The following is a 140,332-nucleotide window of genomic DNA, read 5'->3' on the forward strand; positions in this document are numbered from 1 at the left end:
ATGTTAGTGACTAGTTATGTTAGAATAAACGTCGTAGCTTATGCCAGATGCTCTCTGCAATCGAGTAAAGCTACAATATGAGGAAATACATGATTTAATAAAGGCATAATATTTGCTACAGTGAGATAGTGCAGGTGTCCCTATTATTGTGTCCGATGTCCATGCCTCAGCGAGTGTGATGACACCCAGCTGTCACATGTCCGGTGAAAATAATCATGTAGGTGCCTTGCCGTGGAGCCGTCCATCTCCATACATTAATCACCCCCAATAGAAAGTCCTGACACAGCAACTACAGCGGAGCCACTGCCCTGCCTAACAAAGCATAGAGCAAGGACACGCGGCACCAACGGTGCACAGGTGTGTGCGTGCCTATGTGTGTCTACGTGTGAGGTGTGCCGCAGAGCAAGAAAAAGACTGAATTGCAAAATCAAAAGAAAACATGCGACATGCTTTCCCTCTCTGTCCCAACACGTCCTTTTGCGGGTTTTTTTTGAGGGGAGGTGTCTTGGTTTTATTGTTATTACCACGGCAACACCATTAGAGAGCTCCATGTTCTTCTCCACTGGAGCAATAAATGAAGAGGGCCTAACTCCCTCTCGTCCTCCTTTCTCATACCTTATTCACGTTCCCACTCGGTTCTTTGCATTTCTACTGTCCATTTTCATTCATATTGGTGCACGTTGCTATGCAGATTTTACCTGGAACAAACTCGGAGTCACACACACATACACACACAAAGGATGTAAAGTGCAGTGGTACTTGTAAAGGACAGGTGTTGCCGTCACGACGTGTTAATTTTCAAACAGTCTTATTATAAACGCACTCTTAAAACTTCAGACGACAACATGCATGCAAAGCGATATTTTCTTCTTATTCACAGTAGATTAAAACAATGTCAAACATTTAAAAATGAGGTCATTAACTCTTCACTTTAACCTAGGAGACGATTGCAGGTCAAATATGTTATTTTGATCGGCTATAATAAATAAATAATTGTTTTCTTAGATAGTTTTTCATTGTTTTTATGATTTAAAATAGACAGAAAAATGTTTGGATGAGTAATTTTGTCCAAACTTATCATCAATTATTTAACTATACTCATATTGTGCAATATGTATTTTTAATGACTTCAAAAATAAATTTCATTTACTGAATGTAATTAGGCCTTTTTTTAATTTCAAAGTGGTGATTATAATTTTGTTTTTTAAAAGTGAATTTTGTCTATTTTGGAAAGTTGGTGGGTTTAAATGTTCCAGTTGAAAAAAATTCTGATCAGTGTTACTGCAGTACTTTCTCTTGACAGACTTCACAATACTATTCCACTTAGCAAACTCTATTGACGGACTTAACGACCTTGAACGGTGGCCCGTGACAAAGTGATGAAAGGCAGATGACGGGAGGGAAAATAAAAGATGTGAAAATGTGATAATGGCGAGTCCAAAACGAGTTTTTTAAAAGTCCCTGCAGTAAAAGTAACACTTGAACGGCTGCTGGGGAAGAATATTTTACAAGTGCCTTATGACAACACATGAGCCTCCCAGACACAATCCAAATAGCAGAATGTTGAGTGTAACCAGTGCCTACCTGCTCCTATAAAAGACTTCGACAACCCGCAAACGTTTGACTCGCACATTGAGCGGACAGACACACACACATACAACAGAGAGTGGACATGACAAGGTCAAAGGAAACAAAAACGTTCGGATGATTTAATTCGCATATAGAATATCTGCATTTGCAAGACCTTTGCCTTGTTAGCCCGTTACTGACTAACTGAATATCTCCAACTGTTTATTTTGGCTTCTCCGTTGGGATTGTTGCTTCCCACCAGATATCTCTGGACATGGATTCCGTTGGGAACAACAGTGTGGGTCATATATCTCATATTATTTGTTTCATAAACGGCAGCTGAATAACCAATTGCAAAGAGTAATTGTTTCCTTAAACACGGCTTTATGACCTCCGCTAAATGCAAGCGAGAGGTATTCTTTTTATTAGCCTCGGCGGAGGTCTATTGGTGTAGTTAATTCATGTGTTTGCATGTAAAAGTGTGCAAAATGTGTGATTACAAAAATAATGATAATAATAATCATTTAATTTCTGGTAATATATATATATATCACACACTTTGGATATTTTTAATTAATTATTTTTTATTAATATTACTATTTTTTTGCATAGTAAAGAATAATTGCCTATGAGTTTTGTAATTTTTTTCTTTACATTTGTTGCTGCACCGTTTTGTGTTCAGATATTAGTTATTTAAATTGTCGTACAAGGAAATGAAAAACTAAAATAATAAAAATTAACATTAACAAATAATTAAATTAAATTAAAAACAACTTTCTCTTTTTCATATTTAGTTTGACAGTAAACTTTGAGTGTGAGTGGCAATAAACAGCTTAAAGCATTGCTCGCTATGTGCCAAACTGTTCCTTGTTGTCTAGTGAATTGAGTTCGCTGCAACAATCTTGAGTTTTTTCTTGCAAGTCAAAGCAAAACAATCATCAAGGTACCATACATAAACAAATTCTCAGCATCCATCTACCCATCCAATTTATGTCCTGAAAACACCCTGCGTCATCATTAGTGACCCCATTTCTCCCAAACCTTGATGCCGCACGTTCTTTTAATCCTTCCAATCTAACCTCTACATCAGTCTACTTGCTCATCTTTCTCTTTCCTCTCATCCTCTTCCTCCACCTCTTCCCCCTCTCGTTCGCCACTCAGGCTCCTGCGTCTCCCTCACTGCCCCCGGAGAGAGAGATGCTAAAATTAAGTGGTGCCACTTCTCAATGACACTTTAATGATAGCACCGCCGCTGCTGCACACACACACACACACCAGAGAGATGTACAGTATATGAGCATCTGCTAAAGATAGGCCCCTCAGACACAAACACACAATGTGAGCCCACACACACACACACACACACACACTCGCACGTCCAAACGAGTGAGCTTTCCTTTGTCTGGCCCGCCACAGGGAACGTGGGGGACGGGTGGAGTCTAATTAAGAGCGTCTGCGGGGAGACGCTTGGGTATGCATTCATGGGTATGTAAGTGTGTGTGTGTGTGTGTGTGTGTGTGTGTGTGTGTGTGTGTGTGTGTGTGTGTGTGTGTGTGTGTGTGTGTGTGTGTGTGTGTGTGTGTGTGTGTGCGTGCGTGCGTGTGTGTCATTCCAGCTTGGCATCATCATCACATGCCTGGAACTGCCTTCATGGCTTGTGTGTGGACAACAGAGGTGCTGACAGGACTGCTTGGCACAGAGGTGCTCAAGAAGAATTTTTTAGGGGTGTGGGGGCAGTCATCCTTACATACTGTTTGGATCAAATTTGACCCCTTTTGACATATAATGACTTTCTATCATCACCCAAAATGCAAAAAAATTAACATATGTGGTGCTCCTATATGGCAGACACGCACCTGTTGGTGTTTAACCTGTAACATATGTGCGTGCATGGAAGATGAACAGAATGGAACTTTGGAAAATCATTTACTTTTTATGTTCTTGTTTTTATTTATTTTTACTGTACATTTGTTTTCCTGTTTTTGTGTGTGTGTGTGTGTGTACATGAATGAGTGTGTGTCAGGGTTATCGTAAGGTCAGGGATGAAGCTCCAGGGAAGAGTGCCAAGTGCCATTGTAACAAACACACACACACACACACACACACACACACAAGAGAGAGAGTCTGGCTGGAGCAGCCAGAACATCAGCAGTGCAATACACCCGTCGTTTTGGAGGAAGATCACAACATCAAGAGATAAAAAATCTAAAACCTTCTCAGTTCCTCTGTAAGTCTAAAACCCTCTCATTTTTCCCCAGAGCAGAATAGTGGCTAATATTTTCTCTCCTGTATACAGGTGTCAAGCCTTGCTGCATCCCGGTGTTCATTTTGTGCCCCCACACACCACCAGAGGAAACAAACATCAGCTGCCAGCGTCCACAATGAATACAGACAACACGTATGCTGCCTGCCACATGCAGCCAGGTGTGTGTGCATGTGTGTGCGCTTGCTCCGCACGAGTGTGTGACCTCGGGATGAGCGCTCTATTCTGAGCGCTGCTTTCCGCTGAATTGAGTTCTGTTACAGCTTGCGTCGTCTGGTCGGGTCTAGTGCAAGCGCATGTGTGTCAACCAAGGTTGAAGCGCATCAATATCTCAAATGGGACTTCACTTTCCTCTGAGTACACAGAGGAATTAAATTACAAATAGCGGCCTCTGCTTTATTCCTTTTTTTTTTAATTATTACAAAATTAACCGAAAAAAACTACGTTTTATAGATTATTTAATTTCAACAGAATATCCACCGGAAGATAAGCGCACAATGCAAATGCATAGGTACGCACAGGCATATATTTTTTATCCTCAGTGAAAAACGACTAATATATTAGTGCAACTTTTACAATTAAATGACCTCTCCCTTAATAAAGAAGCATTTTCTGCCATTGAGTAAACAGGCCGGCATTTGAGGAAATATTTTATTCATGAAAAGATGCACACACACTTGTACTCCTAAGCATCTTGGAAATAATTTAGCAACAAATGTATGAAAGTTTACAAATTAATGTGCAGAAACATAAAATGTGTCTTGGTGCTGTAATGGATGAGCTCAAGCATGCAAATTGAAACACTCAAGGTTATGTGACGATCAGACTCTTATTTATGTCGATGTAGGTATCGATTTCTGCTTTTAGAAGTCCATGATGTCATCTAATGTGGTTAATTATTTTTTGGCCTTAAATTTTGGGGGGGACGTTTGTTGCAAAAAGTTTTTTTTTTAAAGTACTTCGTAAGTCACCAGCCTTCAACATTTTCATCATGCTGCTTCAAATGAGACGTCAACATGAAGAACACACACACACACAAACACACACAATGAGCGCTTTGCCATATCATCAGCTCGACATGCAATTGTTTTGATTTGTCGTCACAGGGAGGCTTGTAAAGTGAATCTAATCGCATTTCCATGTCCCGTCATATTCTCATCAAAGAAGCTGCTCGGACTGCGCTTTTCATTGTCACACACTTCACTCTGCATGTGTGTGTGAGTGTGTGTTAACAAGCACATGTCCATAAAAGCGTTGTCAAGTAGCGCACCGCCGTGGAACAACACGTTTCACGCTGTTCGGCCTGTAATGAATTTACTGATGAATGAAAGCGGAGGGGAAACGTTGATACTTAGTCACTCTTTGCTCTGTTGTGGACTTTTTGCTTCCGTTCTGTCTCTCTGTGTTGTCTTTTCTCAGACGTTCTCTCTTCCAGCTGCCTCAGTGGAAGTCAAAGCTCTTGAAGGGTAGGTCAGTGTCATGCGCGTACGCTGGCGCGCGTTCACAAGCTTCCACATGTATGGAGGAGGCAGCGCACTGTGGGAAAAGGCTGTAGTTCATGTTGCATGGGCCTGACGTTAGCAGAAGTGGAGTCGGGTTGCTTTGACGTTTCAATTCTCATGCGTCTCGTTCTCCGTCACAACGGTAAAGTCAATTTTGTAGTTTACATAACGACTTTGGGATTGTTTGCCAGTCAATCGTATTACTTTTTTTTAATCTGACCCTCAAAACTTTTTGGAAATTAAAGCAACAGTCACACGTAATATGTTTCACTAAACAAAAAGTGTTTTCCTCCAAGTATTTTGAAGTTGAGTTTTGAGGAAAGTAACAAAAGTGTGTTTAGGATGTCAACGTGTGCTCTACTTTCTGAGCGCAGGATGGAGGGAGATGAAGTGTAACAAGAAGCGTAATTAGGCCATGATTTGAACTCTCTTAGTTCCTCCCTGAGAGAGAGCACCGGGTCCTGCCAACTTTTATAAATCGAGCCAGTCTATATATATGTACCTGTGTGAAAGTGTACTTATATGTGTCTGTGTGCTTGTGTAGGAGGAAGAAGTGAGGCAACTTGAACAAAGTGTACCGTTAAATAGAGCTCCAGGAGGGCGGCTTGGATGCATCACTGATTTCAAATGATGCAAGACTTGAGACCAAAGATCAAACTGATGCATGCTTTTGTTTTATCTTAAAATTGATGTGTCAAAAAAGTCACTTTAACTTTTTTTCTGTTTTGCCCAAGGTCTCATTGGGACACACGTGCGGCCATCGGTATTTTACAGCTTTGCAGTTTTGGTAAGCAAATCATTCCATTGCCTGTGGCTCATGTTCGTTCTCTACTAAATGAAACTGTGCTTTTTTTTTTCATACAATATCTTACAAAACCTTCGAGTATGTTACATCATCTTTGTCATTGTAAATCTCTTGCTTGTGAAATTACTGGTTTGGTGTCATGCGGTGTAACATTAAGTTTGTGTCATCGAGGGCTTGAGGCTTTCAACCAAGTGCAATTTTTATTTCTTGCCTGAGTTAGTATGGAGATAAAACTGGCAGCACTCAATATATTACTTTTCTTTTTTTTTGTCTTCAGCTCTTTGATAGCCTATTTAGGGACCACTAATCAATTGATTTTTTTTGTATCCTCCCCTGTGCATGTACACACACACACACACACACACATATACACACATACACTCACACACAAATACACTCATCCATTAATGAATGGATGTCTAATTAAGACTCCAAAAGTGAGGGAGTCACTTCTTTTATTTTATTGCTAGCACCTACCATCATTTCTTGCTGCTATTTTGCATTTTAATGATCATTAATAAACTTTTATTGTTTTGTTAATTATAATACCAGCCTCCCCCATAATAGGGAAACAGAAATTTTCTGCTGCATGAAGGCAATAGACAGTGGGAAAGGAGTGCCATGGGAAGGAAATGGAGTGGATCCTCTCAGGTTGAACTCATTTTTTCCTGTAATATAAATATTACTGTACATAAATAATTAAAAACCAAATGGTAAAACCTCAGCAAACAACTTTAGGGGGTTCCATTGCATATATTCATTCACACTAATGTTTAACAAAGTCTATCCAACATTGTGGGTGTGTGTCCGTGCCTATTTTAATGATGGTGTGCACACTGGGCCACAAAGGTGCTAGGCCAGGGACGTGCATGATAGATCGTGGAGGCCAGTTGATAGCGCCATTACTCACTCACTCTCAGGCACGCACACATTGGTGCAGTTCACACCTGCCTGACACCTGTTCCCAGCGGGGGTCTGCGGTCTGCCCCTGAGACCAGCCCCAAAATTAGTCCCCATGCATGCCTGCAAATATTTTTTAAGTTTGCAAAAAAACATCTTTTCAACTGGAAGGCCAATCCTGTTTCTTGGTCTGTCCAGTGGTCCACCTACCATCCATCTAATTGACACTACAGCCTATATATAAAAAGTCTACACACCCCTGTTCAAATGCTTTGTAATTATATAGTTTGTGCTTCCACCCTGCCCATTTGTTAACTCTGTTTGTATAGTTTGAAGTTAACTTGTAAACTTGACTTTTAGTCATCCCACTCTATTAAACTAAAAAAAAAAGCAATATCATCAAGAAATGAAACTGTGTATTGTGGATCAATAACTTGGAGGGTGAAAAATGAGAGGTCAAGGTGATGAGAAATGAGTCCAAAGAATATTTACTGGAGACTACAACCAAGAGTCAGGCCTACATGTACAGAACATGTCCACGTGTACAGAAAGTAGCCAGACAGAAGGACAGCCAGCTTATGTTAAATGTAGGAACTGGCGAGCACGGGGAGGAGCACCTGGGGACACACAGCAGCCATATGTTGAAGCTTTGTCTCGTCCTACAAAACTCAGCCTGCCCTTCATGTGATTTGTCAAAGGGCCGTGCGCGGTGACAGGTGCGCGCTTGCAGCGGGGCCCGAGACGCGCCGGGGTCGAAACATGGAGGAGTGTGTGTTGTTTAGGAAGAAAAAGAAACACAGAAGGGAGCTTTCCAAGCAAGGTGCCTCTGGGCTTTTTTTTTTTCCTCTGGTCCCGTTCTCCTCTCTTGTCCCACCTCCCTGGTTCCGCTGCACCCTTCTACCCCCACTTCCACTCGTACCCCTCTAACTGTGTCCTCCTGTGCAGGGGGCTGGGGCGCTGAACAGATTATGGCATAATTAAGGTGCTAAAGCAGCACATTATCCACCTGGTGGCTTAACCGGGGTGGCTAGCACTGTGGCTAGGCTAATCAGTGTGTGCGTGTGCGTGTGTGTGTGTGTGTGTGTGTTGTGCGTGTGTGTGTATGCGTGTGTGTGTGTGTAATTGCACTCATTTGCATGTGTGTGTGTCTGCAGTGGGCATGGAGGCCCATCTCACCTGATTAAGGCCTCTTAGAGGGATGTGTTAAAAGCATTAGGTGAGGACAGGAATGTAATTCGTCATGTTTAAAGGCTGGAAATTGAATCAGGGATTAAGAGGCAGCCAAATGAGCATACACACACATATTCACACACTGTATGGAAGTCATAGCACCCTCCTTAGTTTCCCCGCGTCCTGTCTTCATCTCTTTCAGCTTTGTTTGTCCATCCGTGCAGCTGAGAGACAACACAGCGCCCTCTATTTCTCTTACGCCCTCTCACCACTGTCCTCTAAGTGCCTGAATTGAAAATAATTGTGCAGACAATGCAATCAAAAGAGGAAGCGGGATAGTATACTGGGAAGAGACGCCGATATTATTAGGTTGGGGAGACTACTAAGTGTATAGTGAAATACCTCAGAGAGTCATTTTACACCTTCAGACTTTATTAAAGCTAATGGGTTTATATAGACCTCCCTAAGGCTGGTCTATTCATTACTTGTAACCATTAGGAAGTATTGCACACTCACACACACGCACACAACAAAGTCAGGGTGGCCGGCGGCGAGACAGGATGAGATCATGAGAGTGCGTCTTAAAAACACTTTAAAGTTAAATGGTACTAGATGAGGTTAAATAAGTGTGCTGAAAATGAATTGAAACAAGATCACATTCAAGGACTTACAGATGTGTGAAAAATGGCTAAGAATACTAATAAAATTTATTTCTTTGTAGTTTTCTAAGAATAATTTTCCATTTCTAGACTTTTTTAATTGCCTGTTATTATTATGATTAGTAGTGACATTCATGGTGCGATTAGTAAGAGTACAATTACTCTAGTTAAATATTTTCAAATGGTTTTAACATAATGGTTCCCCCCGAAAAAGATTTTTGTGCACAAGAAAACAATCAAACATTTCAAACGCCCAAGAAAAAAGCTCATTTTTATTTTATACATTATCAGGGGCACAGGGCATATATTCGAACATGACAGACTCAATAGAACTGTAACAGTGAAATGCTCAGAATATGTATTTTTCTTGCTGTATCGTGTTCTTGAGCAAAGCAATGCACTCCCAGCATGGTGCCCGTTTTCTAATTGAAGCTCTTACGCAGTGATCGCCATGAAGGTTCAAATGCAAATCGATGTGGGAAGTGTGCACCAGCTCTGTGTCTCCTACGGGTACATTAAAATATGATTTTGTTTTTGTGGAAAGCAAGCTACTCTTTCTCAGTCACAATTTACACATGATTAAAAATAAACACCTTAGGTCCTTGCTCTTAATAAAACAGCACCAAGACAAAAAGCATGTTAAAGTTGAAAAAAAATTAAATTCAGAGAGGCTGAGTCATTGTCAAGGGCATTTTTTTTTTAAATACAGTCGGCCTATATGAAGGGCAAGACATGTCCTCATGTTCATGCATGTATTAAATTAAAAGTGCACTGCTAACAAGTCAGCATATGCTCCTGAAATATTTCATCTGGCAAACTGAAATATTATCATATATTATCACTTGGATTTTCTTTTTAACCAAATGTGAAGAATAAAATGGTTTCGGAACCATGTTTGATTACATCAAAACATTTAATTATGTGATTTGGTTAGACTGTGTTCTATTACAATTTAAAATAAAGACAGACACAAGAGCTATATTTACTTAAAACAACTTAAACATTAACAATGTTTTTTTCAACAGAGATATTTAGTTCTCTTTCTTACTTTGTCTATATTTAATACCTGTGTTTTCTATACTTAGATTTAAACACTTTACCTTCTGTAGGTTGAATCACTGTGCATATTATTTGGTCTCCTTGTTTAATGTTTTATTTTTAGACTGGAGTCACAGTAAAAGGCACACAAAATAATTCAATATGAATACTACCAATGTAAGTTAATTAATTGCAGGAGGTACCAAAATGTTTAATTTATAAATGCTGAATCATGAACAAAAAACTTCTTGCGTAACCTCAGTAAATATCTTCATTGCCATGTGTGGCTTGATGAGACAAAAACAAATCCATAAATAATAATTATGTAATACCTTCGTAATTATCATGTAATTATATGTAAAAATGCCACGCAGCTGCTTCATGTTACCAGGCTCATTACTCACGTGACCTTGACTAGGTTTGATCGTCACACGCAGTTCAATGAGACTAATACGCCACCTGTCCCGTATTTATCTGTTATTACAGCTTTTTATAGTCCTGCATCTTTTTATTTTTTAAATGCTGCCTCATTAGTGCATGGTTACAGCAAAAAGCACATTCCACATCTTCACAAAATCCAATGTGTTCAATTTGCTTGCACATGCATGAAGCCAAATTAAGTTTAAATGTCAGCTTCAAGCGGAGCAAATAAGTGATTTTTTTTTTTTTTTTTGGTCATCATGTCAACAATGAGCCACTGTGCTTTCTTCACTTGATGTGTGGCAGTTGCGGTGGTGCTGCTGGATGACTTGTCTGCCATGAGCTCAAAGACAAAGAAAGGACGTCATTAGATGGCTGTGGAGCATCAGGTACTCTCCCATCTTTCTGCCTCTGTTTTTCCGTTTCTCACATACACAGTGATTTCATGTGCGCTGTGGCTCCATGTTTGGTGTGATGTGCTGGTAGAGAGCGTCATCTACAGGTCATCATCTGCTTTGCAGGTCTTAAAAAATAAGCCTCAGAAACCAACACAAAACCCTTTTTGAACTATTAAGTGGCCTGTGGTTTTTGAGTAATAGATGAATGACAATTAAAAGAAAAATATCTAATGTGACTGACGATTACCAACCTCAGAGTAGTGTTTTTCAATCTTTATTGAGACTTAAATTAGACTTTTGAACCATTGCTAGTGGAGGTGATGGCTAAAATGTGCGTGTTCAAGTTGAAGTTACTCGAAGCTTGACTGAGAGCACTTTAGTTTTGTGAACACTTGCTTTTAGAATTTGTTTGCTTTGGAAAAGTGATGAATGACTGTGCCCCATTCCATTCTTCATTTCATGTGCGCAAAAGTCAAAGTCATAATCTGTTTAAAAATATTTTTACGTCCTATTTGGCAGATCACACAAAAGTAGTTTTTGTTTTGAACCTTTTAGTTTCAAGACAGGAGAATATAGAATGTTTTAAAACTGAATGTTGAGGTAGAATTTTTGATGTTTCTATATGAGGACTTGGAAGTGTGGCCTGCCGGTGGGTCTATAGGCACACACACATGCACGCATACACGCACATACACACACGAGTGTGTCACTTCCCTCACCTCCCGGCTCGCTGCCCCTGGAACAATTTCAATTTTAATAGCTTTTACTAGTATGTAACTGAAGCACAGGAGACACAAAAGGGAAGGACACACACACACACATATACACATTAAAGGGGAGAAGTGTAGACCCCTTGTTGAAAATAGAGCCATCAAAAAAAGAAGGCCGACCCACAGAGACAGACAGATAGAAGGACAGACAGATCCCAGGAGCTTCTTGTAATTATCCCCGTGGACAAGTTGCCTCTGGCAGGGCTCAGCCACGTACCCCCAACACACCCACTCTCGCCGCCCTCTTTCTATTCCTCTTCCCTTCTCGCCGCTAACCCCGCAGTTTGCTAATTTCATCCCGGGGATTAGCCCCTGCTTGCTTGTCTGTCTTGTAATATTTCTTGGGGGGGTGAAATATGGCCTTCTTCTACTTATAGTAGGACTTAGTGAGCTCGTGACCAACCATCCTCCCTCCCTCCCTCCCTCCCTCCCTCCCTCCCCAAACGGAGGGTTAAACAAGGAGACGAGGAGAGAGGAAGTGAAAGTGAATCTTGTACCTGCAGGGCAACACAATCTGTTTTCTTTATGCATAGAAGGGAAGCAGAGATGGAGGGAGAGAGGAAGGTAGGGGAGTCATATATCCCGTGCTAGTCTTTTGTTTAACTCTCTTTCATACCCCGAAGACCGATTTACCTTTTTTGTATTTCACATTTGAAAACAGTTTGAAGTTCTTTCATAACATCTGTGACATGCCTAACTGGCTGCTCACGATGCCGCTAATATGCCACTAAGCAAAGTGTTACTACTCCAAAGTGTCCACACGAGTGGCCCGCGAATGTCAGTGTATGTTGCAGGATGAGCGCGCCCATGCACAAAATGACCCGCAGCCCGGTGTCTGTCTCACTGTTTCCCCTCCATCACTCCAGCCTCTCATTAGAGCCGCACAAGCCCGGCCTGTCACGTAATTAAAGGCAAAGTTATAAATGACCAGCAGGCCAAAAGCCATATTTCACAGGTGGACGCATATTTATTTATAATTTTTCACCTTTTAAATGTGTTTTTTATGCAAATGAGCACCAGGACACTTTTCAATTAACTTTGGGGGGCAGTTCCTCTATACGTGCCACAGAGGCTTGTTATTAAAAATAGAATATTTTTGTTATCCTCCATAAATTATTCCCATGTGTCACATAAATTGTTTGGGGTAATGTATGTTGCTGTGTTCAAGGCTCTATTTCTCCTCACTTAACTACTTGGCGATTGCTTTTTTGTAACTAATGCACCGCTGTTTTCATTCTCTGTTGGCTAAATACTGCACACATTAAATGCAGCCAGATAGTCAGATATGTTTCTTATATGGAGACAGACTGAAAGTGTCCCCCTCATTTTCTCCTTAATTGTCCCACAGGGAAAAAGCAAGAATAAAAAGGCATTCAGTTTCCCTATTTATAAAAATGGTGCACCACGTGAGAAATAAATGTAGTGATGGGAAATGAAGCTTCAAATTTACTTCATAAACCAGTTGTGGTATTTTTCCACTCCTCTAGAGGGCACTCTGTTCAACATTGGGCTAAAAGTATACTGACATGCCATTTCCTAAATTCTTTTATTCAAACCAGCAGTGTCATCCGGAGGAAACGAAAAATACAACTAGTTCATGAAGCACATTTGAAGCTTCATTTTCCTATCACCAAAAATGTTACGTTGAATGTGTATCAGCCTACTACTACATTACGTCATGGTGGTGTAGAGCAGGGGTGTCAAACTCTAGCCAAATATGGGCCATAGTGTAATTATATTTGGCCCACCAAAAAAAATCTTCATCAACGTTATGTGCCCGACATAAATAAGCATTCAAATAGCATTTTGCAGCTTGTAAACAGAGATTATGATCAGATAGGTTACATACAGTAATGCTACAACTGTCTCACTGCACTGTATAACAGTAGCCAGAAAACAACTGTTAACCAGAAAGAGAAACAGCACCATCTGGTGGGGAAATGCATAATTGGACCCATGTTCCATCACAAGCACGAATGTAGCATTGGTTCAAATGTGCATACGTGCGTGCGTCCGTGCGTGCTTGTGTGTGCGCATGCAGCTGTGCCCTCTCCCTGGTGCGTAAAAAACATCCATTAATTGAATTCCCTCTAATTTTCCCCCGTCAGCTTCGCCTCGCAAAGCGAAACGCCCGCCTGCCACGCGTGCCACGCCACACTTCAGGTGTGCTGGATAATGGAGGATGACATTTGTGTCCCATCATGCCTCGGGGGCAACATGTGATACATGGCTTCCTTCTATGAAGGTTAAAATCGGCTCACCTGCCTTTGGCGTTTCATTACCCACTTGTTAAATACTCTTTTGGTAATAAAATGATTAAAGGTTTTATTGCTTCACTCAAATGAGGCCTTTTTTCAAATGGGAGTGATGACTTTGGATATGCATTTACTGTATGTCAGTGGCTGTTGTGTGTGTATGTCTGAGAGTGTGTGTGGACAAGTGCAAGTCCAGTGTGTAAAATAATGATCGTGACAGACTTGACAATAAAGCTACCATTACTTTGAACCAAACGGCCTGTGCCGTCATTATGTCTAAAGCAGTAATACCTTTCCTCTCGCGTTCAAATTGACACATTTTACCTTTGTGGCATCATCTATGTCCTCAAGCAAAGTGTAGTATTTCTACTCTAATGAATGGGCCTGACTATTTTTTACATCCCGAGTTAAGCACTGTGGCTATATCAACGGGACATAAAATATTATATTCGAGCCATTAAGCGGAACTACAAGCCTCGCCTTGGCCAATATGGCTCCTCTGCGACTTAGCAAATCGTCATACCTGGTATCGTTTTGTCTGTGAAAACAGCTGTAAAGGGCTTTGAATAAATGTTCTCCCTAACCCAATAAACCACTTTCACACAGTTTGAGTCAGGACAGCAAAATGGCTCATGGCAAGTGAACATCTGTCTTTATTTCATCCATTCATTACAACGCAGGTTTGTGGTTAAATTGAAAAAAATAGTGGTGATGGTCTGAAAATATGATTATGATTTTCCTGTTCTGTTCCAGGTTGTCAGTCAAATTCTGATTTCTTTATGCTGCAAAAAAAAGTGAGTTTTCTCTTCATGCAACTTCATTTTATGCATCAGTGAAATTGCTTTAAAACTTTGTAATTGCCTGTAGGATCCACGAGATGGCAGGAAAGCACTACTTTTGTCAGAATGAAATTCCTAAACTCACTACATATTTTAGTTCCTTGCGACCAAATCACTGCTTTTTTACTAAATAAAACTGCATTTCTAAAAATTTTAACAAATAAAAGGGAAAGCCATTACTATAGCATCGAAACAAATAGATTGTGAGTTGTAATTTTTTAATATCCTCAGAGCCATTGTTTATTAAATGAGTGGGTCAGTCTCCCTCCGGCCAGAGGAGTTCAGTCCATATGATATATGATGGCAGTCCACTCGTCTCTGCTCCACTGGACCCTGTCCAACACCTGTTCTCCCATCAGGGGATGCTGTGTTGCCGTGGCAAGGCTACGCCACCGCACAGATTGGGACTGCCCAGTTGGGGCTGCGGAGAGGATGAAGTATGAGCTTCCCTGCTATGAAATGTAAACGCTAACTGGGAGGGGGGGGCCTTTGTAGAAATAAATGCTCCCTTTGTGGAAATTTCTCATTACTATATATGCATGACTGAGTGAAATCATAATAACTGCAGATAGATGAAGCATTTCTGATGGATGAGGGAAACAAGATCTATTTGAGAATATACCTCCGAAGTTGTCACACTTATTGGAAACTGGGTTGGCTCAAATTAACGCTTGAAGAAATCATTAGCTCTGACATTTACATTCTTTCCCACCCTGTACTGTAAATGGTTTACATGGTATGTCCGGTAAAACATATATACATTTTTATTGTGGTTTAACTTTAAGCAGTATAAGTTTAAGCAGACTGTTTATCTATTGTCGAGACTTCAAATCATAGATTACATATTGGGAAATTTTTATGCACAAATCCAGTCGGTTCACAGAGGGCTTACATTACATTTTGTTGCAACTGCACGTACAATACTAACGTGGATGCACGTACTTCTCTGCCCCGAGGAAATTAAAATGCACTCTCCAATTTGTCCAGTAGAGGGCAAGATAAAGCCATAAATTTGGAATTGGGTAAAGTTTTCAACGAGCAATTGGAAACCTGGTGTTTGGGATATGATCATTTTATAAATTAAATTGAATGTAAATGTTTGAGTGCATGTACATTTCAGAAATTGAAACATAATTTAAGTCAGTGTGAACATTTTGCCTTGAACAATCTTATGGAGACGACTTAATATTTTTTCACAGTCAGACTATTTCTGAATCAACCATCCTGTAAGAAGAATATTAATCAGAGCAATTTTTATTCAATTATTTCTTTAACAGAGAAGACCAAGAAGAAGAATGATGCCATTTGACATGTCGGGTGTTGTTGGACCGTACCAATATGGCCGGCAAACGAGGGGGAGGTCCTGTCTTCGACCAGGGATCAAACCAAAAGTGATGACATGCACGACCCTCAGTTTGTCTCGAGCCGGTCAGATGGAGACAGCTGGGTGAATTTATCGACCTTTACGCACGAATTACTACGACTTTTGTCCCGCCTGTTAGGATAGGTGAGTATTTTTTTAATTGCCATTTGCGGGTGTGGTTCACATAGCATACATTTTGCCAACTTCTTCACTCAGCGGAGGATGATGCTCATGCAGAAAACTATCAATAATTTGTATTTCTTTAAGAGCATTACATTTCAACTTTAACAATAATATCGCATATAATAGTGATTTTGTGTGTATACACGTTATACGGTCACATGGAATAATTGTTTTGGCAAGTCTTTATACATACGCATATAGGTTTGTTCTTTTTTGCAAAATCAACACGTTCTAATAACTTTTTTGAAATTGTATTTGATGTGATGCCAACTCAGAGAATGCATCCCACAACCAATGATTGTCTGTTCGTTGAAATTAGTTTTAATTATTGGAGCACAAATCATTTGGAAAGATATTCTTATAACATCAGTGTAGCGCTGGCCTGGGCAACGCACGTCCCATTGGACAGGCTGCTCAATTATATGGAATTTAACTTTTTTTAATCGAATTTTTCCACATCTTTTTTATGAAGAGTATTTTAATAATCCACATTTGTTGAATTATTTTAGCTTTTTTACCGAAATGTTTTTAATTGGTTAACAATAAGGGGTTATTCTGTGGGTCAAATTGACCCATAGCAAAGTTTTGATTTATTTATTTTCTTTTCTAGAGGGGGGGGGGGGTCGGTAGAGGTTTTTCTTAATGGACTGGAGGAGTATGATGGCCTCTTCTCTTAAGCCAACTTTTTATTATTATTATTATTATTACATTAAATTGCGTTATTTTGTAATCCCTTCTAGTTAACCCTGCAGTGACACAAAGGACTAAAAGGGAGTCAGCCTTGTCAAATGCAAAGGCTTTTTTAAAATTATTTAATTATTTGCAATTATTTGTCCTTTTTTATCATTAAACATCTAATAGGTCACACTGACAAGTGTACCAAAGAAACAAATAAAAAAGAGGGTTAAGGTCATGATGTAATTAAAAAATATATATACATATTATTGTCCAATAAATATTTTGTTGTGTTGTACATTTAGCCTTCTATTTTTTAAACCTCCTCTTCAAGTTGTCAGACCCATCTGTCAGTTTCTTTTCAAAAAACAAAGTGTTTCATAATGTCAAACATTTGCCCACTTGTGTTGTAGCATGTGCATATAATCCTCCAACAAGCATTTATTGTTTAATGAACGTGTTGTGTTTGTGCTAGCTATGAAACCAGCAGGGTTTTGTTTGAAAAACACTTCAAAACGACGCACGAGCGCAGGCACGTACACGCACGTACAGCATTTTGAAGTGTTTTTCAATTCATGTGTTGACTCGTAAATAAACAGTGCTTGTTGTGAGTCATGATGACAGAGAAGGTACTTCGTGTCGTGCATGCTCAAAATCCAGATTGTCTTGACGCTAGACAACACACGCTCGCTGAGAGTTACTGCAGGAAGAAAGCAAAGAATAATCATCTCAAGGACGTGTGCAGTATGATAGCAAAGGCTGCAGGCCGACCACAGTCAGAATCATTTTTAATGGCCAAATATGTGAAAAAATGCAAGAAATTTGTCTCCGCCAGTTGGAGTCACTCTAGTACTTTTGGTAAGACACTATAGCAAAATATACATGGAACGTATTCCCAAATGTAATAGCGTTGTGGTACATGATTGTTGAATTGAATTCCATGCTGATTGCATGGGTGTGATTCCTGGCCAGTGCCCCAATACCCAATCCCAATCCGGGATTTAAAAAAAGCTAGTTTGTTGTAGGCGTTCAATCGAGTCAACTTTCCAGATCCAAATTAATATTCCGAGTTTGAAGTCGACCAAAGACGCGATTTGGGCATCTCGTCTTTCAGTCGGTCAATTTACAAATAACATCTGACTTGCCCCGCCATTGCCGTCTCTAACCAAGAAAGCATGTTCGCCTGAGAGTGTAAAATTAAGATGGCTGTGGATGAGCATAGCATTTAGCCTTGCTCGCCAGCTATTCCGATCGTCGCTTTTAAACCAATGGACTGGTGATGAGGAAGGATGGCATGATGTGAAGCTCCATTTGTGTCGCCAATACCGCTCAGACAACAACTGCGAGAACTTTATCATAGCACAATAGGCACCAACCAGAGTTTTTACCAAAAATGAAATAGGCAGCATTGCCACAAGTCTATCCTCAAATACAAAAAAGCACGAGTGAAATACAAAGCATAAAACTAAGGAATGCTGAATTTTCTTGAGCCTGGTTATGATTTCTATCTTAGAACTATCTTTACAGTATTTCTATGCCAGTTTGTGAAAATATGTCTGTACGTCAAAATTAGAGGTCTCCTGTTCTGTGCTGAAAAATATCAATGAATCCATCGATTAATTGACTGACTCGATTTTATCACAATAGCGCGACACAGACGTGCAGTTTAAAGTGTGACGAATGAAATTGCAGGTCAAACATTTAAGAAGTTATTTGCAAGGAGGAAGAAGCAAGTGCCAATTTTGCTGTGCATTGTTCAATAGCATCAATTCATCTCATTACTGATGATGTCATAATGCGTTTACGCGTGGATGTATAATTATGCGCCCTGCTGTGTATGTGTTTGGTGGAGGGGTGTTGACCCGTCAGTGAGGCGGTTGGCCGTCCTCTGCCATCGATCCTACGTCGGTTGAGCAAACTGTGAATGAGAGCATTTCGTCGGGGTCATAGGTCAGCACCAGGCATATATTGTTGGGGCAATTTGTGACATCGCTTTGCATGTGTTTGGGCTGTGGATCGGAGTGCAAAGTGCCTGCCGCTCTTCTTGCAACACTCACCAGATGACACCCTCTGTACATACTGTAGCGCACGCACTCGCACACAAAGCCACACACACGCACACGCACACACACACACACACACACACACAGTGTTTTTAATGCATACACAACAGTGTATGTGTGTGCGTGTGTGTGTGTGTGTGTGTGTGTGTGTGTGTCTCTGGATTTGTGTGTGTAACATGATCTGCTCTCCAAGGGGTGGAGGATGGACGCTGCAATCCAGCTTGTCAGACTGAAAAGAGGGAAAGAATAGCAGGGATGGTGTGTGTGTGTGTGTGGCTGGTATGCAGCCCGGGCTAATAGTAAAAGAGCCTGGGGTTCTTATCTGACCTCTCCTGTGTTGACCTTTCACCTCTATCCAAGACAAGCCCTTTGTGTCCACCGAGCTCGAACCTTCGAGAGAGCGTCTGTGTGTGCGTGCGTTGCATCAAAGTCTTGCCTAAACATTGTTATCTCCACTGACCTCAGTGGTGATGAGACCTCAGTGAAGCTTTTATTTTCTCTAAAGTTCCCTCTATAAACATTCGGATATGTTGATTGGAATATTTGTGTGTGTCAGTTGTGTACCGTGCATGGTGTCAATATTGATTGAGGAATGAATGCCGGTAAATTGTTACTTTAAAAAAGAGCTACCAAGTGTTGAAATGCTAAGCAGCCCGTGTCAGTGACATCCTGAAAGAAAGGGGGCTCCCGAGTTTAAAGGGGGTCCTAACTACAGGTTTTGTATTTGGGTGCCTGAGTGTGGTGATGGGAAGGCAGGGACCAAGGGGTCATAAAACACTACAATAGTGTCTCTCTCCCCAGGGTGAAAGAGAGACAGAAAGAGAAGAAGAGATAGGGAGGCGGGGGGCGGGAGGGGATTTAGGGATGAAAGGATCTCCCACTTCCACGTCAGGGAGACGGGAAGGAGGGGGGATGCAAAGAGGAAAGATCAACAAAGGTTATGTGAAAGATTTAACTACAACTAGTATATGCCTTTTTTTAGCACAAACCTTTGATAGACATTTTACTTGTTTTGGTGAAGGGATATATAAGTGAAAAGTTGCGGAAATCAGCAATCCACAAAAAGGCAACCTGATTAAAAGCGTTCCTAACCACTGAGCAGATGGAACAAATCAGATTGACATATTCGCTTAATAGCATAATCACTGTGGTCATTTTGAATTCAGTTTAAATAATAAAAAATACAAATATGCTAAAAAAAATACAAATATGCTAAAAAAAAAAAAAATCTATATAAATCATCAATCATTCGGGACATTGATGAATCCATGCAACTGGACTCTTCTTGTTTGTTGAATTTCTGCTTCCTTGTTTTCCAAAACCGTTCAAAAATGACTCAGTCCATTATGCTAATAGGCTAACCCTTTCTACATTTTTAAAAAGCAACTTTCTGGACACCCTGTGATATTTAAATGCTTTCCTCTAATATTTTAGTGGGGTACTAATGCAAAGTGACACTTTGTCATTTGGATTGTTATGTTGATTGACTGTTGGTCCCGGTTTTTGGTCGGGAGGACGCTTCCCTGCTTTCATCCTGTGTCTCCCCGTGGTTGTAAACGTCAGTCTACTGTTTGCCAGAAGGTGTGATTACTTCCTCTGCTTCCTCTCCTTCCATGTTATGACCGGCCTTCCTTCCCTCGTCTCTCTACAAAGCAGTGCGAGGCAATGGCGGTTCGCATTGTTTCTTTACATCATGAAAGTGTGGAAGCAGAAGGTTGTTGTCGAAATGTGTATATCCCCCAAATAAATGCTAAGGCCAGAATTTTTACATTCGTTTGTACAGCAAACTATGAACCACATCCAGTTAACTTTTACCGCAATTGGAATTATATACATTGATAGAATCTACCAATGATGACACCCGACATGCTGTCATATTATCAAACTCAACGTAATTGCCAGACTTCTTTACACTTTTGTGACAGATGTGGAATGTTCATCTGCGACACGATGGTCCCTAATGGAGACGTTTTGTAGGGCGCTTGGATCTGATTAGATGTTGCCGTTGTTCCTGATAGTGTGTTCACTGAGTGAATGTTTTGTTCCTGCTGTGAAACAACGCAGAAATGTTCGTCACTGTGGAGACGGACTGTTTGTCTTGTTACTAAGTTTTGTTCTTTCCATCTTAAATAGCTTCAGCTGAAAAGATTCTCAGAATCATCAAGCTTTTTTGGAAAGCTGCGGTCCTGCCATCCATCTTGTAAGCGCTACGTCACAAAAAGCCCATATGTGCTTTGTTTATTTTTGTAGCTGACCTACAGGTTGCTTAGGTCAGATAGTCATGTTTGTCTTTGTTAGTGTGTTCGTGCACATGTACGCACGCGTGCGTGGTTGTGCTCGCTTGGCTTCGTATGTGAAATGGGGGCTGCCAACATATGACCAGAAGGGGGATTAGGTTGGCATTAGCATCCGCCCGTGTTAATTGCCTCCAGGTTGACCCACTTTGGTTACCAATAGATCTGTTGACCTGCCACATTATAACAGAGTTGCACAATGAGTACGGGAGGGGAAACAAAGCAACAATTTCTGTTGTTGGAATTTAGTGTGTAAGACTAAAGTATTAAACCATGACATTGAAATCAATTCAGTTATTTACAGTCTACATGTTGTTGAGTTGAAGTGTCAGTTAAACAGATCACATTTTGACTGAGTGTTTTCTTCATTGAGGCTGCGGTGAACCAGAGAGAGCTGCGGGGAAAGAGAGAGAGAGAGAGAGAGAGCGGAGAAAAACAAAAAGGGAGTAGCGTCTAGGTCAGGGTGTCCTTACTCTGTCAGTGCAGCTGATTTTATGGCATGCCGTCTGGACACATGCCTCCATCAGTAAGTGCTGTTAATGTGTATGCGGTGATGTGGCTCTGGAAGTTTCCGCCTGTTCTTTGCCTTTGCAACTCTGACTTTATTTGATTTTTTTTAAAGATTATCTTCTCCATTATTGTTCAGATTAAATTACATTAATTATGAGGGGGGGTGATCTTGCTGCAACACTTAATTCTGTGATAAAATAATTGCTGCAGTTATTTTTTATTTCTGCTCCTTAGTCTGTTTGAATGTTTTGTCATGCAGGGGGACCACATGTATTTCTTGGCAAAAGTTATTTTGATCGATATTTGTTATGATTATATTTGTTGGTTCTATTGACTGTTTTGTATTATTTCCACATCCAGTGGCCAAACTCAACTGCATACCAAGTGTTAAGATGTCATTGTGGTTGCAAGCTTTATTGACGAATACAATTTAGAATCCATTTAAATAATGATGTTCAGAAGTCTTTGTATACTTTCATCCCACAAATGAATTATTATACCTAAAATTATAGACTTTAACGCGAATGACTCACTCGTGTGCTCTTCTTGCCGCAACCCAGCCGTTTTCTCGACTAATAACGTTTGGGAAAGTGTGCTTAAGGCCTGTACTGGTTGATCATTGACCTTCCCTTCAGATGGAAGTAAAGCAATGAATCAAATTAGAGGGATTCTAACCTGTTTTCTCAGATCACCAATGGGGAACTCCTATGCGGGCCAGCTGCGGACCACGCGCTTTGAGGAGGTCCTTCACAACTCCATCGAAGCATCACTCAGGTCCAACATCGTCGTGCCGCGGCCAGTTTTCTCCCAACTCTACCTGGAGGCGGAGCAGCCGTCGACACACAATGGTGACACCCACGTGCCACTTTCACAATCTCCCATAAATTGTGTGAATGCTGCCCCGAAAAATGCCAAAAGGCTGAAAAAAGGAAATAGCATGAGGGCCATAAGCCTTTTTTTGTATCAAAGCTTAGTACTTGCAAATGACCCGAATTGTGTGTATGTGTGTGCTCGCACATGTGAGAGCAAGAGCGTGACCTCAGAGGTGCCGCTTTGACAGTAGCTGTCTTCCATGTCTATCCGCAGGTCGCACGGAGAACGACGAGGAGGACGAAGAAGACGGCTCTGAATCCAACAGTCCTCCAATACCCTATCAGATGAAGCCCCCTCCTGATGGATGCTGCACCACAGATGGTTTGTGCAAGACAAGTTTACTCTTTACGAGCCAGTTCTTGGTAAGAAATAGCAAGTCTCCCTCCCTGTAGGCTTCTGTCAGGCAGGCAGGGATCTGCGTCTTTCATCACTGGCATCAGACTCCTTGGATTTGTTGCCGGGATTCATGCTGATCGGGCTGAAGTCCCCCTCCCTTCCCGAGAACCTGCTGGTGGGCGCCGTGGACCATCGTTTCCTGCCAGATGAACGGGGTCACAACGCTCTGCTGGGTAAGACAGAAGGAAAATCTTGAGCGCCCTCCATTAAATGCAGCTGGGAAGCTATCGATTCTCATCACGCCCACGTATTTGCTCGCAGGCTTTTCGGGGTATTGCATGGGCTGTGGAGAAAAGGGCTTTCGCTATTTCACAGACTTTGCCAACCACATCAACCTGAAACTCAGCACCCAGCCTAAGAAACAGAAGCACTTAAAGTTCCATCTGTACCGTGACAACCAAGGTGTGCTGGTTAAAGGAGCCCCCATCTGCTGGAAGGGACACGGTAAGATTGGTTCGTATCAACTTTATAATACTTTGGGGGGGGTTTCATTAGAATTTGTATTTTACTTTTTTTTTTCTATTCAGTTGGTGTTAGTGTTTTTCTATAGCATGTTTGTTGGTTTTAATTTGGATTTATTTTACTAGTTTGTAGTAGATTTTGCATTAGTTGTATTTATTCATTTATTTTTTATTTTATTGTTTGTTTTTTAATTGTTTTATTTGTTATATTTTTTTTAATCGAGTATTCATTATTTTTTTTTTCAAGAGTAGTGGCTCCTCAGATTCTTTTTTAAAAGCAGAGCAATTGTGACCAAAGTCTTAGACTGCCTGGTGGTCGTTTTCTCCAAAGGTTAATTTTACCAATTCGTGCACACACTGCAATAACATTTACGCTGGTCCAGGTGGACTAGCAGTAAAAGGGTAAGAACAGGTCAGACGGAAATTATAGCCTGAAGGTAATGACATCACACTCGTGAAAAGGACACTACCCAAATCAGCAGTCCGCACCTCCAGCAACTGTAAAATCCCTTTTGAAGATGAAGAAGATACTTAATTATTGAATATTGTCAGGCACCACAATGAAGTGAGTCCCCCTACTAAAACGAATGTGATGTCAGTAAATATTCTCTGCTGCGTTTCAGGTGGGCGGATAAGACAGATGAGCTCGAGTCTCTCTGAGACTCATGCGGCGTCAGATGAGCAGTCATCGAGTGCGGCGTTGTTGCATTCCTCACACGCACCTGGCAGCTATGCAGGTATAACAACAAAATGGGCACTTGCACTTCCAGATGACGTGACAATAAGAAGTTACTCAGTCATCTTCCTGTCCATATGCAGCTGCATCTCACGCAAACGGCGTCGCTCAAACTTCCGATACCCCGCAGCCGCTGACAAATGGCACCCACGCCGCTTCTTCAAGCACTCAGCCGGTGATAATTCATTCGGGACCAGGGAGACCATCAACTACAGGTAACGTAAATGCACAGTAAGAAATGTCAAAAATTACAATTTAAGATGTTTACGTAACGTTGGCTTTTTGTCCCATGCCTCAATCCATATTTGTGGTCAAACTAATTATATTAAATTCATGTTAGGGCAGCCATTGTGTCTGCTATCATTAACCCCCTGGGTTTGTTCACACCTCTGAAAAGGAGCGCAGCCCCCTGTATTATAACGCCAGCGCTGTAGGGAGGCTGTCAGCTGCATTGTTTTGAGGATTGTCTTTTGTCTGCCTGATTTCATTTGCCAACACTTGAGGCACTAAAATTTCCCCCCTCACTTTCTTCTCTCTCCCTCGCTCGGTGGCCTCTATAAACCGGGGTTGTAAAATACTCTCTTCTTTTCCTTGCTATTTTCTCGCTGAATAAAAAAAGCTTCCTTCCTGTCAGTGTTGTGTTTTTTTCATGACTTCTCTCACAAGTGCGACTCCAGTCTCCATCGCTGCATTTCAACAGGGGGTTTAGTACAAACATAAAATTCAACTGCATCCAAATAGGCTCATTGAAAAACAATATAAATTGTATTGGAGAAAACTGAAACATTTGAGAGCAGTCAGAAAGATGCTCAGTAACTTTTCTGTTAAATAAACCATTATCCATTGTTTCTTGCTCCAGGGTTGCAGACAAATGCCGGACCCCCCAAAAAGAGGCATAAGGGTTGGTCTCCTGAAACGTCAAGTGCTTTGCTAGAAAACGCAGGGAAGACGCCAACATCTTCACTTTTGACATCATCAACAGTAACTGCAAATGGAGCCAGATTGGGTAAAAAAAAAACAATCATAAAGAAAAGAAATGCTCATTTAATTTCATATGAGGTCTAATTTCTTTAGTTGTGTTTTCTTACACATTTAGATGCCTCTGCCACGCTGAGCTCCTCACAGAGGTCCTTAAGCACGCTTTCTCCCTCTGGGCTGTCTGTAGCTGTGCCTGATCAGCTGTTGCACACTTGCGGATTACAACCTGTCATCTTTAAAGGTCAGACACATTCATATGACCTAATTCACTGCCAGCTGGATTCAAAGCAGAACATTTTGGCTCTTTGCAGGCATCAACCCCAGAGAGTTGTCAGTTTAGATTTTCATCATTAGTGCAATGATACTTCAATTAATTTTGTAAAATGTTTTATCTGCATACCTCTCCTGGATACAGGTCATGGCCCTCTTCCACAGCTGACTGGCAATTTTAGTGAAGTACTCGTCAGCTCTCTTCTGCAGAGTTGCTACTTGAGCTCTCAGACCCTCCCTAGAGTCTATCAGCACTACGGACCCTCGCCCATTCAGCCACTGTCTACTGAGATGCAGATCCTCCTCACTGTCTACTACCTTGTTCAGCTCGGTCAGTGTCACACGCTGTTAACACCTGAAAGCACAGCAGCATTTATATGACTCTAAAACTACAAATTTAGAAACTTCTTCAATATTTTTCATCCTGCAAGCTTGTTGTGTTTTTAAAACACAGTTTTCCAGAGAATTCTTTTAATTGTTTGATTTTACTTGTTTCCACCATGCTTATGATTTCTGTCTTCTACCCCCAACATTTGCAAGGCCCCGAGCAAGTGCCCCTGATTGAGGACTTGGAGCAGATATTCATGAGATCATGGAGGGAATCCCACCTCAGTGAAATCAGACATAATCAACAACCTCAGACAGCAGCCACCCAAGGGCGGCACTATGGAATTGAGGTTCCGTATATATTTAGTAGGAACAGTGATGTATCTATTATAACCTGTGCCATCCAAGATGCTATTACTGTTTCTGTTGTTCACAGTCAATGATGTTATAAAAATACATTTGTACGATATAAGGTGCGTGGCAGTAACATTAATTTTCTTTCCTTGGCTCTTCAGGCCCCTCCTGCCCTTCCAGGGCTCCCTCAGCATCTTGGCATAGCACCACAGCAGCCTCTGACGCCCAGCCAGCTTCCTTGGCTCGCTCAGCTGGCCGCGTCGTCCTGCGGAGAAGGGGTGGTGGTGTTGGGGGAACAAGTTGGATCTTTGGCTCAGGGCCTTCAGCAGATGTTTAGCAAGTTAATGGAGGGACGCTTTGAAAACACAAATTACATCGTCGTCATTGTGACCGCTTCTGGACATGAAACGCAGTCCTGTGTGGTTGTCACAGGTGGGAATTTGAATCTTTGAAAATAAAAATAAATGCTTTTTTTAATTTAAAAAGGCATTATGCATTTGTGTGCTTTCGGTATTAGGTAAACACCAGTGTCGGGCTTTGGCCGAAAATATGTTTTCTCCCAATGAGGGTTTAAGAGAAATCAACCAGCAGCTTTCCTCTGGTGAAGCCCAGGAGCTAATCCAGTTCTGCAGTTCCCTCGGACAAGGTGTGCTTGATTATCGCCCTTGGAACGCACGAGTCTCTGTTGTGTTTACTTTGTGCATGTTCTGTCCTGTTACAATTTGTATGATGATATGACGTCTTGTCTAAGGGCACGTTGAGGTGATTAGATGAGGCATACCCAGTATCTAACTTCCTGTTTCGGTGCAGACGGTGATATGGATTTCCTCCTGGACAGCGCAACCTTGGACAGCAACGAGCCTTCTCCCTTATCCAGCGGTCAGGAATCATCGGAGGAAAAAAGCATGAAAAACACACACAGTCCAAAAGACTCAAACAGCCCTAAAGATAAAATTCTGCCTTCTAAGGAAACTTGTTCAGGTAAGACAGATGACACAAATACTAGTATTTTTTTTTTTTTTTGGGCAATTTTTTTATTCCATGAACCTGTGTGTGCACGCATGTAGAGTTCTCAGTGGAGTGGCGGGACATCCGACCCATCCAGTTGGCAGTAGCCAGAAAGCTGCTGTCTCACGTTTGCGCCATAGCAGACTCCAGCACACAGAACTTGGACCTCGTGTCCTTCGACAGAGTCAACTTCCTCATCCTGGTCCCGCCCTCCGAGGTCACCTTTCAACAGACTGTGCTCCACCTGTGGGGCTCTGGTGAGTCACATGTCTCCACACATTTCCATTTCTTTGACTACTTTCCCCGTCCACGTTGACTTGAACCTCGGATTTCAGGTGTTCTCCAAGAACTCGGAAGTCTGGAGCAAGATTGTGTGTCTCAGCGGGAGGCTGAGCGCTATGTGGTGAAAATGGATCAAAGCGCTCAAGTGCGAGTTGACAGCCTGATACAGGAAGCACACAGCAACTCCTACACGCTTTACATCCTGGTCCATGACCACGCCCACTGGGACGTCAGCAGGTCAAAGACAAGCAGACAAGCAGAGTTGAATTCAACAAGAGTTTTTACTTTTTGACATTTGTTTCCTGTACCTATTGTTTCGCAGTGCTTCTTACTGTAGCGCGGACTCGGGTTTGGGTCTGGTGGACCAACTGCTGAATTCCAGACGGGTCAGAGATGCTCCAAACATTCTGATTCTCCACGTTACTTCCTTCCCGTTTGCTCTGCAGACACAATTCACACGCATCAGCCCCTATAATGAGATCCACTGGCCACCTTCATTCAGTAATGTGAGGTTTCATTCTACATGTGCTAATAAAAACATCCGTACAACAGAAGCACATTGTAACCATTTGTTGTGCATATGTAGGATGTGGATTTGTATCACGAGAGAACTCGCTACTTTGGTGTGTCAGAGCTTTTAGAGTCGACACGCTCGGGAAGCAGCCTGCCACTGATGCGATGCGATTCTTCTTTTGAGAGCATGGCATCTGCCCTGGAGGAAAGGTACACGCTGTCAGCCAAAAAAAAAGCTATAGGTAAAACTGCTTAACATATAAAAAACGTTTCTTTTAGGTTTCCAAAGCTGCACAGCGCCGTGATCCGTACGACAGTTCTGATCCACCACTACTGCACGGCACTGATGGCCGTTTCTGGAAGAATCGGCGGCACACACAATCTCCACAAGCACACGTCTGTGGAGACCCTGGGCATCGTGCAGGAGCTGCTCAGTGCCGCCCAGCAATGCCCCGCCCACCACGGTCACATGATCCTTCTGCGCATCCCCTCGCTGGCTCTGGCGGCGTGGGCGCATCGGCGGCTATCCCGGGTGAGGAGACAGCTGGGTCTTGAAGAGAGATTTGAGATCATACTAGGGAATCCAAGCCAGCCACTGAATGTTGGACACAGCTTTATTGATCAAATTAAGGTATGCAAAAGTAGTGAGTAAATAGTTCAAGTCAAGAAATATGACTTGACTTTTGTGCCTTATGTAGCTATGGCTAAAAATCCAAGAAGCTGATTGGGTGCCTCGTACCTACTTGGAGCTTGAAGCGCTTCCTTGCATTCTGATCCTGACGGGAGCTGAACCTCAAGGAGAATCACTTCCCAGGTTGGCACGCTAAGACCAAAGCAGTTTAGCATTTAGCTATTTTAATATTGATTTCATCCTCGTCCCTCAGGTCACTAAAGTACTGTGACCTTCGAGTGATAAGCTGCTCCTATCTTCAACGTACCACACTGGAGCAAGAGTTGGGACTCGCGGCATACCTGCTGAAGGCGGAGTCCCGATCCCCGCATAACCCGGGGCCGGGAAGTGACCTGCTGGAGAGCGATGCGGAAAAACTCAGTAGCACCGACAATGAGGAAGAGGAGGGCCAGGAAAATGGTAGTTAGTGATGATTTATTCAATGACTTCATTTGTATTCATGTGTTCCTCTTTGCTTTCCTTCTAGAAAGCTCTCCTGTGTCCTCCAACCAGCCGCTCCAGTCCAGCCCGGATGTTGCAGCAGCAGCAGCAGCAGCAGACCCGTCTCCAACCCAGAGCAGCACATCAACGTCCCCAAAAGCTCCAAAGAGCACAGTGGAAACCACGCCGTCTCCCTCTCCAGCTCACACTCAACTTCCTCCCCAGTCGTCTTCTCAGCCATTTGTATTCCATCAACCTTCAATTCTTCACCCAAGTCAGTTGATAGCCCAAACTTATTCCCTGGCCCAACCCATTTTCCAGCCGCAGATTCTGAGCCAGAGCCAGTTACTAGCTTCAGCGAACCCCCAACTTTACTTCCAAACGCTCCCGCAGCACCAAATCCCCCACGCACCGCCCCAACAGCTGGCCCCTGCCCGGCCTCGTCGTCACCCTTCCAAATCCACTTCTTCTAGCTCTTCGTCGCCCCGAGCCTCTTCGCCTCATCTGAGCTGCTCCTGGGCACGGGGAGTAAGTCGGCCGCCCTCCGTGCTCCTCCCCCGCTCACTTTACGACATCATCACGGCCAACGATGGCAGCGGCCTCCCGCGATGCACCTCCTTCCTGCCGCATATGTCGGTAGCGTGGGCCAGCAGCTTCAGGTGAGACTCCCAACAACAACGACACCTTCCTTTTCTTCCACGCTCACAAATGCTTTTGTGTGCAGACCTTTGCTGAGTAAGATGATGACGTGCACAGAACAGTCGCTTTACTACCGCCAGTGGACGGTCCCCCGCCCTTACCACATGGACAGCAGCAATCGCACCGAAGGACGCAGCGACAACTTTCACCCTCGCAGGCTACTTCTCAGCGGACCCCCGCAGGTACTTCCGATCCTTTTCTTACTCAATGTCAAAATTCATGCTCTGTATTGACATTCTTTTGGCGTAATGTCATTGGACAGGTGGGTAAGACCGGCGCGTACCTGCACTTCCTGGGTATTCTGTCTCGGATGCTGATCAGGCTGATGGAGGTGGATATCTACAATGAAGAGGAAATCAATTTAAGTGAGTACATGCCCAGATGATAAGAAAGAAATCATTTACACAGTTGTGTTCAAGTGTTGTTTGTGCGTGTATTTTAGATGTCCAATTAGACAGGGTTCAATACAGCCCGCCCAATGCCTTGTGGCCGGACCCAGACGTTATGAAGACTTTACCCTTTGACTACATAGTCCACGACCCCAAATATGACGACATCAGCTTGGTGTACTGCCCTGGATATAGACCAGCCTCTGATGGTAGGCACGGTCCGACAAATATCGAAAATGGTCCACAAGGGAGCATATTTATATTCAACAACTTCATTTCATGATGTTGTCACTAAAGTATTGTGTTTTTTTGTTGCCTTTGCAAGCCAACCCAGCGCACCAAGAGGAAGTGTGCCTCCGGAGGCGCACAACCAGGATCAAACTGTCCAAGTATGCGGCCTTTAACACTTATCACCATTGTGAACAGTGTCACCTCTACTTGGGCTTCAACCCCAGATACCAGGTCAGCATCACCCAAGCGTACAACTATCATCAAATATTTGTTTCCAAGACTTTTTTTCTTGAATCTAGATGTATGAGTCTACGCTGCATGCCTTCACGTTCACCCATTTGCTGCTTGGAGAAGAAATCCAGCTCTACTTCATCATCCCCAAGTCCAAAGAGCACTACTTTAGTTTCAACCAACCGGGAGGCCAACTGGAGGGGATGCGGCTGCCTCTCGCCGCTGACCGGGTGAGTCTGTGGCAACAGGCCTTGAAAAATGTGCTGCTGTGATTCAACATTCATACAATGATGGTGCTCTTTTGTCAGAGCCCGGACTGCATCAAGAGTCCAATCTTCACTCCGACCACTGGGCGCCATGAACACGGTCTCTTCAACCTTTACCATGCCATGGACGGAGCCTCACATCTCCACATCCTGGTGGTCAAAGAATACGAAATGGCCGTCTACAAAAAGTACTGGCCCAACCACATCCTGCTGGTGCTGCCTCCTGTCTTCAATGGCGCTGGGATAGGTACCCGTGTTACCGTCACACAACCCGCAAATTTGTTCACAGTGCATCTTTTTAAAAAGTGCTCCGGATTTTCTTCCAGGAGCTGCTCACTTCCTGATTAAAGAGCTTTCATACCACAACCTGGAGCTGGAGCGCAGTCGTCGGCAGGAGGGCAGCGGCTCCATCAGTGACGTCTGGCCCTTCATTATCCTGGCGGACGACTCGTGCGTAATGTGGAACGTGGTCGACTTCGACGCACGCAAGTACATGCTCACACACTTTATACTTGACCTACAATGGTGTTTCTCAAACTTTTTCTACCAAGTACCACCTAAAAAAAATGCAAAAAGGATTAGATCATTCTTGTTTCTTCATTTTCTGCATTTTCATTAAAGGTGAGAAAGTGGATTTACTCCTAAAATTATTATTTATGTAATATTTTACGCCATGATAAAAATATGCACTGTTTTAACATTGTAAACCTAGCAAAATAAAAATATGTTAAATTAAATTTAGTTCAGTACTAATTATACTTATTTTCTAAACAAAGATTAAATGTGCATCTTGGAAAATATAAATACAACTAAACTGTACATATAACGCAGTGCTTGAATAGTAAAACAAATGCACTGTTCATGAAAAGTGAGGAAATTGTATTTACACCACTAGAGGGAGCCCACGTTCCACTAATGCTAAGGGAGCAAACGACCATTTGGAAACAGGAACAGAGTTAACAACATGAGTTGTGCTCAAATATTTGCAGATAGGTTCACCAGTAACATTCTGAAGAACTATTTTCTATCAACACTAATAATGATATTTGGCTTCTCTAAAGGAGAAGCTGTTAAATGCTGAAAGTTGCCAGCTTTCACAGGCAATATAATATCTGCAGAATTCAAAATTGGTTCTGCAGATATGCATCATGATGGCTTACCATGATTCTTAACAATTTTTTCCCCCCTCTGCTGCTGCCGCCAGTAGTCCAGTGGAACATTCCGCGTCACTGAAGCAAGTGTTGCAGCACATGGAAGGCTGTCCTGACCTGGCACACTACGGCCTGTGCGGGATTAGAAAGTGGAGCAGTCGTGTACTCGCCGGTTGGTTCAAAACCTATTTTCATTCTTTGGAAATGCCAAAATAGTCTCCCGGGACTAAAAGGCGAGTGTGTTCTCTTGTATCTAGGCCCCAATCAGAGAGAGCCTTTCTCCAGAGGTCACCTCCATGACTTCCTCCTTCTCAACGTGGACCGGAGTCAGAACGTCCAATACGACCAGAATCGTTTCACTTGTCACGACGTCGACTTCACCCTGCGACTGCACAGCGCCGGACTGCTCGTCTGCCGCTTTAACAACTTCAGCGTTATGAAAAAGCAGATCGCCATCGGAGGTTACAGGACCTTCATCATCAAGACGAAGGTAAGGGCGCACATCCAAACATCCGTCCGACCGTTCAATATCTTTTTGGGGTAACTGACGAGAGGGAAAATGTGCCCAGATGATGGACGTTCCCACTTCAGTGGGGCCCTCTCAGTACGTCTGTGCCCCCGACAGCAAGCACCTTTTCCTGGCCACCCCGGCTCAGCTTCTCCTGGAAAAATATCTCCAACACACCAGCCACAAGCTCTTTCCTCTCAGCACCAAGAACTACGAACACCCGGTCCTGTCTGTGGACTATTACATTAACCTGGGCCCTGAGGTAAGACCCTTTTTAGGTTGGAATTGGTTGGAATGTACACGCTGGGTTTCACTTTGCTATCCATTGCCACAGGTGACGGTGTGTTTCGTAAGTTCAAGACCACACTCGGTCAACATCTGCACCACAGGCCTGCTGTTCAGCGGCCTTCTCCTCTGTTTCGCCGACGCATTCGTGACCCCCAGCTTCCTCAAGAAGTTCACCTTTCTCAAAGGTACACCAACATGATGACAATCAAATGTAGTACCTAGTAAAGGAAATCCTCTTGGGAGTCATGGCTCGTCCGTCCGTGCCTCCCCGCAGGCGCGACTCTTTGTGTGATCGGTGCAGATCGTAGCTCCTTGAGGCAAACGGTCGGCCGGCTAGAGCTGGAAGAGGAGTGGAGGTTCCGGCTCAGCGACGAATTCCAGACAGCAAACGCCAAGGAGGACCGACCCCTCTTTTTCCTGACAGGAAAACACATATGACGTGGAATGAAGACTTGGACAAAAAGTATTGTTTACATGCATGATATGTGCTTTGAACTGAAAACTGCCATTTACAATCCCTTGAAGAAACTCACCACTTGGGGATTTCTCAGCGTACGAGCAGGGAGCCTGCTTTTTGGCAATAAATTCGTGGGATTTGTATCAAAAGTGAGGCACTGAGAAAAAAATAAGGAGGTTTTTGGAAAGTAATGATGATGATAACTTAGTGCTTCACATCTTTTTGTGCACTTTCCTACTAAATGTGTGTGAGAAAACGATGCAGGTACAAGTGTGTGCAATGTCTTGATGCAATATTCTGCAGCTTTACTTTCTGCAGACCTGTAATGGTCGACACAATCATTCATTGTATGAGGGTAGCCGATTTTTGGCAACAAGTGTTTTTTTTTCCCAATAGATGTACATGTATTTGCATGTTAATTATTTTAAGAGTATTTTGAGTACTTATTTACTGCATGTGTAAGACTGGCTGTTGTTTCTTTGTCAGGATGTAGACTTTGTATTGCTTCCATTTAATTTTTTTTATACTGTAAATTGCATTTCACAATGTACAGCTTTGAACGCATTCATTTGTATAAATGTACAGATATTTGTAACTTCTCTTGTGTTGTGTTTTTTTTTTCAATCCTAATGTTCATTTTTTAAGTTTTTTAATTTCTTCAATGGTACTATTTGCCTTCCATGCTATTTTTATCTGTACTTCTTCATCCCTCACTGAGCTATGTGTCAAGTTTTACACTTTAATAATAGATGTCTGATACTTTGTGGGTGCACTTTATGTTCGTGTGAGCAGTTGTTGTAATGTGTATAACTGGCATGATGGTGTCAACAATTCTACATATGGTCCTCCCTCCAGCTTTCTCAAGTTACCTTCGACTAGTCCGTTACTAGATTGCGTTGGAGGTAAATTTAGTCTAAAACCCGGCACGCTGCATTTGCTACAAATAAAATTACATCATAATGTGCACCGTTGTTATCTCAACCACGTGGGGAACATTCGTCACACTTCAGGCCACACTTGAGAACAGAAGACATTACATAACAGCACCACTATGTTGAGCCTCTGGGGGCTCAGGCTACTCCTCCAACACTTCTTCCCTTTACACTGTAGCCAACCACACGGGGGCCCAATGTTCAACTATTTACTTTTTTATTGTTAGTATGGTCCTCTTATGCTGAAATTGTGTGCATGTCAAACATACCTTTAAGATTCATGGCCAAAAAGTTCATCCTTGGTTTGGGGTGTGAAGACTTCTTTTTTTTTAAATCCAGTTTTCAAAAGTGTTATGAATCACCTTTGACATCAATAACAGCTTCATGTCTTTTTGAATAGGCTGCACCTTGGCTCAGCTGTCTTTGCGTACCTTCGCCCATTTCTCTCAAGATGCATCAGGCTGGTGGGGAGGCCCAGTGCTCTTGAGATATTCAATCGGAGTCCAGTCTGGGCTCTGACTGGGCCTATACAGTAAAACAGCTTTTGCATACTTGCACAATTAATCACAAGACACCACTTGTGGGACACCACAATGTGGGCAGGGCCAATGTTTTGGTTTTTTTGGTGGTGTGTGGCTCAGTCTGCCTCCTGATAGGCTGAGACCCACCAATGCCCCCAGTCTCCTTGAGCAACACCCGTCTGGGCCATGATTAAATGAACACATTCTTGACCTTGAAAGAAATTCACCACCAAGCTACTCTTGTCTTAGCAAACCTCTCTCGTCCTCTCAGGTGTCTAAACATGTCCAACTTCCAGTGTGTACTGAGCGTCATTATTTTTGGAATTGAACATTTTTACTACACCTCTTTCATTCGCCCTCATTTGTGTGTATCAAATGAAGTGTGCAGTAAGTGTGCAGGGATCCAGAAAATGTGATGTATTTTCCTGCAAACAGAGGAGGCACAACCAACTGTCTGCAGCCCACAAACACATTGAGGAAATTCTCCCTCCAAATTTGCTCTAAATTGTCCTTCTGTCTCCTCCCACTGAACTCTCTCTGCTGGCGGCTCCTTGGTAAATCATTCAGTTCTTGGAAAAGATTGCACGTGTTTCCTTGTTCTCTGCGGCTGAGTTTTGTGTGTGCGGGCGTGCGTGCGTGCGTGTATGTATACATGTTCGTGTGTGTTTCTGAGAGACTGAGTAAATCACAATGGACACGTGTTTGCGTAGTAGAAACTATGGACTGATAACAGAAAACTGTCCTCTGGGTCATATTCTGCAACTGTGCGCATTTGAACACGCTGTTGCATAGCAGTGGTGACGCGACATTAGAAGCAAAGTGCGGTGCCCCAACAGATGGCGCTGTTTTGCTTTCGTTTCTGTTTTATACTCAATACAGAGCAGTATTGAGACACTTTAATTTTGGTGACTTTTTTGTAGTGTCCAATCTCTAGTTTCTGCGTGTCATTCAGAGAGACTTGTGGGCATGGCTGTATTTAGTCAAATGTTTATGCCCAATTGGGCAATTACAATAAAATCCTTATAGCTTTGCTTAGCAACACAGAAAAACACTTGGAACAATTCTTTATTTCACATTTATTGCTGTGAACATAGCTGGGGTACAGCTTTTTTGTAATGTTGAAATGTACAATGTTACCTTAGCAACTCTACCTAGCAACAAGTGACCAGCACAAGAAAAACAACAAATGTACCAGGTTATTTTTGGTTATCTTCACTTGCTAACTGGCAAGGTAACCAGAATGATCCGAAACTATTTGTGTGCAATTGATTAACTAATTGGATTGCTGACGGAGAGAACATGAAGTTAAAAAATAATCATCATTATTGATTTCCTGGCATGATGGTGCATTGCTTTGAATCAAGACTGATATGTTTTGACTAGTGTTGTTCCTACTGAAAGGTCAGTTGTTAAAAGCAGCATTGGGTTCTGCTGGGCACACACAGTGCTACATGAGGCTTGGTTCTGGGAATCACCAGGCAGCGTGTCATGGAGCCCTGCCAAAGGGGGGAGACCAAGTGGGGTGACAAGCTTGTGGCCATAAAGAAACATTATGGCCACAATCACGTTCAAGGCTTATTACATAATTGTGCATCTGTAATCAGATTACTGAATTATGGGTGCAGAAAATGGCAAGTAGAGAGTTTGTTTACCCTCATCTGGCCGCACCAACTCAAACAAGTCTAGCTTCAACCCAATTGTCTTTCACATTTTCCTGCATTAATATGAAATTATTGGGAATTTTTTCCAATGCACTGATTTAGTGTGTCACTATCGGACTTCCTATTGCACACACGCATGTGCAGGACATCTTTCACACAAACTAAATAAAGATGGAAAAAAATATATAATGTTTTGTGTGTTAGTAAATGCAAGCAATGGAAATAAAAATTCTATGCACAGCTGAGTTGGGGCTTGTCTGTATATTTGTATATTGTGTATATATTTTGATTTTGTCAAGAGTGACACAATGTGTTGCACAACAGCCTTCAATGATTTCAAGTTACCTAACTGGCATTTCTATTTTGGTTCCTTAGCCTCCAAACACATCTCTAGTTCTTTGTGGAGAAGTGCAACAGCAAAAAGAGTCGAATTTCAAATAAGTTGAATGGAAGCAGGAAGTGAAATACATTTTGAATAATGACATCGGCTGGCCTGTGCGGTACACACTGAGTATGTCACATGACTGTGATGAAAACAGGTACATAGAGTACAAGTGGGACCGGACGAGGAGATATTTGTGACCTCATTTGCTTACAATAGTGTCCAAAATTTAGAAAGAACTCAGTATGATCCCATGCACTACTACTTCTGCAAACTGCAACCACAATAATAAACATATTGAATTATGACATATACATATACTAATATTAATAAACATAATTCAAGTCTCAGTCAGTTCAATGATGAACTGTTTGGTTTTAATAAGCTTTAAACTAATTTGAGACAATTAGACGCAGTGATAGACAGACAGACAGACAGACAGTGTTTAGCATGCCAGAAACTGCAAGTGTTTTTAACAGTTGAGAAACATACTATGGTATTGTGTTTTTTTCCCGTGGACGTCACTCAAGTTCAGCCAATCCGAGAGCGTTTTATTTGCGGTGTGACAGCAGTGGGAGGAATATTTGCACTGCAGTTTAAATAGCGACGCAGCTTTGGCCAGAGGAAAAGCATCTAGCAGAGGGATTGTTGTGACAATGTTTGGCTTGAGGACATATAGGTAACAAAACGGCTCACATTCGGACGGGAAACACCCGGAAGCTGCAGAAAAGCCTGCCAATAAATGTAAGTAGGATGACGTATCCGCGCATTTAGCGGAATATTCATTTATTATACATGCGTCTGCTTGTGTGTGGTGGGTGGGTGGCTTGGCTTGTTTTGCACATTATATGAATGCGGTTGCTTGAATGGTTGGGCATCGATGCAGACTGCAGAGCCTCACCCATGTGGAACATGTTTACATGCCTCTCAAGGCCGCTACACTATTATTATTTTTGAGGTAATTTAATATTTTTAGCAAATATAATCTCTGTCATTTTTTTTGTCCATTTTAACACGCATTAAACTGATATTGTCATGTAGTTTATTTGCATACTCTTTCACCCATCCGCCCAATGCTTGTTGTTTTACTTTGAAATGACCAGTTATTGTATATGTTGGTAATTCAGCTGGAGGTAATGTTTAAAAAAAAAAAAAAGGTTCTTAGTGCGGCTTTTCTGTTGATAACACAAGATAATGTGTCCTGAACGACCCTACGAGTTGTCCCGTGATTGTCTATTACGTAATAAACACGCATTTTGATTGGCTGTTAAGGAGACATTTCTTGGGAAAGAATGTGTGTGTGCGTGCGTGCGTGCGTGTGTTCGCACATGGTCAGTGTTGACAATGACATCAGAAGTACGTACTGTGTCCCTGATTCACTTGTGCATGTGTGTAAACAACGCAGTTTGTTCACTCAATTATCCAGTGCCGCCACCCTGTGTTGATAAGACATGATTTCAAATATAAGAGTTTTGAAAACATCCTCAATCATTATGCAATATGTTCATAGCTGTGGGTACTGCTCGGACTGCTGTGGTTCTGTATTACTTCATTCATAATAGTTCGGTTCACATAGTGAGCTGCAGTCAAACTATTCTCCCAATGTGATCCAAATGTTCTGCTGGACGAATGATTCTTGTGGAATAAGTCAAACAGTTTGGACTAATCAAAACAAAAAGTCAACCAACAAGACCTATTATGAAATGGTCAGACATGTGATGTTTCATTAGAAACTCTGCTTGCCTCTGTTTCCAGTTGTAGACCATGAACTATGTGGGTCAGCTGGCGGGCCAGGTGTTTGTGCAGGTGAAGGAGCTGTACAGAGGCCTCAACCCCGCCACGTTGTCGGGCTGTATCGATGTGATTGTGGTGCGCCAGCCCAATGGCTCCCTGCACTGCTCGCCCTTCCACGTGCGCTTCGGCAAGATGGGTGTCCTGCGCTCACGGGAGAAAGTGGTGAGATGATGACCGCACTTCATATACTGTATAGTGCTTATGTACTGTAGATTTCATATACAGTAAGGAAGTTTTCAGAGAGTTACATTTTAATACTCTGATGCATATTCAGCAAATGCATACGCTCTATAAAGTCCATCAAAAGACCCAGCAGAATATATGATAATATATATATATATATATTTTTTTTTTTTTTGTGCAGGTGGACATTGAGATCAATGGAGAGCCTGTGAGTTTACACATGAAGTTGGGAGAAAATGGAGAAGCCTTCTTTGTTAAAGAAGCTGAGAACACACATGTGAGTGTTGATCTGCATAATCATAATAATCATAACTCAAACATTAGGATCTCCAAATAAAATGATCATTTTCTTTTTAAAGGTGGATTTATTTTTTTACTCTTACTACTGTGGTTCCAAAATGGTCATGTACTCAATATTTAAAGGAAAATTAAGTGATGATGGAGGCTTTTCAGTGTGATTTGATATGATCTGCTCCTAACAGGAAGTGGTTCCAGCCTATCTAGCAACGTCGCCCATCATGTCGACAGGTGAGCAGCTGATGGACTCCAATTTGAGCAGAAGCAGCGCACGTCACCATGGTAAACATCTTTAAAACCAGCTATCGTTTTGGCACTGGTGGAGCTAGGATTTGTTTTCAGGGGGGCAGTTCCCCTGCGCCCCCCCCTGTAGCTCCGCCAATGCATTTTAGAGAAAAGCCCCATTGTTTTTATTAAGACTCTTTTGTTCTGTCACAGATAATTTGATGTGCGGCTCGCTTCAAGTCCAGAGTATCGGGCCGCAGCAGGGCGATGGCGGAATGAACAAGAAGAGGAGAAGGAGAAGGAGGAAGGCTCGGCCAGATGGCGGAGGAGGAAGGCGGGATGAAAGCGGGGAGGAGTTTTCCGATGATGATAACATGTTCACTATTGACCTGAGCTCCGATGAGGAGAAAGAAGGAGACAGCGGAAGGTGTGTGTGTCGATAATGGATTCAGACTGTTCTTCCTCTGTCCCCATCCTTGCTGCAGAGGAGATTTAATATGCATATTTGTGTGTGAAGATGCAAAGCCCGTTGAGAAATGGCTACAGTTGTTGGAGGCGCTCCAGGAATTTGTCCTGTTCTCACAGGGCTCTCTGTTTCCTTGACATAATGGACCACAGCAGTGTCCCTGCTGCTGGCTTTCCAAGCTTTTTTAGGAAGTCTTACAACACCGATGGCATGGGAACATTCCTGAGACGCTTTGAACTGACTGAGCTTGGTGGATTGAGTCAAGGAGCATTTTCATCATACATATTTTATTTTAGAGCATGACGAATGATAGTGATTCCAGTTTACGCAAATTCAGTTGTGCAGGGTTTTACTATGTGGCTGTTCAACTCGGACTGTGTTGTGTTTTTTTTTGTCACCAGAGCTCTATACACTGATCAAGACTCGGCAGCAAACACTCACCCCGGTACAAACTGGACACGTCCACAAAGGTAGGCAAACATTTGGCCACATGTCTCACATATATAGATTAATCTTTTATTAATTTCCACATGATGAAATGATTCCCCTGACGGGTTCAATGTACAATGGAACATGAAGCTCTATTGAGTTTAAAAGCTAGCCAAAACAAGATTGTAGAGATAGCTGAGATCAAAGATTGAATCATGACTGGGACATTCCAACTGATTGTCAGCGTTTGCTTGGTGGAGAGAACATGATGTCTTCTGTGTTTATCTTCTCTCAATGGGTAGCTCATGACGTGATTCACTCTGTCAATTTTCTCTTTGGCTCTTCTGTTGTGATCATGTTGATGTTTATCTTCTCATAGCCATGTGATTAAGGAGACTCTCTTCAACCCTCCGTCCTGCGGTCTGTCCATCTCTTGTCCGCAGCAGACCTCTCACTTCTCCTCCCACCTTAGGTATCACTTTCACTTAGCCAGAAATGGAAATTATCCAAATATTTTTCTAATACAATGCTGACTAATAAAAAAAAATGGAGCCGTGAGATATATATATATATATATTTTTTTTTTAAGTGTGACTTTTTTTTTTTAGTAATCCAGATGACTCTCGGTCTTCAACGCCTAAAAGCGACTCCGAGCTGGCCAATCGGGCTAAAGACAACCCTGAGATGCTGTGGACCTGGGGGGAGCTGCCACAGGCCGCTCAGGTATTTACACACCCACGTACAGACACACTTGCTCTTCAACTAGCTATGGACAAACATTTTGCGATATCAAGCTGCTAAAAACATTTAGTTCCACAATTAACATTCAGGTGCAGCTGAATAGGTTTGTCTCTTTTATTCACATGTGCACGCATGAAAGTTCTGTGCTCTCCTCCTAGCCATCCTTCCTGAGTTCCCATCAGAAGCTGGACTGCGCCACGTCAGTCTCCATCCCCGTGTCCTCCAGCACGCACTTCAGAAGCATCAGTGATTGCGGCGCCCCGTCTCGACCTCTCTCGAGCGAGCACCCCGAATGTGAAAGTGGGGGGAGGATTGCAGAAGAGCAAAGTAAGATTTTGGAAAAAAAATACTCTCATGTTGTTCTTCTCATAACCTTGCCGGAGCTGCTCCTCACCATTCGGCCATGTTTTCTCTTAGCAGGAAGAATCGTGGAGAGCGTAAGTGCATCATGTGCAGAGATGGAGAGTTTAAACACATGTTCACCGGGTCCCAGCATCCTCCCTGATCATCTGGAGGAAGGCAGAAACAGAGGCAGCCCAATCAGAAGAACGGATTCTCCTTCCAAGAGGAAAGGTATGAGCACACTAATCCAAAATAAACACTGAACCAGATGTTAAAATGTCTCCTTATTTGACGACTGTCTCACATTAGAAAAAAGAAGCCAGCATCTTGGTGCTGATGGCATATATTTGGATGATATTACAGAGCTGGAGCCAGAAGTAGCTGCTCTCTATTTCCCTAAAAGGTAGAAATACTTGGAAAAAAAAACCCATAATTTTTTGTATTGGCACTCATTAGCTCGTGCTGAGTGACTTAATTGAGCGTCTCCTTCCTCAGCGACGGAGGTGGCGGTTCTATGAAGGTGGACTCGGACGTGGTGATGACAGCCGTCCGTAGTGCAAATCAGTCTCCGCAGTCAGTGGGCAGCTGCGGGATGGACAGCGGCGTGGATAGTCTGTTGGACCACGTGGGGGACCTCCCACACGTCGCCATCTCGCTATGCGGCGGTCTGTCTGACAACAAGGAGATCACACGAGGTACGTCCAGGACTTGGATGATGATGAAACATTGTTTGTCTGTTCACTTTCACTCGGTTCCTTGGTGTCAAGATGGCTCCAAAGCACTACTTGTCTCTAAGTCTATAGTTTGCAGTCAAGTAGTGCACATCAATTAATCCACTTCTGCGTAGAATTTTAATACATCTCAATAAGCAATGCAATTTAGTATCCCAGATGGACATTAGCAAATATAAATATTGAGCTACACATTTTCAGCACATTAAAAGTCACGATTGATACACAATATTCAACTTTTGTGTATTTGTGTTTGTGTGTACACTCATGTGTGCATGTGTGTGTTGGCCTCGATAGAACACTTCCAGGAGAGGGCAGTTTCCTACCAACAGTTCTCCGAAAACCCTTCCCTTATCGATGACCCCAACCTGGTGGTGAAGATTGGTAACAAGTACGTATGACGCACACTTATAGTATGCACTGTACGTTGGCACTCGTGTTCATTAACCCAGTGGTCACTTTATTAGAAACACTTGCACACCCTTGACATATAATATAAAGCAGAGGTCCCCAACCACCGGGCCGCGGACCGGTACCGGTCCATGGGTCACTGGATACAGGGCCGCCAAGCCGCACAGGAAAAAAAATAATAATAATTTTTATCGACGATCAATTAATTGAGGTCAAGACGTTCGTCCATTTTATGATATTAAGTAGCTCTTTTTCTGGATGTCGTTAGATTGTTGTGGCCAGTATGTGATTGACGGTGTAATATTTTGCAAAGGTACTACAACTGGAGTACGGCAGCTCCAGTCATGTTGGCCATGCAGGTCTACCAGAAGCCATTGCCACAGGTAAGTCATCTGATTTTCATGCTTACACTAATCTGACTTTATCAAGACTTCCAAAGGTTGAAACGTTGTGGTTTTAAAGGCCGACCTATTTGTTGTTCAAATTATTGGCTCATTTCAATGTCACAAATTTTTGTTGGGTGCCCTTATAGAGCTTTGCAACTCTTTCCATCCTCTTCTTCTCTGCACTTATGTATGCACTAATTTCTAGCAGATTTTCACTTTGGTGTACCATTTTCAAAGCTATCCTAAGGTGTCACTTTAACTGGCTAACGTGTGTTTCAGTTGCTTTTGTCAATATTTACATGAGCCACATTGGGAACTGTATCTAAAGCTTGACACCAGAGTGAAATGTAGCTTGATGTGAGCGTTCTAACACTTTAATAATATCATGTCTTTGTCCCCTTTTTGACCTGTTCTCCCTTTTATTTAATTTTGTTGTGTCTCACACCATCCATCCCAAGTTTTGGTGTTTGAGTTATTTTTTTTCTGCTTTCGGCCTCTTCACCTACTGCCTCCCTGGTCTGTTTGGTCCCAGACCTGCTGAGCCTGTATGATAGTTTTGTTTTATTTCTAGTATGTTGCTCAGCGCATGCGATTGCCTGTCTTGTGTGTGCTGATGTTGCAACCCTCATTGCATGCATTTGCTCAGCTAGTGGCAGGACATTGTGGTTTGCTTCACTTTGTGGGCTATTTTTAGATCCATCATGTTCTCTGCTCGTCGGTTTTGAGTTTCCAGTGAGTTTTTGCGTGGTATGTGCACGGTTTTGTTCAGGCCTCCGTGGAGAACATCATGAAGGAAAAGATGCCCAAGAAGGGAGGACGCTGGTGGTTCTCCTGGAGGAGCCGGAACAGTGACTCCAAATCGGTGAGCGCACCAATACAAATATTTGTCATGTGATCAACAACACGCAGCCATCTGATGACAACTTTGTCCTTCAGGAATCAGTGACAGAAACCACTGGAGACGGAGAAGACAGTTCCATTTCCACGGCATCATCTATGAGGTTAGATCCACACGCTTCTCTTTTAAACTGTTTCACAGCTTTCACCTCATGGCCATCATCAAACTGTTTGGTTTGTTGGTTTTGCCAGGATGAAAGACGAGTCGTCCTCTAGTGATGAGGACCACAGACCCACTTTGGTGTCTGGAAGCTCCCAGCCTGATGCTCTCCTTGCTTCTGGTAACGTTTGTTACAAGAAGACTCTTCGTCTCACCTCAGAGCAGCTGGTAAGCAATATTTTTTTAAAGTTTCAATAAGATAAAATAAAATGCATAAATGAACAACTTGACTGGGATATCCGTAAAAAATATTGTATACCTACTTGCTTCAAATTATAAATCCTTTCAACACACGCATAGGAAAAGCAAATGTACCAAATCTGTAATTCATAGCATTAGTGTTAAGTGGGCGCCATCTGGTGGTAGATGAAAGAATATCTGAATTGATTCCATTTAAAAGGTCCATTTATTTTCTCAACTGCTCATTCTAATTAGGGTCACGGATATGCTGGATCCTATCACAGCAACACAATTAAAATATTTTAAATCCATTACAGTACTTCTAAATTCTTCACGCTAAACATCCTTTTGACTTTTTTTTTGGGGGGGTGCATTAAAAAAAACATGTCAATGTGTAAAAAAATCAAAATGTGACATGTTGCTCGATAGGTGAGCTTGCAGCTGAAGGAGGGTCCAAACGAAGTGGTTTTTAGTGTGACCACTCAGTATCAGGGCACGTGTCGTTGCCCTGGAACCATCTATTTGTGGAACTGGGACGACAAGCTGGTCATCTCCGACATCGACGGGACCATCACCAGGTCAGACTAACTACTTCAGTTGCAGCTCATGCTCCACTAGAGGGCAGCCTTTTCACAGCGTTAAAGGTGTCTTGTGATGACAGGTCAGACACACTGGGCCACATCCTCCCCACGCTAGGAAAAGACTGGACCCACCAAGGCATCGCAAGACTCTACCACAAAGTCAGCCAGTGAGTGTCAATTAGCAACTTTTATTCATATTTATGTCATACTTATTACACAAATATGTTTCAGAAATGGATATAAATTCATGTATTGCTCGGCGAGGGCCATTGGTATGGCAGACATGACCCGAGGTTACCTGCACTGGGTCAACGAGAGGGGAACCATGCTGCCGATGGGCCCGGTGATGCTCAGTCCCAGCAGCTTGTTTTCTGCGTTGCACAGGTCGGTCTTTTGCACACACACACTTATTTGTTACAGTATTTGGTACAACTTCATAACCTAATGGCATGGAAATACTGTACAGATTAAAAAGGGATATTATTTGTTTTTAGGGAAGTGATTGAGAAAAAACCTGAGAAATTCAAGATTGAGTGTCTGACTGACATCAAGCATCTTTTCTACCCTAATACTGAACCTTTCTACGCTGCTTTTGGCAACAGAGCTACAGTGAGATCACACACAAACACACACACAGTCAATCAAATGTGTTTTTAAAGTTCATCCATGTGTGTGTGCATGAACCCAGGATGTGTATTCCTACAAGGAGGTGGGCGTTCCCCTCAACAGGATCTTCACAGTCAATCCCAAGGGGGAACTGATACAGGAACATGCCAAAACCAACATCTCCTCGTAAGATCTTTTTCCTCTATGATCTTTCTCTATGCCACACACTTAAGCCTTAAACGTTTGTGTCGTCAACGTCTGTCCAGTTACGGGCATCTCTGCGAGATGGTGGACCACGTCTTTCCAGTTCTACTCCAAAAACAAGGTGCCGACTTTCCCCGTTCTGACACTTTTAACGAGTGCGATTACTGGAGCGAGCAAGGGCCCGATGAAAGCAATCAGGACAAGGACGACGAGGGCTCACAGCTTCTGGAGAGCAGCTGAGCACACTTAAATACGTCTTACACAAGTGAGGATGAGACTGAAACCAAACTCCGATCTCGAATGTGATTTAACACTGTGCCGTTCTTCAACAAGAATCCAATAAGCTCACAACACACGTCTGTAAAATGGGAAGCTATAAGAAGAAAACCTCATAACGTCCGAATACCTCAAAATTAGCACATGAACAAATAATGGACAATGACAGTATGAAGACCCGTATGTTGTACAATGACACGTTTACTGACTCGCCAACATAAAAAAAAAAAAAAAAAAAGCACAGTATCATTTGTTAACTATTACTCTGGCAGTACATATTACTTTAATCAATTTGCAGATTATTTGCAATTTTGCATATTATTTTTTAAAAAACGTCTTCATTTATATACGGGAGAATGAAAGGCACATTGCTCCGAATTGTGGTAGTCAGAGAAAAAAATGTAAATGAAACAATTAAAAATAATTCTGTCTTTTTAAAGATAATGCAGCTATTTTTCAGAGATTATTCATTTAATAATCATTAGTTGTTTCTTTTATTTTTTTAACTACAATCACCTAATCATTATATTATAAATTTGCAAATGGTAAAAAGTAATTTAAGACCAAAGTTGTGATTATTATTATTATTATTAATAATACCTTATTAAAATTATAAATGCCTCTTTGTATATTTATAAATATAGAAAATAATTTAAGCAAGGGCATTACTGTAATTAATTATATCCTATTAAAATTTTGTTTTTACACCTATTTGTATATTTTAAATTATTGCACTTTGTTGATTTATTTTATGTTGTTTGAATGTTTCCATTCTGTGTGCAGGTCTTAATTGAAATTTCATCAATACACTGTAGGTACAGTTTAAATATTAAATCGTATCAACATTTTAGTTACTTTATTTAAAGTCTTTGTAAAATGAAAATGAATGTCTTCTAGGGTGTTTCCAGTCATCATCTTTAAACGTATGATTTGAAATCTCTAAATTCACTTTGCTTTAACTACATGACAGGAGCAAAATATAAGAAAGTTGTCTCAGTGTAATTAAATACATCTCTGATAATGCGAGTGAAAAAAGATGGCATTATTATCATCTTGAAGGTGTTTAACGAGATTGTCAAGGTGTACCTAAAGATGTTCCACACCTCAAAGTCAAAGACAGAATTCACCTCACTCCACTCAGATAAACACATGTGGTCATATGACCGCGCTACTGTGAAAATAAGAAAGTTACATACACGCAGGACAATGCAATTGATGATATCTGGAGTAATTATTACTATCAATGCAACTCTTTATAGCAGGACTGCTATGTGAAATAGTATTTTCTTTTTCAATATATGTATTGCATATATTTGGATGCATGCATGTCCACTCACAACTCATTGGGAACGCCACTGTGTATACAAACAATGTTCTGTACAAATGATATTGCTAATGGTTGATGCTTACTAAAGCAATACAATAATATTTTCAGAGGCTGTAAACTCGGTGTATTCATTTATATGCAGCAAATTCGCACTTGGAATGCAAATTGAATGTTTCTGAATGCACTCAATGGACTTACTCGTGTTTTTTTGGGGGGTATTTCAGTTACGTTCACAAAAATTGTTTTTTACAACAGTTGATCAATAATTGTACTCATATCATATGTGTGCCTGTGTGCTTGTGTATGTGCCATTTTATTATAACATCGCTATGCATCCTCGTAAAATAATACAGGAGCACCATCACAGACTGGTCACCTCATTTCTGTTAAAAGTGCATTTGTTTTTATTAAGTACGTGTGTGTTTGTAACGATCATAAAGTAATATTTATAACACAACCAATGCAATGGACTTCTCAAGATTTTTTGGTGTGCATTTTTATGATGATTGAATTCTTTCTGTGAAAGATCTAATAAAAATTGTTGACAAGTTCATAATTGTGTACCTGTTTTCTATTGACAGCAGTGGAAACAGTTTACCGGCTTCAAAACATTTTTATTTTCTTGAATTTTAATACTGACTAAAATAGAACAAACTCCCAGACAAATATGTTTGTATTGACTAAAATAATCAACAGATGACTGAAGCTCTTTGAGGGCCCCCTGTCACGTCTCATCCCCGGTTGTTTTATTATGTGTAGGTTGTCATGGTTTCTGTCAGCGTCTGTGTACTCGCCCCTCCCTTCCTGTGTCTACTCACGATCTATGTACTAATCACAGTCACCTGCCTCTCGTTACCTGTCGCGTATATAAGTCCTGTCTGCGTGTCACGCCCTTTTCGGGTTATTTGTTGTCGCTGGTTTCTTGTCTCATGTCTCTCTGTTAGTTCGTTTTTTGTTTGCCATCCCTGTCAGTCAGTTCTGTTGATATTTGTTAGCCTGTTAAGTTTTGTTAGTTTGCCGGTTCTGTTGGCTTGTTCCCCTTGTCCTCCCTTCCAACCAGGGTTTATTGAAGGGAAAAGGTCCCTTCAATAAACCCTGGTCCAAGCTGTATTTGGTCGCCCTGCTCCATTCTGATCCTTAACACGCTCAGCATTAAACACACCAACACAGCGTCCAGTGTCATCAAATCGAAGAGGTGGGCGCTTTGGTAAAGTCCCTCGTGAGGCCATTGCCGCGCTGGTGTACGCGCATGTGCTCTGTCACACGGTACTGGCGGGAAAAGGTCATGGGGCAGCGGGGGCAAGAGAAGGGCCTCACCCCCAGGTGAGTGCGCATGTGTCTGTTCAAGGTGCCGCGCTGGCTGAAGGAGCGCGTGCATAACGAGCACTGGAACGGACGGCGAGCAGGCCGCAGCGTGCTGGGCGTGGACGTTTGAATGTGGTCAGACATGGTGGGAGCGGTGGAGGCCTTTTTACACGCCACATGTTCCCTCATCACTAAAAGTCTATTAGAGTCATTTGATGAAGACCCCGTGTTATCTTTGTTTGTGTGACTGTGACCGATAACAGACACTTTTTCATATTCCGTTGTCTTGTCCAGAAGTAGATGACTGGATGTTTGGTTTGCAGGTTCCAAACTATCGGAGACTCCGGCTTCTTCATCACTGGACTGCTGTGATGAACTGGATGGGGGAAGATGAAGGAATGTCTGAGAAGACATCCCAGAATGAAGCATGTAGTCACTCACATGCTGCTGTGTGACTTCAGTGCTCCTAATGTTGACGAGTGGTTCGGATTCCGACGTCTTGGAATCCTCCTGGTGCTGTGTTCTTGTCTCATAGTTGTCTTCCAGGATATTCATGCAGCAATCGTTTCTTATACTTGGATCTTCACAGTGGCTTCCTGCGTAGGAGTCTTCCGCAAGAGCTATCTCGTGCGAGTCATCAATATGCTTGTTCCTGTACTGGTGAGTGTCCTCCGAAGAAGCCACTTGGAGATCCAACATTGCGTCTCTGCTGCTGTGACGTATGACCGGTACTGGCCCACAGCACCGAGAGGGGGAAGTGGAAGATAAAGAACTGTGGTCCACATGGGCTGTGAATTGGAGCACATATTTTTGGTCTTCTCTGGCTGGTAGTCTCTTCTCTGTACTTGACAGCTCAGCACTGTGATCCAAATCCTGAGGAAAAAGGCTTCTACAAGTCCTAAAAGGCTCATTTGAGGCTCTGTCCGCATCGTTCACTTCCATTGGTGGCGCATTCATAAGAACCTCCCGCAGTTGCTCCATCTCCAAGAGGCGAGCAGCAGCAAGGAGGTCGTGGTACTGTTGCCAACTTTGAGTGGTAGGCGGAACTCCCGTGTAAATGAAGTCCAACACAAGCTCCAGCACAGAGTGGGCCAGGCATGGAGCCTGCAGATCCACCAGGGAACCTGTTGAGGAGAGGATATTGGCCAGAACTGGACTGGAGGCAGCCAGAATACACCTGATGGACACAAAAGTAGATGTAGTAGATCATTAAAAAATATATATATACATTTTCTCTGGTTTTTCTATCCTCAAAAGATTTGGATATGTTACAAGTCATATTAATAGTTGGAAACGTTCAGAAATTCTGTCTCATTTTGAGAGATCACAGAAACTCGACATTTGAACAAGGGTGTGTAGACTTTTTATATCCATTGTATCACCTGCATACAACTACAGTACGTGAACAAAAATAACAAAAAAAGTGCCTTTTCATTGAGAAAACGCCTGAATATTAATCTTGGATTTACGTACTTGTGTGCTGGATAGAGATGAGCTGGGTCCTGTCTCTGTCTGAGCACGCAATCACACAAGTTAGCTTGTTCTCGTTGGTGGTTCAGACTTGCCAATAATAAAGCTGCATGGCGACCCACGTCCTTCATGTGAACAGGAGACAAAATAGTGTAAATAAAAGAAGCCATTGCAGCTTATATATTAAACATTGGCAGGTGTGTTCTGACTCCCGTTAACTTGAGTTTGAATGTGTTTGGTTAACTCTAAACACATGCCAGTTAGAAAAGGGTGTACACACTTTTGCAACAATAGTATTTCATTTATTTTGCTTTCCCTGAACCTTATTCTGTCTCATCAGCTATTTTGTTCCATTCCAAAATAAATACACTCTATTATCTACAGGCAAGTGAAATTTGCTTCAAGAAGTTTTCTCCTACCTCCATGTTGTGGTGAAGAGAGGAGATGCGTATCCTGTGTGTGCACAGTCCGCTGAATGGAGCTAAAAGCCATGGTGGAGGATATATAGTAGTGTGTGTGCTGTCTACGCACATGCTCCCCATTGGAAAGCGATCACAAGCTTTTCAGTCTGGAACCTCGGTGTGACGTAGAGGAACAGGTGCTTATAGGGAGAGCTGGCTTCTGACGTGACCATTTCCATGGCCCCGAATGGAGGGTACGCTAAGCCCGGCCCACTGGGTACCAACCATGCAGCACAGAGTTGTAGCGAATAGAGCTCGGTGTATTAGGGACAATTTTGTGTGTTTTAAGTTCTTTGTAGAATTCAACTGAGAGCGATGTACTACGAAACTCACACTATTGCCACACAACAATTGTACATGTCGCCTACATGTGAAAGTAGGCGAGATAAGAAAGTGCGCCACCCAGCAAGCTGGCACAGTGTTGACAAGACCATATCAAGCCCCCCCCCCCCAGCCAATCTCGTGCTTGTCACCCCTCTTCATACCCAGCTACTTTTACTGCCACACTTACTTGGCATGTGCCCAATGGAAATACAACTGGATGACACACATAAGAGGGCCATTTAAAATAGAGGCCTTGACGAATCAGGACGGCCTGAACTAATACCTAGTGTAAAAGTAATTGGTGATAGGATAGCGTACGTGACTGGAAAACAATGTGACGCGGTATCAGATACGCTGAATTTACAGACGACTGTCGGCCACGTCCGCCGTAGATTCTCTGAGTAGGACAAAGGTTGCACTTTTGTTTCGATCTCATTCAATGGATGTGATTTATATCTACGGCCATGGGAGTCATTTGTATACAAATATTTATTTATATATATATTTTAAATAATATTCCAACATGTGTAAAAACACCTGGTGGACAGTGAGTGTGAGTCATGATTCCTCACAAAAATCTTTAAAAGATTTTAATGAGGTTCAAGGGGTCCTTGATCTATTTAGGTGTAAGATGCATCCAGTGATTAACTGGTTAATTTCATTTCAATAATTACATTGATGTGTCTTAGTGAGTTATATAAACTCCAACTGTGAGCCAGGTCCTAAACAAATACAATAGAAGGAAAAACACAAGTAAATCCATGTTTCATCCCCAGATTTTACTTCATGTTAGACATGAACAAGTATCAAACATTTTATTTTTATTTTTTTTTTACCCAAGTTCAAACCTCAGTGAACTGATTGGAAGCAATGCTTTGTTAAGATTTCGTTAGAACAAAATACAAAATAGAAAAGTTCAGGTCAACTTATACATTAAAATCTGCAGGCAAGAAAGACATTTACATGACATTTTCCAATGCATTTTCTTCTACCACCAATCCTTAATATATTGAGTCGTTATCTTTTTTAATGTGGGACATACACAAAGTTTAAAAAGCTCATCAGTGGTAGACAGAACCTAATGATACACATTTTGTTGTAAGCTCTTTTTGTGAAATATTTTATGGTCGGAAAACATGATCTGCTAATGTGACAGCCAAGCCAATCTGCCTGATAGAAAAGTGATACAAGCATATTATACATGTTGTTAAACAAGTAGTGATTAAAAGTCAAAGAGGCCCGCTTCTGTAATGTGCAACATCATTAAGTGAGAAGAGTGACAAAATTAAAATGTTTGCATCCGCCGACTCATAAATTAAAAATAGAAACTATTCAAGACAATTTTCAGAGTCACCTGAGCCAGCCAGACGACTCGTGCAAATAAAAACAAGAGGGACTCTACAATGCTTGACATCATCATGTGATGAATGGATGAACGAATGAATGAACGAATGAATACTGTTTTAATCTAAGATGATTTCTAATGCATATAAGACACCGAATGGAAGCTCCTCTGGTGCAAAAACTGTACCTTCGCCTTATTTGTTCGAGATTTTCACACGGCATCCGACACAACATGCAACACATGTTTTGATGCCGGATGTAGAAACGCTTTAATAATGTGGGGAAAAAAATGATGCTCTCCAACCAAAGGGTAAATAACCTTTCAAAATTGGGGGAGAAAAAAAACCCAGTGGCTCTCACCATGAGGATGCTATCCATAAATCCTGAGATGCAGAAACACGATGCTACATGACATCCCACAGAAGAATTATTAGTTGCAAGAGGTCTCTAGTGTGAGGATAATATTGCAATATTACGACAATAAAAAGGATCGTACCAGTCTTGTTAAACATTCCTGTAGGCGTATGATTTATATCGCTTTATAAATGTACAAGTAGAAAAACACTGCTCAGTGATGGAACAATGCATAGATTAAAAACAGCGTTGTTACTCGGCGAAATTTTCTGTGGTCCAGCAACAGCTCCATTTCTATAACAAAGAAAACTTGAAAAATACAAAGTGTAAATGCCTTACATATGACTGAGAACATTCATTCAGCGTATTAAGACATGATTAAGACTTAGCAATGCATGATCATTGTTTTTTTACATTTGTGATTTAACAAACCCCTCCCGAAAGTCAATAAAAGCAACTGTAGAGGTTGCAATAATTTTGCAAAATGCCCGTCAGGCCATTATTTGTGCAGCATGTGTAGAGAGCAGGTTGCAGCCCTCCTGTTTACAAATACTTTTTTTTTAAAACATTTGACAGCAGTGTCAGCTGTTCTTCTTGTGTTCTTGAGGTTTCTCCATGAAGAAGTACGAATCCAGTCTGGCGGCCTGAAGCATAGCCGCTCCTCTCACTTTTTCCCTAATAACCTGGGATGAGACTGACCTGTACAAAGCTGACAATTGTCAATTCCTTGCTGCTATGATGGACTCGGGCCTAACCACTGATGGATCTGAGCTATAGCCCGCTGCATTTGTCCAAAGTAAAAGTCCACATTTCTTGAGAAGTCCTGGCAGACAGAGGAGTGCACATCACCCAGAGCACAGTAAAGGGTGGTGCCTCCCATGCTGATCACCACAGTCACCAGACAAAGCAGGAAGAGAAGCAAGCACGAGTCTCTGCCGCCAACATCTGCAAAACAGGTTCAAATTAATCACTTAAATTTGATTTCTAATTTCTGTACTGTAGCTGGCGTCTATTCCAGCGAAATATCTGACTGGTATAATGTGAACAAATATCAGGCTTCAAAAGCCGAAACTTACCACTATCAAATCCATCATCTGCTACTTTGAAGCGGACTCGTCTTTTGGCAGTGGGTTTATCGGATATGGACTCCGGACTAGCAGACAAACTAACTTCGTCGGAGGGAAGATTTTTCTTCTTCAAGATGGAGATGAGGCCATAGGCAGGAGATATCTGAGAGGTCACAACACAAAGAACAGGATGAAAAGCTTTTGTCTCGCCACTAGGTGTCAGTGCGTCACACAATATGCAACACTGAAATGTGAACTACATCACCCATCCTCCCTCCAACATTTATTACCCTCCAGTCGGCAGTGCTTATGTACATGTCCCAAACAATCAATAAATGGCGAGTCGGCACTAATGGACGCCTACTCCAGTTGCCACATTAGCAGAATATCAACGAGTCGGAGTCGTTCGGAACAAAATGCCCGTCTCTGGGACGGACAAAAAGAAAAATCCTATTTAGATCAGAATATGAAGATAAGACAATATAATTACAGAGAGTACATCAAAATCGATAGTGTACATGGCTGGACTATTACATAAGGGGTACAGACCTCCTCTATTGTGATGAGTTTCGCCATGTCGTCCAGTGTGACAGCTTCTGGAAAAATATCAGCCTTCTCATTCTCATATTCTTCCTGCTCCTCTTCCTCACTGGCCAGCTTGGGATGTTTCGGAAACGCCTCTTGAGGAAGATGGCCATCATCATCCTGTTGCAGGCTGCTTTCGTTTCCCTCCTGCAATCAAAAACAAATGCAGTGCTTAGAGTACGCAGGAAACAGCAACAGATGTTCCACTCCCAGTTGCTCCGTCCTAACAGATATCTGGGACATTTTTAAAAAAGAGGGGGAAAAACTTCATTTTTGTACAATTGAGACCAAATTTATTTTCAAAAAGAAAAAGTTTACTGTAGAAGACTGACTTGTAGTCGAGTTAAAAATGTATGAGAAAAATAGAAACACTTAGTAAACAAAATTTGTACCTTGATCTTTTGACAAATCTCCTCTTTTTCTGCTACTTGAGTTTCCTGATGCAGATGTTCCACGTCCACATCTATCCCATTCCGCTTCTCCTCGCCTTCTTCTTCTTCTTCAGCCTCATCTTCCATCATCGGCGCTTCCGCTGCCTCTTCTACATTGCACCGGTCGTCTTCCCTATCCACCTCCTTTTCCTGTGCTGAAACTAAATCTCCACCCTGCTGCTCTGCGGGTTTGGTCTGATCCATTTGTCCAGCTTCAGAGGGGTGCAAATCATCCCCCAGAGCTGAAGTGGTCCGTTCCAGACACTCCCCTTGTTCTCCGTCAATGCCCTCCACCTCATCACTCAGCTCGGTCCCATGGAAACCGGCCGTCCCTTCTAAATTGCATTTGGGGGCTTCCCTGTCCTTTTCGGGACTGTTCGGGGAATCGAGTGGAGGTGACAGATTAATGGAGGGTGGATGGCTGCTCTGTGGACACGAGGAGTCTTCGGCTCTATTCTCCATTGTACCTTCAATGTGTCGGGCTGAAGGGAAAGGAGCCACAAAATGGGAAGAAAAGAATTGATATGTTTTACAATCATTGGTATAGAGGACAAGGACATAAAAAAGAAGGGGTCGATTTTTAAATTAATATCTTAAACAGTAGATAATGCTTGCTTTTGACTTTGGGTTTCGCAAACATGAACGAAAACCAGATAAGCCGACTTTCGGAGAAAAGCTAACAATTTCAAAGATAAGAGAAATGGGGGGGGAAAATCAATCAGAGCTATTCCACAAACTCAAATCTGGTGACGACTGACTACAAACATTAGATCACATATTTCCCAAGTTGTTGTGACCTGATAAAAGCCACCGAATCACGTTTCAGCTGTGCGTGTGGGTAAACACCCTGCTTCAGAAACAAATCTCTGCAAACTTGTACTCATGCAGACTGCAACTTTCTCTCGCTCACCTTGTGGAGGTAATGCATCACCTTGTTCGAGCAGGTGCCTTACGCCCAGAGATGCCGGCTGTAAACACAAATATAAAAACACTTCATGAGAAAAAAAAACCAACATTATCCCTCATTTATATTTACCCAGACAAAATAATGATCTTACCGCTGCATCTGCTGCGTTTGGTCTACGACGAGAAGACAAAATGACATGGTGGTGAGGAATCTTCGTTTCGTAAATTAAGACATGTAAGATTTGATGACGCTTCATTACACTGCCAATCTAATATTAGCCTGAGCATATTTCCCGGGCTATTAAAATGTGTGTGTCTGAGAGGGAGTCAAGTGAGGTGAAACTTAATCAGCACAAGAGCTCAAATATCTGAAAGTGCCCAAGTAGCAGTTCAGCCATGACTGCAGTACTCACCGCCACAGTTACGCTCTAACTTGCAAAGGTGGCGACACAAACATGACACTCTAGCCACCTTGGGTGTATTTTATTCCTGTGTATTGTCTGTTTCTTGGCATGTTATTTTATTTTAACTTGGTTAACTGTTGCGTTCAATATATTAACGTGCCAGACCTAAACTAAAAAGACACATACTGACCGAGTGTGCGTCTGGCAGATGTCTCTGAGAGTGTCCAGATGTCGGGCTTCTAAACTGGGCTGGCTTCTTATACACCGACTTTCTATGAAGAACAAGCAAAGAGATAAATATTATTACAATGGATAAATTGGTGAGACGTCAAACTCGGCCCAGTATCTACATTGTTTGACTTTAAGTCAGCTCGCTGAACTTGGATGTAAAAGCAAAGATGAGCAGAGTTCATGACAGAAGTAAGAAGTGCACCGTGAATATGAACATGCGTGTAAATTACCCCACTGTTGCTGGAGAGCATTCAAGTTGTCCAACACTCTCTGGTGATAAAGCCTCTCCAGTTGAATGCACTGTAAAGCCAACTGGTCTGAACAACACGAGTTAACGAAGACACATTTTTGTAAAGCGCTTTGTTATGGCAAAAGTTGTTGTGTGTAAGTAAAGATGGATTATTGTATTGTCATAACTTGATTCGGGTGGAATGGCAAAACAGAAGAAGAGTGAAAAGTGTAGAGGATAAAGGAGTGCTCATGCTTATGTATATATGTAAGCAGTCATAATACAATCCTTCTTTGACAGGCCTCAATACGCCCTCTCTCAGAAAGAAGCCCTCTCCTTTATACATGCACAGAGATGGCATACATGATGCAGGGCATAGCTCGACGCAAGCTCTTACATACTTTTTTGTCTTCATAACATTCTCTGACACCGCTCAAGCGGCACCTCCTTGGACTAATTATATTGCAACAGATGTTAATATTAAATATTCAATTAATGTCAATAAATTTTGCGTACAATAACTTACAGTCAATTGTGCTTTTTAGGAATTCCATATTAGAACAAAATCTGCCCTCCATAAAAAGCCTGTCAAAATACATAAAGACTTACGCATACAATGATAAGGATACAATCTTCATGACAGACAGAGGCCTCGGCAATCTGCAGGAAGAGATTATCTTTAAATGATGACAGGCAATTTTCTAAGAAAGGTATCACTCTGGAGGATTAAACTAGACTTGAGATTCAACCAAAATGAAAAAAAAAAAAAAAAAAAAGAACATGAGGACAATAAGGCGATGCCACAACCGAAATTCTACGTCTCCTCGGCCCGTGTCAGTGTCGCTTTTATGTTGCTCGGCTAAACACAGAACAAGTGTGTATGTGTCTCAAGTGAGAGCAGTACAGATGACACAAAAAGCGCTCACATTTGAATTTAAAGGACCAGTACGTATTTAGAGGGATCAAATATATTCGATCAAATCTGCAAGTTGAACATATCACGATCGAATATTTTTAGAATCGATTATTCTACTGATTGACTAATCAAATAATCAGATACAATTTTATTTACATTAAATTGTCTTAAAAATATTGTTTTCCCCGGTTACTGTTTCATAACCAACTATTTTTGCTTCTTTGGTATTATTTAGCGATTAAAAAAAAGAAGTAAACAAGTTAAGCAATATCACACAAGGAAGTTGGATGGTCATTGTTTTCCAAAATAAAAGCAGATTTGAAAAAACTGCGTATTCCCAAAATGCATGTTTAAAAACGATGCTCAAACGAAATCACGCGCTTCATTACGAACTAGTCTTGCACAGATGAGCAAATTCTCGCTGTTCGCATTCTAAACGCATCCAGAAAACACAACGACAGAAATGCTTTACATCTCAACGCATACACCTTGTCCAGCAGGTAGGTATCAAGCTCAACTATTTGAGAGGAATGCCTTGTGATTGCAGTGTTGTCTGCATATTTCAAAATGACTACATACCTCGGAGGTATGGCATAGTGAGGATTTTTTTTTTTTTTACAGGCATTTGGTGTTGAAATAAAGAAAAAGAGGTTACCCAATGAAGGTCTTGTGGAAGGCAATCATCATCTCCTCTCTGGGCCAAATGTTCCAGGGATGCCATCAGAGCGGAGATGGGCACTGAAGAGGAAGTGCACTCATCTGAGTGTCTAAGTGTCGTTTCAGAAACGGATTGTGCACCAGTCGGTATCTGCCCTGTGGAGAAGGCAAAGGGCTCTGCTGTTTGGCTATGAGATGTGATGGAAGCCTTTATGTTGGATGTCGTCTCCAAGTGAAGGTCATGAACAAGTCCTTCAATGGGGGGAGAAGAAGTGGTAAGAGGTGCTGAAGTGGATGATTGTGCATTTCTGGCAGTAGTTGATGAGACATGTTCAGGTCCATCAGTGCAACTCTGACTTGTATCTGAGGTGAAAGATAAATGAGGAGAAAGCAACGGCCCCGTGGTGAGGGTATCTCCTGAAGTGCTGGAAGCGAACCCACCCAAGTCCACTTCACTCTGGCCCACTTCCAAAGGACTGGTGGGACATGAGGTTTCTTGGAGTACAGGGGATGTAGGTTCTGGACTTGTCCCGGGACTGAAAGGATTCTCCAGCAGGCTTCCTAAAGAGGGAGAGGAGAAAATGATTCAAGACACCACTGTGTCCAAATTCCAGGGCTGCATTTTATGCCTCACAGTGCACAAGTGTTTTTATTTTTGGTCCGTATAATGTCACCTGCTTTCTGTACCTGTTTCTGAATTGGAGGAATCAGTCATGGGAGTATCTGGAGACTGGCAGTGCATTAGGCAACTCGATGCCTCTGATTCCTCTTCTTCGTCCTTCATCAACTCATCAGTGTCCTCCTCTTCTTCTTTGCTTGTGCTTTTGTGTCCCTCCAACTCCTCCTTGTTCTCCCCGTTGTTGTTGAGAGACGCTTTCGAGGGGAGTCCAGTTCTGGAATCATTTTTCAGAGCTGACGTATGTTCCGTCTGAGTGAGCGGGTTGAGCTCATTGAGGTTGTGAGGTTCAGGGTGGGGTGTGTTGTCACAATGGTCGACCCCACCCGCTATAACTTGTGCCATTATTCTGCCTTCATAGTCCAACTGGCCTGGAGACAACGTGGAAAGACACAAAAGTAATATCGTCAAACTATAGAAAGAGATATCCACTCACTGATTTCACAATACGGTGTAAAATTAGGCACTAAAATGATGCAAATATTTGGGGCTACTGGTCAAAAGACACCCTGAAGTCTCATAGGACATGTTTCTTTCTCACACTCACCAACATGATCCATCAGGCTCCACCCTGACAACCTTTAAACTTTCAAGCGTGCTGTCACCAATCAAGCAAGCCCTCCTTCCAGCCACAAGAGAACGAGAAAAGAAAAATGGCTGCTGTGAAAGAAAAAAACAACACATTGTAAAAGTTATGAACAGCCTGCTGACTCATTCATTGGTGGAAGTGAGTGTGCAAGGGGCAAAACGACGCAAAACAGGTCCAAAGTCATTCCTGAGGTGCCAAACAAATCGTTCTGGCCCTGAAGTACAATCCTACCAGCATCTAAAATGCATTGCAAACACAACTGTCACAACTTGTAGAACAAGATTTGGAAAAACTACTCTTTGTACCACGTATTTGTATTACTATCTGGAAGCTCGACAACAAATCTCTGGATCCATCTAATGCAGTAATCGAATCACAACCATTTGCAACACATTTATAATCACATGGAACAACGAACCTTTGTTATCACGAATTCACAAAAATGTAACTGCCCGTTTTTAACAACGGTACTAATGGAAATAACTGCAAACTTGGTGGTAACACTAACATTGATAACTGACACAATCCTGGGTATACATCAACCCCTGTATAATAAACCCACCCCAAATAAAACAAAAACGCAGTGTGTGACAAAAGTGTGAAGAGGAAAAGAAAAAAAAGGGAAGCTTGGATATCAGTGAACGTCATGCATTGCACTTTGCATGATAGGACAGTTTGCCAACGTCACACTGTACACTATAAAAGTGATATTGGAGTATTTACTCCACAGCTACTTTTTAAACATGCAAAACATAAAACAGTCACAACCGGTATATCGCAAATTTGCAGAAGACACGGAGAGACATTTTTATATGCTGCGCTGAATAGAAACAAAAGATTATGATCGTGTTATTCTTATATTAAGATTGAATCAATAACAACTACCATGTCTTATGTCATTGTTACATTACTTGCCATTGTTTCTTAATTAACAGCATCGGACCCAAAGTGTCTCTCCCCCACAGCTCTGCCTGTCCCATCCAACAACCCATCCTCTCCTCTTCTCTACGGGGGGGTTATAAATAATGAAGGACATGAGGAATGGAAAGCGCGCATCAGCAAACAGGAAGAAAAAAAAAAAAACAAGGCCACCCAAGAGGAATACCTACATCGTATGGACAGATTACACTTCAAACCAAAGGACACATCATTAGGTACACCAACAGGATCGAATCAATGGCCGTGTTGGTGTGTCGTGTACCTAATGAAGTGTCCCTCGGATATGTTTGCGTCTTCTCTGTCTTTATAACACACGTATTACGTTTAGTTAACCAAGCTTTGTAGTCCAGTCGCACACCTTCCGTATAACACGACGGGCCTTAATGCAGTGCCACCTAGCACAAAGCTCGGTTCGGCGACAGGAGACGTGCTGATCAAACGTTCACGTGATTATTAACAGGGTGAGCGCTTACCCTGGTTAAGCGTCAGCTAGTTAAATGTGCTTCTTTGGAGAATGTTGTTAGGGTTCGTTTGCACTGTGGCTACGGTTACGATAATTAGCATTATCGTGCATTACCTGTGCAAAGATTCTGAAGGCGTCGGTCGATACATACATTCCAACAGCATGCTACGATCTCGTTCAAATTGAGTTTACATGGGATTTTTTGGGCTACGATTACCACATGAGTCGTCGTACAGAATACAGCGGCGTTGGCTAATGTTAGCTCGCCTTCACATCTGCACAGCACACAAGACTATAACCATGTCATTATGTCACTGCACGCTCGTTTGCTTTAACGTGATCTTACTTTTTGTTAGCTTCTGAAGAACACTTGTTTCGCATGGTCGATCGCCAGGTAATCCAACAGGAACGCCACCTCTTACTGACAAGGTTGATGAAAGGTGACAGTTTGGATCTAAACGTCAGTGACACCTTGCCGAGGATGGTCACAGTGGCGCCTATCGGCCACCGGGGGCGATGTTAGCAACACCAATACCAAATGGCTCGGTGTCGTCCTCTTCTGGCGACAATGGGGATGGCTAGTGTCTACGTCATCGGGGACGAAAACGTCAATTCTGTTTGGGTTAATTAACTGTGCACTTTTTGGTTTTATCTTGAGTCTTCCAAACAAAATTCACACAGTTTAAAATGTTTTATTTTATTCAAATACATTATTGTTAAACACTGAATGAGTTGAGATACTGTCATGACCGATGGGAACGTTTCCAAAAACGGGGGGAGGGGGTCGTGTATTGCAAATTGCGTGACAAAAAAATTAATAGAAAAAATAAAATTGAAAGGGCTATAACTATTTCCAAACAAATTACAGTCCACAGAATTGGTATAGAATTTAATTCTCAATACATTGTGCCACATTGGAAAAGTGAACCGTTTAACTAAAAAAATAGTCTACAAAACATAACAAGCATATAGCTTTTTAGCACTTGCAGTAAAGATTTTTTAAAATGTGTAACGTACCAAGCGCTTCAGAACCTCCAGAAGTGATTACAAAGAGTAAAAAAAAATGTAGTTATGAAGTTGAAATCTTTCGATGACCTTCTACATACATGGCTTTAAGAGCAAGGTTTTTAAACATGAAGGTCAGCAACACATACTGTATGAATTCTATTTCACCACGTTATAAAACACAGTCGGAGTCCATTACTCTGCTGTTCACACACCATGAGCAATTATACTTTGAAATCCATCTGTATTTATTTTGGACTGACCTTGTCCCCGTTTCATCTTCATTGTTATTTGTATTTCACTATTAATAAATTATACAATTTTTTGTACTTGACATGATCTGTTTGTCTAGTATATGCACATGTAATTTAGCCCCATCCCTCTTTCTCAGTGTTCTCCATGATCTCTTCATAGAGCCAGCTCTGAGTGAACTCCTGGCTCTTGTCCATCATCTGGAACAGCTGAAGATACTGCATAGGATGAAGCTGACCTGTCAGGATATCTTGTGGAAGTCCCATCGCGGACAACAATTTACTCCCACTGTCAGGTGACCAAAGACTTTAAAAGGAAAAACAAAGAGACAGAGCAGAACAGTAAGAATGTTTCACATTAACCGTGTATGCCAATTCCCTCACAGTATGAATGGACAGTTGATGCATGCCGTTGGGATTCAATTCCAAGTCAGTTTTTCAATCCCCATCCATGTTTTTCAATCCCCCCCCCTCCCAAACATCTGTAAGCGGCTAACAAAATTAGAGTGGATGCAAAAAGTCTACACAGAAACAACAAGGCTTCTGTCTAAGAAAGCAAAATATTACAACCACAGAAATTTGTTTTGGTTTAAGGCACTTGGAGCTAGGTTTTGTGCGTGTGTGCAAACTTCCTTTTAATACGAGTTTGAATTTGGTGGTTAATTCTCATCGCCTGATGTCCACAACAGGAATATTTTTTCTCTACCTTTTTTGGCATTTAAAACCAGGAGCTACCCATTCAACAATACCAAAATAATTCAGTTAAAATTTGGAAAAGATTAATGTTTGCATATCTGTGCTGTTGAATTGTGCAAAACTGTGATCGCTTACTTAAGCTTGTCAATGAGCCTCCCCTTCTTCTTTGCCAAACACTGTTTGACCATCACCATCAGGGTGGAGGCATTTGCGGGTGTGAGGCCGCCAGAGAACAAGTCGGCCCGTGGACGCAAACGAACCAGGCATATGTTATCATTGGGAAGCTAAGGAGTGAAAATGAAGAAAAGTGGAACTGTATTAAAAGCACTTATGTCAATCCTGTTTAGATTAGTAATTGAATGAGTCATTACAAGGCCTTTGGGAGGAGGTAGATTCTGTTTGGATGTCACAAACGACTCCCAGGGCTCCTGTGAACGCAGATGAACATATGGACACATAACAAATGGTCAGTGGTTGCACAGTCGAGTAAAAGTTCATCTTCTGACACGCTGTATACCTTGTGTAGGAGTTCAATATGACAGGCCATCTGCCAGAGGACACTGAGGGGTCTGTAATGCCTCATTTGGCCAGCGGGAGTCATCATGACCTGACAGAAAGAATTCACATACAATCCAAGTCAATGTTTAGTATATTGTCAGGTAGTCGTTAAAAGGAAAGCACAGATACCGGTGTCATACGCAGTTGTTTGCTTTTGCAATATGGAATTTATTCTGTTGGCGTTGCATGTTCAAGAAATGTTTTTGTGTTTGAACAATGTTTGAATCGAATCAACCTCATAGTCCTCTTACCGCGTACTCCCGCTCACTCAAAAAGAGGTTGAGCTCTATTCTTCCGTATCTGTAGAAGGACAGCCGCTCAAATAGAGCATAAACTAACTTCAGCAGAATGGCACGTTCTTTATTCTGCGGCACGATGGCCACAACTTTCACTGGAAAGTCTAGAGAGAAACAAATAAAGATTTAGACAAAATATAATAAAATACCTTTTTGTGCCGTTTCTCACCATCCGACCAGTTGGTTTCTGTTATTCCCAGGTCATTGAATAGTTTATCAGTGGACATTACTGATGGCTTGTTGCTTCCACCCCAGACCGGGTCCAGTCTGAAGAAGTCACAATGAGCCACTTCCAGCTGACCATCAAGAAGGGCTTCCAATCCCTAAAGTGGTGCAACATCATCCATTTCACTCACTTGTGAAGACTGCCTTACTCAGCAATGCAGCATTCAATTTTCTCAAGTGGAACCCGAGAGTCTGTTTGAGAGGGTTTCTTACCCGCAGCTCGTTCAAGAAATGTTTCTCTGTCTCAAGTGCCACAAGTTTGTGAACTCCAGAATTGAGCAGGGTCTTTGTCAACACTCCGGGACCTACGGCCGACAAACAAACGCATGCAGCTGTTATTTCCATTCCCAAAAAAACAATATATGCAATATGTGTGTGACAAATGCCAAATTGCAGAGGACTACAGAGCATTTTCACTTTTACTGACAAAGCACATACCTGGGTTGCATTCAATGAGAATAGTCTTGTCACTGTTTTGGTCAGGCCCCAGATGGTGTGCTACCACTTTAGCCAAATCTGGGTCCACTATGAAGCGTCTGACTTTTTTACAGGCCCGAGCTTGACGTATATTATCCTCAAGTTCACCGACATCCAAGAAATCATTTAAGCACATGGAACGATATTGACCCTGGGGGAATAATGAATGAAAAGATGTTAAGTCCCTTCTACCACTACGATGTTGAGATAACCAGAAGCACAGGAGTAAACCATGTCAATGTCAAGCGCTCAGGGTAAAACCTACAAAACATTTGAATACTGACCCATGAGGGCCAGGCCACACCTACAAACAGAACATTGGGGGAAAAAATCCAAGTTTAGGAACCGATAAGTGTCTACCTTCATAGCCACAGCAGACAAGTTCCTGTGTGCGAGTGGTGAGGAGGGGGACGCCCTCTCTGCACGGGGCTGTTGTGAGTTTGCACTAAGCGTAGGCCGACCAGGCCCAGGGGACAAAGAATCAAGGCTGTAGGCCCTTGTGTGAAGCATCGGGAGCCCGGGCACTCTCGGAGGAACCAACATTGTCCTTCGCAAAGAAGACTGACTTGCGATGGCCAAACAGCAAGAAGCGCGTGAAGCCAGCTCCAACAGCCTACAGATGTGGGTGGACATGATGGAACTGCAGACAGCCATCAAACGTGGAAAAGGAACTCAAGAACTCTGGCGAGGTCCGTGCCTAAAAGGGGGTGAGAACAAAATATGTATTTCTTGGGTCTTAAGGTGCGTTTTCAATTTTGTACATTTCTTCCAGCCTGATTTAAATGCCATAAGGAAGACACGTGTAAATTAGTTATTACACGAATTTATGTTTCATAACGGGTCATGTAAGTTTATTACTTCTGTAATATACAGTACTGCAATGCACTGTTAGCCCTCCAAGCACGTGTAAGGCATACATTGACGTAGCACAAAATAACAAGCATTTTAATTACCGATGACTTGTTCTGCTTTTGGCTTCTAGTCCTAAAACCACTTTCGTAAAGAATAATATTTTGAATCAAAAAGATGGGACAGGGGAGGAAGCTGATTACGTCAGCATATGTGCTAACTGTAAGCTTCTACCGCTAACCAACTAACTAAGCAACGGTGAATAAAGGAGTGAGACATACCTCAATGTGATGCTCCTCTGTTATATTCAATTATAGCAAAGGCCGGCCTTCAAACTCGTCTCAGTGAAGCCCGTTTGCCCGTAAAGTCTGTGACATTGGCTCCGTACATTATGACCCCACGTTTGTTATGAGCGAGTAAAACCGCTCGTGTTGGTAGTCGCATATTAACTACGTCAGCAATATTGTTCCGGGCACACGGAGGGAAATTTCTGGGAAATATCCACATTCAACGGTATTAACAAAAACGTCATTCTCTTGAGACAAATGTTAATTAGTTGTAATCGTATGTTTTCCATGAAATTGTGTGTTTATGCTTTTCCTCTAAGTATTTTGGAATTTGTTGTGAGAACGGTAGTGTGCGTGAACGACGTCGCCATGTTTAATGTGGCACAATGACGCAGTCGCTTTAGCGAATGCACTCATGTCTATAAGGATGACTAGTTTTCATGCGCCGTTGCATGTTTATTATGTAGCTCCCGTTGCCATTTGGCATATTTGGTGATTTGTACTTTTGATATTGTTCATGTTACGCTGTCTCAGAAGCGAATACAGAAGCTTTCCTAAAGTTACTCCTTTCTTCCACCCCCAAGCTCCGCCCTTATGATTCTAGATATATACAATATCGATACGATTTTTGGTATCCTTGATATTATCAATATCACTTCGACACCAGCTCAACACTGGAGTTTCCTTTTGACTAGTGTGCACGCCGAGAGTCTTTTCTAAAAGGAATCACTCATACTCGCTACTTACAACTTAAACCACACTCAGTCGCCCCGAGATCAGTTATTTAAAAAAAGTGCCATGAAATTATTGTCAATTTAGCTGACTCAGTATCATTAATGCTGAGACCTTGAAGCAACATATGTACCCCATTAAAATGTGGAATTGCAATGAATACATTTACTGGAATAATAAAAAAAAAAAGCTACTTCTTTTATTTGATGGGCAATAAATAACTTGTGTTAAATGTGAATAAACCTGTTAAAATATGATAAATATGACTTCCACTTCTAACGTTGCTAAGTAACTACCGGGTCACAAATATTCGTTTAGAACTGACGCGCAATTGTGACATATCGGTATCTCTATCACGACACCAGTTTCTTCGATATTAAGGCTTGCAGTATCATACGTCAGATTCTGTCGCTTCTTCCGGGTAGATAAGCACTGTCAGGTGTGTGTCACTGGTCGCTGTGCTCTCACTCTACTTACCCGCTGTCATCATGGCGAGTGTTCAGACATCATCCAACAGACCTTACCATCTGGTGATTTTTGGAGCCTCCGGGTTCACGGGACAGTTTGTGGTGGAAGAAGTTGCCCGGACGGCGTCTGAGGGTCCAAAAGGGAACCTCAAGTGGGCTGTGGCTGGTAGGAGCAGGCAGAAGTTGGAGCAAGTTCTGGAGCAGGCGGCCTCTGTCCTTGGTTTGTATCGGGCTTTAGTTCTTTTTTCCCTCACTGCCGATTTGCTTTAAGACGTGAAGCTGTTGAGAATTGACTTTTTGCCGTACCAAATACCGCTTTGAAATATTAAATTTGCATTGTTAGACTTATCTGAGTTCACCTTTATCCAAGACTGATAACAAAAATAGGGAATTCCAAAGTACAACCAAACTAACTCCACAAATCACTCTTATTGTCCACAAATCGACGCCAGATTGCAAACATTTTTAATCTTGGAACATCCGTAGCTCTAGCATTCATTACCTGCATCATCAGGAATGCAGTGCAAAATGCAGCAGGGTTGATTTTCCAGGTTGACAATAGTCTCTATGCAACAATCTAAAAATGGAAAGTAAAGCCTAAAACCAAATTAGAACCTCGGAACATTTCTGTGTTCATGACAGTTACCAGAGGATTAAATTGGTATGATTTGACTTTCATCCACCCCTCTCTTTGTCTTTGTCTTTTGGGAGTGCACAACAGCTGATGGAACATACCATCTCACTGATCAAGCCCACTTTGGAACACATACACCATTTTGTTTTGTAACTGAAATTCTTCTTACCACTTGGCAATTTTGCAAGGCTCAAAAGCTCCCAAAGAGCCATAATTAATTTAATTAGCACTTAAATGTAGTCCCAAATCTGAAAACAAACTAATATTCTTTGAAGAAAAAACAAAATATCAAATAACTCGTGTGCAGCAATAATTAGATCAAATTATTAGAATTTTTTTCCCCCCTTCTCAAAAAAGTAATTGGCCAAATGCAAATATGTTTACTGCCTTATTAAGGTTTGAACCACACTGCACGGGTAACAACTGGCCCAATTTGCCAAGATGTCAGATTTTATTTGCACTTGTTTGATATTCAAACTAATTAAAGAAGCACCTTAAATGGGACAAATTCGAATGTCCTCTTGTGAATCTTCCTCTTTGAATATGGGAGAATGGCTTCCCTCGTTCTTCTGAAAGTTGTGAACAAAGGATGAATCCACTGAAGCGCCTCTCGTGTTGCAGAAAAGCCCGAGCTGAGGACCCAAGTGGACATCATTGTTGCAGATGTGGATGAACCCGACTCTCTTACGGCCATGTGCAAGCAGGCTGTCATTGTTCTCAACTGTGTGGGGCCTGTAAGTACACCGCATGTATTTTTATTTTTCCAGCAAGTGCTAGCTTTGTCTCGTGACACACACCTTTTTGTAGGCAACATTTCCACCATTTCCCCCTGCTCTCTCCTCCTCTGGCCGTCTCTCACACTACAGCATTCATGTACACAATGAAGGCCACAGTCTGGCGGTGCACAAACACGCCTTGTGTCCAGTCATGCCGCTTTGCATCTGGTAACCCATTCTGATTCTTGTTTCAAACGAAACTTTGCCTTCCACGGTTACCCACAACTGTTACCCGCTACCTCTCTATCAGTTTCCTTGGAATTTCATCCGAACACCGATTACATGTTTTATTTTGAATTCAGTGAAGGGCGATCTAATATGGGGATGAATGGATTTGTCTTTGTCTTAATAGTACAGGTTCTTTGGTGAGCCAGTGGTTAAGGCTTGTGTGGAGAATGGAGCACACCACCTTGACATTTCCGGAGAACCTCAGGTATTCATGTGAGATCACAAAGTCGTGCCCAGTTTCGACTTCTGAATCAAGTACACTATTTGCAGCAAAAACTCCCTTCTTTGAACAAATCAACATTTCAAATTGTGAAATGTGTTTTCAAATCAAATTTAATATTGCAAATCATAAGACCATTAGTCATCTTTTAAAAGGTCATCAGTTTCTGCAAAGGAATGTAAGCGCTCTTGAAGCATTTCATGTGATCTGATCTTGAGAGACTTTCTGTTCTAAAATATCACATTGAAGCAACGTATTTGATCACATTATATTCATGATGCTCGCTGGGATTTTTTTTTTTTTTTGTCCGTTTATTTTGCTTATGCAGGATACGCCTGATTTTGCTCTATTCCACACGTTTGTGTGCAGTTTCTCGAAGGCATGCAGCTGAACTATCATGACATGGCAGCCGAAAAGGGCGTGTACATCGTCGGAAGCTGTGGATTTGACTCCATCCCTGCTGACATGGGGGTCCTGTATACTAGGGAGCAGTTCAAGGGTACAGAGACATTCTTGCATGATTGCGAACGACTGTGAAGCACAGTTTCCCCCCCGCCTCCTGTAGATAAACTATTTTGCCACAATGTTCTCAGGTACTCTAACTGCATTGGAGAGCTTCCTGACTGTCAATACTGGCCCTGAAGTATGTGAAAACATTTGATACAATTCTATGCCAAAGAGTTGTTCCACGTGACTGTTGAATATGTTTATCTACTCTTGACAGGGAGGAGTCATCCACGATGGCACGTGGCAGTCTGCCATCTACGGCTTTGCAGACAGCGACAAGCTTCAGAGTCTTCGCCGGAAGTTTAACTACAAACCGTTGCCTTCTTTAGGCACCAAGCTGCAACGCAGGTATTGTATGTTTCTAAGGGCTGGGCAGGACCGGACCCAGCTGCAAATGGCAAAAAAATGAAGTGTGATTTGTCTGAGGAATGCAACTTTTTATTTTTTTTTAACGTTCACAGCTTTTCACCTATTGCTGATGGGTCTGGAATGCATAACTGGGCTCACTGGAGTGTACCTTTCTACCTGTGTCTTTCATAGGGGTGCATTGTTCTACAGTAATGAGGTCCAGCAGTACACGGTGCCCTTCATGGGTTCTGATCCGTCAGTCGTCAAGAGAACCCAGCGGTTCCTGGTGGAGGAATATCAGGACACTCCGGTTAGTTTGTAAAAAGAAAATGATAAAAGTTGAACAAAACGTAATCCCTTCCTAATGGAGACATTGGGGATTTTCTTTCGTCAGCACAAATGACATTTTTATATTTTTACCTGTCATACAAGTGTAAAAAGACTTAATTGAAAATAGATAGATCAGCCAGAACAGAGCAAAAGCTAACAAAAAAGCTATATATTGAATATTTTCCCTTCTCCAGGTCCAGTATGGAGCCTATGCAGGCATTGGTGGCATTGGCAGTGTCATCAAATTGATGTTTGCTGGCATGATGTTCTGGTTGTTGGTCAAGTTCACTTTTGGACGGAACCTCCTCGTCAAGGTAAGGTGACAAATGTGCAAATCTCTTACTAAATATTTGGACTTGTATGCTGAAGTCTTCGCTGTTTCGTCACAGCATCCAGAGTTCTTTTCCTTCGGACTCTTTTCCAAGGCTGGACCAACTCGGAAGCAGGTGAATGTGTACATTGAAAAAAAACGAGATAAAGACTCTGGAAGTCTTAAGTTTCTTGTATAATCTTTAACAAATACTAGATGATTAGTATGAATGTATTGATTTCAAAAGTTAAATAGAACTGATCTTTTCTCAGGCAGTGATTGTTTTACGAACCTCTAGAGGGAGCCCATGTACCACACTGAGTATCACCTAACTAACCGATCGACTGTGTATGCGTTTCAGATGGAATCATCCTCGTTTCGCTTTGCTTTCTACGGAGAAGGTTACACAGAAGGACTGGACCCCACCCAGGGAAAACCTAATGGCAAGATTTGCACGCTGGTTCAAGGACCAGGTAAACGATAGCAATTCTTTGAACTCTTCAATTAGAAGTTGTTTAATTAAAACCATTTATGAAGCTCTCAGCTGTTTACCTTTAAGACCCATGAACATTGTTTCTCCCTTTTTAGAATGTGGCTACGTGGCCACGCCCATTGCTTTAGTGCAGGCAGCTCTGACAATCCTCAACGAACCTAAAGCCTTGCCCAAGAGGTGAGTCATCAAACCCTAAAAAAAATGCAGACTTACAAGTTTACTAGTGAACACCCCATATATATATATATATATATATATATACCATACTAGTTAAATGGTATCAAAACAATATCGGCACAAACGGTGTGCTGCAATGCAGTTACTTCATATTTATAGCTTTAAATTTTTATAAAACCCACTTTTGTTTTCCCCCCTATATAGTGGAGGAGTGTATACTCCAGGAGCTGTGTTTGCGAAAACCACCCTGATCAAGCGTCTCGACAAACACGGCATCCAGTTCTCTGTCATCTAGTAAGGCTCCCTGTACGATTATGTGCTCCAGGATTTACTTGAAGCATTTGGAAGCAGCTGCAGAATAACAACTCGATGTTTCCAATCTAGAAAAGCTCATTCAACATTGACAGATTACGTTCCAACAACACTTTTGTAACTATTCTTTTTGCACCCTTTTTTGTCCTGCAGAATGCAGCATTACTCATAACTCACTGCCTGCAAAGTCATTTAGCACCGTCAAGTACTACCAGAGTACAAAGATACAATCCAGATTTTGTTCTCATACAATCAAAATTTTTTTGCAATCCACAACAGATTTTGCAGCACTAAGATAATTTGTGCTGTAGAGCATAGCAGCTTTGTGTTTATTTGCTTGTGTTAAAGGCATCTTCAACTTGTTTTTGTGGATAATGCTTTGAATTCCACCATAGTCATCTTGTCCAAATATGTACTTGTTAGATTGAGCATTAAGATTGTGCTCAAAATGAAATATTCCAATAATACTCTGCATAAATTGCTTTTGTGGTCTGGAATGATCTCAACTAGGATGTTGAGCTTACTCCAGGCTTGTTTTGCATCCAAGTGCGAGTGAGGTGTGCAGATAACAGGTCTTGCGGATTTGCCTTTTTTTGTGATGAATTTTGCTGTTTTGGATCTCTTGAATAAAGTCAGCTCTTCAAACAGATGTCTTATGGCTTTGATAATGCTAATGCCTTTTGGAAGAAATCCACCAGTGGTTGTTCCCATCAAACATTTAGCTCCATTTAATTGAAGATACCGTTTTAAGAAATATACACTGAAAGTATCTTGGTGAATAAAATGTAATTTTATTTAGAAAAATAGTCTTTCCTGTATAGAAACTGTATTGCTTACAAAAACCGCATGAACACACTTTCTCTTGGCAGTGAAAAGCCTTGAAATTTTTTATCATTTTTTTGATAGCATGTGATAACATTCAATTGGAAACACTAGTCCATGAAAAAATATGCTTTTATCTGATTGTAGTTCATTCAATTTCTTGATTGAGCAGCTGATGAGAGTAGATAACATCCTCATAGTGGTATTTTTCAGCTATGCTCATGATGGCGTTGTGGCATCGCATTCGGCTCAGAATTTGCAGCACTTCAACCACTGCAAGCCTGAAGACGGGGGAACAAGTATGGATTACATAAATCCAGAATAATAAGCGTGGTTGTCAAACTTTCACTACCTTGTGTCCGGTGCTTTGGGAGGTTGTTGTTTACAAATGTTGTGAGCCTTCTGAATGAGGTGATCTTTGAAAGACTGTAGCTGAGGCAAACATTCATTTTCTCCTCCAAACCAACTAGTTGGCAGGCTGTCTGCAATCTGAACAGAGACAGGATAAGTTTAAAACAGAAAATGTAGAAAATGTGTGCTCTTCCTGTTTAGAAAGGAACAGTATTTACCCTTTTACATGCTTGAAGGTCAGTGTTGGACAGCATCTGGCTGCCAAGGGTGATCATAAGGTACCGGCACAGCAGTTTGTCTAACATCAGCTCCTTCAGCACCGAATCAGGCAGCAGTTGGTTCCATTTTCCCATGTTTCCTAGTAGCTAGCACAAGCATAACAAAACAAATGCATGTGTTAACAAGGTCATGAAAAAATATATGGGAAAATATTCATTGGCGTCAGGCAGAATCTTCATATTGCCAAAATTATGTGGAAAAAAAAAAGTTTGCCATTTCCAGCACTTTAGGGAATGTGTGGAAAAAAGAACACAGTTGTGGACTGACCAACAGTAAAGATTTATGATTTTTATTTTACCAAATTGTGACTTGGCATTTCAGCCTGATGCCAGTGCTATGCTAAAAGTAGCACTCTCTTACCTTGATAGCCATCCAGAACTGTTGATTCCTAAAGTGACTGTGAGGAGATAACCTATCTTCTAGAAGCCTAATAAACCAGCAAGGAACATTTTAAAAACATGTTACAATCAAAACAAAAATAAAAAAAGTAACAGAAAGAAACTGACTTTTTGGGGTACAATGGGATAAAGACGTCTTCATCCACACAGACCCTCAGTCGGCCAATCACAGCCTTGGTGAGCGCCTGTGGACATGAACGCACATTAATGCAGTTCAATTCAGCATTTGGGTGTAATTTCAGGATCAACAAACTGTTGAATGCACATTTAGGTTCATCCTAGAGTTTGTCCCACAAGCTGAATATCTCAAATTTTGTGTATGTTTTAAAACAAGCTTACCGTGACCGGCTTGCTCTTCTCTCCTTCAAAAATTGAATAGTCCTCCTTCAGCCGGTGACACAGCTCAGTGAGATGGGTTGACTGACGGAGGGACATGGGGTCCCAAACCAGGTCTACAAAGGCTGAACACAGAAGAGGATGCAGTTTGGTTTTGGTATTTATGCAACAATGGGTGGGTTGGGGAATGTGCGCTACCTGTTATTTTGGGTATGACTGTCCTTTCGATGACATTAGAAAGCATCTCTCTATCTAAGTGCTCTAACTCTTCATGACCGTGGCCATGACAAAAGGTCTCCACTGCGGTGAACCATGGGAGCTTTTCAAAGTCTGTGCTGGTATCCTGACACACAAACACACGAAATCATCTCAAATCGACTGCTTGTGTCATGAAGTGTTCAGAGCATGTAAGCACCTTTAGAGGGTTCCATCCAAGCAGCTGATGCCTTATGATGGGGTTAAGCAACTTGGGCAGACACAGAGAGATGTAGGCACTGTGGTAAGAGTCCGAGTAGAAGCTTCTCCATTCTTCAAAGCGAGATAAAATCTTTTTAACATCATGAAAGTCGTCGTGAACGTCAGAAAAGATTTCCTGGGACTTCAGCAGGATGGCAGCTGGAATGAGAGCAGATAGGGAAACGTGTTTGTGTCAGCATTTCAAGCGTATACAAACGGTTGTTTTTCTTCCTCCTTACCCATCTCCTTTTCCAGATATTCTTCCTCTTCACACGAAAGCAGTGTATCTTCAGGCATATCGCCATCTTCCACAGGTTCATCACAGGTGCCTTCCACTCTGCATTATGAGAAGCACAGCACAGAGCCGTGTGAGACGTCAGATGATGTGGCTGGTGAGTGTTTATCCCCGCATTATGGCAAAAGGTTTGTAAACAACTGCATAATTTAAGTGATTTGTATTCAGAAATGAATCTAACTCACCTCTGAGTGTCAGTTCCATTGGTGGAGTTTTCTGTGGCTGAGATGAAATAGAAAGTAGTGAAAAGTGGATTACGGCCAGTGATATCTTCATTATGGCTCATTAGCAGGCCAATAATTAGAAATCAATTGAGAGGGATGGATTGATGTAGCCAACTCACAGCTGAGCTGCTGTAGGTGCTGGGCATGCTCCTGGATCTTCTGTCGTCTCTTGGCGCACAGCGCCTCCATCTGGCTCGACAGTAGCGTGTGCAGCTCTAGTTCCAATGAGTTGATTTCAACAACCTGCACTCGAAAAGAGCCTTGAGTAAGAAAACCAACTGAAATATGACATTTTAAATACATCTCCTTGGCATCTATAAATCCGACAGCCATCATGTGCTTTGGGTGAGCAAATCAAATGGCGTCTTACCTTCTCACGCAGACACTCCACCAAATTATGGGAAAAGAGGGTCAGATCTCGGTAAAACTTGAGTTGTTTTTCTGAGGAGCTTTCCTCCAGAGATTCCACAGAGGTTTTAGCACTCTCTGCATCTCCCTCCATCCGACTCAGCTGGGCTCGCCGCGCACTGTGCACCTCCTTCAGGGAGTCCAGTCTGCAAACAAACGCAATCACCTGAAGGACTTCAACCACTTGGCAAAGTTGGAATTAAAAGACTAACTGCAAACCTACGTTCCAGCTATCCTCCTCTTAACCATTGAGACAGTGAGGGAGGGGAGTATCTTTGGGATCTTGAGACCTGCTGATTTCTTCTTTAGTCTCGGATGTTCATCGTACTTGAAGCTACTGCAGCTGTAGTTGCTGGACTCACTGCCTGTTGGGCTCTGAGTGTGAAACGAAGCAAGAGAATCAAACTATGAAGTCAACTTCACTGGAGAAAAACAATTGGAATGGAATTTATATCCCAATAACCGTTCCACTAATCTTCTTACCTGTCCGCCAGGCTGTCTCTTGACTCCCTTCCCAATTTGGGTCTCCTCCCAAAGCTCTTGTTCCTCTTCGTCACTCCCTGACAGACTGCCAACACTTCCCTCTGATACACAAAACAAAATTACTTGAAGCACAATAGTCTCCTAACGTAAAACCATCTACACAGCAAATAATTTGATCCCTCTATCTATCAGTGATTTTCATTAGGTGCGTCGGGACAAAAACGTGGGCGTTCTGAAAGACACTTTCAAACATGTAGCCGAAAACACGGACTTATGTACTTTTATTTCTTCCATACCAAGTTTCTCCGCGATCCTCTCCTTGACGGTTTTGAATCGCGGCGCAAACTCAATTCTTTTCTCATGATCATCAGGTTCATCATCATCATCATCGACCCTGTCTTCATCCTCCTCCTCCTCCTCCACTTCTTCTTTATGGTAGCGCTCTGGGGTGCTAGCGGAGGAGTTTCGGCCATTTTTGTCAAGAGGGATGAACTCTTTCTGGGCTCTCATGTCCCTCCTTTGCCTCTTAGCTGCTTCGATGGCCCTTGCACTGGGGATCACAACTGTACACAAAATAAACATGGCACATTTAGTCTAAGTATTGCAGCACCACCGTATGACAGGTAATCTAGAATACGAAAACAACTTACATGGTTTAACAGCCGAGTAGCTGCATTTTGAGGTCGATGAAGAGGAACTGGCAGCTCCATCATCATCATCATCATCATCATCCACCTCATCATTCACCACTTCCTCATCATTGTCATCACTTTGGTGAGAACTATATGGTGATGCTTGGCTTTCATTATCTTGCCTGACAGAAGCAGATGTGACGATCCCTTCTGGTTCTTAAAAGAAAAAAAACGGTGAGGAATGTCTTAATTACTTCACACAACATCTTTGATACGTCAAGAGCATTGATTCCGTACAGTAACATGACATAAGCGTGCAGTGATAAATCCTCATGTGTCCATTGTCACTGAATATAGATTTCTACAAATTACTCCTTTGTCCTGTCCTGTGAATATCACTGTGCTGACAAAAACCCATCATCTGTACTAGTCGAATTCAAGTCTATTTTCATCAGATTAGCATCGATTTTTAATCGTGCAAGCCATGACTAAGTTTGAATTGAACCGTTACCTACCAACTTCGTGGTTGATCCTGACAGGTGGAACTTCCTTTTTCCTCACTTGGAACAAAACGGCTTTATCAGCAGACTTCTTTAGTTTAAACTCAGGTTCCAGCGCTGGAAACAAATATGAGGTGTAATATTCAGTGACTACGAACATTGAAAGATTTTTTTTAAAAAGATAACTCTGCTCTAATGTTAGCTAACTTGTCACTATGGCGTTCTCCCCATTTAGACATATTTACGTTCTTTGTCGTCAGAGAAACTGAGGACTGTGCTTGTTTTCTTCTTGATGCCATCATTGTCGTCGTTGTCATTTTCTTTATTGTCTGCCGTCAGCGTGGATATCTCCACGTCCTCTCCGTCACCCTCATCCACCTTTGATGAATTCGGCTCTCGCTTCGAGCTGCATGATATTCCACGGGAGTGACCAACTCTGGACGGCTTAATTGCCACAACCGCTACAGCTTTCTCTGACCCGGCTCCATCCGCAATATTCCCCTGACTTTCCTCTTCATCGCTCGAGTCTCCCTTTCTCTGTCGAAAATTTCTCCTGGGCTTTTTGTTGAACATTTTTAATTCCTAAATTAACAGATGAGCGTCTTGTTTTCGAAGTAGGGCTAAACTAGTTTACGTCATGTCAAAACGTATTTACAAGTGTCGTAAACAAGACGTAAACGTATCTCGGTGCACTGTGGGTTACGTAGTCCTAGTCGAAAGACCTTGAGCGGGTTGCCGCTTGCAAATGCATCTGCTAAATAGTTGCATGTGTCAGATCTGCGCCGTTAACTAGATAGATGAGTACATTAACCTTATTTATCCAAATGTATCCATGACCTTTTTTAAACATAGATATGTTTCTGTGTTAAAACTCTGTGGCTTAAATTGCGCAACTTTGCCACATTCAAAATGGCAGCGACGTTTACGTACAACGCGGCTGTTATGGGGTTATGTACCTTAGACATCGATGGATACCTACATTTCTAATTTTCTTCAAGTTGGTAGACGAGATCATTTGTCTCCTGACGTCACCCCATCCATCATTCCTGTTCCAGGTTTGTTCCTCCCCCGCTATCATTTACGTTTCACTTTTGTTCCACCCCGGGGAACCGCGTCTCTCCTCCCAGTCACTGCACCGAGAGCCCCGCGGAGCAGCGCAACCACTGGGCAACAGAAGAGCAGGCAGCCAAATGGTCGTCAGCCATGTTGTTGGTGTGACAGACTCAACGAGCTGTCAGCAACAGGTCCTCCCGAGAAGTAATAGCGAAACTAAAAACTTTCAACGCTTTCTATCTCCCTCGTTTCTCATTGGATAAGTCGTCGGCAAGAGCAGGATATTAACTTAGGACTTTTGGAAAACTGGGAAATGTGTCATTTTACTGACCTTAGCGAGAGATATCAACCAGAGGTAAGTTTAAAAAATTGTTGTAAATGGCCCTTTCAGGAGTGTTATCATGCTTTCAAACAATGTGTAGTGTCCCACTGCTTTTATTAATGTAACAAATCAGGGGAAAAATCTGCTTCTCAATGATGTAAATTGTGAAACTCAGTGCCATGCAACGGGACGTAATTAGTACTGGGAGTTAAAACGTGCTTTCTAGTAAAATTGTGAATTCACAATTAGATAGATGCTCAAATGCACATTTTACGTTACGTGCCTATCGGTGAAGGTGGATTTGCAAGTCATTGAAACTCGTTGAGCAGGTTGCAGGAAGCAGGCGAGCGATCTGAGAATGTGTGACTTGCAGAGATGTAGGGCTGCAACTACTGCTGACGTTTTTTAACAGTGGTCCTCAAACTTATTTTTCGACATAAACAGTTGCACCATAACGGCCAGCATTAAATTAATGTAGTATGTCTGCGTAGAAATAAGAAAAATGACCGAGGTTGTATTCGTAAAAAGTGCACCTCATTTTATTAAACATTGCAACCCCATGTAAAGTTAGCCCATTTTAATATAACAGCATTAAAATCACTTAATGATTCAACTAAAAGGTTTTGCAGATAAAAAGTTCAATAAAAACGTAGTTGAATAAGAGTTTGAAAACATGTTCTTTTAATAGAATAAATGTGAATGCATTGCTTCAAAAAGTTAAAGACAACTGAATTGTGCTTAGGTCAACCCCCCACCCCCCATACAGGGAACCCACATACGAGTCTGACGAGTGGGACGAGCCCCATACTTTGAGAAGCATTGCTTTACAGGCCATTGCTCAACACTGTTTGTGTACATCTTATTGCCTCATAGCATGACACATTTACTGGATAATGATGGCCTCTCGGAGTATCACTTCGATGATGCACTACTGACTGCACACTGCATAGCTCTACAAGATATACTAGTTTACATGGCTGACAAATAAACATTGGATGATAAACAAGTCCCCACTGACTAAGTCTGTGTGTAAATAAAAATGTGATCATTTTATGTTTTGTGACATTTTTGTTTGGTGGTGTGTCTTGAGATTTGTCTCTATAGAATATTTTCCTTGGCTAATTAAAGTTTTCAAATACAGCTGTAGCAGACGTGATTGTGCTTGCAATTTTTTTTTTTTGCAAACTTGATCATTCCTGCAGCAACACTTCAGCATGGTATGAAACACTTCAAAAGGCCCCTGCAGATTTGTGAAATGTGTTTTCTGTTGTGTAAAACGTTCACCTGCCAGCCACATGATCATAACATACCATTAAACGCAGGCGTTTCAATCACGAGTCGTAATTGTCATGCTGACTCAACCTGCTTTGCTTACTTGAGCACCCTTGGTGGCTTTCCACACTATTAGGCACTGCTACAACAAACATGTGGCCGCGACTACAAGTGAGCAAGAGCTAGCAGACTTTTGTCTGCAGTGTTGCCAACAGCAATGTTTTTGCAATATTTGGCAACTCTTCCTATCCCACATGCAACTTTTCCAAAAAGAGCCTTGACAGAGGAAAAATCAGTATTTTCTGCATTGTGGTCAAGATTTGGCCAGATAATACTGGATGCAAATCTGCAGTTTCATAGACATACACGGCCACCGTAGTTAGTGCTCACTGCTCTTGGTGCGAAATTCCTTATTTTTTCCATCGCTAGTTTCTCGAAGAACTCATAAATACACGTAAGAACAAGGAAGTGGTTTGAGGTTTTATTTCTCATCAGTCTAGCTCAGTATGACCCCCTTTTCAATGTCTGCATGGTTTATTATTAAACGATACACCGATTGGAATTACATCTCCAGATTCATTGCTGCTATTAGAACGCATAGTCAGTGCCAGGTAGGCTATTTATCCAACACTTCTGTGTTTTGTACATAGCGAGTGAGACAGGCATGACCTTTTGAACAGCAGCTGAAACCAAGTTGAAGCATTTGAGGTTAGACTAGCACGAGCAAGCCACAAGTGAAATGACAGACTGCAGTCTGTAGACATGGTCGAATTAAGCGCCTAATGTCTGATGGTTTATTACCAAAAAATGTCTGCGCTGGTCACTGCAGTGGAATCTCAGAAGTCCAACACAACCCATTCCAAGTCTGCCTGTGAGTGCATGAATGGTTCTGTTGGAGTTTCTGCAAGTATTTATCAGTGGAAATGTCTTGTCTATACTTGGAAAGGACAAATAAATACCCAAATGTACACATTTGCCTAAAAACAACAGAAATTGTAACGGTCTGAAAATGTACCCTTTTTATTGGCTACGGTATTTGTCCCAGTGACGAGCCATCGGACCCTTGAAGGGACAAATTTAGCACTTTTTGTCTGGTTAGTGTAGCATGGATTCTGACTTTTGAAGTCGAATTTCATACTGCTATTTTTAACATACAGTAGCTTGACAGTAACTCAAATCTCCTGGTGAGTTGAGTTCATCTACTGAACACTGTATGAAATTCTGCAATAAAGCAACTCTATTTATCTAGCACCATCAAAACAGCGCTTTTGTGTGAGCGTTACTTCGAGAATACTCTCTGTGTTCCATCTGTCCGTTCTTTGTGTTCTCACACACTCTGCCGCCCAGTCAACCTTGTTGTGTCTGTTGCAATGCAAATATTAAAAAGGCTGCTGAATTCATTTGGAAACTCATGGCTACTTTGACAGAAGGCCTTTTTGTGCATTTTTGTGTCTAACTATGTAAATAGGGACATTTTAGAGATGTTTAGAGATCTAAACTGACCATCTATAGTCGGCCCATTGTGTGTGACGAGTCTTTGGTTCTCTGAGTCAGGCAGTGATCATTCTGATTCATATTGTGTTTGTGAAATATGAGTTAAGCAGTAAAATTGGGTGAAAGCATCCTCTGGGAGACATGCTTGTACTCCAGAAGCATAACGGGCTCTGAACCAAAGAGGAGAAAGCATGTAACTGAGACCAAAGGAAAGGACCTGACCCAAAAGATGAGACGAGGCGGAGAGCGACAGATGGCAGGCAGTAGATTAGTCTCCCGCTTTGATCTTCGATCCTTGTGGGCATCGATTCAGAACAATCAGTCCAACGAAACCCTCCCTCACTCTGTTATGCCTTTTTATTTTTCCCCAAACAGTGTTTTTTGACCATCTGTAACTGGAGCTCCCAAAATAACTTGTCAGGCATTTTTTTGTTTTGTTCTGCTGTCCCATTTGAGAGTTTTGGTTCTCAGATTGCTGTGTCACGTCCAAGCTGTCCCGCTGCCAAAGTCAATGATAGCTTCCTGTCAGCTGACTGATGGATGATGAGGAAATACTTGGTTCTGATTGCCGGGAAGGAAATGTTGAGTAGAAGCCCTGGAATGTGTCCCCATTTGCTTGTCATTCTTCGTTTTTTTGTAGTCTCTTTGTTTTCATTAATGTTAAATTTCTGCGTTGACGATCACAATTCTCACATAACTCCCATGCTTTTTTTTTTTTTACTTTAAAGGTATTAACTGTTTTGTTTACAGTAACAGAGTTGCCGCTATGCACATAACGAAAGCCACTTGTATCGCATGTTAATTATTTGTTTTATGTTAAGTTCAACAATAAATGTCAACTGGGAGTGGCCATTAACAGCTTGACCTTTTATTTTCAAGGTTTACTATCAGCCCAACCGTTGCTGTTTTGTGAAGTTAGATCAATTGAGTTCCGCTCTAATTATCTGGCGCTGGTAGCTCAAATTTCTGCTTACAAGTCATGCATGCAGAAAAAAAAATCACCTGAGCGATGACTCGTGTCTCGGAAAAGCTGTACGCCGGGTTACTTTTAAGGGAAGCTGCTCAAGACTTTGTTCAGATTTCAAAAGTGTTTTTCACATAGGAAAAACAGATCAGACTAACACCATGGTTGAACTTTTATTAACTGTACAAGTCATAGTTTAATATTTTTAACACTTTGCTAGTGTTGTCATACACGACAAGTTTTGTATCTCATACACTGTAGACTCGTTTTCCCCCAAAGATGTAGTCAATTCAGAAATGTATGACCACAGGAGCTTTTGACTTCTTAAGTTCCATTGTGTCACTGTCACCATTTTCTTGCTCACTGTATTCTTTATCAATTGACTGATTGATAAACCTTGACATGTTGAGTCATGTTCATTCAAAGCATGAATGAATGGAGCGAAAACTGTTGACGTGACATAAATCAACGTGGTATAAATATGTGTAGCATGACTCCCACTCTCACCTCAAGCAAAATTGCTATTGAATATTTTAGTGTACGTTTCATACAAAAGGTGCCAGTCTATACAGTGAATGTTAATGCCCTCACTTTAGCACCAATAAAGAGTGACTGTGGATAGTGTTGGTACCTCTCCCAGTATGCTTTAAAAGGTTTGGAAGGTGGTCTGAGTTACCCAGCCAGAGGGGAACAGGAGAAGCCCTGTTAGACTGTGCTGACTGGCTCAAAGCTGCCTCCTGCTTCCTGCCTGCCTTGTTCGCTCCACGACTTGCTGTACTGTACTGTGCTGTGCTGTACTGTTCTGTCCTGGCAGCAGTACTGACTGATGACTGGGCTGCCACTGTTTGTTTTGCAGATGACTCAAAGCAGTAGCTGAGGACAGGATCGGGAGTTGAACCCCTCGCTGGGTCCCCGACACCAGCAAATATGAATGGTAAGCTGGCTCCTTGTTTGGATGAGTGCACTGTGCGCATGTATGGTTGAATAAGTCGTCTTTGTTGGAGAAAGCGATGATAAGATAACCTTTGTGTGCAAGTGGACTTCATTATAACATGTGGCACAACTACCGTTTCTTATTTTAGTTTCGCAACTACCATTTCTCATTTTAATTTCATTGAGCATGTTCCCATGGATTTACTTGACAGCTTTCAATCACTAACAGTAAATCTGTTTCTGTGGTTGTCTAACTTAACACTTAGTTTAGGGAGTGTCTAGTGTCTTTGTGATTTGTGTGCCATCTCCCTTTGGTGCCAAGTCCTTGTTTGCTTTTCTCAGGTGAAGGTTTTGCTTCCTGGTAATGATCATCAGTGTAATTGTATTTGAACAAGGCTTCTTCCTGTGTGTTTAGGTCATTAGTGTAATGTATCATTTCGAAACAACTGAGCAAGAGTGAGATTAATGACAAGGTCAAAAGCATACATTGGCCATATAGCATTTATAGGAATTGGAAGACAAAATGGATTTTGTGCTTCCTATGCAGGTTCCACTTTTCTAGAAATACTTCCTACACAATTTTGGAGTGTCTCTGGGGAATTTTTTTTTAACATTTACAAAGTCAGAGTTCAAGGGGTTGAGGTCAGGTTTCTCATGTTCCTTTTGCTACACCAAAGTCACCCGAGATAGTATGTACAGTTTAGATCTAGTTTTGTATTGTCGGAAGGTCCCAAACAGCCCTTTCCTCATACATGGTTGGAAGCATAGAGCTCTCTAAAAATATCTTGGACGCATAAAGACTCAGTAAAATCCATCCAACCCAATTTATCAATTAGTAAATGAAGAGTGTTAGTCTGCCTCATATCGTTTCGCTCACAGTTGTTTATTTTTGTGTTATTTATTTATTTATTTTGCAGGTGGTGCTAATGTGTGGGCTGTCACGCCAGAAGAGAGGTTGAAACATGACCAACAGTTTGATACCCTCGCCCCTTCAATGGGTTATGTTTCAGGTGCATCCATAAGTTCACAGTTTTTGTTTTTTGTTTTTGTTTTTTATCTATAAGGTGTATCTTGGTCATTATTGAAAGCAGGATCCCTCTCAACTCATTTAATTACCTGGCTTTTATCTTCCTTTCTGTAGGTGAGCAGGCGAGGAAGTTTTTCCTTCAGTCGGGGCTACCTGCTTCAGTTCTGGCTGAAATATGGTAGGAAATATTTGTGGAACAACAAATTCCCCCCCCCAAAACTATCCTCGACTAACAATTTTGTTGCTCAATCCCAGGGCTCTTGCTGACATGAACAAAGATGGCAAGATGGACAGGTTGGAGTTTTCCATTGCGATGAAGCTTGTGAAGCTCAAACTGCAGGGAACGCCACTTCCTTCTGTCCTGCCAGGCGTCATGAAGCAACCTCCAGTAGCTGTTCCCAATCTCAGCTACGGTACTGATCACACTCTAAAGCAGTTTAGAACTGTTGCTTTGAAGCAACAGATTTACATCCAAAAATCTTGACAAGATTTCAACAGGCTTTTGGTGGATTGCTGTCATGCAAGTTGGCTATCATCTAACTAATTAGCTTGTCACGTGTTTATGCCTTAGGGATGATGCAGAGCATGTCCCTGATGCCTGGAACCAACCTTTCTATGTTCACACCTGTATCCATGGCAACCCCAGGACCCACCTCTTTGCCAACAATGGCAGGCCACAACCTGGGATTTATTCAGCCAATGGCTGCTGGCACCTTGGCCACTGGTACACAATATTTATGTTGTTTTTATATGTCTAATTATTTATCCATATGGTCCTGCTACTGGTGTAGTTTATAATGCAGGAAACTATTTGATCACTCTTGATTGTCTTTATTTTTGCCATAGAATACACCTAAAACAAAAGATTTTGCTTTACCTCTGAACCTGCTTATGAGCAAAGGTGTAATGGCTGTGTCCTAATACTGCTGTCAATATCATGTATCATCCATCTTCTTGCTGATGCGTCTATAAATGAATGGAATTTATGTTGATGTATTTTTCAGGTCTTCCGCTTTCTGCTTCCTCCTACGGTTCTCCTCTTGCATCCAGGTAACACACACACGCACACGCTAATATTTCAATGCCCAAAGCAATAGCCCTTCACATTATCAGCCACTTATCTAGTGGGATGCTTGTGAATTATACATAATTTATTATTCATCCATCTGAAGACTGCAAGGACTAAGCCTCAGTATATTGGTGTTTTTAGCTTGTATTTTTGTATTTTCTTTGTGCTGCAGCGCCACTTTGCCACCCTCCTCAATGACTGCCCAAATGGCAGCAGGCCTCGGGGAGTGGGGCGTGCCACATGCCTCCAGACTCAAATATAGGCAGCACTTCAACATCTTGGACAATCAGATGACGGGATACCTCACTGGTACTGTGTGTGTGAGTGTGTGAGTGTGTGAGTGTGTGTGTCTATTTGCACAGTGCACTTGGGTCATACAAAACCCAACTATGTGCGGCATGCAGGCGTGGATGTTCATGAACAACCGTTGATTTCACAAATGTTCCCTCCCTCTTTTTTTGCTTTCTTTTTTGGAATCTGAATTGCGTCAAGCATTGGCTATCTTGGCAAGCGTGTATGTGCTTGTGTGAATGGCAGGCTTGTTGGACCAGTTTTTCTGAAGTAGCCATAGTGAGACAATGAGCACACACCTACTCAAGCCTGCCTGATTTGCAGGGCGGTTATGTTTTTTAAAGTGTGTCCCAACATAATAAATAAAGCAAATTCATGGCTTTATGGGGAATTATTGTACCCTCCCCACCTGCCAGACTTTGTACTTACAGTTTTGTTCACGTAATACTTTCAGTCATACCTTATACAAACTTTCCACACACAGACATTAATGTCTTTCTCCCACATTGTCACCTGACTTTGTGATGAAAATTATTTTTTTCCCCTTGAATCATCTCCTCATTCTGCTGAAATCGCCGACATAGCAGGTCATGTAATTCTACCTTTCAAATGAATTAATAATAAATATAATCACTCAGTTTTGGGTTTAATACAAAAATGTGGACAAAGACTATGAACATTATTCTAGGCTGGATTACGATGTAAGAAAAACTTAAATAAATAAATACATAACATTCCATTTGTCTGCAGGTCAGCAGGTGAGAGGTGCCATGGCAACCACAATGCTCAGTCAGACTCAGCTCGCCTCTATCTGGTAAGGAAATATGACTGTGTTTATAAATGCAAAGCTATTTGTAAATGGTGACGTGTACTTCTATGACAACTATCAAGGAGCTATCAAATTGTTGTGTATACATTATGTAGTAATATCATAAGTTTATTTGGCTTCAAAGTTATAATTACGATGTGGCCAGCGACAAAAAATTGTTTGACACCCCTGATCTATATTATCTAAACTCTACTTGTGTAATCCTGTTCTCTGTGTTTTTATAATTTATCTACATACTATATATATATGTGCATGCACAAATGAATACGCGTGTATATTTGAATCGAAATATAACATAATACACACAATGATTTAACCTTTCTACAGGAATTTGGCTGATGTGGACAAGGATGGCAAGCTTTCGGCCGAGGAGTTCATCCTGGCCATGCATCTGGTGGATGTAGCCAAGAGTGGGCAACCACTGCCGCGAACCCTGCCAACTGACCTGGTGCCACCCACACAACGGTATGTATGTATGAAATGAGCCAAAAGAGTCACCACATGACTGCATCATCATTATTTGCTGTCTGAATGATATCATCCTTTCTCGCAGGAGCCTTGCAAATGGATCCAGTCTGTCCAACTATGCGTCTCTTTATGATAATTTTGATGTTGAACTGACACAGCAAGCCAGAAGCAACAGTCAGTTTTTTTCCTTATTTCTTTTTTTAAAAGTAGTGCCTTCATTCCTAGACCTGATATAATTGGCTGTTTCAAATGATTTTTCTTCAAAATTAAGTTTAACATATACTGTAAGTGATTCCAGGAAGCATTCAAGTTGTCTACCTGTCACCCTTTAGTGTCATTCGAGGACAAATTCAAAGCCAACATAGACCGCGGTAATGCAGAGCTCGAAAAGAGACGATTGGCGTTGCTGGAAGCGGAAAAGAAAGAGCAGGAGAGGCAAGCTCAAAAGGCACGAGAGGAGCAAGAGCGACGGGAGAAAGAAGCTCGCGAAGCGGAAGAGAGGAGGCGGAAAGAGGAGGAGAGGCGGCTGGAGCGCCAGAGAGAGTTGGAGAGGCAGAGAGAAGAAGAACGTCAAAGAGAAATTGAAAGAAAAGAGGTGAGGCTCTTTCAAGAAACCCTTCACATTTCCGGACGAGTTTCTGGCTCAACTGTTCTACTCGTACAAAATTATTCCCCTGCTGTATATTGTTGGGTTTTCTCTACAGGCTGCACAGCGGGAGCTTGAGCGGCAAAGGAAGGAGGAATTTCAAAGGCGGAAAAGAGGCGAGCTCCAAATAAAGAGGCAGCACGAGCAGGACGACATCATCCAGCTCAAAGCTAAGAAGAGGAGTTTGGAGATGGAGTTGGAAGCTGTGGTTAGTGATGTGAAGCGACTGGAGGCTCAATTGTAAAAGTTGCGCCAACCTGGGTGGAGATTTCAGGTCATTCTTTGTGTCTTAAAACTCAAGGGTAACAAACAACGGCAGATTTCTGACCGTTTGCGTGACATTCAAAATAAGAAGACGCTTCCCAGGACTGAGCTGGACCTTCTCAATCAGAGGAAAGATGCACGCCATCTTGACATCAAAAACATTCAGCAACAGATTGAAGTTAGTGTTGGTTTTCTTTCCAACTGTTTGGGATTACCATTTTGTTTGCTGAATGCAACAAAACTTTTTGACAGGAGTTCCAGAAGAAATTAGCCCTATTGACTCCAGAACAGAAAAGGCTGACAGAGACACTCCAAAGCATGGCTGTGAATAACCTGTCAGGTTGGTGTTGATGGTGGTAATATTTATTTTGCAAAAGACATCATAAGAAACACAAAAATGAGTATAGCGTGTAACTCAATGCAACGGTTGACACGTTAGTATTAATTCAAATACATTAAAATATATATCTCCCATAGTATTTGCCTCATAAATACCATCTTTTTGTGCCGTCTCATCCTATGTTTGTAGTGTCCACCATCTCCACCTTGAAGCTCAATGTCACCCAGAAGCGAGGTGCATGCACAAACCTGAAAACTCAGTTGGAAGCCCTTGAGAGAGAAACTGCTGCCAAACTGGAAGAGCTGGACCGGTATAACAAAAACATGCAGGTAGAATAAGGCAACATCATATGTAGCAACTTGACATGGCATCAGTTAAAAACCTTGCAGTCACATGAAATAGTGATTCAATATGACTGTGTGTATGGGTCACACACTGTGTCACGCTTTATGTAATTTAATTCCTCATAGTCGCCCGGGGCATTTATTTACTCAACAGCAAATAGTGGATACATTTCGTCTGTTCGTGACATTTGTGCTAGAATGCTAATTGCCAGTAAAGATGCAATCAACACATTTAACGCTTCAAAGCGGCATTGGTTAGTTCACCACTTTTGAAATTCATCGGAAAGACGCTATGCGCTTCAGTGCTGCTGGATTGGTTATCGACCAAGTTCAATTCGTCTCAGCCGTTAATGCTTTTATGTCTGAGCGCAAACACGACTTGTCTCTGAACTACAAAGTTTGATTCATAATGTTCTCACATAAAATGGTGTCCAACTTGCTTCCTCCTTTTTAACCTTATCTTTTGCTACCTTCAACTGTTGTTTGTTTCTTCTGCATCTTCCTCTTGTTGCACATCTTCCTTGTAACTTTGCAGCATGTGGGTGCTAACGGCGCTTTGCTTGAGGCAGTCGTCTCACTGCTGGCCTGCCTGCGTAATCTCTTCTACCTGCTGAAGGTTTTCATTCTTCTTGTCGTTCTCAACCTTGAATATCTTTTATCGGCTGGTGTCATTGGCTATCCCCATTTTTTTAATGTTTTGACCGCACCCCCCTCACTCTTCTACCATGTATTTTTACTCCTTTTGCTCAGCCCCTTACTTGTTAGTCCAGTCACCCCCTGTTTTTCATCGACATCAGGAACTAAAAGCGAGCCAGCAAATGCAGCAGGCAGCACTCGAGAACCTGCGAAGCATCAAAGAGGACAAAAAGCAAGAGCTGATTCGAAAGAAGCAGGAGCACGAGGAGAGGAGGAAACTAGAAGAAGAGAGGAGGCGGCAGGAGGAGGAAGCTCAAAGGTCTTTTATACGTTTACACAAGTGAAACGCCATCGAACCTGCTGTATGATTTTCACGTTCGTGTTTTCATCTGTTTTGCAGGCTTATCAAGCTAGAAAAGGAGCGTCAGTGGAAGGAGAAGTTGAGGAGGGATGAAGAGGGGCGCCTCAGAAGACTTCAGGAGGAACGTGAGGCCAAACAAAGGGAGGAGGAGGAGAAAGAAAGGCAGGCTCTCATCCAGGCAGCAAAGTTGGAGGCCGAACGAGAGCTCAGGGTAAAGCAGGAGGCGGAGCGCAAGCGCAGAGAAGAAGAGGAGAGGAAGAAAAGCGAGGAGGAGGAACGCCGGAGGCAAATAGAGAGACAGAGGCAGGAGGAAGAGAGGAGAAAACTGGAGGAAGAGAGGAGGCAGTTGGAGGCTGAGAGGAAGAAGCTGGAGGAGGATAAAAGGATGGAGGAAAGGAAAAGGAAAGAAGAGGAGGAGCGACTGAAGCGGGAGGAGGAGAGAAGGAGGCTGGAGGAAGAACGCCAAAGGAAGCAAGAGCAGGAGGCAGACGAGAGGAGACGGCTTGAAGAACGCAGAAATGAGATGGAGCGGGTGGAGGAGGAAAGGCGGAGACAGAGGGCATCCCAGGCGGCCGTCCGAGACTCTGAGGAGAGGAGGAGGTTGGAGGAGGAGGAACGAAAGAGGGAGGAAGAGAAACGGAAGCTTCAGCACCAACAGGAAGACGATCGGAGGAGGCGTGAGGAGGAACGAAAAAGAGCAGAGGAGGATAGAAAGAGGAAGGTGCAAGAAGAGGAGAAGAAGAGAAAGGAGCATCAGTCCAGTGGAGGAGGCAAGATTGACATTCAAGAGAAGCTCAACTCTCTGCTTCGAGGACTGGAGGAAAGGAAAGGTAAGTCAATACGACGTGAGATGATCAGATGATGAATGAGGAGCTTGGTTCAAATTGCTCATGTGCCACCATAGGCCGGCAACCACGGACCATGCAATCCAGCAAGTCGGTGACTCTTACGCCCTTCAGGTCACTTTACCCGTTCACGGCACGAAACCACGAAGAGCTCACTTTCAATGCGGACGAAATCATCGAGGTATGATTGCAATCACCTCACAAGGGCTGCCCACCAAAATCAAATCAATTATCTTTGCACGTAATATTTTCTCTCCTCACTTTCCAACTCTCCGTCCTCTTCTGTTAGGTGGATGAGACTGTGGAGCCAGAGGAGGGTTGGTTGTATGGGCACAGACAAGGTCTGATGGGTTGGTTCCCCAAGAGCTACGTCGAGAGGGTGGGCCAGTCGGACTCGGCAGCCCCTGCGCCACCTCCGAAGTTGCCCATTCAGTCGCAGCTTTCTCATGCTCTTGAAGCGGCAAAAGTAGCTGGGACTAAATCTGCCTTCACCCCAACACACTCTCCAAACTCTACTCACTCTGACACACCAGGACAGGTCCGTTGTCTTTGTTGGATTTATTATAGGATATCACACACAATCGACATGACTGACATAGCTTGCCTGGAGGAACTGTTACCATTTCAAACCACACCACGTCGAAAAAGCTTTTAGGTGTCTAAACGTACCTATATGGAGACACCGTTTTTCTTTTATCAGCAGGTGGTAGGGAACCTGCTCGCCCAGGCCCTGTGCTCCTGGACCGCAAAGACGGACAACCATCTGAACTTTGAAAAGGACGATGTGATTCAGGTGCTAGAACAGCAGGACAGCTGGTGGCTGGGAAACCTGAAGGGAGAACAAGGCTGGTTCCCCAAGTCTTACGTCACACCTGTGGGCGAAGGGGACAGTTCAGAGTATGTATTCAAATATACAAAAAAGGAACAAGATCGTTTTAACATGTTAAAAAAATTTTTTTTCTGAAAGCCTTGGTGGCAAAAAGTCATACAATCAAATTTGCACAATAGATACATTTAAGTCATAACAAAGTCAAGTTTATTTCAGCAACTCTGGGAAATAACATTAATACTGCTTTGTATCATTTTCAGCCACTCACCAAATTGCAAAACAGTGTTAATGAGTTCCGAGGGTGTTTCTAAATTCATTTCTCTGTGTTTGTGTTCACAGCGTGACAAACTCCTCATCTGGTGGTGCAGAGATGAGCAACAATCAGCAATTTGAAGGTGAAATCAACTGCCTTAAATATGGCATTCATTCAGGGAGAATGTATCTTGTAATGTTCAGCCACAGCATTAGTAGCAACTGAAACTCAGCTTTATGATCAAAACTTTGGAGAGTTCAGAATTTAGGACGACATGTCTTATCCATGTCCTCAGATTGGTCAGATGAGTGTATTTGGCCGTGAGTGTACTATTTTGCATTGTTGTGGTTACACCTTTATGGCTGGCTTCAGGCTTCTCATCACTTTTTCTATCCAGAGTACACAGCGTTATACCCGTATGAGTCATCCGAGCCTTCAGATCTGACGTTCAGAGAGGGGGATGTGATCTTGGTGACCAAGAAAGATGGAGAATGGTGGAACGGCGTCATTGCCGACCGCTCGGGCGCCTTTCCCGGCACCTACGTCAAACCTAAGGAAGCGGATGTAAGAATTTTCGAGCACTAGAGCTCTAGTTAATGTCTCCTAAATTATATGTGGTTTTAAATCATTTTATTTACGTTTCTCAGGTGAGCACAAAGAAGAGAGGTTGGTATCTTTGCCCTTATTGTGATATTACGCTCTCCATGCCATTACAAAGTTTGCTCCTATTTGTTCTTGCACAGAGATTGGCAAGGTTACTAGAGCCCATTCCTCCTCTGTACCCGGCCAGCTGAACCTGGAGAACGGCCAGCTCATTGTCGTCCTCAGCAAGGACGCGTCAGGCTGGTGGCTTGGAGAGCAGCAGGTCAGTCGTGCTCGAGTGATCTACTACTGAACAGTAGATGGCACCAAATGATCGTGTCCTCTACGTTGTCCATTTAAAGCTGGCAGCAGGTGAAAGTCTTGTCTGATAAAAGTTGTGATAGTCATGCTTGCATGTGTGTTTTGAAACAGGCCCGAGGTAAAAAGCGTCAAAAGGGCTGGTTTCCTTCCTCCCATATTCAAATATTGGCATCTAATAGCGGCAAATCCACACCAGCAGTCCAGTCAGGTAAAACACTTTCACAGCCATGATTACAGCTCTTATCAGAATGAAAAATACTTACAGGCCTTAGATATGATGTTTGGCTCATTGACATTGCCCTCTTCCCTAGGAGCGTGTCAGGTGATCGCCTTATACGACTATGTAGCCGCCAACAAGGACGAGCTGAGCTTCTCAGCGAATCAGCTGATCACCGTCCTCGACAAGAGCAACCCGGATTGGTGGAAGGGAGAAGTCAATGGGGCTACTGGGTTGTTCCCCACCAATTACGTTAAGATGATCACAGGAGACGGTGACCCCAGTCACCAGTGTAAGTAATGCACGTACACATGACCGCACTCTTGAGTCATAATCATCGCCGTCATTCGTAGTAGTAGGATGCTACGGTGAAACTTTCTCTCCCTCCATGTTAGCATGTTTCAAGTGGCTTGTGGGAGCTGTTCTATCATCGTTGCACTTGGCATGCAGTTTTCTTCTTGGTCTATGCTCTTTTGCACAGCATGCAAATCAGTGCGTTGTTGGACATAATTATAAAAATGCAAGCTGCAAATCATTCAAAAACAGAGCCAAGTAAATATAAAAACAGTTTACAGTGGAACCTCTGGATTCAAACATGATCCGTTTCAAGAAAATGTCAGGTCTTCTCTGATTTAGAATAACATTTTCCCGTAGGAAATACAGGTAATCTATTCCAGGCACAAACTGTTGCCATCATAGAAACGCTATCAAAGTACGTTATCAACCGTATGAGTTAAAAGCATAAATTGTGTTCACTCGTCCTTAACGTTGATGAGTGGTAAACAAAGATGGCTGTTTCAAAGTTAGACTAAATAGAGATTTATTACTTTCTTTTATTAATATTACCAATCACTGAGGCTTGGAGCATTTCCCCATAAATGTTTAGTTCTACTCGAAACTACATAACCCCTGGTTTGTTGGATTTGAGAGGTTCCACTGTTTTTTACCTAATATTCGACCCAGGTTTCAGAATAAGACATCAAGACAATCCCTTACATTGTGGGGAAACTCACATTGATGACTCAGCATCAGGAGCAACTCAGGGGTCTCAGTATCTTCCTCAAGGAAACTTCGACTGGTCTGTGGGGAGCCGGAAACTCCCTACTGCTAGATGGCCACTCCTCCCTTCCCCTTCAACCATGCCGCCCTGCAACTCATGATTTAAGGAGATTTTTTTTTTTCCCCTCTGCATCAGCACTTGAAGGGAATCTTCTAGGTACAAACCGGAGTGGTACTTGCTTGTTAGCTTTTAATCTCTCCTTTTCGTCCCATCTCCTCCTCCTGTTGCTTCTCGCTGATTATCTTACCTTCTCCTCTTTCCTCATTTCTCCACTTGTTGCCCTCCCACCCACTTGCCCTCTTGTCTCTTTCTAGGATGGTAGAATGGGCTCCACCTCCTCTCCTTCTCCCGGCTTCAGAGAAACCCACTATTAGTGCACACTGCTCTGACGGAGTAGTATTTGGTTGCCCGGACCGTCCCACCTAATCTACTGACTACTCTCAATTGAATACCGTCATGTTTTGGAGACTTCTTCTCACCCCGAGAGGCTTTTTAGAACTGAACGAAGAACCATAAGCCTTTGTGCCTTTTTCAAAACAAATATACTTAGAGAGGGGTGATTGTGGGTCTTTCTATGGTTTATGCTTTTCTTACACTTTTATTTTTCACCCAACTTACGTCCTTGCTCAGCATCTATTCTCTCTTTTTGGGGGCGTCCATGATTTATCTCACCAGAATGCCTCCAGAGATATTATCCAGACTTCTACCACCTTTTCATCAAGTTTTTTAGTGCCTTCTTCAGATTACCCTCAGTGGAAGTGGAAGCATCATTATGTTTGCTCACAAGACTACAATATTGATTTTTGTTAACAGCATGCAAGCTTGAAGGAGAACCTGTGTCTAGTGCGCTGCCATGTTGTGTTAATGAGAGAAAGGGCAATTTTCTGCTTAGGTTTGAATGATCTGGTTCAATGTATTTGCAAGCTTTGGTCAGATTTGAAGGCTTCAAGAAAACAGGGTAAAACGCACTGATCAGAATGATGTATTTATTTTCTTTGGGTTCTGCCTTAAAATATTAAAGCTTTGTTTGATTTCCCATTTAAGTGTTAGTGTTATTATTCCTTTATGTATATTCTTCGGTCGCGTACAAACTTGTGTGTGGGTGTGTGTGTCAATCAGCAAGATGGGTTGACCAAATCAACCGTTAACATTCTCCCTGGCTGATGTTTGTCAAAGAACCATTTTTCATATCCCCCCCAATAAAAAAGATACTGTATATAGATAACTTGTCTCATCTTAGACGCTGTTCTTAACCTAATTTTTTTTCTACGGCTGTAAAATGAAATCACCAACCTTTTTGTTCCAAACATGCCACCATGAACCAAAGAAAGAGTCCCTCTCCTTGTTTTGGTACAAACAGATTTATTTTGCGCACAGAAACATTTGTAATCTGTCACCAGCAACACTGAGAAAACAGCCAGAAGGTGAGGGAGACAAAGACAAACGTGTTGAAAAGTCATACATGTGAAGACAGGGGAAAGAAAATCTTTTTTTTAATTTTTTTATTTGAATGATACATGAAACGTACTTCATGTGATGACTTTAGAGAGCAAATTTCATTTTTTAAACCTCTGGGATGAGGTAAACAGTGAGTGTTTGGTTAGTGAAGCAGAAAGAAGAACGGTGAGTTTGGAGTGCTCTCAAATGTTAAATCATGCATCCGGTAAGTATGCACGTGTTGTGTTCTCATTATTATGTGACTTGACAGCACAAGTTTAACACAATTATTTTTTTGCCCTAAATGTTTACAAAAAAGTAGTGCAAAGTTGCTTCTGCGGTTGAGTGCTCAGTTATAGTGAATTACTATTTTGTTTTGCCTTTGTTTTTGCATCCCAAATACCTCGTCTTGTGTGTGTTTTGTGTGCGCTGTAGGGTGTGCAGACCTGACCAGCTTCGAGTCGCTGAGCCCGCTCGAGAAGAAGAGGCAAGGCTACATTCATGAGCTGCTACAGACCGAAGAGAGATACGTGGAGGACTTGCAGACAGTGCTTGAGGTGCGACAAAGCAATCCATGTTAACTGTACATCTGCATGGCAAATATCTGTGCATGTATCATTTTAGGTTTTCCATAAGCCTATGTCGGAATCTGGACGATTGACTTCTGCAGAGATTGACATGATCTTTGCCAACTGGAAAGAACTGATTAGCTGCAACACTAAACTTCTCAGGTTTGTGCTACATCCCCTAGATCAGGTTTGCAAATATTTTTAGTTTGCTTCAAACCTTATTGTGTCGATGTATTTTTATATTTTTTTGTCAGGGCGTTGTCTGTTCGGAAGAAGAGCGGCGGGGAGAACATGCCGGTGCACATGGTGGGAGACATTCTGGTCGCCGAGCTGTCCCACATGCAGTCGTACATCCGGTTCTGCTCGTGTCAGATTCAAGGAGCCGCAATGCTGCAGACTCGCACTGACAATGAGCCTGACTTCAAAAGCTTCCTCCAGGTAGGACTGAGAAGTCATCCAAGTGTTTTTCTGTATATATCCTAATATATATATTTTTACTGCTTTGGTTTTACACAGTAAATAGTAATTACATAACCCTTTTCAAAGTTTCATTCTTTCATTTTGAACAGAATGTGATGTCCCGCCCTTGTATAGATTAGCATTTTGATACATTTCAATAACATAGAAAACGTAATTTATTTTATCAGTTCAACTTTGGGAACAAAGGTAAAACTGTTATGTAGATTCACCTTGCAGAATGAAATATTTCTAGAGTTAATGTTTTTATAATTTTTGTGATCATAGTTTACAGCTAACAAAACTCTCTTCTCCAGCTCTTGAAATTAAAAAATGATGAGAGCAGTGAGCAACAATCAAAATAATCATTTTATTTACATATTAAGTAAGAATTTAAATTCTCCTGTGTTTGATGAGTGTGTGTGTATATAATTAGCTTGCTAAAATAAATTAACATGATAAATATAACGATAAACGAATCTTAGATTATTAGAAGATAAAAATGGGATAACCCTGAATGTGTTTTCTGCCTACTAATCGACTTCCACTGGGCAGATTGAAGCCTTGGCATTTTCACTCATTTGCGCTCATCTAATCACTTGTGGCATTTTGAATCTTACCTTTGCTGTCATTTGTCAGAAAATCAGCTCCGACTACAGATGTAAAGGGATGCCGCTGTCCAGCTTCCTGCTCAAGCCCATGCAGAGGATCACACGCTACCCACTGCACATCAAAAGTGTATGCATGTCCAACAGCTACTTTTGTGCAGTTTTGTGTCCAAGAAAAACAGAAGCAAAAGTATTCTCTCATCTTAGATTCTGGAGTGCACTGCAGAGGGCCACCCTGATAGAGACCCTCTGAAAGAAGCTCTGGAGAGAGCAGAAGAACTTTGTCAGCAGGTGTGTAATGCATTAAGTGCATTATCCTATTTTGGTGTCATACGAATTGATTAAGGTGTGCATCAGACACGCTTGCTTTTTTGATTATTTTTATGAGTATATTTTACTTTATGCCAACCAGGTCAATGAAGGTGTGAGAGATACGGAGAACTTGGATAGGCTGGAGTGGATTCAAAATCACGTCCTGTGTGACGGTGCAGCCGAGGTATTACGTTGAAACTTCTAGCGAATTGAAAATGATTCAGTGCAATTTGAATTCATAAGTAAATCGCTGCCATCAACCCACACAACTAAAAAAAAAAGAATTCTAAACAAATATATTTTTTTTCCCCCTTCTCTCCCTCCACAGAATATTGTTTTTAACTCTATCACCAACTGTTTGGGCCCAAGAAAATTACTCCACAGTGGCAAGGTGACCGATGTAGTCGACACAAACATTTCAACCACTATTCCACCATGCTTCCCTTATTTTACGTTTTGTCACCTTTCAGTTTTATTCCTTATTCAGCGTGGATGTTAATTAGCATTTGTCTTTATTATGTTTGCAAGATCTACAAAGTCAAGAGCAACAAGGAACTTTGGGCCTTCCTCTTCAACGACTTCCTGCTCTTGACTCACTCAGGGAAACAATTCACCTCATCCGGCATTGATAAACTGTTCAGCACCAAGAACAACACACACCTCAAAATGTACAAGCCGGTAAGACACAAAATATCATGCTGTCAATCAACTTGACGCCGTTTTTATTATCATTCTTTTTTTTTTTTGCATTGATATCTGCTGACTGTGTTTCCCTGCAGCCTATTATGCTCAATGAAGTTTTGGTGAAACTGCCGGATCCTTCTAGTGACGATCCCGTCTTCCACGTCTCGCACATCGACACGGTTTACATACTGAGGACGGAGAACATCAATGAACGGTAGCCATGCACACAAACACACGTACGCCTGAATAGCTAGCATGTTGTGCGTTGAACATGTGAATTCAAAACTTTCAAGAAGGTCAAATTAAATGAACCTGTTAATGTTAAACTGTTTGTGAGTAGTATATGTGTAGGGCAGCCAAAATGATCAATCTGATCCTTTGCGTTCGCAGCACAGCCTGGGTTCAGAAGATCAAGGCAGCGTCTGAAGAATCTTTCCAGAAGGAAAAGAAAAAGCGGGACAGGGCCTTCCACTGTATGCCTTTCACACTGTGCCCGGCAAATGTGATGGTCGCTGTAGATGAATAACTGTCGCTTGTCTTTTTAGCTCGATCCTTGAAGGGAACTGGAATGGGCCGTCTCCTCGTCACAGTCTTGGAAGCCTCTGACCTGAAAGCAGTCAGGTCCAATGGTGAGTATGAACACATTTGCACAATTGGCTGGCTTTTGAGTATTAACATAGTTGCTTGACCCAATGGTTATCATGATCATATATTTTAGGAGCTTTTGAATGTACTTCCTCCTGCTTTCCGTTCATCCTTGTCAACCTTTCCATCCTCTCACCTCCACAGGTAAAATGAATCCATACTGCGAGGTGACCTTGGGATCTCAGGTCTTCACGTCCCGAACGCTCATTGACACCGTGTACCCCAAGTGGAACTTCAACTGTCAGTTCCAAATCAAGGACATTTACCAAGACGTCTTCAGCATCACCATATATGAGAAGGACCCGTTTGCTCCTGACGGTCAGTTCCACTCTTTATCGTCGCGCCTCCTCACATGTTTCACATAAAATGTTCACATGAGTTACAATGACTAAGTACTAGTCTTATTGTTTGAGTCATTTTTCAGTGAAATCCACTTTTACATTTTTTCTATTAAATTCTGGTGAGCTGCTCTCTTTTTTTCTTGCCTAATTTAGAATCAGTATAAAAACAGTCCAACTCACTGTCATGATCATTTTCCCTTCTCAGATTTCCTGGGACGGACAGAGGTTCCCATGGCAAACATAAAGAAAGAGCTGGAGGGCAAAGGCGGCGGAGCGCGGCGTCTTACGCTGCAAGAAGTGTCCAGTGGGGAAGTGTGGGTCCGCTTCGACCTGCAGCTCTTTAACGGCAAATAGCTTAACCAAGGCCTGCCTTAATGTTGTGATGAAGGAAGGCAGAAAATCTGTCTGACATTACCCCAATCCTCCTGAAGGGCTGTTTTTTTTTTTTTTTTTTTGCTTGCTTTTTCTTGGATGAAAAGGGGAATATTGACAAATCTTCAATGAAGCAACTGTTGAGTCATGTTATTCAGGGCAAAGTCCACCAAACAAGTTGTAGTAAACTCGAGGACCTTTGCTCCAGTCTGAAGTGAGCATGACTGATGGTTTTGCTGATCTGCTGTCTTCCCCCATTTTGACATGAAAACAGTAGCACTAGTTTGAACAAAGTCTACTGCTGTAGATAGATCTCAGGCTATTTCATTCTGGGTCAAGTAAGTCACTGTTATGACACAAGGTGCCGTCTCCTCTGTGACTTCTCTTCTTTTCATGTTTGGCCAAGTTTGCAATCTTTGTATTATGTGCCTGTAAGCAAAAGCTCCTTTCAACCCGTTGAACTTTGTGTGTATTATTATCTCACAATCATTTTCTTACTAAAAGTTTATTTTGTTGATATCAAAGCTTGTCGGACACACTGTTCTTCGGCATATGTAGACTGTGGTTAGGGGAGATGATTTTTTTTCATAGGAGTAAAATCACAGCAATTTTCCAGGGGCATTCTACTAATTAACTGAATAGTGTCTTTAAAAGTGTCTGTTTCTTATGTATCGTTGAATTGTCTAAGTTGTTGTGGAAGGAGGTAGGTTTGTTTAATGATTGTTCTTTAATTTCTAATTGTCTGGTAATACAATCAACACCTTTTCCTCTTTTTTTCCCCCCCCTCTCAAAGTCCCTCGCAATTATCTTTTACATTCAAGCCTGAAACAGAAGCTGTGCAATAATAATAATAATCGAATTAAGAATACTCTTTTGAGTTCTGTTCTAAGTGAATCCTGCTGTTTATTTACAGCTAGTGTGCTTGCTGCATCACTTTTCTCAGACAAATGTATAGTGTGACTTTTTCTGTTCTTCCATCCCACCACAGATGTGAATGTCACCACACCCTCAGCGATGTTTAATGATCTAACAGTAAGCGCCTGCCAGGGTTCTGCATATTAATTACAACGTGTATTTATTTCTTTATTTATGTGAGGGACTATCCGAAGGTATAACGCTTACATAACCGTGTTCGTATTTACTGGTATTTTTTTTTAGGGTCAGCAAAACATGTTACCATGTTTTCTGTAATTGTTAATTCCTCTCTTGTTAGTTCAACCTGTTTTAGATCTTTTATAAATAACATTGATTTGACTTTTTTCCTCTTTTTTTTCCATTATTCTATTTTATTTCTGCACAGATACTGGACTGCATAAGTACTCCCAATAGACTTGTGAAACGTGTTTGTTTGGTTGTACGTTTTGCAGCCATCTGCTGTGCCCGCCGTGTCTGTCTGTTTACCTGCTGTTTGTACTATCCTGGGCCTGATTGAGGCACTCAAGGGTTGTCGAGTCAAATTACAGACATTAAAAGTGGCCAGACTAACACATGATTTGAAAGGCTCACAAAAATTTTACTTTGGTACACCAATAGAGCAAGGAATTCCAAATGTGAATGTTTTACCATCACTAAGTGGGAATAACTTTTCAGTTGTGTTATATTTTGAATCCATTTTGTACATAGTAGTCGAGGAGGGAATTTTGGAAGAGTAGAGTGCACAAATAGACCTCATTAAGTCCTTCTTCACCCTCCACTTGTTCTGAGTGCACGGGAGCAACAGTGATTGCATAACTACACTGACAGTGGCTGTGAGAGAGGCACACACACACACGCTCACAGCTGTGCAACACAACATCAGCTGGAGTCAACCTACATTGGGGGTTTTTAATCCTGTAGGGACATTATTAAGATTATTAGTGACTCCTGCTCCGTATAGTACGTGGGACAGAATTATTCACAAAGAAATATTGTTGAATGTGAGACTTTAAAGTTTAGCCGAATCCGTTTTACAGTTTTTATTCATACCTTGAGATGCAAGTTGAATTCGTTCCAAGACCAAACAAACCCGTGTATGTCAATTCATCATTCCCCATTAAAAAGAATAGAGATGCCATTAATCTGTTGAGCTCCATGTTGTACTGTTAGTTTGACTTGCCATGTCCCACTGTGCATTCATCTTTTGATATTGTTTAAATAATTCACATTTACTGTAGGTTTCTCTCACATCCTGTACACGGTTGCAACGAGACAAAAATAGCCCTAGCAAAGAGAAATAGGCAGACGGAGAGGGAGATGGTGAGTGAAATACAGAAAAAAGACCAAATGCAGCAAAGCAGAAGCAAAGAGCTGCAGAGTAGTTGAGAGGCAAGATGGAAGTAAAGAAGAATAAACATGAATCAGAGAACAGAGGCAGAGTGACAGACTGAGAGGCACTGAGTTCCACTCGACTCAGTCATGAGAATGATTTCATTATTACCACATGAACAGCTGTCTTATGTAACACACACACAGAGACCTAAATAATGGAAAAGGGGGCACATCCTGGACACAAACCTGAATAAACGCAGGTGCCCTATGTAAACAAAAGTCTTGACAAGTCTTGGTACATGTTTAACTATAGCTACTGAACTATGCTGTATTAACTACTACTCCATGCGAAATGACGATGTTGCAAGCACGTACAAAAGAGTAGTTGATGTATTGAAAGCATCATTTGGTTACGGCCTTAAGCAAACTCGTGAGCAAGGCACCTGATGAATGCAGTTCATGGCAAGACAAATGTGCCAACTCACTAGTGTGCAACCCATTGAAAAACACAGCTCACCCCCCGCACACAGTGTAAATATACTGGACACAAATGTTGATGTGCATCTGTATTTTCATCTAAAAACAGTTATTCCATTTTTTATCTTCAATTAAATTACTATATCTACGCTGAAGTCCTCTGGTGCCCTCCATGAGAGATACCACAACTAAAGCTACACAGTTTGACTACGAACTGGCCGACCTTACATGCTGCACGACAGTTCTTTCATTTGCCGCAGTTTCTACGATACTTTAGAAAATAGCATGAGGAGGAAAAGAAGACAGAAGGTCCCAGAAATTTAACTGCATAGAGTTTTAATATAACTTGAGCGTGATACAGTAAGTAGTTGACTCTGCCTGCCAGTAGACTTTGACGGGACTGTCCCTTGTGACCTCACAGTCACACATCATGTGTCGACTCATTTACAATGCTGGAATGAGTGACTGTTTCCATCTGTTGTGTGTTCTAATGTGTCTGGCCGGGTGTGTAATGCAAAAGAGGGCCATGTTTTAACTCTTAAGACAGGCAAAGGTGCAGCTCGGATGCATAATGAATGTTTAAAGGCTTCAAGCCCATGTGCCTGTACAAGAATACTTTTTGTTCCATTAATAGTGATCATGAGGAAGTGGTTATTCAACTGTACTGCCACATGACTTAACCATACTTCTGTTATTTCCAGCGACATCAGAAGACAAACATGTTATCCATGAATAACGTATATGACTCACTTATGTAGACAGGTGGAGTGTAGAGTGAAGCTTGTTTCACACATTTCTTTCTAGGTGCAGTGATGAGAAAACAAATATTTTTCCACCCAGAGGCCAGGGAACAATTGTGAATCTACTGTTATGTGCAGCCTGGTGTGGAAAGACATTGAAATGTGCTGAGATTTTATATTGACTCCTCAGATGCGCTATTCTTTCGAGTCCAATTAAAAAGCCTACCGCACTGATTGCCCTCATACACGTGTGTGTGTGTGAGATGTGTTCAGGTACACCCACTTGGCATCCATGTGTGACTAGACCACAGTGTGGGGGACCTGATGCTAAGCCGACATGACAGAAGCAAATAATGTCTGCTCCCGTTATCTTCTCTTCCCCCTCGGCCCTGCAGGAACCTTTTAAAGGGCCAAACACTGATACAAACACTCATGCACAGAGATGCACATATGTACAGTATGCCGTGGATATGAGCCGTGTACCAACTGCACATATGTATGCCCGAGTTACATGATGTTGCACAATCCAAAATTCTAAGAATGAGTACTCTACTAGTTTTGCAACACTGAAACTACCTGAATAGTATACAATTGCACTTGAAGCACCATTGTTTTGAAGTAAAATGCTGCATTCAAGATTTCTGATATATATATATATATATATATATATATAAACTTGGATTTATATTTTTAAATGGTCTAAAATTTAGACTTTTAGCATTTAGACTCTAAATGCTCAATTCACAAAGCAAACGAACCACTTGCACAGAGCACACCTACGGAAGCCCGACAGGCATGAAGGAAGCGGTGGTTCATTTCTTCAATTCGCATCGTATTCGTGACAAAGTAAGTTATTTTGGCCTTTTTCTCGTCTAGCATTTAATTTGACGACTTTATTTAATTTCATCGTGTTCGTTTTATTCATATGGTTCATTTTAATCAGTAATTAACTGAATACTAGGTTGGGCGGCCCAACTTGGGCCTATCGTAATGCGCAGGTGTGTGTAATCACATGCCGGCTGTCTCCATTCTAAATTGCGGTGAAACGCACGAGGTAAGAACGATGTATTGTAAATTAACTACTACCAACAATCGTAATAATAGAGAGTTTAATAACAAACAACTTTATTAAATGATACGATGAACTATTGCCGTACTAATATTGGTAGTATTGTAGTAATTGTTCTCGTTCGCGCGTAGCTTAGCGCTAACACAGCATTCGGAGCAACACGACGGAGTTTTAGCTTGTAGCTTGGCCTACCATCCTTCACGATTTTTTTTCTTTCTCTAAACTGCTCTACAAATGTATGGAAATGGTGTGTACTGTTAGAATGGTTTATAGACTTGCCCTTGAAAATGGGCAAACCTAAAGGTAAGTCTCGTTAAAAATGTGTTTATCTCGTTTATTTGAAAATATGATGTGCCGTGTTGCTTCGTTTTCAATTGGTTGATGTTCATAAAGTATTTTTGGTGTCTTTGACTGCCCCAAAGTGTTAATAACCAGCTGGAATATTAATATTGCCATATTGTGGCCGAGTTTAACTGTGAACTGCGCAGGGGTGTGTAATCAATTGCCGGCTGTCTCCTTTCTTAAATAGCATTGAAACGCATGAGGTAAGAACGATGTTAACTACTACAAACAATCGCAATAATATGGAGAGTTGAATAATAAACAACTTTATTAAATGATACGATGAACTATTGTCGTACTAATATTGGTAGTATTGTAGCAATGGTTCTCGTTCGCGCGTAGCTTAGCGCCAACACAGCATTCGCGGCAACACGACGGAGTATTAGCTTGTAGCTTGGGCTACCAACCTTCACGATTTTTTCTCTCTCTAAACTGCTCTACAAATGTATGGAAATGGTGTGTACTGTTAGAAGGGTTTATAGACTTGCCCTTGAAAATGGGCAAACCTAAAGGTAAGTCACGTTAAAAATGTGTTTATCTCATTTATTTGAAAATATAATGTGCCGTGTTGCTTCGTTTGCAATTGGTTGATGTTCATAAAGTATTTTTGGTGTCTTTGACTGCCCAAAAGTGTTAATAACCAGCTGGAATATTAATATTGCCATATTGTGGCCGAGTTTAACTGTGAACTGCGCAGATGTGTGTAATCAATTGGCGGCTGTCTCCATTTTAAATTGCGGTGAAACGCATGAGGTAAGAACGATGTATTGTAAATTAACTACTACCAACAATCGTAATAATATGGAGAGTTTAATAATAAACAACTTTATTAAATGATACGATGAACTATTGTCGTACTAATATTGGTAGTATTGTAGCAATGGTTCTCGTTCGCGCGTAGCTTAGCGCCAACACAGCATTCGGGGCAACACGACGGAGTATTAGCTTGTAGCTTAGCCTACCAACCTTCACGATTTTTCCCCCCTCTAAACTGCTCTACAAATGTATGGAAATGCTGTGTACTGTTAGAATGGTTTATAGACTTGCCCCTGAAAATGCGCAAACCTAAAGGTAAGTCTCGTGAAAAATGTGTTTATCGCGTCTATTTGAAAATATGATGTGCCGTGTTGCTTCGTTTTCAATTGGTTGATGTTCATAAAGTATTTTTGGTGTCTTTGACTGCTCAAAAGTGTTAATAACCAGCTGGAATATTAATATTGCCATATTGTGGCCGAATTTAACTGAACTGCGCAGGTGTGTGTAATCAATTGGCGGCTGTCTCCATTTTAAATTGCGGTGAAACGCATGAGGTAAGAACGATGTATTGTAAATTAACTACTACCAACAATCGTAATAATATGGAGAGTTTAATAATAAACAACTTTATTAAATGATACGATGAACTATTGTCGTACTAATATTGGTAGTATTGTAGCAATTGTTCTGGTTCGCGCGTAGCTTAGCGCTAACACAGCATTCGGGGCAACACGACGGAGTTTTAGCTTGTAGCTTGGCCTACCATACTTCACTTTCAAGTTTTCTTAAGCTGCATTAAAATAATGAAAGACTTGCAATATTTCAGTTGATTTGTAATGAATCCAGAATGTACGACGTTTTTGTTTTTTTAATGCTATTACTGTAGGTTTTTATGAAGTAAAAAACAAACAAAATAAACAATTTTTCTTTTGTATTGTTTTTTTTAGGGGGCTGCGCGAGTTGCATTTGCCTGCATTTCAATGGTGTAGTGGATGTTCCATCTGTGTTCATTTGGAGTTCCAAAATTACGTCAGCCATTATGATCTGAATACTTGAGGAGAACAGCAAACAAGTAAGTCATTATCACTCATTTACAAAAGTCACACTTTACAACAAGTATTTTAGCATCTCCCAGATGTTTTAGTTTTGTCTGAGCTTAAAGTCAAAGTCTGCTTTATTGTCAATTTCTTCACATGCAAAAACACAGAGATCGAAATTATGTTCCCACTATCCCACGGCGACAAGACATTGTACACATTATACATACAAGTAAACAACACAAAAAATAAAAACCGGAAGGCACAAACAATGAATAAATAAGAGTGCCGAATAAATAACAGTTCGAAAAGGGAGTGGCCCACCCTGGCCACTCCCTTTTCGAACTGTTGCCATCAGGCAGACGCTACAGATTAATTAGGTCGAGGACTAGCAGATTCGCCAACAGTTTTTACCCTACAGCGGTAGTCACATTGAATGCAGCTAAACGTAAATGATTGTCTGTGTATGTTCTTCTGTGGGTTTTTAGCTTGTTTTTTTTAATCTTTTTATTCTATTTATTCTATATATATTTTTTATCGCATGCGCAGATCGGTTGGCACTTTTTAAATTTCGTTGTACATGTGACAATGACAATAAAGATCTATTCTATTCTATAAACAAATAACATAATAAATAAGAGGAGCAAAAATGGAGCAAGTGTGCATACAGCAGACACTCAGAATATAGCGCAAAAGTACAGGACGCTACGCAGTAGTGGGTAGAGAGTTCAGGATCCTAACAGCCTGGAGTATGAAGCTGTTGGTGAGTCTGGTGGTGCGGGAGCGCAGGCTCCTGTACCTCTTCCCAGAGGGCAGAAGATCAAACAAAGAATGAGCGGGGTGACTCACATCACTCACAATCGTGGTCACCTTGCGGGTGAGATGGGAGGTGTAAATGTCCTTCAGGGAGGGGAGTGAAGCACCAATAATCTTACCAGCCGTGTTCACTATGCGCTGCAGGGCCTTCATGTTGTATTCAGTGCAGCTACCACCCCAAACAGCGATACAACTGGAGAGGACGCTCTCAATGGTGCCACGGTAGAATGTAGTCATGACCGCCGGAGGAGCACTTGCTCGCCTGAGTTTCCGCAGAAAGTACTGAGCTTTCTTCGCCAGTGATGCGGTGTTGGTGGACCAGGAGAGGTCCTCACTGATGTGCACCCCCAGGAATCTGGTGCAGCTCACTCTCTCCACCACAGCACCGTCGATGGTCAGTGGCAGGTGTTGGGTGTGACCCTTCCGGAAGTCAACAACAATCTCCTTGGTCTTGTTGACGTTCAGCAGGAGGTTGTTGTCCCTGCACCACGTGGCCAGAAGGTCGACCTCCAACCTGTACTGAGTCTCGTCGCCCTCGGTGATGAGACCCACCAAAGTTGTGTCGTCAGCATATAATGTTAACATACAATGCTAACAATTCTAGATCAATGTTGCAGTCGTTATAACTCAAATATAACACCAATATTTGATCACAAACTTTGCAGCAACACTTGTAGGCAGAAAATATAACACAACTCACAGGCATATATTATGTATACTAAAAATTGATTGAAGTTTAGTAGCTCAAATATTCTGGTGACTGCGAACCACCCAATACAGATTTGACACAGTATGTGATAAAAATGTGATGAATGCTAAGCTTGGTTAGCTTGATGCTAACGCATTATGGAACGCACCATCGACAGACAACCAGCATCAGTCTTTTGTTTGCGGCTATGTCATGTGCCTGCATCTGGTTGAAACTGCCCTGCCCTGCGCTGAGATCAGTGTTTCTCCATTTTCTGTGATTCTCCTAGGGAGAAGAAAACATTTGCGCCCCCCCCAAGCTTGCACCCTTATTAACATTAAACTTTAATGTTTCTTTAATGATTAAAGAAAAACAAAAAAGAAATAAAAAAGAAAGATCAACTTACAATAAAGAATAACTTTATTCATAACATTGTTTTTAGTTTGTAACAGAACAGATTCAATGTGCATCACTTTGCCTGAAATTAAAAGATAAATTATGATTATTTAAACGCTAAACATTCTTCACCAACCGCCATTTTATGCTGAAAAAAATACAATAAAATAATTAACATACATAATATTAAATAAATAACAGCAATAAATAATGTTCAATTCAAAGTAATTAGCAACATTGACTCTGGAGCACAATATATAAAACATTTTAACCTACAAAACAAAAATAAATAACAATTTGTGCTGTTTTTTTTAATCAAAATGACGCAGCATGACTGAGACCATATATCCACGGCTGCAGGTAGTATCAGCTCTTCTGCAAAAGTGTTGATAACCAGCTGGAATATTATTGACAAATATGTGGCCGGGTTTAAGCGTTTTAGAGAAGTAATGTTAATCTAATTTCATATTATGTTGTGGTATACTTTTGTTTTAATTTTTTATTTATTTTGTTTGTTTATTTTCACATACAAAAACATTTAAAATGTACATAGATTAAATAAATGTGAAGGAGAACGTCTAAAAAACCCTCCAGGGGCTTGCGAAGTAGCATTCCCCAGAACTATGAATACATTTAAGGTCAAATTTCAATGGATAGAGAAATATGCATCCTGATACATGTTGTACAGATGAAAAAAGATAAATTAATAACAGGGATAAGGCATACATATATAAAATATTGTATTTGTTGATGTTCAATTAATCAAAGTCAAAGTCTGCTTTATTGTCAATTTCTTCGCATGCCAAGACACACACAGAAATCTAAATTACGTTCCCACTATCCCACGGTGACAAGACATAGTACACAATATACATACAAGTAAACAACACAAAAAACAAACAAAAAAATAAAAACAAGAATGCACAAACAATGAATAAATAAGAGTGATGAATAAATAATAAATAAACAACATAAATAAGAGGAGCAAAAATGGAACAAGCGTGCATACAGCATACAGTCAGAATATAGGCTTAATCTTTGGTAAGCAAGTTTTTCAAGTATTTTTGATATAGCAGGTAAAACAGAAATAGGTCTATAATGATTGAAAATGGCTGGGTCATCTTTATGAATTGGGATCATTTTGGCTATTTTTAGTTCAGAAGAAACTGTTCCTTGGTCTAATGAAAGGTTGAAAATATGAGTTAAAGGCTGTACAATATGTTCCTGGATGGTTTTCAATAATTTACTGTCAATATTGTCACAAGCTGGGGAAGAATCTTTCAGGCTCTCTAGTGTTTTCCGAACCTCATCTTCAGAAACAGCTGAGAAATTCATTTGATCTAGGATAGGAGAATTAATGAATTCGAGGGGATTATGGTTACTATGTGGGATCTTGGAAGCCAGAGTAGGACCAACTTCTGAGAAAAAAATATTAAAATTTTTTGCAATTACTTGAGGGTCAGAAATGCGCCCTCCTTTTAGCCGTGAATACTTAAGTTTCTTGCATTTTTTATTTTTGTTGAGGATACAGTAAATTTTCCACAACATAGTCATGTCATTTTTATGTTTAGAAAGGTCTTTGTTGTAAAGTTTTTTAGCTCTAATAATATGATCTAATTTGTTTCTATTGTTTTTGAATTGAGCATGATTAAATGGTGTTGGACTAAGAAGACTAGTAATAATACTACAGATCATGTTTTAACTACAGATATAAACTTTCATAAAGTCCTTTCTTTTTACTTTTACCTAATGCTAAAAAACGAAGATCAATGTTGAAGTCGTTATAACTCCAATATAACACCAGTATTTGAACACAAACTTTGCAGTAACACTTGTAGGCAGAAAATATAACAGTACTTACGGGCATACATTATGTATGCTAATAACTAGGGGTGTAAATCGCGGGTTTTGTCACGATACGATATATCGATACAAAGAAGCACGATACGATATTTGCCGATATCTTAAAGCCTGCTGTGATTCATTCACGATACATCACGATATAGTGCTCCACTATCAATATTTTTATTTATTTTATTTTTTTTAAAATAAAAAATATAGAACAATATCCTGATTTATAACAATTCATACGCAAAATCAACAAGGTACTGCAAACTCTTTATTTAGGAAATTACAAGAGTATTGTAGTATACAAAGTGCTTATTTTAACACTGAACTTTATTGAATTCCTATATTTTTTCTCATATAAGGAAAGAAAAATGAATATTCTTTCTTTTTTTGTAATACCATTAACTTTAAAGTGCATTACTGAACTATTTATTTACATCTTTTCTTTGGAATCCAAAGTGCTTCCAAACGAATGACTTGAAGCCCAAAGGGGAGCGAATTTCCTCGTCTTCTTGGACACTAGCCATAGCACCAGCCCAGGAGCCGCGTAGTTGTCGGCTCCCCTTTCACGTGCCTGCTCTGCTCACATCACAGCACGCCGCTACTGCTCCCGGAAAGAGGAAGCAAGCAACAATGAACTGGATTTCAAAATAAAGTCGCGTCTAATGTCAAACACGGCGATATAAATCGATGTTTACGTTTAGCATCGATGCCAATAAATCGTAGAGCATTATATCGATTAATCGATGTGTATCGATGAATCGTTACACCCCTACTAATAACTGCTTGAAGCTTAGTGGCTCAACTGTTTGCATTTTACTGAAGCATGAAATCATTATGTACAAACTGTTTTTCTTTAATTCTTTACATTCTTTTCAATTATGCTGTTACTGTAGGTTTTTATAACGTAAAAAATAAACGAAATGAACTATTTTCCTTTTGTCATTTTTTTAGGGGGCTGCACGAGTTGCATTTGCCTGCATTTCAATGGTGTACTGTAAATTCCATGTGGGTTCATTTGGAGTTCCAAAAATTACGTCAGCCATTATGATCTGAATACTTGAGAAGAACAGCAAACAAGTAAGTCATTATTTCTCATTTACAAAAGTCACACTGTACGACAAGTATTTTAGCATCTCCCGGATGTTTTAGTTTTGTCTGAGCTTAATGCTAACATACAATGCTCACAATTCTAGATTAATGTTGCAGTCATTATAACTCCAATATAACACTGACAAACTTTGCAGCAACACTTGTAGGCAGAAAATATAACAAAACTCACAGGCATATATTATGTATACTAAAAATTGATCGAAGCTTAGAGGCTCAAATATTCTGGTGACTGCGAACCACCCGATACAGATTTGACACAGTATGTGAAGAAAATGTGATGAGTGCTAAGCTTGGTTAGCTTGATGCTAACGCATTATGAAAAACACCATCGACAGACTAACACAACCATGCTAACAATTCTAGATTAATGTTGCAGTCATTATAACTCCAATATAACACTGATATTTGAACACAAACTTTGCAGCAACACTTGTAGGCAGAAAATATAACAAAACTCACAGGCATATATTATGTATACTAAAAATTGATTGAAGCTTAGAGGCTCAAATATTCTGGTGACTGCGAACCACCCAATACAGATTTGACACAGTATGTGAAGAAAATGTGATGAGTGCTAAACTTGGTTAGCTTGATGCTAACGCATTATGGAAAACACCATCGACAGACTAACACAACCATGCTAACAATTCTAGATTAATGTTGCAGTAATAACTTCAATATAACACTGATATTTGAACACAAACTTTGCAGCAACACTTGTAGGATGAAAAAATATAACAAAACGCAGGCATATATTATGTATACTAAAAATTGATTGAAGCTTAGTGGCTCAAATATTTTGGTGGCTGCATCAATGGTGGAAAACACCATCAACAGATTAACACAACTAGCATCAGTCTTTTGTTGGGGGCTATGTCATGTGCCTGCATCTGGTTGAAACTGCCCACCCCTGCCCTGCTCTGCCCACCCCACCCCTGCCCTGCCCACCCCTGCCCGGCACCTGCGCTAAGATCAGTGCTGCCCAATCATTTTCTGGAATCATTGGATGCGCCTGGATGAAGCCGGGACCTCCTTGGATATGCCTGTACGAAGCCAGGACCGCCTTGGATACGCCTGGACGAAGCCAGGACTGCCTTGGATGGGCCCGGACGAAGCCAGGACTGCCTTGGATGCGCCTGGACGAAGCCAGGACTGCCTCGGATGCACCTGGACGACGCCGGGACCGCCTTGGATGCGCCTGGACGACGCCGGGACTGCCTCGGTTGCGCCTTGACGGCGCAAGGACCGCCTTGGATGCGCTTGGACGAAGCCAGGACTGCCTTGGATGCGCCTTGGATGCGCCTGAACGACGCCAAGACTGCCTTGGATGCGCCTTGGACGACGCCGGGACCGCCTTGGATGCGCCTAGACGACGCTGGGATTGCCTTGGATGCATTTGGACGACACCTGGACCACCTTGGATGCGCCTGGAGAACTCTGGTACCGCCTTGGATGCCCCTGGACGACCCCGGGACTGCCTTGCATGCGCCCAGACGCCAGGACTGCCTTGGATGCGCCTGGAAGACACTGGGACTGCCTTGGATGGGCATGGACAACGCCGGGACTGCCTTGAATGCGCCTGGATGACCCCGGGACCGCCTCGTATGCGCCTGGACGACGCCGGGACTGCCATGAATGCACCTGGACGACTCCGGGACAGCCTCGGATGCACCTGGATGATGCCAGGACCGCCTTGGATGAGCCTTGGATGAAACCTGGATGCACCTTGGAAGCGCCTGGACGACGCCAGGACTGCTTTCGATGCGCCTGGATGACGCCGGGACTCCCTTGGATGGGCCTGGACAAGGCCGGGGACCGCCTTGGATGCGCCTGGACGACGCCGGGACCGCCTTGGATGCGCCTTGGACGACGCCGGGACCGCCTTGGATTCTCCTTGGATTCTCCTTGAACGACGCTGGGATCATCTTGGATGTGCTTGGATGACACTGAGATCGGCTTGGATGCGCCTGGACGACGCAGGGACCACTTTGGATGCGCCTGGTCAACGCCAAAACCGCTTTGGATGCGCCTGGACGACGCCTGGACCTCCTTGGATGCGCCTGGAAATCGGCAGGACTTTGGATGCCCCTGGACAATGCCGCAACTGCCTTGCATGCGCCTGGACGCCAGTACTGCCTTCGTTGCACCTGGACGACACCAGGACTGCCTTGGATGCGCTTGGACGACGCCGGGACCGCCTTGGATGCGCCTGGACGACGCCTGGATCACATTGGATGCATCTGGACGACGCTGGGACCGCTTTGGATGCCCCTGGTCAACGCCGAAACCTTTCTGGATGCGCATGTACAACGACAACAGACCTTTTCCCATGTCCCGGGGGAGGCGGGGGACATTGAATCCGAGTGGATCTTGTTCCGCGCCTACATTGTTGAGGCGGCCGACCGGAGCTGTGGCCGTAAGGTCATTGGTGCCTGTCGTGGCGGCAATCCCCAAACCCGCTGGTGGACACCGGCGGTAAGGGATGCTGTCAAGCTGAAGAAGGAGTCCTATCGGGCCGTTTTGGCCTGCGGGACTCCGGAGGCAACTGACAGGTACCGGGTGGCCAAGCGGAACACGGCTTCGGCGGTTGCTGAGGCAAAAACCCGGGCGTGGGAGGGGTTTGGCGAGGCCATGGAGAATGACTTCCGGACGGCTTCGAGGAAATTCTGGTCCACCATCCGGCGTCTCAGGAGGGGGAAGCAATACAACGTCAACACTGTTTACAGTGGAGATGGCGTGCTGCTGACCTCGACTCGGGACGTCGTGTGTCGGTGGGGAGAATACTTCGAAGACCTCCTCAATTCCACCTACACGCCTTCCATTGTGGAAGCAGGGCCTGGGAACTCTGAGGCGGACTCTCCAATCTCTGGGGTCGAAGTCACTGAGGTAGTTAAAAAAACTCCTCGGTGGCAAGGCCCGGGGGTGGACGAGATCCGCCCGGATTTCTTAAGGGCTCTGGATGTTGTGGGGCTGTCATGGCTGACACGTCTCTACAACATTGCGTGGACATCGGGGACAGTGCGCCTGGACGACGCCTGGATCACCTTGGATGCATCTGGACGACGCTGGGACCGCTTTGGATGCCCCTGGTCAACGCCGAAAACCGCTTTGGATGCGCATGTACAATGACAGGACTGCCTAGGATGCGCTTGGACAAAGCCAGGACCGCCTTGGATGCGCCTGGACGACGCCCGGATTGCCTCAGATGCGCCTGGACGACGCCATGACCGCCTCAAATGGGCCTGGACGACACCGAGACTGCCTCAGATTCGCCTCAAATGCGCCTGGACGACGCTGGGACCGCCTCGGATGCGCCTGGACGACGCCGGGACCGCCTCGGTTGCGCCTGGACAACGCCACGACCGCCTTGGATGCACCTGGATGACGTCGGGACCACCTTGGATGCGCCATGGATGTGCCTGGACAACGCCAGGACCCCCTTGAATGCGCCTGGACCGCCTTGTGTGCGCCTGGATGCCGCCAGGATCGCCTTGGATGCGCCTAGACGACGCCGGGACCGCCGCGCTTGGGCAACGCAACGACCGCCTTGGGCAACGCAACGACCGCCTTGGATGCGCTTGGACGACGCCAGGACCGCTTTGAATGCGCCTGGACCGCCTTGTGTGCGCCTGGACGCCACAGTGATCGCCTTGGATGCTCCTGGAAAACGCCACGACCGCCTTAGATGCGCCTGGACAACGCCGGACCGCCTTGGATGTGCCTGGACTTCGCTGGGACCGCCTTGGATGCGCCTGGATGACGCCGGGACCACCTTAGATGCGCCCTGGATCCGCCTTGGATGCTTCTGGACGACTCCGGCACCGCCTTATTTGCGCCTTCGTTGCACCTGGACAACGCTGGGACCACCTTGAATGCGCCTGGACATCAGTACCGCCTTGGGTCTGCCTGGACGACGCTTGGACCGCCTTGGATGCGCCTGGAAAACGCGGGAACCGCCTAGGATGTGCCTTGGATGCGCCTGGACGACGCCAGGATCGCCTCGGCTGTGCCTGGACGACGCCGGGATCGCGTTGGATGTGCTTCCGATGCGCTTGGACGACGCCGGGACCGTCCTGGATGTGCCTGGACGACGCCTGGACCGCTTTGGATGCGCCTGGTCAACGCCGAAACCGCTTTGGATGCGCCTGGTCAACGCCGAAACCGCTTTGGATGCGCCTGGACAACGACTGGACAGCCTAAGATGCGCCTGGATGGCGCCAGGACCACCTTGGATGCGCCTGTTTGCCGCTGGGATTGCCTTGGATGCGCTTGGATGACGCCTGGACCGCCTTGGATGCGCCTGGAGAACTCTGGGACCGCCTTGGATGACCCTGGACGACCCCGGGACTGCCTTGCATGCGCCCAGACGCCAGGACTGCCTTGGATGCACCTGGACGACACCAGGACTGCCTTGGATGCGCCTGGACGACGCCAGGACTGCCTTGGATGCGCTTGGACGACGCCGGGACCGCCTTGGATGCGCCTGGACCACGCCTGGATCACATTGGATGCATCTGGACGACGCTGGGACCGCTTTGGATGCCCCTGGTCAACGCCGAAACCTTTCTGGATGCGCATGTACAACGACAACAGACCTTTTCCCATGTCCCGGGGGAGGCGGGGGACATTGAATCCGAGTGGATCTTGTTCCGCGCCTACATTGTTGAGGCGGCCGACCGGAGCTGTGGCCGTAAGGTCATTGGTGCCTGTCGTGGCGGCAATCCCCAAACCCGCTGGTGGACACCGGCGGTAAGGGATGCTGTCAAGCTGAAGAAGGAGTCCTATCGGGCCGTTTTGGCCTGCGGGACTCCGGAGGCAACTGACAGGTACCGGGTGGCCAAGCGGAACGCGGCTTCGGCGGTTGCTGAGGCAAAAACCCGGGCGTGGGAGGAGTTTGGCGAGGCCATGGAGAATGACTTCCGGACGGCTTCGAGGAAATTCTGGTCCACCATCCGGCGTCTCAGGAGGGGGAAGCAATGCAACGTCAACACTGTTTACAGTGGAGATGGCGTGCTGCTGACCTCGACTCGGGACGTCGTGTGTCGGTGGGGAGAATACTTCGAAGACCTCCTCAATTCCACCTACACGCTTTGGATGCGCTTGGACGACGCCGGGACCGCCTTGGATGCGCCTGTACGACGCCGGGTTCACCTTGGATGCATCTGGACGACGCTGGGACCGCTTTGGATGCGCCTGGACCACGCCTGGACCACGCCTGGACCACGCCTGGACCGCCTTGGATGCGCCTGGAAATCGGCAGGACTTTGGATGCCCCTGGACAATGCCGCGACTGCCTTGCATGCGCCTGGACACCAGTACTGCCTTGGTTGCACCTGGACGACACCAGGACTGCCTTGGATACACCTTGGATGCGCCTGGACGACGCCAGGACTGCCTTGGATGTGCCTTGGATGCGCTTGGACGACGTCGGGACCGCCTTGGATGCGCCTGGACGACGCCTGGATCACCTTGGATGCATCTGGACGACGCTGGGACCGCTTTGGATGTGCCTGGTCAACGCCGAAACCGCTTTGGATGCGCTTTGACGACGCCGGGTTCACCTTGGATGCATCTGGACGACGCCGGGACCGCTTTGGATGCGCCTGGCCAACGCCGAAACCGCTTTGGATGCGCCTGGACCACGCCTGGACCACGCCTGGACCGCCTTGGATGCGCCTGGAAATCGGCAGGACTTTGGATGCCCCTGGACAATGCCGCGACTGCCTTGCATGCGCCTGGACACCAGTACTGCCTTGGTTGCACCTGGACGACACCAGGACTGCCTTGGATACACCTTGGATGCGCCTGGACGACGCCAGGACTGCCTTGGATGTGCCTTGGATGCGCTTGGACGACGTCGGGACCGCCTTGGATGCGCCTGGACGACGCCTGGATCACATTGGATGCATCTGGACGACGCTGGGACCGCTTTGGATGCCCCTGGTCAACGCCGAAACCTTTCTGGATGCGCATGTACAACGACAACAGACCTTTTCCCATGTCCCGGGGGAGGCGGGGGACATTGAATCCGAATGGATCTTGTTCCGCGCCTACATTGTTGAGGCGGCCGACCGAAGCTGTGGCCGTAAGGTCATTGGTGCCTGTCGTGGCGGCAATCCCCAAACCCGCTGGTGGACACCGGCGGTAAGGGATGCTGTCAAGCTGAAGAAGGAGTCCTATCGGGCCGTTTTGGCCTGCGGGACTCCGGAGGCAACTGACAGGTACCGGGTGGCCAAGCGGAACGCGGCTTCGGCGGTTGCTGAGGCAAAAACCCGGGCGTGGGAGGAGTTTGGCGAGGCCATGGAGAATGACTTCCGGACGGCTTCGAGGAAATTCTGGTCCACCATCCGGCGTCTCAGGAGGGGGAAGCAATGCAACGTCAACACTGTTTACAGTGGAGATGGCGTGCTGCTGACCTCGACTCGGGACGTCGTGTGTCGGTGGGGAGAATACTTCGAAGACCTCCTCAATTCCACCTACACGCTTTGGATGCGCTTGGACGACGCCGGGACCGCCTTGGATGCGCCTGTACGACGCCGGGTTCACCTTGGATGCATCTGGACGACGCTGGGACCGCTTTGGATGCGCCTGGACCACGCCTGGACCACGCCTGGACCACGCCTGGACCGCCTTGGATGCGCCTGGAAATCGGCAGGACTTTGGATGCCCCTGGACAATGCCGCGACTGCCTTGCATGCGCCTGGACACCAGTACTGCCTTGGTTGCACCTGGACGACACCAGGACTGCCGTGGATACACCTTGGATGCGCCTGGACGACGCCAGGACTGCCTTGGATGTGCCTTGGATGCGCTTGGACGACGTCGGGACCGCCTTGGATGCGCCTGGACGACGCCTGGATCACCTTGGATGCATCTGGACGACGCTGGGACCGCTTTGGATGTGCCTGGTCAACGCCGAAACCGCTTTGGATGCGCTTGGACGACGCCGGGTTCACCTTGGATGCATCTGGACGACGCCGGGACCGCTTTGGATGCGCCTGGTCAACGCCGAAACCGCTTTGGATGCGCCTGGACCACGCCTGGACCACGCCTGGACCACGCCTGGACCGCCTTGGATGCGCCTGGAAATCGGCAGGACTTTGGATGCCCCTGGACAATGCCGCGACTGCCTTGCATGCGCCTGGACACCAGTACTGCCTTGGTTGCACCTGGACGACACCAGGACTGCCTTGGATACACCTTGGATGCGCCTGGACGACGCCAGGACTGCCTTGGATGTTCCTTGGATGCGCTTGGACGACGTCGGGACCGCCTTGGATGCGCCTGGACGACGCCTGGATCACCTTGGATGCATCTGGACGACGCTGGGACCGCTTTGGATGTGCCTGGTCAACGCCGAAACCGCTTTGGATGCGCTTGGACGACGCCGGGTTCACCTTGGATGCATCTGGACGACGCCGGGACCGCTTTGGATGCGCCTGGTCAACGCCGAAACCGCTTTGGATGCGCCTGGACCACGCCTGGACCACGCCTGGACCGCCTTGGATGCGCCTGGAAATCGGCAGGACTTTGGATGCCCCTGGACAATGCCGCGACTGCCTTGCATGCGCCTGGACACCAGTACTGCCTTGGTTGCATCTGGACGACACCAGGACTGCCTTGGATACGCCTTGGATGCGCCTGGACGACGCCAGGACTGCCTTGGATGTGCCTTGGATGCGCTTGGACAACGCCGGGACCGCTTTGGATGCGCCTGGACCGCCTTGGATGCGCCTGGAGAACTCTGGGACCGCCTTGGATGCCCCTGGACGACCCCGGGACTGCCTTGCATGCGCCCAGACGCCAGGACTGCCTTGGATGCGCCTGGAAGACACTGGGACTGCCTTGGATGGGCATGGACAACGCCGGGACTGCCTTGAATGCGCCTGGATGACCCCGGGACCGCCTCGTATGCGCCTGGACGACGCCGGGACTGCCATGAATGCACCTGGACGACTCCGGGACCGCCTCGGATGCACCTGGATGATGCCAGGACCGCCTTGGATGAGCCTTGGATGAAACCTGGATGCACCTTGGAAGCGCCTGGACGACACCAGGACTGCTTTCGATGCGCCTGGATGACGCCGGGACTCCCTTGGATGGGCCTGGACAAGGCCGGGGACCGCCTTGGATGCGCCTGGACGACGCCGGGACGTGACTTGGATGCGCCTTGGATGCGCCTTGGATGCGCCTGGACGACGCCGGGACCGCCTTGGTTGCGCCTTGGACGACGCCAGGACCGCCTTGGATTCTCCTTGAACGACGCTGGGATCATCTTGGATGTGCTTGGATGACACTGAGATCGGCTTGGATGCGCCTGGACGTCGCAGGGACCGCTTTGGATGCGCCTGGTCAACGCCAAAACCGCTTTGGATGCGCCTGGACGACGCCTGGACCTCCTTGGATGCGCCTGGAAATCGGCAGGACTTTGGATGCCCCTGGACAATGCCGCAACTGCCTTGCATGCGCCTGGACGCCAGTACTGCCTTCGTTGCACCTGGACGACACCAGGACTGCCTTGGATACGCCTTGGACGACGCCAGGACTGCCTTGGATGCGCTTGGACGACGCCGGGACCGCCTTGGATGCGCCTGGACGACGCCTGGATCACATTGGATGCATCTGGACGACGCTGGGACCGCTTTGGATGCCCCTGGTCAACGCCGAAACCTTTCTGGATGCGCATGTACAACGACAACAGACCTTTTCCCATGTCCCGGGGGAGGCGGGGGACATTGAATCCGAGTGGATCTTGTTCCGCGCCTACATTGTTGAGGCGGCCGACCGGAGCTGTGGCCGTAAGGTCATTGGTGCCTGTCGTGGCGGCAATCCCCAAACCCGCTGGTGGACACCGGCGGTAAGGGATGCTGTCAAGCTGAAGAAGGAGTCCTATCGGGCCGTTTTGGCCTGCGGGACTCCGGAGGCAACTGACAGGTACCGGGTGGCCAAGCGGAACGCGGCTTCGGCGGTTGCTGAGGCAAAAACCCGGGCGTGGGAGGGGTTTGGCGAGGCCATGGAGAATGACTTCCGGACGGCTTCGAGGAAATTCTGGTCCACCATCCGGCGTCTCAGGAGGGGGAAGCAATGCAACGTCAACACTGTTTACAGTGGAGATGGCGTGCTGCTGACCTCGACTCGGGACGTCGTGTGTCGGGGAGAATACTTCGAAGACCTCCTCAATTCCACCTACACGCTTTGGATGCGCTTGGACGACGCCGGGACCGCCTTGGATGCGCCTGTACGACGCCGGGTTCACCTTGGATGCATCTGGACGACGCTGGGACCGCTTTGGATGCGCCTGGACCACGCCTGGACCACGCCTGGACCGCCTTGGATGCGCCTGGAAATCGGCAGGACTTTGGATGCCCCTGGACAATGCCGCGACTGCCTTGCATGCGCCTGGACACCAGTACTGCCTTGGTTGCACCTGGACGACACCAGGACTGCCTTAAATACGCCTTGGATGCGCCTGGACGACGCCAGGACTGCCTTGGATGTGCCTTGGATGCGCTTGGACGACGTCGGGACCGCCTTGGATGCGCCTGGATGACGCCTGGATCACCTTGGATGCATCTGGACGACGCTGGGACCGCTTTGGATGTGCCTGGTCAACGCCGAAACCGCTTTGGATGCGCTTGGACGACGCCGGGTTCACCTTGGATGCATCTGGACGATGCCGGGACCGCTTTGGATGCGCCTGGTCAACGCCGAAACCGCTTTGGATGCGCCTGGACCACGCCTGGACCGCCTTGGATGCGCCTGGAAATCGGCAGGACTTTGGATGCCCCTGGACAATGCCGCGACTGCCTTGCATGCGCCTGGACACCAGTACTGCCTTGGTTGCACCTGGACGACACCAGGACTGCCTTGGATACGCCTTGGATGCGCCTGGACGACGCCAGGACTGCCTTGGATGTGCCTTGGATGCGCTTGGACGACGTCGGGACCGCCTTGGATGCGCCTGGACGACGCCTGGATCACCTCGAATGCGCCTGGACGACGCCGGGACCGCGTTGGATGTGCCTCGGATGCACCTGGACGACGCCGGGACCGTCTTGGATGCGCTTGGACGACGCCTGTACCGCCTTGCATGCGCCTGGACGCTGGGACCGCCTCGGCCGCGCCTGGATGACGCCGGGACCGCATTGTAAGTCCCCACAATCACCAGATCCGGCCCACACCTGTAACATCTGCGGCCGCGTCTCTCTCACGGATCGGACTCACCAGCTACAGAAGACGCTGCGTGAAGAAGACCTAATGTCCAGACACGAGAGACTTTTGAGACTGATGCCAAAGAGAGAGAACAAGATAAGTAAATTTATAAAAATACATAACTAAATATGTAAAAAAGTAAATAGATAAGTAAATAGATAAGTAGATAAAAATACATAGGTAAACTGATAACTGGATAAGTAAAAAGTTGATAAAAATAGATAAGTAAACAGATAAAAATAGTGGATGGATGGATGGACGGAGGAGGGATGGATTAAAATAGATAAGAAAACAGATAAAATAGGTGTAATTTTATAGAAGTAGATAAGTAAATAGATCAAAATGGATAAGTAAAAAGTAGATAAAAATAGATAAGTAAACACATAAAAATAGTGGCTGGATGGATGGATGGATGGAGGGATGGATAAAAATAGATAAGTAAATAGATAAAATACGTAAATTTATAGAAGTAGATGAGTAAATAGATAAAAATGGATAAGTAAAAAGTTGATAAAAATAGATAAGTAAACAGATAAAAATAGTGGATGGATGGATGGATGGATGGAGGATGGAAAAATAGATAGATAAAATAGATAAGTATATAGAAGTAGCTAAGTAAATACACAAAAATGGATAAGTAAAAAGATAAAAATAGATAAACGGATAAAAATAGATAAGTAAATTGGATGTACCTGGACAACGCCGGGACCGCCTTGAATGCGGTTCCAAAAATTACGTCTGCCATTATGATCTGAATACTCGAGGAGAACAGCAAACAAGTAAGTCATTATTTCTCATTTACAAAAGTCACACTGTACAACAAGTATTTTAGCATGTTTAGCATTTTAGCGGATGTTTTAGTTTTGTCTGAGCTTAATGCTAACATACAATGCTCACAATTCTAGATTAATGTTGCAGTCATTATAACTCCAATATAACACTGATATTTGAACACAAACTTTGCAGCAACACTTGTAGGCAGAAAATATAACAAAATTCACAGGCATATATTATGTATACTAAAAATTGATTGAAGCTTAGAGGCTCAAATATTCTGGTGACTGCGAACCACCCAATACAGATATGACACAGTATGTGAAGAAAATGTGATGAGTGCTAAACTTGGTTAGCTGGATGCTAACGCATTATGGAAAACACCATCGACAGACTAACACAACCATGCTAACAATTCTAGATTAATGTTGCAGTCATAACTTCAATATAACACTGATATTTGAACACAAACTTTGCAGCAACACTTGTAGGCAGAAAATATAACAAAACGCAGGCATATATTATGTATACTAAAAATTGATTGAAGCTTAGTGGCTCAAATATTTTGGTGGCTGCATCAATGGTGGAAAACACCATCAACAGATTAACACAACTAGCATCAGTCTTTTGTTGGGGGCTATGTCATGTGCCTGCATCTGGTTGAAACTGCCCACCCCTGCCCTGCTCTGCCCACCCCTGCCCTGCCCACCCCTGCCCTGCACCTGCGCTAAGATCAGTGCTGCCCAATCATTTTCTGGAATCATTGGATGCGCCTGGATGAAGCCGGGACCTCCTTGGATATGCCTGTACGAAGCCAGGACCGCCTTGGATACGCCTGGACGAAGCCAGGGCTGCCTTGGATGGGCCCGGACGAAGCCAGGACTGCCTTGGATGCGCCTGGACGAAGCCAGGACTGCCTCGGATGCACCTGGACGACGCCGGGACCGCCTTGGATGCGCCTGGACGACGCCGGGACTGCCTCGGTTGCGCCTTGACGGCGCAAGGACCGCCTTGGATGCGCTTGGACGAAGCCAGGACTGCCTTGGATGCGCCTTGGATGCGCCTGAACGACGCCAAGACTGCCTTGGATGCGCCTTGGACGACGCCGGGACCGCCTTGGATGCGCCTTGGACGACGCCGGGACCGCCTTGGATTCTCCTTGGATTCTCCTTGAACGACGCTGGGATCATCTTGGATGTGCTTGGATGACACTGAGATCGGCTTGGATGCGCCCGGACGACGCAGGGACCGCTTTGGATGCGCCTGGTCAATGCCAAAACCGCTTTGGATGCGCCTGGACGACGCCTGGACCGCTTTGGATGCGCCTGGAAATCGGCAGGACTTTGGATGCCCCTGGACAATGCCGCAACTGCCTTGCATGTGCCTGGACGCCAGTACTGCCTTCGTTGCACCTGGACGAGACCAGGACTGCCTTGGATGCGCCTGGTCAACACCAAAACCGCTTTGGATGCGCCTGGACGACGCCTGGACGTGACTGAGATCAGCTTGGATGCGCCTGGACGACGCCGGGACCGCCTTGGATGCGCCTTGGACGACGCCGGGAGCGCCTTGGATTCTCCTTGAACGACGCTGGGATCATCTTGGATGTGCTTGGATGACGCTGAGATCGGCTTGGATGCGCCTGGACGACGCAGGGACCGCTTTGGATGCACCTGGTCAACGCCAAAACCGCTTTGGATGCGCCTGGACGACGCCTGGACCTCCTTGGATGTGCCTGGAAATCGGCAGGACTTTGGATGCCCCTGGACAATGCCGCAACTGCCTTGCATGCGCCTGGACGCCAGTACTGCCTTCGTTGCACCTGGACGACACCAGGACTGCCTTGGATGCGCCTGGACGACGCCAGGACTGCCTTGGATGCGCTTGGACGACGCCGGGACCGCCTTGGATGCGCCTGGACGACGCCTGGATCACATTGGATGCATCTGGACGACGCTGGGACCGCTTTGGATGCCCCTGGTCAACGCCGAAACCTTTCTGGATGCGCATGTACAACGACAACAGACCTTTTCCCATGTCCCGGGGGAGGCGGGGGACATTGAATCCGAGTGGATCTTGTTCCGCGCCTACATTGTTGAGGCGGCCGACCGGAGCTGTGGCCGTAAGGTCATTGGTGCCTGTCGTGGCGGCAATCCCCAAACCCGCTGGTGGCCACCGGCGGTAAGGGATGCTGTCAAGCTGAAGAAGGAGTCCTATCGGGCCGTTTTGGCCTGCGGGACTCCGGAGGCAACTGACAGGTACCGGGTGGCAAAGCGGAACGCGGCTTCGGCGGTTGCTGAGGCAAAAACCCGGGCGTGGGAGGAGTTTGGCGAGGCCATGGAGAATGACTTCCGGACGGCTTCGAGGAAATTCTGGTCCACCATCCGGCGTCTCAGGAGGGGGAAGCAATGCAACGTCAACACTGTTTACAGTGGAGATGGCGTGCTGCTGACCTCGACTCGGGACGTCGTGTCGGTGGGGAGAATACTTCGAAGACCTCCTCAATTCCACCTACACGCTTTGGATGCGCTTGGACGACGCCTAGGCCGCCTTGGATGCGCCTGTACGACGCCGGGTTCACCTTGGATGCATCTGGACGACGCTGGGACCGCTTTGGATGCGCCTGGACCACGTTTGGACCACGCCTGGACCGCCTTGGATGCGCCTGGAAATCGGCAGGACTTTGGATGCCCCTGGACAATGCCGCGACTGCCTTGCATGCGCCTGGACGACACCAGGACTGCCTTGGATACACCTTGGATGCGCCTGGACGACGCCAGGACTGCCTTGGATGTGCCTTGGATGCGCTTGGACGACGTCGGGACCGCCTTGGATGCGCCTGGGCGACGCCTGGATCACCTTGGATGCATCTGGACGACGCTGGGACCGCTTTGGATGTGCCTGGTCAACGCCGAAACCGCTTTGGATGCGCTTGGACGACGCCGGGTTCACCTTGGATGCATCTGGACGACGCCGGGACCGCTTCGGATGCGCCTGGTCAACGCCGAAACCGCTTTGGATGCGCCTGGACCACGCCTGGACCACGCCTGGACCGCCTTGGATGCGCCTGGAAATCGGCAGGACTTTGGATGCCCCTGGACAATGCCGTGACTGCCTTGCATGCGCCTGGACACCAGTACTGCCTTGGTTGCACCTGGACGACACCAGGACTGCCTTGGATACGCCTTGGATGCGCCTGTACAACGCCAGGAATGCCTTGGATGTGCCTTGGATGTGCCTTGGATGCGCTTGGACGACGCCAGGACCGCCTTGGATGCGCCTGGACGACGCCTGGATCACATTGGATGCATCTGGACGACGCTGGGACCGCTTTGGATGCGCCTGGACCACGCCTGGACCACGCCTGGACCACGCCTGGACCGCCTTGGATGCGCCTGGAAATCGGCAGGACTTTGGATGCCCCTGAACAATGCCGCGACTGCCTTGCATGCGCCTGGACTTCACCAGGACTGCCTTGGATACACCTTGGAAGCGCCTGGACGACGCCAGGACTGCTTTCGATGCGCCTGGATGACGCCGGGACTCCCTCGGATGGGCCTGGACAAGGCCGGGGACCGCCTTGGATGCGCCTGGACGTCGCCGGGACGTGACGTGGATGCGCCTTGGATGCGCCTGGACGACGCCGGGACCGCCTTGGATGCGCCTTGGACGACGCCGGGACCGCCTTGGATTCTCCTTGGATTCTCCTTGGATTCTCCTTGAACGACGCTGGGATCATCTTGGATGTGCTTGGATGACACTGAGATCGGCTTGGATGCGCCTGGACGACGCAGGGACCGCTTTGGATGCGCCTGGTCAACGCCAAAACCGCTTTGGATGCGCCTGGACGACGCCTGGACCGCCTTGGATGCGCCTGGAAATCGGCAGGACTTTGGATGACCCTGGACAATGCCTCAACTGCCTTGCATGCACCTGGACGCCAGCACTGCCTTCGTTGCACCTGGACGACGCAGGGACCGCTTTGGATGCGCCTGGTCAACGCCAAAACCGCTTTGGATGCGCCTGGACGACGCCTGGACCGCCTTGGATGCGCCTGGAAATCGGCAGGACTTCGGATGCCTCTGGACAATGCCGCAACTGCCTTGCATGCGCCTGGACGCCAGTACTGCCTTCGTTGCACCTGGACGACACCAGGACTGCCTTGGATACGCCTTGGATGCGCCTGGACGACGCCAGGACTGCCTTGGATGTGCCTTGGATGTGCCTTGGGTGCGCTTGGACGACGCCGGGACCGCCTTGGATGCGCCTGGACGACGCCTGGATCACATTGGATGCATCTGGACGACGCTGGGACCGCTTTGGATGCCCCTGGTCAACGCCGAAACCTTTCTGGATGCGCATGTACAACGACAACAGACCTTTTCCCATGTCCCGGGGGAGGCGGGGGACATTGAATCCGAGTGGATCTTGTTCCGCGCCTACATTGTTGAGGCGGCCGACCGGAGCTGTGGCCGTAAGGTCATTGGTGCCTGTCGTGGCGGCAATCCCCAAACCCGCTGGTGGCCACCGGCGGTAAGGGATGCTGTCAAGCTGAAGAAGGAGTCCTATCGGGCCGTTTTGGCCTGCGGGACTCCGGAGGCAACTGACAGGTACCGGGTGGCCAAAGCGGAACGCGGCTTCGGCGGTTGCTGAGGCAAAAACCCGGGCGTGGGAGGCGTTTGGCGAGGCCATGGAGAATGACTTCCGGACGGCTTCGAGGAAATTCTGGTCCACCATCCGGCGTCTCAGGAGGGGGAAGCAATGCAACGTCAACACTGTTTACAGTGGAGATGGCGTGCTGCTGACCTCGACTCGGGACGTCGTGTGTCGGTGGGGAGAATACTTCGAAGACCTCCTCAATTCCACCTACACGCCTTCCATTGTGGAAGCAGGGCCTGGGAACTCTGAGGCGGACTCTCCAATCTCTGGGGTCGAAGTCACTGATGTAGTTAAAAAAACTCCTCGGTGGCAAGGCCCCGGGGGTGGATGAGATCCGCCCGGATTTCTTAAGGGCTCTGGATGTTGTGGGGCTGTCATGGCTGACACGTCTCTACAACATTGCGTGGACATCGGGGACAGTGCGCCTGGACGACGCCTGGATCACCTTGGATGCTTTTGGACGACGCTGGGACCGCTTTGGATGCCCCTGGTCAACGCCGAAAACCGCTTTGGATGCGCACGTACAATGACAGGACTGCCTAGGATGCGCCTGGACAAAGCCAGGACCGCCTTGGATGAGCCTTGGATGAAACCTGGATGCACCTTGGAAGCGCCTGGACGATGCCAGGACTGCTTTCGATGCGCCTGGATGACGCCGGGACTCCCTTGGATGGGCCTGGACAAGGCCGGGGACCGCCTTGGATGAGCCTTGGATGAAACCTGGATGCACCTTGGAAGCGCCTGGACGACGCCAGGACTGCTTTCGATGCGCCTGGATGACGCCGGGACTCCCTTGGATGGGCCTGGACAAGGCCGGGGACCGCCTTGGATGCGCCTGGACGACGCCGGGACGTGACTTGGATGCGCCTTGGATGCGCCTGGACGACGCCGGGACCGCCTTGGATGCGCCTTGGACGACGCCGGGACCGCCTTGGATTCTCCTTGAACGACGCTGGGATCATCTTGGATGTGCTTGGATGACACTGAGATCGGCTTGGATGCGCCTGGACGACGCAGGGACCGCTTTGGATGCGCCTGGTCAACGCCAAAACCGCTTTGGATGCGCCTGGACGACGCCTGGACCGCCTTGGATGCGCCTGGAAATCGGCAGGACTTTGGATGCCCCTGGACAATGCCGCAACTGCCTTGAGTGCGCCTGGACGCCAGTACTGCCTTCGTTGCACCTGGACGAGACCAGGACTGCCTAGTTTCACCTGGTCAACGCCAAAACCGCTTTGGATGCGCCTGGACGACGCCTGGACGTGACTGAGATCGGCTTGGATGCGCCTGGACGACGCAGGGACCGCTTTGGATGCGCCTGGACGACGCCTGGACCGCGTTGGATGCGCCTGGAAATCGGCAGGACTTTGGATGCAAAAGAGAGAGAACAAGATAAGTAAATTTATAAAAATACGTAACTAAATATGTAAAAAAGTAAATAGATAAGTAAATAGATAAGTAGATAAAAATAGATCGGTAAACTGATAACTGGATAAGTAAAAAGTCGATAAAAATAGATAAGTAAACATAAAAATAGTGGATGGATGGATGGACGGATGGAGGGATGGATTAAAATAGATAAGAAAACAGATAAAATAGGTGTAATTTTATAGAAGTAGATAAGTAAATAGATCAAAATGGATAAGTAAAAAGTAGATAAAAATAGATAAGTAAACAGATAAAAATAGTGGCTGGATGGATGGATGGATGGAGGGATGGATAAAATAGATAAATAGATAAAATACGTAAATTTATAGAAGTAGATGAGTAAATAGATGAAAATGGATAAGTAAAAAGTTGATAAAAATAGATAAGTAAACAGATAAATAGTGGATGGAGGGATGGAGGGATGGATTAAAATAGATAAGAAAAACAGATAAAATAGGTGTAATTTTATAGAAGTAGATAAGTAAATAGATCAAAATGGATAAGTAAAAAGTAGATAAAAATAGATAAGTAAACAGATAAAAATAGTGGCTGGATGGATGGATGGATGGAGGGATGGATAAAAATAGATAAGTAAATAGATAAAATACGTACATTTATAGAAGTAGATGAGTAAATAGATAAAAATGGATAAGTAAAAAGTTGATAAAAATAGATAAGTAAACAGATAAAAATAGTGGATGGATGGATGGATGGATGGAGGATGGAAAAATAGATAGATAAAATAGATAAGTATATAGAAGTAGCTAAGTAAATACACAAAAATGGATAAGTAAAAAGATAAAAATAGATAAACGGATAAAAATAGATAAGTAAATTGGATGTACCTGGACAACGCCGGGACCGCCTTGAATGCGGTTCCAAAAATTACGTCTGCCATTATGATCTGAATACTCGAGGAGAACAGCAAACAAGTAAGTCATTATTTCTCATTTACAAAAGTCACAAGTATTTTAGCATGTTTAGCATTTTAGCGGATGTTTTAGTTTTGTCTGAGCTTAATGCTAACATACAATGCTCACAATTCTAGATTAATGTTGCAGTCATTATAACTCCAATATAACACTGATATTTGAACACAAACTTTGCAGCAACACTTGTAGGCAGAAAATATAACAAAATTCACAGGCATATATTATGTATACTAAAAATTGATTGAAGCTTAGAGGCTCAAATATTCTGGTGACTGCGAACCACCCAATACAGATATGACACAGTATGTGAAGAAAATGTGATGAGTGCTAAACTTGGTTAGCTGGATGCTAACGCATTATGGAAAACACCATCGACAGACTAACACAACCATGCTAACAATTCTAGATTAATGTTGCAGTCATAACTTCAATATAACACTGATATTTGAACACAAACTTTGCAGCAACACTTGTAGGCAGAAAATATAACAAAACGCAGGCATATATTATGTATACTAAAAATTGATTGAAGCTTAGTGGCTCAAATATTTTGGTGGCTGCATCAATGGTGGAAAACACCATCAACAGATTAACACAACTAGCATCAGTCTTTTGTTGGGGGCTATGTCATGTGCCTGCATCTGGTTGAAACTGCCCACCCCTGCCCTGCTCTGCCCACCCCTGCCCTGCCCACCCCTGCCCTGCACCTGCGCTAAGATCAGTGCTGCCCAATCATTTTCTGGAATCATTGGATGCGCCTGGATGAAGCCGGGACCTCCTTGGATATGCCTGTACGAAGCCAGGACCGCCTTGGATACGCCTGGACGAAGCCAGGGCTGCCTTGGATGGGCCCGGACGAAGCCAGGACTGCCTTGGATGCGCCTGGACGAAGCCAGGACTGCCTCGGATGCACCTGGACGACGCCGGGACCGCCTTGGATGCGCCTGGACGACGCCGGGACTGCCTCGGTTGCGCCTTGACGGCGCAAGGACCGCCTTGGATGCGCTTGGACGAAGCCAGGACTGCCTTGGATGCGCCTTGGATGCGCCTGAACGACGCCAAGACTGCCTTGGATGCGCCTTGGACGACGCCGGGACCGCCTTGGATGCGCCTGGACGACGCCTGGATCACATTGGATGCATCTGGACGACGCTGGGACCGCTTTGGATGCCCCTGGTCAACGCCGAAACCTTTCTGGATGCGCATGTACAACGACAACAGACCTTTTCCCATGTCCCGGGGGAGGCGGGGGACATTGAATCCGAGTGGATCTTGTTCCGCGCCTACATTGTTGAGGCGGCCGACCGGAGCTGTGGCCGTAAGGTCATTGGTGCCTGTCGTGGCGGCAATCCCCAAACCCGCTGGTGGCCACCGGCGGTAAGGGATGCTGTCAAGCTGAAGAAGGAGTCCTATCGGGCCGTTTTGGCCTGCGGGACTCCGGAGGCAACTGACAGGTACCGGGTGGCAAAGCGGAACGCGGCTTCGGCGGTTGCTGAGGCAAAAACCCGGGCGTGGGAGGCGTTTGGCGAGGCCATGGAGAATGACTTCCGGACGGCTTCGAGGAAATTCTGGTCCACCATCCGGCGTCTCAGGAGGGGGAAGCAATGCAACGTCAACACTGTTTACAGTGGAGATGGCGTGCTGCTGACCTCGACTCGGGACGTCGTGTGTCGGTGGGGAGAATACTTCGAAGACCTCCTCAATTCCACCTACACGCCTTCCATTGTGGAAGCAGGGCCTGGGAACTCTGAGGCGGACTCTCCAATCTCTGGGGTCGAAGTCACTGATGTAGTTAAAAAAACTCCTCGGTGGCAAGGCCCCGGGGGTGGATGAGATCCGCCCGGATTTCTTAAGGGCTCTGGATGTTGTGGGGCTGTCATGGCTGACACGTCTCTACAACATTGCGTGGACATCGGGGACAGTGCGCCTGGACGACGCCTGGATCACCTTGGATGCTTTTGGACGACGCTGGGACCGCTTTGGATGCCCCTGGTCAACGCCGAAAACCGCTTTGGATGCGCACGTACAATGACAGGACTGCCTAGGATGCGCCTGGACAAAGCCAGGACCGCCTTGGATGAGCCTTGGATGAAACCTGGATGCACCTTGGAAGCGCCTGGACGATGCCAGGACTGCTTTCGATGCGCCTGGATGACGCCGGGACTCCCTTGGATGGGCCTGGACAAGGCCGGGGACCGCCTTGGATGAGCCTTGGATGAAACCTGGATGCACCTTGGAAGCGCCTGGACGACGCCAGGACTGCTTTCGATGCGCCTGGATGACGCCGGGACTCCCTTGGATGGGCCTGGACAAGGCCGGGGACCGCCTTGGATGCGCCTGGACGACGCCGGGACGTGACTTGGATGCGCCTTGGATGCGCCTGGACGACGCCGGGACCGCCTTGGATGCGCCTTGGACGACGCCGGGACCGCCTTGGATTCTCCTTGAACGACGCTGGGATCATCTTGGATGTGCTTGGATGACACTGAGATCGGCTTGGATGCGCCTGGACGACGCAGGGACCGCTTTGGATGCGCCTGGTCAACGCCAAAACCGCTTTGGATGCGCCTGGACGACGCCTGGACCGCCTTGGATGCGCCTGGAAATCGGCAGGACTTTGGATGCCCCTGGACAATGCCGCAACTGCCTTGAGTGCGCCTGGACGCCAGTACTGCCTTCGTTGCACCTGGACGAGACCAGGACTGCCTAGTTTCACCTGGTCAACGCCAAAACCGCCTTGGTTGCGCCTGGACGACGCCTGGACGTGACTGAGATCGGCTTGGATGCGCCTGGACGACGCAGGGACCGCTTTGGATGCGCCTGGACGACGCCTGGACCGCGTTGGATGCGCCTGGAAATCGGCAGGACTTTGGATGCAAAAGAGAGAGAACAAGATAAGTAAATTTATAAAAATACGTAACTAAATATGTAAAAAAGTAAATAGATAAGTAAATAGATAAGTAGATAAAAATAGATCGGTAAACTGATAACTGGATAAGTAAAAAGTCGATAAAAATAGATAAGTAAACATAAAAATAGTGGATGGATGGATGGACGGATGGAGGGATGGATTAAAATAGATAAGAAAACAGATAAAATAGGTGTAATTTTATAGAAGTAGATAAGTAAATAGATCAAAATGGATAAGTAAAAAGTAGATAAAAATAGATAAGTAAACAGATAAAAATAGTGGCTGGATGGATGGATGGATGGAGGGATGGATAAAAATAGATAAATAGATAAAATACGTAAATTTATAGAAGTAGATGAGTAAATAGATGAAAATGGATAAGTAAAAAGTTGATAAAAATAGATAAGTAAACAGATAAATAGTGGATGGAGGGATGGAGGGATGGATTAAAATAGATAAGAAAAACAGATAAAATAGGTGTAATTTTATAGAAGTAGATAAGTAAATAGATCAAAATGGATAAGTAAAAAGTAGATAAAAATAGATAAGTAAACAGATAAAAATAGTGGCTGGATGGATGGATGGATGGAGGGATGGATAAAAATAGATAAGTAAATAGATAAAATACGTACATTTATAGAAGTAGATGAGTAAATAGATAAAAATGGATAAGTAAAAAGTTGATAAAAATAGATAAGTAAACAGATAAAAATAGTGGATGGATGGATGGATGGATGGAGGATGGAAAAATAGATAGATAAAATAGATAAGTATATAGAAGTAGCTAAGTAAATACACAAAAATGGATAAGTAAAAAGATAAAAATAGATAAACGGATAAAAATAGATAAGTAAATTGGATGTACCTGGACAACGCCGGGACCGCCTTGAATGCGGTTCCAAAAATTACGTCTGCCATTATGATCTGAATACTCGAGGAGAACAGCAAACAAGTAAGTCATTATTTCTCATTTACAAAAGTCACACTGTACAACAAGTATTTTAGCATGTTTAGCATTTTAGCGGATGTTTTAGTTTTGTCTGAGCTTAATGCTAACATACAATGCTCACAATTCTAGATTAATGTTGCAGTCATTATAACTCCAATATAACACTGATATTTGAACACAAACTTTGCAGCAACACTTGTAGGCAGAAAATATAACAAAATTCACAGGCATATATTATGTATACTAAAAATTGATTGAAGCTTAGAGGCTCAAATATTCTGGTGACTGCGAACCACCCAATACAGATATGACACAGTATGTGAAGAAAATGTGATGAGTGCTAAACTTGGTTAGCTGGATGCTAACGCATTATGGAAAACACCATCGACAGACTAACACAACCATGCTAACAATTCTAGATTAATGTTGCAGTCATAACTTCAATATAACACTGATATTTGAACACAAACTTTGCAGCAACACTTGTAGGCAGAAAATATAACAAAACGCAGGCATATATTATGTATACTAAAAATTGATTGAAGCTTAGTGGCTCAAATATTTTGGTGGCTGCATCAATGGTGGAAAACACCATCAACAGATTAACACAACTAGCATCAGTCTTTTGTTGGGGGCTATGTCATGTGCCTGCATCTGGTTGAAACTGCCCACCCCTGCCCTGCTCTGCCCACCCCTGCCCTGCCCACCCCTGCCCTGCACCTGCGCTAAGATCAGTGCTGCCCAATCATTTTCTGGAATCATTGGATGCGCCTGGATGAAGCCGGGACCTCCTTGGATATGCCTGTACGAAGCCAGGACCGCCTTGGATACGCCTGGACGAAGCCAGGGCTGCCTTGGATGGGCCCGGACGAAGCCAGGACTGCCTTGGATGCGCCTGGACGAAGCCAGGACTGCCTCGGATGCACCTGGACGACGCCGGGACCGCCTTGGATGCGCCTGGACGACGCCGGGACTGCCTCGGTTGCGCCTTGACGGCGCAAGGACCCGCCTTGGATGCGCTTGGACGAAGCCAGGACTGCCTTGGATGCGCCTTGGATGCGCCTGAACGACGCCAAGACTGCCTTGGATGCGCCTTGGACGACGCCGGGACCGCCTTGGATGCGCCTTGGACGACGCCGGGACCGCCTTGGATTCTCCTTGGATTCTCCTTGAACGACGCTGGGATCATCTTGGATGTGCTTGGATGACACTGAGATCGGCTTGGATGCGCCCGGACGACGCAGGGACCGCTTTGGATGCGCCTGGTCAATGCCAAAACCGCTTTGGATGCGCCTGGACGACGCCTGGACCGCTTTGGATGCGCCTGGAAATCGGCAGGACTTTGGATGCCCCTGGACAATGCCGCAACTGCCTTGCATGTGCCTGGACGCCAGTACTGCCTTCGTTGCACCTGGACGAGACCAGGACTGCCTTGGATGCGCCTGGTCAACACCAAAACCGCTTTGGATGCGCCTGGACGACGCCTGGACGTGACTGAGATCAGCTTGGATGCGCCTGGACGACGCCGGGACCGCCTTGGATGCGCCTTGGACGACGCCGGGAGCGCCTTGGATTCTCCTTGAACGACGCTGGGATCATCTTTGATGTGCTTGGATGACGCTGAGATCGGCTTGGATGCGCCTGGACGACGCAGGGACCGCTTTGGATGCACCTGGTCAACGCCAAAACCGCTTTGGATGCGCCTGGACGACGCCTGGACCTCCTTGGATGTGCCTGGAAATCGGCAGGACTTTGGATGCCCCTGGACAATGCCGCAACTGCCTTGCATGCGCCTGGACGCCAGTACTGCCTTCGTTGCACCTGGACGACACCAGGACTGCCTTGGATGCGCCTGGACGACGCCAGGACTGCCTTGGATGCGCTTGGACGACGCCGGGACCGCCTTGGATGCGCCTGGACGACGCCTGGATCACATTGGATGCATCTGGACGACGCTGGGACCGCTTTGGATGCCCCTGGTCAACGCCGAAACCTTTCTGGATGCGCATGTACAACGACAACAGACCTTTTCCCATGTCCCGGGGGAGGCGGGGGACATTGAATCCGAGTGGATCTTGTTCCGCGCCTACATTGTTGAGGCGGCCGACCGGAGCTGTGGCCGTAAGGTCATTGGTGCCTGTCGTGGCGGCAATCCCCAAACCCGCTGGTGGCCACCGGCGGTAAGGGATGCTGTCAAGCTGAAGAAGGAGTCCTATCGGGCCGTTTTGGCCTGCGGGACTCCGGAGGCAACTGACAGGTACCGGGTGGCAAAGCGGAACGCGGCTTCGGCGGTTGCTGAGGCAAAAACCCGGGCGTGGGAGGAGTTTGGCGAGGCCATGGAGAATGACTTCCGGACGGCTTCGAGGAAATTCTGGTCCACCATCCGGCGTCTCAGGAGGGGGAAGCAATGCAACGTCAACACTGTTTACAGTGGAGATGGCGTGCTGCTGACCTCGACTCGGGACGTCGTGTCGGTGGGGAGAATACTTCGAAGACCTCCTCAATTCCACCTACACGCTTTGGATGCGCTTGGACGACGCCTAGGCCGCCTTGGATGCGCCTGTACGACGCCGGGTTCACCTTGGATGCATCTGGACGACGCTGGGACCGCTTTGGATGCGCCTGGACCACGTTTGGACCACGCCTGGACCGCCTTGGATGCGCCTGGAAATCGGCAGGACTTTGGATGCCCCTGGACAATGCCGCGACTGCCTTGCATGCGCCTGGACGACACCAGGACTGCCTTGGATACACCTTGGATGCGCCTGGACGACGCCAGGACTGCCTTGGATGTGCCTTGGATGCGCTTGGACGACGTCGGGACCGCCTTGGATGCGCCTGGGCGACGCCTGGATCACCTTGGATGCATCTGGACGACGCTGGGACCGCTTTGGATGTGCCTGGTCAACGCCGAAACCGCTTTGGATGCGCTTGGACGACGCCGGGTTCACCTTGGATGCATCTGGACGACGCCGGGACCGCTTCGGATGCGCCTGGTCAACGCCGAAACCGCTTTGGATGCGCCTGGACCACGCCTGGACCACGCCTGGACCGCCTTGGATGCGCCTGGAAATCGGCAGGACTTTGGATGCCCCTGGACAATGCCGTGACTGCCTTGCATGCGCCTGGACACCAGTACTGCCTTGGTTGCACCTGGACGACACCAGGACTGCCTTGGATACGCCTTGGATGCGCCTGTACAACGCCAGGAATGCCTTGGATGTGCCTTGGATGTGCCTTGGATGTGCCTTGGATGCGCTTGGACGACGCCAGGACCGCCTTGGATGCGCCTGGACGACGCCTGGATCACATTGGATGCATCTGGACGACGCTGGGACCGCTTTGGATGCGCCTGGACCACGCCTGGACCACGCCTGGACCGCCTTGGATGCGCCTGGAAATCGGCAGGACTTTGGATGCCCCTGAACAATGCCGCGACTGCCTTGCATGCGCCTGGACTTCACCAGGACTGCCTTGGATACACCTTGGAAGCGCCTGGACGACGCCAGGACTGCTTTCGATGCGCCTGGATGACGCCGGGACTCCCTCGGATGGGCCTGGACAAGGCCGGGGACCGCCTTGGATGCGCCTGGACGTCGCCGGGACGTGACTTGGATGCGCCTTGGATGCGCCTGGACGACGCCGGGACCGCCTTGGATGCGCCTTGGACGACGCCGGGACCGCCTTGGATTCTCCTTGGATTCTCCTTGGATTCTCCTTGAACGACGCTGGGATCATCTTGGATGTGCTTGGATGACACTGAGATCGGCTTGGATGCGCCTGGACGACGCAGGGACCGCTTTGGATGCGCCTGGTCAACGCCAAAACCGCTTTGGATGCGCCTGGACGACGCCTGGACCGCCTTGGATGCGCCTGGAAATCGGCAGGACTTCGGATGCCTCTGGACAATGCCGCAACTGCCTTGCATGCGCCTGGACGCCAGTACTGCCTTCGTTGCACCTGGACGACACCAGGACTGCCTTGGATACGCCTTGGATGCGCCTGGACGACGCCAGGACTGCCTTGGATGTGCCTTGGATGTGCCTTGGGTGCGCTTGGACGACGCCGGGACCGCCTTGGATGCGCCTGGACGACGCCTGGATCACATTGGATGCATCTGGACGACGCTGGGACCGCTTTGGATGCCTCTGGTCAACGCCGAAACCTTTCTGGATGCGCATGTACAACGACAACAGACCTTTTCCCATGTCCCGGGGGAGGCGGGGGACATTGAATCCGAGTGGATCTTGTCCCGCGCCTACATTGTTGAGGCGGCCGACCGGAGCTGTGGCCGTAAGGTCATTGGTGCCTGTCGTGGCGGCAATCCCCAAACCCGCTGGTGGCCACCGGCGGTAAGGGATGCTGTCAAGCTGAAGAAGGAGTCCTATCGGGCCGTTTTGGCCTGCGGGACTCCGGAGGCAACTGACAGGTACCGGGTGGCAAAGCGGAACGCGGCTTCGGCGGTTGCTGAGGCAAAAACCCGGGCGTGGGAGGAGTTTGGCGAGGCCATGGAGAATGACTTCCGGACGGCTTCGAGGAAATTCTGGTCCACCATCCGGCGTCTCAGGAGGGGGAAGCAATGCAACGTCAACACTGTTTACAGTGGAGATGGCGTGCTGCTGACCTCGACTCGGGACGTCGTGTCGGTGGGGAGAATACTTCGAAGGCCTCCTCAATTCCACCTACACGCTTTGGATGCGCTTGGACGACGCCTAGGCCGCCTTGGATGCGCCTGTACGACGCCGGGTTCACCTTGGATGCATCTGGACGACGCTGGGACCGCTTTGGATGCGCCTGGACCACGCCTGGACCACGCCTGGACCGCCTTGGATGCGCCTGGAAATCGGCAGGACTTTGGATGCCCCTGGACAATGCCGCGACTGCCTTGCATGCGCCTGGACGACACCAGGACTGCCTTGGATACACCTTGGATGCGCCTGGACGACGCCAGGACTGCCTTGGATGTGCCTTGGATGCGCTTGGACGACGTCGGGACCGCCTTGGATGCGCCTGGACGACGCCTGGATCACCTTGGATGCATCTGGACGACACTGGGACCGCTTTGGATGTGCCTGGTCAACGCCGAAACCGCTTTGGATGCGCTTGGACGACGCCGGGTTCACCTTGGATGCATCTGGACGACGCCGGGACCGCTTTGGATGCGCCTGGTCAACGCCGAAACCGCTTTGGATGCGCCTGGACCACGCCTGGACCGCCTTGGATGCGCCTGGACGACGCCGGGACCGCCTTGGATGCGCCTTGGACGACGCCGGGACCGCCTTGGATTCTCTTTGAACGACGCTGGGATCATCTTGGATGTGCTTGGATGACACTGAGATCGGCTTGGATGCGCTTGGACGACGCAGAGACCGCTTTGGATGCGCCTGGTCAACGCAGGGACCGCTTTGGATGCGCCTGGACGACGCCTGGACCGCCTTGGATGCGCCTGGAAATCGGCAGGACTTTGGATGCCCCTGGACAATGCCGCAACTGCCTTGCATGCGCCTGGACGCCAGCACTGCCTTCGTTGCACCTGGACGACACCAGGACTGCCTTGGATGCGCCTGGTCAACGCCAAAACCGCTTTGGATGCGCCTGGACGACGCCTGGACGTGACTGAGATCGGCTTGGATGCGCCTGGACGACGCAGGGACCGCTTTGGATGCGCCTGGTCAACGCCAAAACCGCTTTGGATGCGCCTGGACGACGCCGGGACGTGACTTGGATGCGCCTTGGATGCGCCTGGACGACGCCGGGACCGCCTTGGATGCGCCTTGGACGACGCCGGGACCGCCTTGGATTCTCCTTGAACGACGCTGGGATCATCTTGGATGTGCTTGGATGACACTGAGATCGGCTTGGATGCGCCTGGACGACGCAGGGACCGCTTTGGATGCGCCTGGTCAACGCCAAAACCGCTTTGGATGCGCCTGGACGACGCCTGGACCGCCTTGGATGCGCCTGGAAATCGGCAGGACTTTGGATGCCCCTGGACAATGCCGCAACTGCCTTGAGTGCGCCTGGACGCCAGTACTGCCTTCGTTGCACCTGGACGAGACCAGGACTGCCTAGTTTCACCTGGTCAACGCCAAAACCGCTTTGGATGCGCCTGGACGACGCCTGGACGTGACTGAGATCGGCTTGGATGCGCCTGGACGACGCAGGGACCGCTTTGGATGCGCCTGGACGACGCCTGGACCGCGTTGGATGCGCCTGGAAATCGGCAGGACTTTGGATGCAAAAGAGAGAGAACAAGATAAGTAAATTTATAAAAATACGTAACTAAATATGTAAAAAAGTAAATAGATAAGTAAATAGATAAGTAGATAAAAATAGATCGGTAAACTGATAACTGGATAAGTAAAAAGTCGATAAAAATAGATAAGTAAACATAAAAATAGTGGATGGATGGATGGACGGATGGAGGGATGGATTAAAATAGATAAGAAAACAGATAAAATAGGTGTAATTTTATAGAAGTAGATAAGTAAATAGATCAAAATGGATAAGTAAAAAGTAGATAAAAATAGATAAGTAAACAGATAAAAATAGTGGCTGGATGGATGGAGGGATGGATAAAAATAGATAAATAGATAAAATACGTAAATTTATAGAAGTAGATGAGTAAATAGATGAAAATGGATAAGTAAAAAGTTGATAAAAATAGATAAGTAAACAGATAAATAGTGGATGGATGGATGGAGGGATGGAGGGATGGATTAAAATAGATAAGAAAAACAGATAAAATAGGTGTAATTTTATAGAAGTAGATAAGTAAATAGATCAAAATGGATAAGTAAAAAGTAGATAAAAATAGATAAGTAAACAGATAAAAATAGTGGCTGGATGGATGGATGGATGGAGGGATGGATAAAAATAGATAAGTAAATAGATAAAATACGTACATTTATAGAAGTAGATGAGTAAATAGATAAAAATGGATAAGTAAAAAGTTGATAAAAATAGATAAGTAAACAGATAAAAATAGTGGATGGATGGATGGATGGATGGAGGATGGAAAAATAGATAGATAAAATAGATAAGTATATAGAAGTAGCTAAGTAAATACACAAAAATGGATAAGTAAAAAGATAAAAATAGATAAACGGATAAAAATAGATAAGTAAATTGGATGTACCTGGACAACGCCGGGACCGCCTTGAATGCGGTTCCAAAAATTACGTCTGCCATTATGATCTGAATACTCGAGGAGAACAGCAAACAAGTAAGTCATTATTTCTCATTTACAAAAGTCACACTGTACAACAAGTATTTTAGCATGTTTAGCATTTTAGCGGATGTTTTAGTTTTGTCTGAGCTTAATGCTAACATACAATGCTCACAATTCTAGATTAATGTTGCAGTCATTATAACTCCAATATAACACTGATATTTGAACACAAACTTTGCAGCAACACTTGTAGGCAGAAAATATAACAAAATTCACAGGCATATATTATGTATACTAAAAATTGATTGAAGCTTAGAGGCTCAAATATTCTGGTGACTGCGAACCACCCAATACAGATATGACACAGTATGTGAAGAAAATGTGATGAGTGCTAAACTTGGTTAGCTGGATGCTAACGCATTATGGAAAACACCATCGACAGACTAACACAACCATGCTAACAATTCTAGATTAATGTTGCAGTCATAACTTCAATATAACACTGATATTTGAACACAAACTTTGCAGCAACACTTGTAGGCAGAAAATATAACAAAACGCAGGCATATATTATGTATACTAAAAATTGATTGAAGCTTAGTGGCTCAAATATTTTGGTGGCTGCATCAATGGTGGAAAACACCATCAACAGATTAACACAACTAGCATCAGTCTTTTGTTGGGGGCTATGTCATGTGCCTGCATCTGGTTGAAACTGCCCACCCCTGCCCTGCTCTGCCCACCCCTGCCCTGCCCACCCCTGCCCTGCACCTGCGCTAAGATCAGTGCTGCCCAATCATTTTCTGGAATCATTGGATGCGCCTGGATGAAGCCGGGACCTCCTTGGATATGCCTGTACGAAGCCAGGACCGCCTTGGATACGCCTGGACGAAGCCAGGGCTGCCTTGGATGGGCCCGGACGAAGCCAGGACTGCCTTGGATGCGCCTGGACGAAGCCAGGACTGCCTCGGATGCACCTGGACGACGCCGGGACCGCCTTGGATGCGCCTGGACGACGCCGGGACTGCCTCGGTTGCGCCTTGACGGCGCAAGGACCGCCTTGGATGCGCTTGGACGAAGCCAGGACTGCCTTGGATGCGCCTTGGATGCGCCTGAACGACGCCAAGACTGCCTTGGATGCGCCTTGGACGACGCCGGGACCGCCTTGGATGCGCCTTGGACGACGCCGGGACCGCCTTGGATTCTCCTTGGATTCTCCTTGAACGACGCTGGGATCATCTTGGATGTGCTTGGATGACACTGAGATCGGCTTGGATGCGCCCGGACGACGCAGGGACCGCTTTGGATGCGCCTGGTCAATGCCAAAACCGCTTTGGATGCGCCTGGACGACGCCTGGACCGCTTTGGATGCGCCTGGAAATCGGCAGGACTTTGGATGCCCCTGGACAATGCCGCAACTGCCTTGCATGTGCCTGGACGCCAGTACTGCCTTCGTTGCACCTGGACGAGACCAGGACTGCCTTGGATGCGCCTGGTCAACACCAAAACCGCTTTGGATGCGCCTGGACGACGCCTGGACGTGACTGAGATCAGCTTGGATGCGCCTGGACGACGCCGGGACCGCCTTGGATGCGCCTTGGACGACGCCGGGAGCGCCTTGGATTCTCCTTGAACGACGCTGGGATCATCTTTGATGTGCTTGGATGACGCTGAGATCGGCTTGGATGCGCCTGGACGACGCAGGGACCGCTTTGGATGCACCTGGTCAACGCCAAAACCGCTTTGGATGCGCCTGGACGACGCCTGGACCTCCTTGGATGTGCCTGGAAATCGGCAGGACTTTGGATGCCCCTGGACAATGCCGCAACTGCCTTGCATGCGCCTGGACGCCAGTACTGCCTTCGTTGCACCTGGACGACACCAGGACTGCCTTGGATGCGCCTGGACGACGCCAGGACTGCCTTGGATGCGCTTGGACGACGCCGGGACCGCCTTGGATGCGCCTGGACGACGCCTGGATCACATTGGATGCATCTGGACGACGCTGGGACCGCTTTGGATGCCCCTGGTCAACGCCGAAACCTTTCTGGATGCGCATGTACAACGACAACAGACCTTTTCCCATGTCCCGGGGGAGGCGGGGGACATTGAATCCGAGTGGATCTTGTTCCGCGCCTACATTGTTGAGGCGGCCGACCGGAGCTGTGGCCGTAAGGTCATTGGTGCCTGTCGTGGCGGCAATCCCCAAACCCGCTGGTGGCCACCGGCGGTAAGGGATGCTGTCAAGCTGAAGAAGGAGTCCTATCGGGCCG

At 44.7% G+C, this 140,332-nt stretch overlaps 8 protein-coding genes and 1 long non-coding RNA gene across 20 annotated transcripts; 5 read left to right on the top strand and 4 right to left on the bottom strand.

The window, feature by feature from the left end:
• Positions 1-3,156: 3,156 nt before the first annotated feature.
• LOC119120990 lies at positions 3,157-13,938 on the top strand. Its single transcript, XR_005097605.1, has 5 exons — positions 3,157-3,796; positions 3,866-3,993; positions 6,069-6,121; positions 10,633-10,715; positions 13,603-13,938. It is a non-coding gene; the product is annotated as an uncharacterized LOC119120990 (long non-coding RNA).
• Positions 13,939-15,890: 1,952 nt separating this feature from the next.
• greb1 (growth regulating estrogen receptor binding 1) lies at positions 15,891-33,967 on the top strand. 3 transcript variants are annotated; one of them, XM_037247483.1, is made up of 34 exons: positions 15,891-16,095; positions 22,364-22,524; positions 22,763-22,870; positions 22,942-23,118; positions 23,207-23,389; positions 24,030-24,143; positions 24,226-24,357; positions 25,002-25,148; positions 25,239-25,361; positions 25,536-25,721; positions 25,931-26,067; positions 26,233-26,503; positions 26,589-26,717; positions 26,882-27,052; positions 27,139-27,336; positions 27,415-27,598; positions 27,684-27,867; positions 27,948-28,084; positions 28,154-28,505; positions 28,573-28,688; positions 28,759-28,964; positions 29,032-29,644; positions 29,710-29,866; positions 29,947-30,049; positions 30,127-30,282; positions 30,399-30,535; positions 30,604-30,765; positions 30,844-31,048; positions 31,128-31,290; positions 32,006-32,124; positions 32,210-32,442; positions 32,522-32,722; positions 32,795-32,933; positions 33,023-33,967. In XM_037247483.1, exons 2-34 carry the CDS (start codon positions 22,371-22,373, stop codon positions 33,184-33,186), a joined length of 5,961 nt encoding a protein of 1,986 aa, XP_037103378.1. In that variant the 5' UTR covers positions 15,891-16,095; positions 22,364-22,370; the 3' UTR covers positions 33,187-33,967. The 3 variants fall into 3 exon arrangements, with proteins under 3 accessions (XP_037103378.1, XP_037103377.1, XP_037103379.1); XM_037247482.1 differs by having other exon boundaries at positions 15,892-16,095; positions 23,207-23,398; XM_037247484.1 differs by lacking the exons at positions 15,891-16,095; positions 22,364-22,524; positions 22,763-22,870 and having other exon boundaries at positions 22,927-23,118; positions 23,207-23,398.
• Positions 33,968-37,301: 3,334 nt separating this feature from the next.
• lpin1 (lipin 1) lies at positions 37,302-47,490 on the top strand. 3 transcript variants are annotated; one of them, XM_037247485.1, is made up of 23 exons: positions 37,302-37,445; positions 38,457-38,657; positions 38,860-38,955; positions 39,161-39,257; positions 39,414-39,627; positions 40,068-40,136; positions 40,475-40,567; positions 40,704-40,818; positions 40,995-41,163; positions 41,254-41,409; positions 41,488-41,581; positions 41,674-41,873; positions 42,207-42,300; positions 42,634-42,703; positions 43,476-43,568; positions 43,643-43,707; positions 43,796-43,931; positions 44,373-44,521; positions 44,605-44,691; positions 44,756-44,908; positions 45,019-45,133; positions 45,213-45,316; positions 45,397-47,490. In XM_037247485.1, the coding sequence occupies exons 2-23, from the start codon at positions 38,466-38,468 to the stop codon at positions 45,572-45,574; spliced, it is 2,739 nt and encodes a 912-aa protein (XP_037103380.1). In that variant the 5' UTR covers positions 37,302-37,445; positions 38,457-38,465; the 3' UTR covers positions 45,575-47,490. The 3 variants fall into 3 exon arrangements, with proteins under 3 accessions (XP_037103380.1, XP_037103381.1, XP_037103382.1); XM_037247486.1 differs by having other exon boundaries at positions 41,257-41,409; XM_037247487.1 differs by having other exon boundaries at positions 39,161-39,206.
• On the bottom strand, positions 47,180-50,393 carry LOC119120516 (hypermethylated in cancer 2 protein-like). The gene is made up of 3 exons (XM_037247488.1): positions 50,132-50,393; positions 49,716-49,837; positions 47,180-49,419 (listed from the first exon to the last, which is right to left on the bottom strand). The coding sequence occupies exons 1-3, from the start codon at positions 50,252-50,254 to the stop codon at positions 48,120-48,122; spliced, it is 1,545 nt and encodes a 514-aa protein (XP_037103383.1). The 5' UTR covers positions 50,255-50,393; the 3' UTR covers positions 47,180-48,119.
• An 862-nt stretch (positions 50,394-51,255) lies between these two features.
• On the bottom strand, positions 51,256-60,796 carry cnsta (consortin, connexin sorting protein a). 4 transcript variants are annotated; one of them, XM_037247711.1, is made up of 14 exons: positions 60,635-60,794; positions 58,845-58,957; positions 58,309-58,668; positions 58,063-58,182; positions 57,620-57,873; positions 56,678-56,708; positions 56,050-56,136; positions 55,779-55,860; positions 55,337-55,358; positions 55,189-55,246; positions 54,240-54,760; positions 53,812-53,994; positions 53,272-53,425; positions 51,256-53,140 (listed from the first exon to the last, which is right to left on the bottom strand). In XM_037247711.1, exons 2-14 carry the CDS (start codon positions 58,855-58,857, stop codon positions 52,929-52,931), a joined length of 2,097 nt encoding a protein of 698 aa, XP_037103606.1. In that variant the 5' UTR covers positions 58,858-58,957; positions 60,635-60,794; the 3' UTR covers positions 51,256-52,928. The 4 variants fall into 4 exon arrangements, with proteins under 4 accessions (XP_037103606.1, XP_037103604.1, XP_037103603.1 ...); XM_037247709.1 differs by having other exon boundaries at positions 54,246-54,760; positions 57,620-58,182; positions 60,635-60,796; XM_037247708.1 differs by having other exon boundaries at positions 57,620-58,182; positions 58,845-58,954; positions 60,635-60,795.
• Positions 60,797-61,164: 368 nt separating this feature from the next.
• Positions 61,165-65,094, bottom strand: tfb2m (transcription factor B2, mitochondrial). The gene is made up of 10 exons (XM_037247712.1): positions 64,927-65,094; positions 64,157-64,493; positions 63,758-63,947; positions 63,533-63,624; positions 63,264-63,417; positions 63,050-63,198; positions 62,758-62,847; positions 62,612-62,668; positions 62,376-62,524; positions 61,165-61,851 (listed from the first exon to the last, which is right to left on the bottom strand). The coding sequence occupies exons 2-10, from the start codon at positions 64,448-64,450 to the stop codon at positions 61,662-61,664; spliced, it is 1,365 nt and encodes a 454-aa protein (XP_037103607.1). The 5' UTR covers positions 64,451-64,493; positions 64,927-65,094; the 3' UTR covers positions 61,165-61,661.
• A 972-nt stretch (positions 65,095-66,066) lies between these two features.
• LOC119120641 (saccharopine dehydrogenase-like oxidoreductase) lies at positions 66,067-71,115 on the top strand. 2 transcript variants are annotated; one of them, XM_037247714.1, is made up of 13 exons: positions 66,067-66,351; positions 67,387-67,499; positions 67,894-67,974; positions 68,359-68,488; positions 68,583-68,632; positions 68,714-68,844; positions 69,037-69,154; positions 69,369-69,488; positions 69,564-69,620; positions 69,846-69,957; positions 70,073-70,154; positions 70,359-70,448; positions 70,620-71,115. In XM_037247714.1, coding segments are annotated over exons 1-13 (1,284 nt in total). In that variant the 5' UTR covers positions 66,067-66,152; the 3' UTR covers positions 70,621-71,115. The 2 variants fall into 2 exon arrangements, with proteins under 2 accessions (XP_037103609.1, XP_037103608.1); XM_037247713.1 differs by having other exon boundaries at positions 66,068-66,351; positions 70,359-71,115.
• Positions 71,116-71,237: 122 nt separating this feature from the next.
• On the bottom strand, positions 71,238-76,302 carry gcfc2 (GC-rich sequence DNA-binding factor 2). Of its 2 annotated transcripts, XM_037247706.1 has the most exons (19): positions 75,896-76,302; positions 75,666-75,767; positions 75,169-75,366; positions 74,815-75,081; positions 74,519-74,619; positions 74,259-74,410; positions 73,998-74,181; positions 73,747-73,870; positions 73,589-73,625; positions 73,348-73,445; positions 73,068-73,267; positions 72,851-72,995; positions 72,656-72,777; positions 72,425-72,501; positions 72,279-72,345; positions 71,858-72,004; positions 71,641-71,777; positions 71,408-71,569; positions 71,238-71,366 (listed from the first exon to the last, which is right to left on the bottom strand). In XM_037247706.1, exons 1-18 carry the CDS (start codon positions 76,221-76,223, stop codon positions 71,437-71,439), a joined length of 2,619 nt encoding a protein of 872 aa, XP_037103601.1. In that variant the 5' UTR covers positions 76,224-76,302; the 3' UTR covers positions 71,238-71,366; positions 71,408-71,436. The 2 variants fall into 2 exon arrangements, with proteins under 2 accessions (XP_037103601.1, XP_037103600.1); XM_037247705.1 differs by lacking the exon at positions 71,238-71,366 and having other exon boundaries at positions 71,407-71,569.
• A 332-nt stretch (positions 76,303-76,634) lies between these two features.
• itsn2b (intersectin 2b) lies at positions 76,635-99,547 on the top strand. Of its 3 annotated transcripts, XM_037247717.1 has the most exons (41): positions 76,637-77,058; positions 81,612-81,689; positions 82,606-82,698; positions 82,830-82,893; positions 82,971-83,128; positions 83,287-83,439; positions 83,720-83,765; positions 83,957-84,093; positions 84,826-84,889; positions 85,232-85,369; positions 85,458-85,546; positions 85,705-85,967; positions 86,077-86,226; positions 86,320-86,460; positions 86,535-86,622; positions 86,812-86,951; positions 87,764-87,921; positions 88,003-88,459; positions 88,580-88,793; positions 88,868-88,989; positions 89,098-89,346; positions 89,509-89,705; positions 89,977-90,032; positions 90,288-90,454; positions 90,538-90,556; positions 90,634-90,755; positions 90,905-91,001; positions 91,105-91,302; positions 93,943-94,064; positions 94,132-94,238; positions 94,331-94,514; positions 95,172-95,270; positions 95,348-95,431; positions 95,553-95,636; positions 95,781-95,843; positions 95,981-96,130; positions 96,232-96,350; positions 96,527-96,609; positions 96,682-96,765; positions 96,926-97,099; positions 97,328-99,547. In XM_037247717.1, exons 2-41 carry the CDS (start codon positions 81,683-81,685, stop codon positions 97,474-97,476), a joined length of 5,289 nt encoding a protein of 1,762 aa, XP_037103612.1. In that variant the 5' UTR covers positions 76,637-77,058; positions 81,612-81,682; the 3' UTR covers positions 97,477-99,547. The 3 variants fall into 3 exon arrangements, with proteins under 3 accessions (XP_037103611.1, XP_037103610.1, XP_037103612.1); XM_037247716.1 differs by having other exon boundaries at positions 76,635-77,058; positions 88,003-88,793; positions 89,512-89,705; XM_037247715.1 differs by having other exon boundaries at positions 76,636-77,058; positions 88,003-88,793.
• Positions 99,548-140,332: the final 40,785 nt, after the last annotated feature.

This window comes from Syngnathus acus, chromosome 3 (assembly GCF_901709675.1).
Source record: "Syngnathus acus chromosome 3, fSynAcu1.2, whole genome shotgun sequence".
Taxonomy (NCBI): domain Eukaryota; kingdom Metazoa; phylum Chordata; class Actinopteri; order Syngnathiformes; family Syngnathidae; genus Syngnathus; species Syngnathus acus.

Excerpts from the sequence above, each read along its gene's own strand:
- cnsta (XM_037247708.1), bottom strand. Across the intron at positions 56,137-56,677 it reads CTCTGTCTGTCATGAAGATT|ACCAGTTGGCTTTACAGTGC; the intron begins GTATCCTTATCA and ends CGTGTTGTTCAG. Across the intron at positions 55,247-55,336 it reads CAAACGCAGCAGATGCAGCG|CCGGCATCTCTGGGCGTAAG; the intron begins GTAAGATCATTA and ends TTGTGTTTACAG.
- tfb2m (XM_037247712.1), bottom strand. The coding sequence starts at position 64,450 with ATGGCTGTCTGCAGTTCCATCATGTCCACCCACATCTGTAGGCTGTTG. Across the intron at positions 63,948-64,156 it reads TGTCTGCTGTGGCTATGAAG|GGTCAATATCGTTCCATGTG; the intron begins GTAGACACTTAT and ends TTATTCCCCCAG. Across the intron at positions 63,625-63,757 it reads TCTCATTGAATGCAACCCAG|GTCCCGGAGTGTTGACAAAG; the intron begins GTATGTGCTTTG and ends TGTCGGCCGTAG.
- gcfc2 (XM_037247706.1), bottom strand. The coding sequence starts at position 76,223 with ATGTTCAACAAAAAGCCCAGGAGAAATTTTCGACAGAGAAAGGGAGAC. Across the intron at positions 74,620-74,814 it reads GAGGATCGCGGAGAAACTTG|AGGGAAGTGTTGGCAGTCTG; the intron begins GTATGGAAGAAA and ends TTTGTGTATCAG. Across the intron at positions 74,182-74,258 it reads AAGAGGAGGATAGCTGGAAC|ACTGGACTCCCTGAAGGAGG; the intron begins GTAGGTTTGCAG and ends GTTTGTTTGCAG.
- LOC119120516 (XM_037247488.1), bottom strand. The coding sequence starts at position 50,254 with ATGGGGAGCATGTGCGTAGACAGCACACACACTACTATATATCCTCCA. Across the intron at positions 49,838-50,131 it reads CTCTTCACCACAACATGGAG|GACGTGGGTCGCCATGCAGC; the intron begins GTAGGAGAAAAC and ends GTTCACATGAAG. Across the intron at positions 49,420-49,715 it reads CATCTCTATCCAGCACACAA|GTGTATTCTGGCTGCCTCCA; the intron begins GTACGTAAATCC and ends TGTGTCCATCAG.
- itsn2b (XM_037247715.1), top strand. Across the intron at positions 86,227-86,319 it reads AGATGGAGTTGGAAGCTGTG|GGTAACAAACAACGGCAGAT; the intron begins GTTAGTGATGTG and ends TTAAAACTCAAG. Across the intron at positions 91,002-91,104 it reads CACACCAGCAGTCCAGTCAG|GAGCGTGTCAGGTGATCGCC; the intron begins GTAAAACACTTT and ends CCTCTTCCCTAG.
- greb1 (XM_037247482.1), top strand. The coding sequence starts at position 22,371 with ATGGGGAACTCCTATGCGGGCCAGCTGCGGACCACGCGCTTTGAGGAG. Across the intron at positions 23,399-24,029 it reads GAAGGGACACGGTAAGATTG|GTGGGCGGATAAGACAGATG; the intron begins GTTCGTATCAAC and ends GCTGCGTTTCAG. Across the intron at positions 27,053-27,138 it reads TTCTAAGGAAACTTGTTCAG|AGTTCTCAGTGGAGTGGCGG; the intron begins GTAAGACAGATG and ends GCACGCATGTAG.
- lpin1 (XM_037247485.1), top strand. The coding sequence starts at position 38,466 with ATGAACTATGTGGGTCAGCTGGCGGGCCAGGTGTTTGTGCAGGTGAAG. Across the intron at positions 41,410-41,487 it reads TTCTCCTTCCAAGAGGAAAG|AAAAAAGAAGCCAGCATCTT; the intron begins GTATGAGCACAC and ends GTCTCACATTAG. Across the intron at positions 44,692-44,755 it reads CTCTACCACAAAGTCAGCCA|AAATGGATATAAATTCATGT; the intron begins GTGAGTGTCAAT and ends AATATGTTTCAG.
- LOC119120641 (XM_037247714.1), top strand. The coding sequence starts at position 66,153 with ATGGCGAGTGTTCAGACATCATCCAACAGACCTTACCATCTGGTGATT. Across the intron at positions 69,621-69,845 it reads CTGGACCAACTCGGAAGCAG|ATGGAATCATCCTCGTTTCG; the intron begins GTGAATGTGTAC and ends TATGCGTTTCAG. Across the intron at positions 70,155-70,358 it reads CCTAAAGCCTTGCCCAAGAG|TGGAGGAGTGTATACTCCAG; the intron begins GTGAGTCATCAA and ends CCCCCTATATAG.